Genomic DNA, 144,179 nt, shown 5'->3' with positions numbered 1-144,179 from the left:
TCAGAGCATGGAGCCCCGAGGTGGGCTCTGTGCTCAGTGTGGAGTCTGCTTGAGACTCTCTCTCCCTCTCCCCTTCCCACTCATGCTCGCTTGCATGAGGACTCTCTCACATACTCTCTCACATACTCTTTATATATAAAGAGTATGTGAGATATATACATATATATGTATATATATATGTATATATACCTAATATATCTCTTTTTAAAAGATTATTTATTTTATATATATATATACATATATAGTATATATGTATATAGTAAATATAGTATACATATATTTTTATATATATATATACATATATAGTATATATTAGGTATATATATACTATATATATACTATATATTTTATATATATATACATATATAGTATATATACCTAATATATACTATATATGTGTATATATATATATATAAAAAATAAATAATCTTTTAAAAAGAGAGAGAAAGAAAGATGCCCCCTCTCTTTTTTCACTGGCCCGAGAAGCTTTTCCTTCCTATCTCTTATCGGGACTTCTGATAAATGACAGTGAAGATTACTGATGCCGAGAAGCGTTTTGATCTGCAATTGTTTTCATTTTCCCTTTTAGAAACAATAGCAATTGAAGAAAACTAAAGTTAAATTATCTTCAAATAGGGGGAGAAATGTATAACCAAACCAAAAAAAAAAAAAAATCACAAAGTGCTCCTCTTTTTGTTGAGCAAAACAAACCTATTACTTCTTCTCTCTTGAGGTCCCAAAGTTCTCCTTCAGCATATGGTGCCAAGACATTTAATAAATATTGTTTAATGGGGTGATGATGAAGATGATGATTTTAACAAGAGCAAATACCGCCCCACCACACTGACATCTTAGCCTTCTCTTCTGTAACAGAAACCAATGTCCTTTCTTTCCTGCCTTCCCCCATAGATTGCCTTTTCTAGAGAATATCACAAAAGGGGACTCGTGTCCTGGCTCCACTACTTACTGGCTGTGTGTCGTCAGACACGTTCCTTAACCTCTCTGCATTTCAGGTTTCTCATCTTAAAATGAGGACAAAAATGGTAACCCTCTTTTCCAGTTGGGTTCTACCGAGTAGAGTGATCAAATGTCTGCAAGGAGCCAGGCACAAGGGAGGTGTTCTCAATACGCTACTTCAGGAAATGGCCAGGCGCAGGCAATCTTCTACCCTTAACACTGAGTAATTCTCTTTTGATATGTCCCTAAAATGCTTGCTTACCTTCTTGCGGCCAACCAAGAACTGTCAGCTAGCTATACCTGCAGACTCATTAGAAATTTTTCCCTGCCTCCAAAGTTCACACACTAATCAAAGGCTTGCCAGGCAGAAAATGTCACAGCACTTCCTCTGCTCTACTCTGCAAAACTGTCATTTCTAGCACTTTTGTACCCCCAACAATACAAAAGGTACTGCAGCAAGTTTATGAGTAAACAGCCTTTGCTAATTTTGTTTCTGAGTTAGTTTTGTCTTTGGCGTGCTCAAGAAATAGTAGCTACATTAATTCATAGTTCTTTGTCGCTTTCCACTTGCCAACTGTTTTCTGTTGAAGGCTCCACAGAACCCTGCACACAGAAGGCACAAAATCCACATTCATCAAATAGTCAACAGTATGTTAACTATTATTTTAAATCAATATTTATTGAGCCTTCTCCATCACTGGCCCCTGTGCTAGATATTTTCACCCACATTCTCTCTTCTTATCACATTATTCATCGACTAAACCTTGCAAGGATTCAAACCCTTTCATTATTTTCTAGAAGTTTTGTCAATAATAAAGAAGGGCTCTGGTATCTTCAAAAATTAAGATTCAGAGGGCCTGTGCCCAATGTATTTATTGTTTATAGTTTTTAAACTTATACCTTAAAATAGTATAGCTGGTCTCCTTTAGCATGCAGGAATCATGGTGAATTAAATAATGTTCTCTCTTCTGTTGTTTTGCCAATCCTTGTAATGTACTTTCCCTAACTACCTTCAGGGTCTTTTCTTTTGGCGTTTTACCCTGTGTGTGAATGTAAGGTACGGGCAGTGGACAAAGGGTCCCCTTAAAATTAGAAGATAAACCCAAATGACCATTTATGATGAACAGATAAAGGAAAAGTGGTATGACCATACAACGGACTATTATTCAGCCTTAAAAAAGAGTGAAATTCTGATACGCACTACAACATGGATGGACCTTGAGGACATTCTGCTAAGTGAAATAAGCCAGACAGGGTAAGACAAATACTGCATGATTCCACTCACATGAGGTATCCAACACGGTCAAATTCATAGAAACAGGAAGTAGAAACAGTGCTGAGGAGAGGGAGGAATGGGGACCCATTTAATGGGGACATTACAGTTTCAGTTGCAAGATGAAAAAATTCTAGAGATCTATTGCACAACAGTGTAATGTACTTAACACCACTAAACTGTACAGTGAAAAATTGTTAAGACAGTAAGTTTTATGTTATGTGGTTTCTCCCACAATAAAAAAAAAAAAAAGAAGAAGAAGAAGAAGAAGGTGCAGACTCGGTAGTGATGAGAGGGCCCCGGTGGAGCAGTGAGAATTCAACTGCCCCGGGCATTTCCCACAATGCCTTTCACTTCCAAGGAAGGCCCCACCTTTCAACACACATGTCTCTCTTCCACACACATGATTCCGGCAGCTTCTTATCTATGATCCTGCTACTGAGCTTTCCTTCAGGGCAGGAGACATAGGAAACAGAAGGGTAGGAGACAACCATTTTCCCACCAACTGCTTCCCAACTGATACTTATCAATGTTTATCTTCCTCCAAGGAACAGCACACGGGGTTTTGCAGTTGCTCATTTCACCCATCTCCCCTTATCACCAGGCACTCTGTCAAAATCACACCATGTGAGCTTTTGACTAAACTCGTGGATCAACTGAGTCACAGTATGCATATGAAACATGCTCATAATACATATTTAAAACCCCAGAGCCTACCTTTATATATCCTCATAACTGTGAAACTCATCAGCAAAAAAGAAGGACTCCAGGGCAAAGTGACCGAACAGCATGAAATTGATGAGCAGAAAATGGCTGGGAGAGAAAAGGAAACTCTGGTTAAAAATTCTCACCTTGTTGCTGGGGGGAGGGGGTTTGGGAGAAGGGGGTGGGATTATGGACATTGGGGAGGGTATGTGCTTTGGTGAGTGCTGTGAAGTGTGTAAACCTGGTGATTCACAGACCTGTACCCCTGGGGATAAATATATATGTTTATAAAAAATAAAAAATTAATTAAAAAAATAAAAAATAAAAAAAAGAAATTCTCACCTTGTTGATCCTCTGTGTGTGTGTGTGTGTGTGTGTGTGTGTGTGTGTCGTGGTGGTGGTAGTGGTTTCTGGCCAGTCTGAGATATTTTAATTTATCACAGTGTTTGTGTAAACAAGGCAGTTAATTGTCTAAATGTCGTAAATATTTCCAGCTTAATTGAAGAGAACATCAATAAGGGGTTTTGACCTCTCACCATTTGCACAATAAACTCTAAACAAATCTCTCATTACCAGCTTCCCTGGGAAACAAACATATCCTGCTAGAAATGGAAAGCTCAGAAACAGATGGAGTTGGGTGAGCCCAAATCACTTTCATTGTGCCCTCAAAATGCCCCCAGAGTCACCATCTTCCATTGCCTCTCCTTCCCCCATACCGTCTCTGCTCCCATATCCTCTGCCGAGAGTGGTGCCATCTTATCCGTGGATTCTTCCATAATAGCTTCCCAATCGTCTCTCCACACTGCATCTCTGCTTCTTCATAGCAATGACAGTAACAGCGATCGCCATGGTGGTAATAGTGTTAACAGTGTAATAGCAGCAGTAATGGTGATGGTGATAATAATAGCAACCACTGATTGAAACCCTAATATGCTCCAGGCACAGTACTAAATCTTTGATGTATGTGGCTTTTTTTTACATATGCATAAAAATTGTTGTGAGGGGCGCCTGGGTGACTTGGTGGCTTGGGTCTTTGCCTCCAGCTCGGGTCATGATCTCAGGGTCCTGGAATCAAGCCCCAAGCTGCACTTTCTGCTCAGCAGGGAGCTGCTTCCTCCTTTCTCTCTGTCTGTTTGTATGCTCTCTCTCTCTCTCTCTCTTTCTCTCTGTGTGTGTGTGTGTGTGTGTTAAATAAATAAAGTCTTATTTTAAAAAAGTGAAATAGATACTGTGCCACCCCATTTTACAGGTGAGGAAAGGTACTTCAAAACCTAACACAGTTCGTAAATAGAACTAGGTCTGTTTTGATTCCAAAGGCCATTATCTTTCTGCTCCCACGTGCCGCCACTTGGGGTGTTTTCAGACTTGGCAAAATGTTAAAAAAAAAAGAGCTCCAGGTGTTAAAATCTTAAAATTTTACATTCATACAATGTATGACAACAACATAAAATGCGGTTTCAATTATTCAACCGACCAGCAGAACTCTTGCATCCAAGTGAAAGAAGACACTCTTGAGTTGCACCCATGGAAGGACAAGCACTGAGCCCAAGGACAGAAACACTGCCCTAGTGTTGCAACATTGAGGTGGCTTTCTTTATCAGAACTGCCTCCAAAGCTCACTTTGGAGCCACATACGAAAATGTGTCTCCTTACTGGAGAGATACAGCTCATTTCTAAATCCAAAACATTCATTGCCAAGCATGATCACCCACCTTATTCACCAGTGTGGGCTCTAATGACTTTTAGCTATTTGTTCAAATATAGCCTGTTCTCAGAGGACAGACATTTGTCACCACTGAGGAGATTCGAAGCAATGTGCGACAGGCTCTGAATACAATTTGACAACTGGGTTGCTTCCTCCTCCCCAACATCTAGCATCTGGTTTGCCTTTTCAAAATCTCATGGCAAACAGGCAACAAGGAATCAAGGAGTTCTCTTCCGAATTCGGAAACAAACAGAATTTTCCCTCTAAATATAATGCTAAATTCCAGAAAATTTACCTCCTGCAACAGACATTCATAGATCCTGGGGGCGGGCGGGGGTGGGGGTATCAGTGGAAACCAGTTGCTTGGTTTGCCTTTGATTTGGAGTGACCAGAATCCAACTGACTCCCTGGGGGTTACTCACAGTGAGCCAGGAAACAAACTCCTTCTCATTGCAACCCTTCTCTGGTTGGAACTGTTTACTCCAGGAATAAATTAAAGGCTGGTGGTATATTCCTACTCTGTCTGATGTATGTGTGTGAGAGGAGAAAGCGAAGCCCTTTGCCAGGTGGCCGCTTAGAGATAAATGGGCAATGGCAAACCAGCCGCCAGTGGGTCGTCCTTGCTACCACCTTTAAATTCATATTTCAAGCTGTCTCTCCTGCTCCGACTGATAAAATATTCCAGCATATTTATTGCTCAGGAAGTAATCGTCTCAAACATAAGCTTGATGTACCAAACCACATTGCTAAGTAAGATGTATGTTTCATGGATCAATTACCTTCATGCAAATAGCACAGCACTTTAATTTAACACACTCATGAAGTGTCAAGCTTTTTGCATTTGAGTGCCGCAAAGGACACAAAGAGGAATTGTTATTTTGGTGCTGCGGATATTATACCAACCTAACATCAATGAGACTTTCTGGACGTGGGAGTTGCAAAGTAAGGGCTACTTCAGAATAGCCCGAGCGAGGAATGGCCAACCTGCGGCTAGTCCTTGGGCAAATGTGAAAGAAAATGCGAAGCCATTCTGAATGGGACTGATGCCAAAATCAAAGGTCATATTATATCCCTTGGATTGTATGTTGCCTCTAAATGCCTGGGAGCACTATAATCAACAAGCAATGGGAAAGAAGTGTTTCACGATCTTCTTTTCAAGTAAAGCAAACAGTGGATTGATCCATTTATCAGAGGTGCTAGTGAGGTCTAACACCACCAGCCCTTAACATCACCGGCTCCTCTCCTCACCTTCCATCCCCAGGCTCCCAGTCTCTCTCAGTCCTCTGACTGCCGTCTCCAGAACCTCTCACGGACCTCCAGCTGATGGTCTATGATGCTGCTGTGGGTTAACCTAGAGTCGCCGCGACTGCCTTAGATGGGTGTTTAACTTTATAAGGTAACAAGTTTCAGTGAAACCCAGCTGAGATACCCAACTGAGGATGTGGTGTGAAAAGCACATTCTACACGAAATGTGCCTATAATATTCTCATTAGTGAGTAGATTTCACATTCTTGCATGAACTGGAAATGCTCAATTTCTTCCCCAGGGGTTCGCCTCTCACTAGGCTGCCTTTATCACAGTTAAGGCACAGTCAAATATCCTTTATTTGTGCTGGTGAGTATGAGAGCCTCTAAGAGCTCTTTATCCATTCTCCTCCTCAGTCTGGCTTCTAACATTCCCCAAGGGAGAAAAATTTGTTTTACCTGTAACCTGAGCTCTCAACAATGTCCTAATCATTTTATATGCCAGTGAAATGTTATAATAAGCTCTGCTAGAAAGTTAGCAATGTCCGTAAACATGACCTGTACTTGCTGCTACACATTTGCCTCTTCAACAGGATCCAGCAGCTTCGAGAAATGCTGTAGCAGTACTCATGCAGCAGCATAACTCAAGCTGCATTCAGCTTTTTCCGCCCGTGAATAGAAACAGGAAACGGGAAGTCCCAGGTTAGAAGGCGGAACGGCTGGCAGCGAAAACATCCTTTTGCCTCTGCTGTATTCTTTTCCTGCCATAGAGACTCCTGCTTCTGGATGAATTTGCTTCTCGATGGGTCCCATGAAACCTCCAATTTATAATGAGGAATTTGCACTTTCCCCAGCTCTCAGGGGACCGCCAGCCCCAGACAGAACATTTCCAATGTGCCAACTTTTTCAGCAGGGGCATGTTGCCTACCATGAGCGAATCACAGAGCGTGGTGAACACAATCTCTCTCTAAGGCTGCCTTTGCTGCTGCTGCTGCTGCTGCTGCTGCTGCTGCTGCTGCTGCTGCTGCTGCTGCTGCTGCTGCTGCGAGTTTGCGGAAACACCAAGTTGGACAATAAGTAATTTCACATGAGCCCATGTTCTTTTTCTTCCCCCTTGCGCCTCTCTTCAAAATGTCACACCTGAGTTTCAAGGGCACCTTCGTGCTACAGCCGACACCTACTTCCCCTTCAGGTGAAATGCTTCGTCAAGTTCAATATCTTACACGGATATTGCTGCAGATTCCCTGCGTGCCCAGCTCAAGGGGGAGTCCAAGATTTCTACATACCAATTGGCAACCATGTAAAATATGCATTGATGAAAGACTGATTATAACCTTTGATTTAATGGAGTTTTTGTGATTACGAGACACACCAGAAATCCATTCCTAAGCCCGTAACTTATTTAGGACTATTGAGCAAGTCCGTGTATGTCTTCAGGGAAGTCGATAGGACTGTGTGTGGTCCTGCTCTTTTGTCATTGCTAAGAGACTTCTTGGTTAGCCTAGCCCAACTTCCACTGTTGATTCAGGAATGTACTCTGTAACCATTTCTCCCTTGAGTTGCACGGAAGGCATTCATTCCGTGATGAGACCTGCTAGCCAAAGGAAGCGCTCAAGTTGCCTTTTCCTCTCCCATTTCTGGGACAGTCCCAGATGCCTGAATGGACCATCATGGGCAGCTGGTCAGTTTTTCTTTAACGACAATGGTGTTCACTCTTAGAGGACAGGGGGCTTAGCAGGGAGGCAGAAGGAGAGAAGGAGATGAAGGAATGGAGTCACGAATATTAAATCCCTTATAATATGGTAATAGTGCTTATTTAACCCCTAATACTGGTCGAATGTCGTAACCAAGAAGAATCATTTTCCCTGTTCTTTTGGGTTTTTTTAAAGATTTTATTTATTTATTTGACAGAGAGAGATCACCAGTAGGCAGAGAAGCAGGCAGAGAGAGAGGAGGAAGCAGGCTCCCCGCTGAGCAGAGAGTCCAATGCGGGGCTTGATCCCAGGACCCTAGGATCATGACCTGAGCCGAAGGCAGAGGCTTTAACCCACTGAGCCACCCAGGCGCCCCTTCCCTGTTCTTTTAGGGAAAGGTGTGTTCTTTTAATGTACCAATATATCTTTCCCACAGCCTGTAATATAGCTGAAATTTACTTGTTCTGCACACTAGCCCCCAGGGCTCTTGTCACTACCATGTCACCTGGGTTCAAGTCCTGGCTCTTCTCTTCTCTAGCTGTGTGACTCTGAGGCAACTCGCTTCACCTCTCTGAACTGTCTCCTATCAGTAGAACGAAGAAAATCACAGTATCCGCTGCATGGAGCTGTTGCAAGACTCCAAATCAAGATGAGAGGACATGACGCTACCCAGTGCTCTGAGATGCAGGCAGACTATAAAGTAGTTTATAAATGTAAGGGGACATCGTCTCCAATACAGTGATAACCTAAGGTCATGTGGTTGCTGAGAGAAGCTGCAAGATCCCAAAATGCTTCTTGATCAACAAAGATATTTCAAATGGCATGGAGTACAATTTAGCAGTAAGGATATTTCTCTTATGTTCTCGTCCCTTGAAGCAGGCATCCTTCTGTGCATGTGGGACCCATCTACTGGGCGAAGCAGTTGGTTAACCAGCAACCCCACCTCCCAATGAGGCTGAGTAGTTTACCAACCCCTGTGACTCAGAGCTAGAGGTAGCCGCCCTACCATCGGCTCCCTCCAGTTCACATGCAGACTCCTGCATGTAGTTCCTGCTTCCCAGGAAGAAAGCACATTTTTGCCAACATGGAGTGGTAAACGAGAGCCGGAGTGGAATATGTATGCCTGCACTACATGCAAACCACCAACTGGCAGCTCCTTGGCTGGTGGCCATTCAAATCCAAGAGCCCATCTGGCAATCGGATTGCATTTGCCCCCCAGGGGCTCACAGATGTATACTGGAGGGCAATTAGCTTGAGCCATGGCTCAACCATTTCATTTCAGCTATTTTCCACAAAAATAGTTATGCCCTGTTCCAGCACAAATAGCCCACGAATAACCCAGTCATTTGTTGTTCATGTACACGCTGTAGAGGAGACCGGTGATTCACAGGGATGATATCAGCTTCCATTGAGCTTATATTCTCATGAAGTACTTGGCCACATGTTATTCGGCATTTCTGCTCATGATAACCTAAAAGGAAATAACCAAGAGAGGCGCTACCCTTTCCTTTTCTAAATGATGAGGCTAAAATGTAGAATGTTACTGCTCTCTCTCATTCTCTCTCTCAAATAAATTTTTTAAAATAATTTTTAAGGGGGGGTGCCTGGGTGGCTCAGTTTGAGTATATGTCCTTGGCTTGTGTTATGATCCCAGGGTCCTGGGATTGAGCCCCATGTTGGGCTCCCTGCTCAGCGGGTAGCCTGCATCTCCCTCTGCCTCTGCCCCTCCCCCACTCAGCTCTTGCACTCTCCTCTCTCTCACACACTCTCTCTCAAATAAATTAATAAAAACATAAAAAAAAAAGAATTGACTACTCCAAATAATTCAGATAGTGAGAGGCCCAGGCCTAGAATCCAGCTTCCTGATCCCCAGGCTCCCTCTAGATGCTGACACGCCAGCATTTATAGTCATCTGGCTAAATAAGAAAGGACATTGTGGTCGGAGTAGGTGATGGGGGGGACAGTGGGGAGCTGTCAGAAGAGCTGCACCAGGGCCGACATCTTCACTGGCACATTAACATGCAGACCTCCTAGGCAAGCTCTTTGACCTTCCCAGTGCATTTACTGGCTGCCTCACCACAAGAAATTCTCTCCATGTTAGCACTCCCTGCACGGTAGTACTCCATGTTCACGGGCACATTCCTCTGCATCCATCAAAAAAGACTGGGGTTAACCCAGCATCCCCGACTCTCCAGAAACAGCTTCTGCTGACTCCAATCTGAAACTCACCAGTCTGACATCTGGAATCACCATGTGCAACCCCTATCACATTACTGTGAATCACCCAATCCCTCAGTCCTGTGGCTTCTCTGCCAGAGCAAGGGAACATCTTGGGTCACCCATTAGTAGTCATTGAAAAAAAATAAAAATAAAACCTCAAACATAACCAGGGCTGCCCCTAAATGGGTCGCACCTTCCCCAGTTTCCCCAGGGCTGAATCTCTCATGAGCCCACCCATTTCTCAGAACGCTATTTTTGTTGTTTTTATGTGAGTGTGCCCATAGGACTATGAACTTTTGCACTGGCAAGAAGCTGCGGATAAAGCAGAGTCATGGTAGTAAGCCACAGACATTGAAGTCATTTCATACTCCCCAGCCCTACTAATTACTGAAAATAATTATGCAACAGTAAGAGCTTTCTCCCTCATTGTGTTTGCACTGATCATAATAGAAAGTCCTCAGGCAAATTAGAAGGCGAACAACTGCTTTGTTCAGAGTGGGAGAGAACAGTAAACCAGGAGGAGGAGAGCACAGGAGCAGAACCAAGGAGAACCGGAGTGATTTAAGTTCACTCGGGGAGTTTCTCATCTCAGAAAGAAAGTCATTTTCTGAATGGCTCTTCCCATGTTTTAAGAGCAAAGCAAGAATAATAGCTCTTGAGCGTCTCTGTTGAACCATGAACTCGGATCCATGAAGGTGATTTTCATGCCCGAGACAGACCACTTGCTCCTGCGCTAATTCCCAGTAAGGGATCCCAGACATCATCGGTTGCAGCCACTGAATCCAAGCTGCTGCCCAAAGGGAGAGGCTTACCTAGCCTTTATGGTACCCAACTCACTGCAATGGCTCATGGGAGGTCTCATCTCTGGCACCCACATCCCATCACCTGTTTGCGTACTTACAATTTTTACAAGTAAATGCATAAATTTTAAGTATACTATCCAGTGAGGGTTTTTTTTTAAGATTTTATATATTTATTTGACAGAGAGAGAGAAAGAGAGACCACAAGTAGGCAGAGAGGCAGGCAGAGAGAGAGGGGGAAGCAGGCTCCCTGCTGAACAGAGAGCCCGATGTGGGGCTCGATCCCAGGACCCTGGGATCATGACCTGAGCTGAAGGCAGAGGCTTAACCCACTGATCACCCAGGCGCCCTTCCAGTGAGTTTTGACAAATGCACACACCAGGATAATCCACAGCCCTCTGAAAGTATAGAACATTTCAATCACTCGGAAAGGTCCATTGTGCATGTGCCTGCGTGTGTACACATACGCGCACATGTGTGAGTGCGCGCACACACACACACACACACACACATAAACACACACATACACATACCCTCAGAGGCGACCACTGGCGTGACTGTTTTCACCATGGCCTCTTCTAGTCCTTCATGTAACTGTAAACATAAAGCATTATACTCTTTTGGATAAGACTTCTTTCACTTTCATAGAGACTCAACTATGCATTTGTCTGTTCTTTTTTATTGCTGAGTAGAACTCCCGTATGTGACTAGAGCACAGTTTATCCCTTCACCAGATATTAGACATTTGGTTTGTTTCCATTTGGAGGTGATTATGAACACAGCTAGCATGAGCATTCTTTTACAAGTGTTTTTGTGGAAATACGCTCCCATGTCGTTTCTCTTGGGAAAATGCCTAGAAGGGGGATTGCTGGGTCAGCGAGTAGGTGTACACCTGGTTAAATACGAACTCTGCCAGATCGTTTTTCCAAAGTAGTTGTCCCTTTTTAAATTCCCATTGGCAGTATATGAATATGCCAACTGCTCCACATCTTTGCCAACAAGTGGCCTTGTCAGTTGTTACAATTTTAGTTGTTCCAGTGACAATACAGTGCTGTTCCATGGTCTTGATATGCATTTCCTTAATGACTAATGGTGCTGAGAACCTTCTCATATGATAACCAGGCATTTGTATTACCCTCCCCTTGGGAGATATTTGTTTGAATCATTTGCCCACTTTTTTTTTTAACATTGAAAGAGTATTTTTTTATTATTTTTTACTATTAATTTATTTGTTTTCAGAAAAACAGTATTCATTATTTTTTTCACCACACCCAGTGCTCCATGCAATCTGTGCCCTCTATAATACCCACCACCTTGTACCCCAACCTCCCACACCCCCCACCACTTCAAACCCCTCAGATTGTTTTTCAGAGTCCATAGTCTCTCATGATTCACCTCCCCTTCCAATTTACCCCAACTCCCTTCTCCTCTCTAACACCCCTTGTCCTCCATGATATTTGTTATGCTCCACAAATTTTTTATTGAATTAAGTGTCTTATTATTGAGTCATAAGGGTTCTTTATTTATTCTGGATACCAGTCCCTTGTCTTATTGTTGTGAATATTTTTTCCCAGTCTTGACTTAACTGTTCATTTTCCAAATGGTGTGATTTGATGAGAGGAAATCACAAAGTTTGATGAAGTCTAGTCTACAATTTTTTCTTTCTTTTATGATTTTTGCTTCTGGTGTCATAAGAATGTAATCAATTTTTAAGTCATATTGACTCTGCCTCTTTAGTTGGTCCTGAATCTGGCCACTCTTCTCCTTTCTTTCTTTTTTTTAAGATTTTATTTATTTATTTGAGAGAGAGAGCAAGTAAGAGAGAGCACAAGTGGGAAGAGGAGGGGCAGCGGGAGACACAGACTCCCCGCTGAGCAGGGAGCCCAATGTGGGCCTCAATCCCATGACTCCAGGATCATGACCTGAAACGAAGGCAGACATTTAACCAACTGAGCCACGCAGGCGCCCTTTTCCTTTCTTTCTTTCCCTTTTGCGAATGACCAACTCCAAGCTGCCATCAGCTTTTGTCAAGACCACTGCAAGGGTTTCTTAGAGGCCCCAAATAGGATTCAAAATTCCCAACTCTTCACCGCCCATGCCCTCCCTTGGTCTTCCACATCTCTTAACAGTACTATCATACTGTTCGCTTGACTACTGTTTCGCTTGACTACCAGTCAAGCAAAAACCTAGAAGTCATCCAGGACTTGCTTCCTTTACATCCATCCCATCATACGCGTGCTTGATTTTACCTTCAAAATTTCTAAAATTTGAAAAAAAAATCTATTTCTCAAGTGCATACACTCTTCTCTATCTCTTCCTCCACAACCTTAGCTCAGGCTATGCAAACTACAGCAGCTGCTCCCAACTGCTCTCTCCAAGTCTACTCTTGCCCCCTCCATTCCCTTCTCCACAGAGAGCCAAAGTGACTCTTCCAATTCTCTATTGCTACATTCAAAAGCCTCCCCAAACAGAAAACTGGTGGGTAAAACAACTGCTTTGTTGGGTCTATAGACTCCTGGGCTCAGGATTTAGGGGAGGGGTCTTCTGCATCCTTCAATGTGTGGGGTCTCAGCTGAGAGGAGACTTGAACATTTGTGAACTGGAATCACCTGGAGGCTTCTGCACTCATACAACTGGCCCTGGTCTCGGTGACTTCAAAGCTGGGTTCATCAGGGACTCAACCAGCACTTCGATGTGGCCCCTCCATGTGCCTTGGGCTTCCTCACAGCTTAGTAGCCTCAGGGAAGCCAGATTTCTGACATGTTTATTTGCTTTCCAAAAATGAAGGTGCAAATGAACATAGCGGAAACAGAATGCCCTTCTGTCACAGTAGTCACATTGGAAGTCACATTGCCCGCCTTCCCTTGTAACTTACAAAGCTGTCACCACAACCAGTTTCATCAGGAGCGGATATAAACACCACCTCCCAAGGGGAGCTGTGTCCAAGGATTTTCCGCAACCACGGTGCCTATTCTGAACCACAAAGCAGATCAGGACATTCCTGATGATGGCTTCCATTTGCCTTGGCAGTGACTCTCAAGTGGGGATATGCCCTCTAGATGACGGCTCAGGATCACGTGAGGAGCAGTTCAGTCTTCTAGGAGTTTGTGTTCCCTAGAAGTCATGAGCTCGTCCAACCCACTTACCCTTATTCCCGAGCGCCCTTCCACCAAGCACACCTAGGGCCAAAACTTGCTCACATGGCATCTATGTGCCAATGTAAAAGGTGCTCCTGGTACCCCAACATAGATAGCATCCTGTTCCAGTATAGAGGAGCATGGGTAATGAAGCATGGCTTATACTGAGTCCCCGCCTCCTTGCTCTTAAGCCAGGGGTCTTTTTGTATGACAAGAGATATACAATGGTATATGATGCCTCTGGGAACACAGTTCTTTCTGGGTGAAAGGTTTCAACACCTGCAAAAGGGTTCTCCCCATCTTTGCCACACCCTTAACTGTCTTTGTGCTCCTACACCCTGTGTCCCTTCCATCAAGAAACCATATCACCGTTCTCTCCAGACATGTAGCACAGTCTAGCTGGCGCAGTTAAGAATGCTTTTCTAATCTTTTCTACTAGAGAGCAAGCTCCTTGAGGCAGAGACAACACCTCATTCACTTTCATACAGAGAAGGCAGTTGCTTCCATGCTGCAGTGTGACGTGCCAGAGACTACCTCTCTCCCATCACGATGCCCAAATGCCTCCAACACCAACATTAGAAACTCCTTCCTCGGGGCGCCTGGGTGGCTCAGTGGGTTGGGCCGCTGCCTTTGGCTCGGGTCGTGATCTCAGGGTCCTGGGATGGAGTCCCGCGTCGGGCTCTCTGCTGAGCAGGGAGCCTGCTTCCCTTCCTCTCTCTCTGCCTGCCTCTCTGCCTGCTTGTGATCTCTGTCTGTCAAATAAATAAATAAAAATCTTCAAAAAGAAAAAGAAAGAAACTTCTTCCTCTGGGCTCTTGAGTCCACTTTAAATGCCAGCATGTGTGATACATTCAATTCATTCCCATTGAGATATTCGTGGCTATTCACATCTGCTTCCTTCACGTAAATGCATTAGGTCCATGTGAGAGAACAAGAACACCAGCAAAAGAGAACAATGATGGAAAGAAAAGCCCACAGAACACCTTCACCTTGCCCTTGTCCTGTACTTGTACATTACCAACACCCCACGGTGGCAGAGCAGTCCTCAACTGGCTAAACTAAAAAAATGCCTCATACTCAGAGTGCCCTACACTCCTCCTCTTCTCTACAGATGCTACTCCCACCAGAAAACATAAAATAAAGCTTCTCAAGACCTTAAAAAAAGAATGTCCCTATAAAAGTTAAAAAAAAATAGTAGGGAAAAATCTAAACAAGATGATAGAAATTGGTAAAACCTTTCTGAGAAGCCACTTGGTTCTCTGTGTCATAAGACTTTGACTCCGAAATACCCCTTCTGGCAACTGATCTTGTGTTGGAGGGGACAAAACTAAGCAAAATAATTAGATATAATGATAACTGCCTATAATGATGAACAAAATGGACAGCCAAAATGTCCAACTATGGGAGGTTGTAACTTAAGTTACAATGTAAGTAACTAATAGAATACAATGCAATCAATGAAAGTGGTATTTTCAAGGAATGTTTAATGACATGGGGAAATGCTCCTGATATAATTTAGTGGATAAAGCAAAACACAAAACTACATAGGCAGTACGGGCATGTTTATGTGATTGTTTATTGCTATATACACAGTGCCTAGAACAGTGCCTGGCTCAATAAATAATCACTAAATTAATGTATACCATACACATAATATATAATGTAACATACATGATACAGTCATTGAATGACTAAAATAATGGAGTGTTCTCACAATGTGTCAAGATCGACACTAAAGCTTCATGTGGCATACATAACCCGTGAACCTTTACCACAATCCTCATCAGACAGTTAATGATACTATCCCAATTTCTACAGATGAGAAAGTTGAAAGCTTGAGAGGATAAGCAATTTTGCTCAAGGACACAGAGTTACTAAATGGCAGAGCGAGGATTTGAAACCAGGAAGTCTGATCTCAGAGGCTAAGCCCTTGAACAATACAGTAATAGCTCTTCTATGCCTTCGCACACAACTGAAAAAAAGACTGGGAGGAAAAGAAAAGTCAGCATGTCCCTGGCACCTCATCGCTGGGTGACAGGATAAGAAGGAATCAGTATTTTCTTCTTTTGTTTTCTTCTATGCTCCCAAGTCCCTACAATAATTATATATTGCATTTGCACTCAGATTTACTTTGAAACAATAATTTCATTTTTAACCAACCAAGAACTTTGGCGTTTTTAGTGATCAAGTCCAGCCCTTGGTCCTGACCCCACACTCCAGTCCTAACCTAGCCATAGGCTCCGATTCTCCTTGCCAAACCCACTTAGACTCCCCCCGTAAGTGTAAACAGCGCTTCCCGACTGAGTTTGGAACTAACTCTGCGTCTCCTTGCACCTGCCCTACCTAGTGTCTAGCTTTTGGGGTTCCATTGCTCTAACCCCTTTTTCTGCCTTTGCCACCCAGGCTCTCTGACTCCTGGCAAACCATCCCCACCCTATCGCTGCCCCCACCTTCCCCTCCCAGAGCATAGAAGCTCAGTATGACATCACTGCAGCACCCACTGCGGCAGCTGGGGGGAAAGTCTATGTGCAGAGTCCTTGCCGCACACGGGCGTCAGGGATGAGCCACAGCAGTTCTCTCTTTCCTCCGTAACTTCTGCCCTTTCCTCTTCAATTACAGACTCCAAGCTGATCACACCACCCGAATAAAGCCCTGATCAATGCTAAGGAGTTATACTTTATGGTTCCTGCAGGTGTATTCCTGTTAGTATTACACACCACAGCATCACGCTAGCTCAAAAAAAACAAACCAGCATCGATTTGCTGACTCACTCTATGGTCTCCAATGACGCCCAGATCTTTCCATTATGTTTGCATCTCCAGGCAAGGAGAGAATTGATTTCCTCTCCAGCCCTCTCTAAGAGGTTCCTGTTCACTCGTTGCTCCCAATCTCCACCCTCCCTCGGTATGGCAAGTGAGAAGTATAGAAAGGAGCAAAACCCTGAGGTCTATTTGTTAAACCCCTGAACAACCGCAAAACAATCACAAGAAGTAAACCAAAGGCTCTCGCCTGCCTTTCACCAGAAGTCTCTGATTTTTGTTTGGAAGAACTTGGATGGCTGAAAGTAGTTTATTTTATGGGCCGTAAAGCAATACAGTAGGGTCGTCAAGAGCTTGAGCTACGGCATCAGAGAAATCTGGGTTCGAAATGCAGTCCCAAGCCATGTGAGTTTGAACAAATCCCTTTGCCTCTTCAGACCTCAGTTTTACCACCTGCAAAATGGGAGGAATCATAGTCCAGTCAGTTCTGCTATATGTGGTATTTGTGTCCCTAAAAATCACATGCTGTGTCAAATTGTGCATTTAAAGTCACAGGACTTATGGGGAAAAAATAAGCTTAGAGGCACAACACTCGAACCCTTCATCACCAACATATTTCCAATGATGGGAACCGAATAAAAAGAGTATCACAGTTTCACGCATGTTCAATGGTCAAGGAACACATCAGTACTATGATAAAGGTGGCACTTTAAAAAGATCTGGAGTTTGCTGGTGCCAAACAAGTCGGCAGAGCTACAGCCTGTGAATTCTTGCCAGGCGGTGGAAGGAAGGTGGTCTGAAATGGGACGGACACTGTCACGGCGGCCATAGACGGGTGTGCCTCCCATCACACATGGGGAACTGAGAGGGCTGCCAGGCAGTCAGGGTTTGTCTGTGCACACACACACATGCACGCACATGCTTTGTGTACTCGTGTGTGGGTCACGTTGGCTTGTCCCCTAACACAGCAGTCGCATTAGAACATATTCACATTTTTCCACACAAGAGTTCTGGTGGAACGGCCTGTACTGACCTCCTCGGCTTGGGAAGATTGCATGAAAAAAGACTTTTAGCAAAAGGTCTGGCACGTGGTCTGCTCCCAGTAAAAGATAGCTACAGTTAGCAAAAGCAGCAGTAATAGCTCAAACCTACAGACGCTACAGTGCCTGCAGATGGAACCCAGAAGTGCCCTAATGTGGGTTTTCACGCGCACATCTGAGGGGAGGCAGTGGAAGCCCGGGAAAGCTCAGCTCTGTTCCCAGTCAACTCTCCCCACACCCTACCAAGAGCCTTTTTGCAATTAATTCTCTGGATGTCTCTTATGACCCTAGAGCGCCAGATTGTGGCTAAGCAGGACAGGATCTACAGGAGGAGCCAGAGGTCCAGCTCTTGGTCTGAAATTGCTTCCTCTCTCTCTGATCAGTGAGAGGGTACCGTATAAGGGGAAATGGGGGGCAGGCTGGTTGGAGGGTCAATGAGCAATGAGACACTGTTGGTTCAGAAGCAGGGAAATGACAGGATCAGAGTCATCGTTTAGCACAGATGTCAGCAACCTTTTTCTGTTAAAGAACAGATAGTAACTTTGGGGGCTTTGCAGGCCATAGGATCTCTGTTACAACAAATCGAATCTGCTACAGTAGCATGGAAGCAGCCATAAACAATACATACATGAATGGACTTGGCTGTCTTCTGGTAAAACTTTATTTATAAAACAGTCAGTGAGCAAGACTGAGGCCACCGTTTGCCAATCTCTGCTTTAGAAAAGTTTTATCTGGGGTGCCTGGGTGGCTCAGTGGGTTAAGCCACTGCCTTCGGCTCAGGTCATGATCTTAGGGTCCTGGGATCAAGCCCCACGTTGGGCTCTCTGCCCGGTGGGGAGTCTGCATCCCCCCCTCTCTCTGCCTGCTGCTCTGCCTACTTGTGATCTCTCTCTCTCTCTGATAAATAAATAAAATCTTTTTTTAAATAGTCTTATCTAATAGAATTTGTGCCACAAATGCAAATCACACAGGTAATTTCAAATTTTTCTAGCAGCCACATTTTTAAAAATCAAAAGAAAATGGTATTATTCATTTTAATGTATATTTTTATTCAGCCCCAAATGTATCTAACATATTATCATCTCAACATGGCATGAACAAAACAATTATTAACAAGATCTTTTACATTCTTTTTTTAATCATACCACATCTTCGAAACCTGTCATGGGTTGAGTTGTGGACTCCCAAAACGAGGTTGAAGTCCTAATCCCAAGTACCCATGAATGTAATCTTATTGGAAACAGAGTTTTTGCCAATGATCACGTTAAGATGAAATCATGAGGACGGACCCCAAGCCAATATGACAGTTGTCCTCATTAAAAGGGGAAATTTGGATGCAGAGACAGACACAAAGACAGAAGGCCATGTAAAGGAAGAAGGCAGAGACTGGGGCAATTCAGCAGAAGCCAAGGAATGCCAAAGACTGGCACCAAACCACCAGAAGCTAGAGCATAGGCCTGGAGAGGATTCGCCCTCACAGCCCTCAGAAGGAACCAACCCTGCCCATACCTGGATCTCAGACTTCTTAGCCTCCAGCACTGTGAGACAATATATTTCTATTGTTTAAGCCACCGTGTTTGTGTTATATCGTTAGGGCAGCCCTAAACAAGAAATACAAAATCTACATCTTTGTATTTTGTATTTTCAGCACAATTCGATTCATACTAACCACATGCGAGGTGCTTCATAGCCAGCCAGCCATGGCTAGTGGCCACCATATTGGATAGCACAGCCTGAGAGAGAGCAATTTGGCTGCCTCAAATTGATTAGCTTAGAGACAGTAAGGAGTCAGAGACACAGAGAACTTGAAGATTAAGTGTAAACAAAGGACTTTTTGAAAACTTCAATCTTCCTTGAAAATGTATTAAATGGGATGGTTCTAGGCATTTACTTTGTCTCAACAGTTTGGGGGCCCTCAGGAACTGATCACGGCGCAGCCAAGGAATGCCCCATTTTCTTTAGCTTTGGCCCCAATCATTTCACCCCAGAGCTCTGTTTTTGCTCCTCCGGTGTGTGACCATTTTTGTCTCCCAACTGACTTCTTATGAACTCAAGATGTGATACTTTCCCTTGGAGTAATCTGGCGATGTCATCGTTGCATTGACTGTCCATTCCCCATCGACTGTATTCACGCATGCACTCTATCATATGAAGTGACAGGGAGATTGTAACAAAAAGTCTCCCTCCATTTTTCATATTTGACTACCGACAGCTTTCAAGTTTCTTTTTTCTTTTCCCCTTTGGTTCCACGTCTATCGAGGCAGTAAGAAAGTCTGGGCACTCGGCCGCTGGATGCTGGTGAGAAAGTTCAAACCGAGAACACACAAACCCACGTGCCACGATCTTCACCCCAGCCGCATCCTCTACTCACAATTAAAACCCAAGCCACTCACCCCTTCTTCATTCAAGCCAAATGGATGTGCCTGAATGCCTGCCCTACTCTCCCCAGAAAGCCTCATGATGTGAATAATAAACTTTGCCATACCCTCTTGGTGCATGTGTTGACATCATCAGCCTTAAGATCTGAATCAACTTTGGGTGGGTGTAAGGGGCTTGATCCTTCCCTCTGGGGGAACCTCAAGACAATCGGTGTTGACTGCTGGGTGACCTCAGGAATGACCATGGGCTCCTGGAAGTCTTTCTTCTATTGCTTTCTGCTTGCTCACTGGTTCCACATCCTACTGGCAAGTAGGCACTGTGAGCTGCTCCCTGATGCCTGCTGGTGAGCTTGTATTAGAGTTGTCTCTGCATTTAATAAGTCCTAGCAAGCCTTGGTTGGCATGACCAACCCAATTCAGGAGTGTTGCATGTAGGGGCAAGAGTGTGGGGTTGTGGCCCTTCTTAATGTAGCCCTGGGTTAGACATATCTGTCTCAGATTGAATCATGTGTTCCAAGACCTGCACAAGCTATGACTGAAGCTAGACTTAGGGGAATGACTCTTATTCTGTGACCATTGGTTGTGTTTCAAGTAGACATTGGTCCTGTTGTATAAAGTGTTCAGGAAAAAGACTGATACCATGTACAGCATCATGGTCATGGATGGTCACTGGTGTGAGGAAATCCTGTCACCATGTGGAGTGCTGAGATCACACTCCTAAAAGCAAGTGGTTCATTACTCATTAGTAAATGTCTCTGGTGAAACAAAGATTCTGATCCTCAGAATTACATGAGGAGAAGCCCATAGTACCCCTATGGCAACCAGCTTCATGAGGAGCACCCTGAATACTTCATCTCCACCCCTCTACACGAGCCAGAGAGCACCATCACTCATTGGACCAATGAAGACTCTCAGTTCTATTTAGTACCATAGCTGGTCAACATGCCAAGAGGTTGATTCAAACTCAATTTAAGCCCAAAATCTGTAGACCAAATAAAACAATAATTTTCCCCCAAAAGTCCCTAAATTCGATGATATTGACTTGAGACTCTCCAGAGCAATAAACTTATAAACATAACCAGGGTAGAGAGGATTCCCCCAACGTGAGGTATATCCAACAACCCAAAACAAAAAATGAAATAAAAAAAACTTTTCATACACGGGGAGGAAAGAGAAACTGAAACAGAGGCCTGAAATTTGATTCAATTATAGGTCCAAATTTTACTAAAATAACTTAGGCAACAGAAAAATAATAAGGTTCTGAATGGCTTTTGTACTCCTAAAACATACATTCTGAATTAACCTCTGCAGAAATGCACCAATCAGCAAACTTTTGTGGCCTAATTGATAGCATGGGGCTCAAATTACAATTATACCTGGGGATCTCACTGAAGTTAAACAGGGTGTCCTCTAACATGCTTAGGGGAGTTATCAGACATAAAACAAAGGACAAACAGGTATGCCTCACCTTAATCATCGGACCTATTGCCTTGGCTAAATTTCCCATGGTCATCCATGCCCATAGTAGACACAGACTCTCTGGCCCAATAAGTAATAAGCTGAAATAAAATTAGATATTTGGCATGTACAATTGGCCTGATAAAAATGGAATCGCATGAACGTCTTCCCTGTTATTTAAAAATCATTGGTGCTAGCCAATACCCCAAGTGGGCTAATACTCAAGCCTAATTAAAATGAATAGTGCCTAGCAGTGGATTACTTCAACCTTAACTATATGGTACCACTGATTGAAACCCCTCCAAAGTCAAAAGGAGCACAGTCCGCAAGACTGCCCTCACTTTTGACACCAATTACAAGTTTAAGGGTCCTTGAGACCACACTCAGCTTCAGTAACTCACTAGAGGAACTCATAGAGCGGCGCTTCAATGGCTCAGTCGGTAGAACATGTGACTCTTGATCTTGGGGTCCTGAGTTCAGGCCCCACATTGTATGTAGAGATTATGTAAATAAATAAATAAATAAATAAATACACTAACTTTAAAAAAAGGGACTCCTAGAGATAACTGAAAGCTGTTATACTCACAGTTATAGTTTATTACAGTGAAAGAATACAGACTAAAATTAGCCAAGGGAAGAGATGCATGAGGCAAAGTCCAAGAAAGTTCCAAATGTGGAGCTTCCAGTTGTCTTCTCTCCACAGAGTCATGGAGAGTATTACTTTCCTGGCATCGATACTGTGACAATACACATGGGGTATTGCTAATCTAGGAAGCTCACTTGAGGCTTGTGTCCAAAGACCTTGTTGGAGCTTGATCACATAAGGTTGCTTGGCCATCCATGTGGCTGACCTGAATATCCAACCCTTCAAGAGGTCAACTGATATAGCCTATGATACAAAGCCCCCACCCTAAATCACATTGTTGGCATAGCCCAAGGCCCCAAGGCAAACAAAGATATTCCCATCAGGCATGTCATTTCAAGGGCTTAGATATTACTTCCAAGAAGGCAAGGGCAAAGGCTGGACCTGTCTTTGGACAAGGTTGGATTCTTTCCTATACATGTTCTACATATGTACCCAATATTATTAAAATTATTGACTACTTCCAATCAATAACTGGAAAATCTTTTGCTATTGTAGATTTGGTGAATATGTTCTATTTGGTGCCCTTTTCAATAGCCTTTAAGCTGAAGTTTGCCCTCAGCTTCAAAGAGACATAGTAAACCTTTACCCAGCTACACAGGCAGCATCTCAACAGCCATGACATTGTACACCATCTTTGCAGGCATCCAACTTCCCCTCAGAGCAGAGGTATGATATCACACTGATGACATCTTCTCCAAAGAAATTCATTTGCCACACTCATTCAGGACACTCAAATAATCACAAAGAAGCTCACAAAAGGAGATGAGCCATTGCCCCATACAGTGTACAAGAATCTGTCAGTCAAATTACTGGGAATCATTTGGTCAGCCAAGGGCCACTCTATCACTGACACTGTCAGGAAACAACCATTGACCTTCTCAGCTCCCGCATCATGAAAACAAGCCAAACATCTTTTGGACATGTTGGGATTCTGGAGGCAATACATTCCTTATTTAAAAAGTTCATTTAAGCCCACTTGATGCTGTTACTTACAAATCAGCTCATCTTGAATGGGGCTCCATCCAACAAAAGACTCTACAAAACAACAGGTACTCCCATTAGCGTCCTCCAGAGATCCCTTCACCATAGAGGTTTTAGCAACCTCCTCTCATACCTTCTGGAGTCTCTGGACCACCCACGATGTCCAAAAGTTGTTTGTGCAAAAAAATACCTGTTTTGGTGTTGAAAAAGATTATCCCTGTCTTATACTCCTTGGAATCAATTGAGCAATCAGACAAGGGAGTTCGTACCCTTTACATTCAACAATGCTGCTGGAGAGCTGCCATCCATCATCTAACCTAGATGTCCATAATCAAAGACAGGACTCCACTGTCAGAAAAATTAGCCAAACTTCAGACAATCGTCCTAGCAGTAGACAATACCTGGCCAACCATAGGTCCCATAAGCACATTTTTACAGATTCCTGGACTATTGCCAATGGTCTGGCCATCTGGTCTGACCAGTGACAATAATTCCTTATCCAAGGTTGCCCCCTTTGGGATAAGGAATGCTGGGAATTTATTGCCTCGCAGATACCCAAAATATAAATCAAGGTCACACATATCTCTTCATGTATTTAATACCACCATACAAGGTCTCAGCAAGGCATTCCTTATCTTCTTTAGAGTTCCAGACATCATTGATAGTGAGCGAGGCATTCATGTCACTTCTTAGACTATAGAATGCTGGGCTCTTGAACACGATATCCAATGGAACATTCACTTCCCTTACTGGTCACAGGCTGCAATCCTCATAGAGCACCATAATGGCTTACTTAAACAAGTTCAAATGCAAAGAAACAAAATAGGGCACAATTCAGTCATTTGTGAAACATCAGAGGTGAATTGTAATAGTCTGACTCCATTTTGTATGTTTGATTGCTGATACCTCTCAAGCTTTGCCTTTTGTCCCACAGTTGAGCAAGCCCGTAAGGAGCCTGGATGATGGCTCTCTTTGTGCTGACAGGGAAGATCAAACCATCAAAATCTCAGCCCATGCATGGGAACCCTCACCTCTACCTCATACCCTAACCATGATAAAGCCAAAGCCACTAGCCCTTTCCTTTGTTCAAGTTAAGTGGACCAGTTTGGGAGCCTGTCCTGCTCTCCCCAGAAAGCCTCGTATGTAAATAATAGCTTTTTCACACAACCTTGGTGCATGTGTGGTATCTCAGCCTCAACTTCAAAACCAATCTGTGACAACGAGTGGATCCCAGCTCCTTGGGGCAACCACAAAACAGAGATTCTATCAATTAATAACTAATATAAGACACACCATCACATTTCTAATGAAGACTAACCCCGCCTCTGGAAGAAATCAATCTTTAGTCACAAAAAGGGATTTTTCACAATTGTATCCATGAAGGAATAAGACATTTCAAAAGCTTATATAACATATCACATACCACCCCCACTCCCACTTAATTACAAATCAATTTCCCCTTAAATATATTTTCAAAAGCTTACTTTTCTAGTCTGGCAGAAAAGAATGCAACGTTCAAAGCCATCATACGTACAGAAATCTTGATAAAGAGTTTTAAAGAGCTGCAATGTCACGGCTACCCTGGTATTGTTAATCCTAGAGAAAGGGAGTTGGTGTTGCCCAGGAAAGCTCTGTTAATACCATAATCATCACACATCTGACCACCACCAACGAAAAAGTAGCAGCGATAGGATTGAAACTCTGAGTAGGTTTTATAGAAATTAAGGTTCTGTAAGAAACTTGGAGAGTGGAAATGGTATTGACAAATGCCATAGCAACCAAAACTGCTTGTCACCTTGTGAAGATTAAAATCTTCCTGATGATGGGGTGCCTGGGTGGCTCAGTGGGTTAAGCCTCTGCCTTCAGCTCAGGTCATGATCCCAGGGTCCTGGGATCGAGCCCTGCGTCGGGCTCTCTGCTGAGCAGGGAGCCTGCTTCCCTTCCTCTCTCTCTGCCTGCCTCTCTGCCTGCGTATGATCTCTGTCTGTCAAATAAATAAATAAATAAAATCTTTAAAATAAAATAAAATAAAATCTTCCTGATGATCAGACATTTGACATGTGTCTGTAAGTGAACATACAAATAAAAAGCTTCCCTCAGGGGTGCCTGGGTGGCTGTCGGTGAAGAGTCTGCCTCCGGTTTAGGTCATGATCCCAAGGTCCTAGGATCGAATCCTACCTCAGGCTCCCTGCTCAGCAGGAAGCCTGCTTCGCCCTCTCCCTCTGCCCCTCCCCCAGGTTGTGCACTCTCTCTCATGCTCTCTCTCTCTCTCTCTCAAATAAATGAATAAAATCTTTTTTTAAAAAAAGCTTCCCTCGGGGCACCTGGGTGGCTCAGTGGGTTAAGCCGCTGCCTTCGGCTCAGGTCATGATCTCGGGGTCCCGGGATCGAGTCCCGCATCGGGCTCTCTGCTCAGCAGGGAACCTGCTTCCTCCTCTCTCTCTCTCTGCCTGCCTCTCTGCCTACTTGTGATCTCTCTCTGTCAAATAAATAAATAAAATCTTTAAAAAAAAAAAAAAAAAAGCTTCCCTCGGAATAAAATCCATTCCATGGCTGCTAATGTTCAAGAAAGAGGGAACTTTGATTCTGGAAGTCTCTTTCCGTCGAATCCTACATGAAAGATAACAATTTCAGCTTTCAGTGACAACAGAAAGGAGGAATCTATATCTACGTGAGAACGTGAAGTGAAAATGCTCTTGCAGAGGCATCTGATGCATCACCTACCCATCGACAGGGTTGTGCTCCTAGACAGGGCTCTTCAGAAATACTGTATTTCCACAGAATAGTATTTCGTTTTCTTCCTTTGTCAAACGCCAATCACAGCCCTCACTCACAGAGTTATTCCTGGGTCTAACTTTTCTATTCTTCCTGCCCTAGTTTCAGTGCTTCTCCTTGTTTTGGAGATTGTCTTCCTTATGCCTTACTGGTAGACTTAATGATGGTTCAGCATCCTGTCGGCTTTGGGAAAAGTCCTCAGTAATCTAATCGCAAAGTTTCATTATTTTTTATGGCTGAGTCGTATTCCACTGTGCGCGTGCATGCGTGCACGTGTGTGTGTGTGTGTGTGTGTGTATGCATACTACACCTTCTTTATCCATTCATCCGTGGAGGGATACTTAGGTTGCTTCTGTGTAATGGCTCTTGTAAATAATGCTGCAATTATTTGGGGGTGCACTTATCTTTTCAAATTAGTGTCTTTGTTTTCTCTTGTTTTCTTCAGATAAATATCCAGAAGTGGGATTGCTGGATCATAGGGTAGTTCTCTTTTTAACTGTTTGAGGAAACACCATACTGTCTTCCACAGTGACAAATTTACTGTCCCACCAACAGTGCACAAGAGTTCCCTTTTCTTACATCCTAAACAACACGTGTTATTTCTTGTCTTTTTGATACTGGCCATTCTGACTGATGTGAGGCAATATCTCATTGTGCTTTTGATTTGTATTTCCCTGATGATGAGTGATGTTGAGCATCTTTTCATGGGTCTGTTGGCCATCTGGATGTCTTCTTTAGAAAAATGCCTAATTCAGGTTCTCCACCCGTTTATTCATTGGATTGTGTTTTGGTGTTGAGTTGTAGGAGTTCTTCATATATTAACCCCTTATAAGATATGCCATTTGCAAATATCTTCTCCCATTCAATATGTTGCCTTGTCATTCTGTTGATAATGTCCTTCGCTGTGCAAAACTTTTTTTAGTTTGATGGAAAACATCCAGTTTTCCCAGCACCATTTGTTGAAGAGACTGTCTTTTCTCTGTTGTAAATTCCTGTCTCCTTTGTTGTAGATTAATTTACCATACAGGTGTGGGTTTATCTCTGTACTCTCTATTCTGCTCTATTGATCAATGCATCTGTTTTGGTACCAATACCATACTGTTTTGATTGCTATAACTTTGCAGTGTAGTTTGTTATCTGGGATTGTGATGTCTCCAGCTTTGTTCTTTCTTAAGGTTGCTTTGGCCTTTCGGGTTTTTTTTGTGGTTTCATACAAGTTTGGGGATTCTTTGTTCTGATTCTGGGGAAAATGTTATTGGTATTTTGATAGGGATTGCATTGAATCTGTAGACTGCTTTGAGCAGTATGGACATTTTAACAATATTAGTTCTTCCAATCCATGAGCATGGTATGTCTTTACTCTAATGGAAGACTTCTTTTTCCCTCTTTCCCCTCCCCTCCTGCACACACGCACACACACACGCACACATGCACAACTTCTCAGGATTCACAGTCTCAACAAAGCAGAAAGAACAAAAATAACTTGAACTCTCCCTACGAGCTGCTAATCTGATGAAGCCCTCTGATCCCCACTCAGCTCTACAGGTTGTTGTACTCCTTTTCCGTGTGAGGAAACTTAAGCTCAAAATCAGAGAAAAAGTATGTGCAGTACCAGTACTTAACAGAACTGAGATTCCAAGCTTTAATTCCGAGGTGCCCAGAGTGTCCCAGTGGCCAGCTGGCTGGCCCAGCTCCCCACCATCAGGCCTGCAGATCAAGAACAGGAACACAAGGAAGCCAGGCCTCTCTCTTCATCCATTCCACCTTGAAAAGTCCTAATAACACCATGAAAAGACACAGCGGCCTTTTCCGGGAGTCATGCCTGAGGTTTACCAACCCACCCAATCTTCCAAATGACCAAGTGATCAGAACAAACAAAGCAGAGTTCTAGCCCAGGGCTCTCTTCCTACTTCTGTCAGGGGTCCTGCCCACTTCCCTCTAATCTGAAGGCATACAGACCTCTGCTGAGTCCTGAGCAGTGGGAATCTTCTTCACTATATATAGGCTGGTATTCCCCCCTAGCCCTTCCCCATTACAAGGAGGTTACACAGTTACAAAGGGAAGCAAATATTTGAACACCCGCAGAAGAAATTAAGTTTGAACTTTGAACTTTGCACATGTGCAACAATAAAATTAAAAATATAGGGGCCATGTAAGGAAAAAAGAAAAAGAAGAAACACGTTCAAGAAGATCCACACAATGCAAGTGCTTCTGTAAGCTTTGGGTCTTCTTAAATGTGATACGCAATTGTTTCTTGCAACTGTATTTCTCTTATCATTTATTTTCTCTCTCCAATGTCTTACAGATCTGCCTTTCACAGAAAACACATTTGGCGATGGGTACTGAACTGGAACGCTCTATTTGTGATAAACCTGTCCTGCTGAGTTCATATAAAAGGATGGCGAGGGTGGAAAAAAATGTAAGAGAAGATAATGCCATAATTGAGACAATAATAATTCTTCTTACTTTTGCTGTTAAAAACATTTTCACATTTGAAGGGATGAATACACATCCTCTCACTCTCTGCTATTCAGTAACGTAACTCCTTAGGAGGGAGCAAAGGGAGATCTCAGTGGCATTAAGAACAGGGAGCAAGGGGGGGAATGACGGCAGGGATACAAGCCCCGTGGCCAACTTCAGAAGTGAGTGATAATTAGATTGCCGATCACAACGCACTGGCGATGCAGGCACACGTTTTGAATCTCATCCACATTTGCAGAAGGAAGAAGTAACAACGCCTGGAATGTTGCCTTTCAAAAGTATTAATGATGCACTATAAATTTCGTCCACGTATTAACAATAATTCAGTCCTCATTAAGCGCCGGTGCCGATAGCAACGCGCATTTCGGCACAGCAGGTCCTTGCAAATTTATTTTTCCTTTGTTAAATCCAGTTTACTTTAATAGTTTGCCATGCAATCGGCAGAAGCTGCGTGGGGGTGGAAATCAATTTCTACTTCTGATCAAATACCGGGCTTTCTAACCAGCAGCGCCCACGCTCTACGGACACGCGGGCATCTTCCGGGCTTCCGAAGAGATGGGGCTGTGCCTGGGGCTGCAGATGACGTTTGAGTTCTGAACAGGCTGCGGAGAAATAAGCCCCCCTTTCTCCAAACGCATATGGCGGTGGGGGCGGCAGATGACAGCCGCTGGGGCGCCACCAGATGGGGGCTGGCAGGGACGCCGACCCGCGGCGCCGCTGGGGTCAGGGCGCCGCGGTCACCTCGGCCGTGCTGTGTTGCAGCCTCTGCCAGTGGCAGGAGACGGCGCCCTCGGGGGCGGCCGCGGCCGAGGCCCGCGCCCGGGGAGGGCCCCGTCAAACGCACAGTTTTGTTAAAGAAATCAAAGCTTTGAAGCGCCCACCTGGTCCGCGTTCTGGGCGCCCTGGGGGTCCCAGGATACCCCGGAGTGGAGGGGCCAGTGGAGGCGGCACCGGGCGGTGCCGAGGACTTGGCGATCACCACCCTCTGTGGGTCTGGCGGGCTCGGGGCGCGAGCACCGGCGCAGTAACAGCGCCGGGCACCAGAGGGCGCCGAGCGCACGGCGGGCCTGCGCCGCGAGCCGGGCAAGGTCGGGGAGTCGGCGGCCCGCGGGAGGATGGGGGCCGGAGCGCGACTTCCCGGGCCCTCCCAAACCGGCGCTCGTCGCCTGCGCCGCCCCGTGCAGTCCTGCGCTTCTCCGGAACCGCGGATGAGATACTCTCTGCTGACAACCCAGCAAAACGCAAATGAAGGAGGGGGAAGCATCCCTACCACCTACGGGAGCTCAACCAAATGTCATTTTAAACTGCTGAGCAGGAGTCCTTGCCGTCAGACCCCATCCCGCCGCACCGCACAACCCCTCGGGCCTGGCTTTGTCCTGAGGGACGCCCCGCCTCAGAGGTGCAACGGCACCCCCACGTCAAGAAGCCTTCCTGTGTGGGACGCCACAGAACGGCCGCACGGTCATCGAAATGACACCTGCCACTTGCCTTGGCTGCTGAGTACTCTCACATCAATCCTCTTACTCGATCCCCAAAAGAATCCCACAAGGCATTCTTAGCCCCACTTCACGGATGGGGAAACTGCGGCTCGCGGGGTCATAGGAACCTGTCCAAGTTCACACAGAAACCATGTTCTTTTCGCTGCAGTCGAGGCCTCCCTGATGGGGAACACAGCTGTCCAAATGGCTGCTTCCACACTTCTTCAAGCCAGCAGGAAATATCAGAGCTAAAAGTATGCATATGAATTCATAAAAAAATAACTCGGGCTCTAATCCCTTTTCACTTAGAAAAAAAAAATCTAGACCTTCCTCTGGTGCCCTTTCAATGCTGTATCTCAGACGGGTGGAAGGAAACTTCCAGACTTGAGTTAGGAAGTAATCACACCCAGCAGGGGCCACAGTGGTCCCCAGACAGCTCGAGGCTTTTCTTGCAGACTCTCAGGCCTGGGCTCTTGGCAGCATTTGCAAGATCTGCCTTCAGCGCCCCGCAGAAGGGGAAAGCATCCAGCTGGTATGAGCTGCTGATGCCCGGGTCTTACCTCCGTCCATAAGCCTGTGCCCGCTCCTTCGCCCCCGTTAGCTCCGCCTGCCTCTGACCTCCCCGAAGCACTTACGTAGGAGTCCTCCTGTAGCACCTTGCTTATTGTCCACCTCCTGGCCTCAGATTCTCCCAGATGTGCACGTCTTCCCACTGAGCTGGCGACAGGCATGAGAGCAGAGGCCATGTTCGCACGGGGCACATCGCAGCTCTCGGAGAGTTGTGAAACCGAATTACGACTGCATCTCTGCTCACAACATCTATCACTTCCCACCAATTAAACAAAGTGGCCCTGTTTGCTTTTTCTTCTGGTTTTTACATTTGTTTATTGGAAACAGTGAGGCCGCTGACAGTTATAGTTTATAAAAAGAAAACAGTAATTGTGAAAATGTGAATCATCTCCTTTGCACCATACTACATTCACGGTGCCCTCTCTTCTCGTTTGGGTCCCTGTTCTCTCTTCATCAAGTTTTTGTTTAAATTCCAGTTAGTTAGCATACAATGTAATCATTTCAGGTGTTCGGTGTAGTGATTCAACACATCAGCCGTGCTCATCACAAGGGCCCTCCTAAATCCCTGTCACCTGAGTCCCCCAGCCCCTCCCCCCACACCTGCCTTCGGGGAGCCATCACTTGGTTCTCCACAGTAAAGAGTCTGTTTCTTGGTTTGCCTCTCTCTCTCTCTCTCTCTCTTTTGAACCTGTAATTTGATAACAGGTAGGCATCTATTCTATAGAAAGCCAAATACAAATTAATATTAATAGGAAACACTGCTGTCCAGCAAATTTCCGTCTTCTCCACCATTGGCTAGAATGTGTTTAGAGTAGAGTGTCCTGTAGCAATCAGATGTGCTGGGCTGGATATCTCTCCCTTTTCCCCATAATGTGGAACCCAAACTGGCTGTTACTGGTAAGAAATGGAAAGATGAGCCGTGAGGGGGAGGAAGAAAGGATTGATGAAGGAACATGATGAAAAAGGCAGAACACTAGAGGGGATGTTGGAAATTAGAAAAGCATCAAGGCACTATGGATGTTACAAAGCATCAGGCACTATGGATGTTACAAAGCCCGATAACTGAAGAGAAGGAGTGCTGTGGTCGTAATGCTTGTGTCTCCCCAAAATCCATATGTTGCAATCCTAACCCCCAATGCGATGCTATTCGGAAGTAGGGCCTTTGGGAGGGCGTTAGGTCATGAGGGTGATGCCCTCTCGAATGAGGTAAATGCCCTTATAAAAGAGACTCCCGAGAGCTCCCTCGCCCTTCTTGTCCTGTGGGGACACAATGAGAAAACAGTGGTTTATGAACCACAAAATGGGTTCTCTCCAGCCACCAAATCTGCCTTGATCTTGGATTTCCCTGCCTTCAGAACGATGAGAAATACATGTCTACTGTTTAATGTCTCTTCTGTCCTAGCAGCCCAAACTGACTGAGACACAGAGGAAGGCCTAAAGAGTTGACACTTGCTAGACCACAGTATGCCACCCAAGTGGCTCCATCCAAAGGACACACACCTGTGAAACTCCAGAGTTTCCAGACCCACCCCCACTGCGCTGAGCTGCTGCCTCAGTCTGAACGTGAGCTCCTCAAGCTAACTAAGGTGCTTTGGCTGAAAAGGACAGAGTCCCTCTCAGGATCCATTCAGAAAATGGTCCACTTCATGAATAACTGAATTCAGTTAATGATCCCCAATGGCTGTTAACATCACAAAGAGAGAGACAAGCAGACCCCATGCATCTCCTGATGGAAGCACATAGCATCATGAAGTGTCAATCCGACTAGCAATTTACAAGAAAACACAAAGGACAGAGGAACAAATTAAAAGACATCACAGGGATGCAAAGGTAAGATCCAGACTCTGCGAAACTCTACAGGACAAATGATCTCATTTCTTTAACAGACCCACTGGAGAGAGAGGCTATGAGGAAACCTATAGATAAAAAAGGCTTAGGGATGCCTGGGTGGCTCAGTTGGTTGGACGACTGCCTTCGGCTCAGGTCATGATCCTGGAGACCCGGGATCGAGTCCCTCATCGGGCTCCCTGCTCCATGGGGAGTCTGCTTCTCCCTCTGATCTTCTCCTCACTCATGCTCTCTCTCAAATAAATAGATAAAATCTTTTTTTAAAAAAAAAAGGCTTAAATACACATCCATATCAAGCGATCACAGTTGAAGACCTTATTTCTCTCCTGATTCCAACAAACTGTGTAACTTGGAAAATCCTATGGCATCTAAGAGATAACTGGAAATTTTAGTACTCAGTGGATCGCCTGTGATATTAAAGAATTATTGTTGACTCTTTCACAAGTGGTAATGGCACTGTGTCTATGGTTGGTTTGTTGTTGTTTGGTTGGTTGGTTGGTTGTTTTTGAGAGGTTCCTGGGCTTAATTCAGAGACATATACTGAACTATTCACAGATGAAATGATATCAGAGGTTTGCTTCAAAATGTTCTGGGAGTGAAAATACATATAATAGTGTTATTGATAATAGCCAAAAAGTGGAAACAACCCAGATGTCCATCAGCTCGTAAAAGGATAAACAAAGTGTGGTCTATGCATATAGAATGGACTATTATCCCACACAAAGAAGTGTACAAGCTACTGATACATATGGCAGCCTCAAAAACATTATGCTAAGCGTAAGAAGCTAGATGCCAAATCTGCATATCGTATGACTCCATTGATATGAAATGTCCGGAAAAGGCAAATCCATACAGAAAGCAGATGAGCGGTTGCAGGGGGCTCAGGGTGGGAAAGAGAGTGCAGGGAAGCGAACACAAGGAACCTCTTTGGGATGATAAAAATGTTCTCCGGCTGCAGCTGCATGCGGTGATATCAGTACGACTCTGCAAATGTGCTAAAAGCCATTGAGTGTATTTTACGCTTAAAATGGGTAAATTTTATAGTTTGTAAATTGCGCCTCAATAAAGCTTTTTGCTTTCCGTGCTCCAGGGGATGGGAGAAGGGAGCGGGTGGGAATTAAATGAAACGATGGGTTAATTGCTTAAGCTGGGTGATGGGTCTATGGGGCTTATTAAGCTATTGTCTTTAATTTTGCATATGTTTGAGAATTCCCAGAATAAAAATAATTAAAAAGAGGAGAAACTTGGAAGTTGAAAGTCATCAGGAGCTTAAGCTTCTCTGGGGACCTGCTATCTCCACCACTTCACGCTCTCTCTCCTGGTGTCTCTTCTCTCCTGCCCATGCCCTTCTAACAACCAGCCGACCAAGCCTCTTGACATTCTCTAGTCCAAATCCCAGCGGGCGTTTTTTGCATGGCCTGGCTGACTGCCAAGGCAACTCTGAGCCCAAGCCCTTGGTGCCAGCCTAGGTGGGGACCACGCTTGGGTCAGGTGTCCCTTCCTGGTCCAAACAACCCATACCAAAACAAACAAACTAAACTAAAACAAAACACGCAATGATAGGAGCCTAGTTCCCAGAGAAGGGGGGCCATGGAATAGGCTGTTTGGGCTAGAAGCAGAAATTCAGCACAGCAGACACTAGCATGCTCCCTATGGCTCCCATTCCTACTGCCTGTAGAATACAACGCGAGCTGTTGCCTTTCTGGATGTGGCTCTGGCAGTCGAGTCTGAGACTCAGAGCATAGCCTGCAACAAGACTGAGCAAAAGCGATGGCAGGTACCCTGGTCTGGCACCGGAGAGCAAAGCTACAGGACAAGTCAAAGTCTTCTGAAGGGCCCATGGACCTAAATGCAGACCGAATACACTCGAAGAACTCCCAGCAACCTGGCCCGTTCTCCAGTTGTGCAGGCCTGGCACCCGTCCTCCGCTCCTTCACTCTGCTGACCAGCTCTCCAGCTTCTGTCCTGAAAGTCCTTGACCATAAAGATGATAAGAGAGGTCCAGGAAGAAAGAAAAAAAAAAACTTCTGGGCAGCCAAAACTCTCTCTGCCTACTTGCGGTGGGGCAAGGAAGGGATGGCGCGTGGTTCATTAGCAGCGGTTCGGCCCTGCCGCCTCTGAAGCGGTTATTATCCCATGAGCACACCTACAGAAACGGCATGTCGCCTTAGGCAGGGAAAGTGCTACATCGGAGAAAAAAAAAAATGCTATTGAGCCTCCAAGGCCCATTGCCTTGTCCCACTTGAATACACCACAGGAAAAGTAGGACTCTCGTCCTGCCACAGTTACACTCCAGCCGCCACTCCAGCTCTTTGGCTGGGCCCATGCCAGGGGTAAATTCCGGATGCCAAGCAGATACCCAAGGCTGACACAATTAATTCCAATTAGCTGGCCCCTTTTTCTTCGGCCTGTTGGTTCCAAAGGAGCTTTTCTCTGATGGTGCTAGTCTAGCTCGAGGTCTCTCTCAGGCTCCCTATCTCGGGTAGTTCTCCATCAACGTTCACCATGGAAGGTGCAGACGGCCTGGCCTCCAGCATGGACAGTGCGCTTTGCAATGGACCGGATGCTGGTACGTTAAGGCTGGATGTGTATGCACCTGACACCACGAGTGCCCTTTGCCCAGCACCTTCTCTGGATCCTGGCATCCCCCCGACCTTTCCCCACGGCACCATGGCACAGATGAGCATGCGCTCCCAAAAGAAACCATGCCATCTCCATCAAGAAATAAAATATCCGTGTGAGAGAGGTTCTGCCGAAAAGCTTTCCCTGTCCCCCTCCATTTCCTTGTCCTTAGGCTCACTTCTTTTTTAGGTCACTGGCTTTCCAAGTCTCCTCATTTCACCCATTAGTCCTTCACCCTCCGTGGAACGACCACGTGGCATCTGAACATACTTCCCTCTTCACCTTACTCTTCACTTGGCCATTTTCTTCACAGATTTTGACAGGTATAATAGAAAGCATGGATTCTTCTCCTCATTTGCCAACCACAGAAGCACTTCCCAGCCATTTCACACCTGCCAGCAAGCCTCCCACAAGAGAAGCCTCTTGACCTGAGGTGCTGTGAGAATGGGCCCACTTGGCCCTCATTCCCTCTCATTATTATTGGCAGAGCTTTGCACAACTTCTCAGCCTCAGAATTACTGTCCGAGGGGAAATGGCTCCTTCCAGATACAGGCAAGGCTCTGGATCGATTCTGGTGGTTTGCTGATCACCCACACTGGTCATAAAGTCTGAGCACAAGTAAGCTGCAAGGGAGGATCCCAAGTTCAGGAGCCATTTTCTAGAGCAGGGGTAAACCAAGGCTCCCTAGACTCCAGACCCAGTGGACTGCCTTCAAAGATTGTGAACCCTCTACAGCTGGGTTGAGACTGGTGTGTGTAATCTGTGGGTGGAGATTTGGGTACATGCATTTTTTTGTGGATAGGGCCCCGCTCTTATCAGCTCTTCAAAGGGGCCCCTGATCCAACCAAAAAAAAAAGTTAAGAATCACTGTTCTCAGAGAAATAGTAAGCTTGGTCAGCAGTGTTCCTCAGGCCATTGTGGAAAAGACTGGAAGGCCAGAGTCTAGGGCAGGGCCTGGTAGAACTGAGAATGGTGTTTTAGGACCCTTTTTGCTCCAGGGCCACATAGCCCAACCACAGCCAGCAATCCAGATGGAAATGCTGACACCAAGGTTCAGATACTGGAAGGATCCAAAACTCTTGCCCAAGGCTCAGTCTAACTCCTTACTCACAGACAAGGGTACACTTTAAAAAGGTGGTAATGCAAACCGTTATAGATCCCTGTCTTTCCTGTGGGATGTCTCCTCAGGAAAAGGAGGAAAGTGAGCCCAAGAGAAGGGAAATGATCTAACTATCATACAGGGAAACTGTGGCTGAGACAGGCCCGAAGCCAGATTCTCTGACACCACAGATTGGCATGGAGCACCCATTGGTTTCATCTGTCCTCCTCTTGCACCCTGGGCCGCTATGGAAGATGGAGGCCTATAATTAGTAACAGGTACTCATCAGGTCATTGCCAGTGAAACCTTTGGAAATGCTGATCCCGGAATAACCAAGGCCAGCATCCTGGTGGGACACGGAGAGCCGAAGAAATCCACACACTTCTTTACTTCATTCTAGCAAAGGGATCCCTGACCAAATGTGAGCATTAGTTAGGACAGGATTTGAAGAAGTTAAGTAAGTCAAGAACCTCAAAAGGCTGTAGATGAATTAGAAAACATCTAACTGAAACACCAGGGTAATATGTGGTAAAAACAAACCTCATTCAGTTAAGCGTCTGCCTTCAGCTCAGGTCATTATCCCAGGGTCCTGGGATGGAGTCTGTAATCGGGCTCCTCGCTCAGCCTGCTGCTCCCCCTGTTTGTGCATTCTCTCCCTCTCTCTCTCTCTCTCTCTCTCACACACACACACACACACAAATAAATAAAATCTTTTTAAAAAATAAATAAAATAAGATACCAGAAACTTGGAAAGAGTTATCTACTAGCAATAAGTAGCCATGTACTAGAGAGATGGGCAGTGTGAATAGAGCACCTTCTCTGAAGGTGGTTCAAGCAAAGGGAACAAAGACACTCTCCAAGAGTGGCAGGATAGAGGCAAACTAAAAATCAGGAGGGACCAAGGGAACTGGACAGAAACCCAGCAAAGTACCTGAAAACCAAAGCCAAGAGCCCTTCGAGGTAAGGGCTAGGAAGAAAGCCAGCAAGATCATCACTGAGGACAACTGACAGGTAAGATAAAAGCCATGCTTGAGAAGCCAAGAAGTAAACAGATAATACCATAAGGATATCACTGGGACGTCTGCTCCCTAGCTTTCACTGGAAGTGTCCAAGTTCCTAGACTAGATAGTCGCAAATGCTACAGAGTGGGCTAGAAGTGCAGCCTTCACTAGAAGTCAGTGGGAAAGGGTCCCCATGAAACTAGGCCAGAAGGGACAACTTGGCCTCCTTGAGGGCCCCCATGACAAAGGCTGGCACGTTGACAACATGAGTTCCATTGATAAGGTAGGGTCCTATAGAGGCCCCAGGGCACGGGCTGGGAAATACATAATTTTTATAACAACGAATGAGCTCAATGGCCAGGTGGACAACAGTTTACACAAGAGAAAGTCATGCCTGACCCGTTGATCAGAAATTTTCAAGAGTAAAAAGCATGACTATAAAAGAGCATATGAAAACAGAAGCTTTTAGATACAGTGCCAAATCTCCCAGGGACTGAGAACATGTTTGCATCATGGGTAAGCAATGGGCACAGGGACAGGAAACAGGGATAAACCCAACTTTCTCTAGGGAGAGCACTATGGCCTTCTCCCAAAGACTGGGGAAGATGTGACTTACTTGATTTACTCAAAAATCATGTGGAAGAAAGTCAGCCTAGTAAAAACTTCAGGTTTCCAGGCAACACCCAACCCTTCTGGGTAGTAACATGTTAAGCTCTTTAGATTAAACTGCAGGAAGATGCTGAGAGGCTGTGTGAGTGGGCTGGCAAGTAGCAGGTGAGCGTCAGTGTAGGCAAGTGCGACATAATGCACTGAGAAAAAGAATCCCATTAACCACTCAAAATAACACACGGAGCAATCAAGCCTCCTTTGTACAAATCCTGGGGACATCTGCATACGAAATGAAAGGTCCAATTTTGCTATTAGACCAATGGAGTGACATAGAGGTCATCTACTTAAACTCTTCCTTTGAGGAATGAGAATGTGGAGGCCCAGGACCACAGCCAGGACAAAAACCAGAAGCACATCCACTGGACAAGAGTATTTAGTCTTTAAGCATCAGCTATCAGATCCAGATCATGGAAACAATGTGGCGTAATGGAAGATCATGGGTTTCTGAGCCACATGGAATCAGATCCCAGCTCCATTTCTAGGTGGGCACAAATTAAACAAGTCCCTCAATCTTTTGGAGTCTCGGTTACCTCGGCTGGAAGATGGGAATCATGCAAGGTTATTATGAGGATCAGAGACATTTTAAAAGTGCTCTCCAAAAGGATCTGAATAGGCATTTCTCTAGGAAAGATATATCAATGGCAGCACGCACATGAAAAGAGCATTAGGGAAATGCAAATCAAAACCGTGATGAGATACCACTTCCCATCCACTAGGATGGCTTGAATCAAAAAATGGGAATTAACAGGCATTGGTGAGGACATGCAGAAATCACAACCAATACACTGCAGGTGGGCATGGAAAATGGTGCGGCTCTCGTGGAAAACAATGTGGCATTTCCAGGACTACACAGCATCACCGTATGACCCACTGATTCTACTCCACGGTATATACCCAAGAGAACAGGAGAGTGTTCAGACAAAAACTTATAGGTGAATGTTCACAGCAGCACTATTCACAAGAGCCCAAAGTTAGAAACAGCGCGAGTGTCCATCAACTAACGAACAGATGAGCAATGATGGTCTATCCACAACATGAAATATTATTTGGTCATTAAAAAAGGAATGATGGGCTGATACATATCACGACATGGATGAGTCTTGAAAACACTTTGTTGAGTGAAAGAAGCCAGTCACAAAAGACTACATACTATATAATCCCATTTACATGAAATGTCCAAAATAGATACATCTATAGAGACAAAAAGGAGATGAGTGTTTGCTTAAGGCTTAGAGGTATGAGTGGGGAGATCAGGGGCTATCAACTGAAGGGTGTGGGGTTTCTTTCTGAGGTCATAAAATTATTCAGAAATGGACTGTGGTGATGGCTGCACGTATCTGTGAACATACTAAAATCGGTTGAATTGTACACTTTAAATGGGTGTATGTCAAGGGGATTATAACTCAATAAAGCTATATTAAAAAATTGAATGTTTTCTACAGATAGTGATATGTTGGTCAAGGCTTAATGTTAAATCTGGATCTCAGACGGGCACCTGAGTGGCTCAGTGGGTTAAAGCCTTTGCCTTCAGCTCAGGTCATGGTCCCAGAGTTCTGGAATTGAGCCCCTCAAGGGCTCTCTGCTCAGCAGGGAGCCTGCTTCCCCCTCTCTCTCTGCCAGCTTCTCTGCCTACTTGTCATCTCTGTCAAATAAATAAATAAATAAAATCTTTTAAAAAAAATTCTGGATCTCAGAGAAAAACGTCCTAGTTTGCAGTGTTTGATGATTTCCATGGGGAAAATATTCCCTTGGCCCATTTTGAGTGACCAGTGTGGTATCCGCGGGTGCAGGGCTGGGACAAGATGTGTAGAAAGCACACCATGATAACAAATTGGTGCCGTACACATATAATGGACGTAAATAACCTTGAGATCGCAGGTCATAGGAAAAGGTGATAAAAATAATTAGGAGGTGATGTGTTTTAAGTATTTATTACGTGTGTTTGAATGTAGTTCATTTAATGGGAGGTTTATTTAATTTCGCTTTTCATGAGCACTTGCAAAATTCCTGAAAACTTAACAGTCAGCTCTTACACACTGGTACGGACTGTCTCCAGGTACTTCACTGTAACCACTGAAGACTCCTTATGAAGAATTTCACAGAAGCATCTTCTAGAAAAGTGCCGCCTTTTTCCTTCATATGGGCAAAAACTCAAAAACATATATGGCCATTACAATTTGGCTTGAAGAGGTTGATTTTTTTCCCCCTCCAAGGCTGATACCTGAGCATGGCAGCTATATTTTCCCAAATGCAGAAACATAATCCTAGTTTCTGTAGCCTCCATTTTGAGGCATCTTGGCCACATTGCTACAACCCACAGGCAACATGAACTGTTCAAGGAAGGCATCTGAAAACACGAGGATTGCCTTTCTCTGGTCAACCCACTGGCTCCCAAGCTCTCCAATGATTCTAACTGTCATTGAGCTCCGTGTTTGTACTGTTTGATGAAGCCAAACTTCCAAATGTCTTAATTCAGTGAGAAACAAGCTCTAAATCAACCTCTGAAAACTCTGCAAACCCTGACATTGAACGCAGAGTCAGGAGGCTTGAAGTGTTTGGTGCTCTGAATATTCACTACTAATTAGCAATGGGTCAGTTCTAACACCCAAGCCCCCCACTCAAGGAATACATGTTGTTGAATGGGGTAGGCCTGCCCAGGGCTCCTGGCCCTGGATACTGGACCAAGGTCACATTGTGAACCTTCCTGAGCCTTTGGGCAAGTTGACTTAGCGTGGTTCCAAAGACCAGAGGGTTTCCTGCTCTGGGAGGGACAGCGAGCGAAGCAGCCACTAGGGAGTGAGCTCTGACCTTTTCCACATGCTACTGGCATGACTTTCAGCAAATTATTTAGCTTCTCTGAACCTCAGTCTCCTCATCTATAAGATAAGGAATATTGGCAACACCCATCTCATAAGACTATTAGGAAATTAGATGAGATAAGGTGTATAAAGTTCCTTGCACATCAGTGATACGTTTTAAAAACTGCTTAGAATAAGGAAGCAAGGGGCGTCTGGGTGGCTCAGTTGGTTAGGCCACTGTCTTCGGCTCAGGTCATGATCCTGGAGTCCAGGGATCGAGTCCTGCATCAGGCTCCCTGCTCAGCAGAGAGTCTGCTTCTCCCACTGACCCTCCCCCATCTCATGCTCTCTCTCTCTCTCATTCTCTCTCTCAAATAAATAAATATTTTTTTAAAAAAGAATAAGGAAGCAAAATCTTGTAGCAGTCAAGCATCCACATTGTAAAGTCAGACTCTGTCCTAAATCAAATTTTAGCCTTGCCTGTTCCTGAGTGACCCTGAGGAAGTCATGGCTCCTTTCTAAGGCTTTGGTTCCCCCACATATTAAATGGAGCTGATGGCAGCACCTGTGTCCCAGAGTTCATTAGATGAGCTCGGAGAGGTGAAGTGCTAGGTACACTTTGGAAGCCCTCACTAATGCTGGAGGTGGGATCCTGGGGACACAAACCACCGGCCTTGGGGTTTTCTTTCCCAGGAGCTCTTTTGTATTTACAGTTTTATTCAGGTATAATAGAAGTAGATTAAACCACACATATCCAAAGAGTACCACCTGATGAGTTCTGACATAGGTATGTACCCATGAAACCATCAACCATCGCCACCATGAGGATAATGAGTATTTTCCTTCCTTCCATCCCAAAGCAATCCCTGACTGGCTTTATGTCACCTTTGATTAGTTTGCATTTCTGAAACATGATGCCAATGGAATCATGAGGGATGTACTTTTCTATGTGTGGTTTCTTTCACTCAGCATAATTATTTTGACATGCATCCATGTTCTCGTATCTATATCAACAATTTGTTCTCTTTTCATTGAATGGTATTCCAATGTGTGAAGATACCATTTGCCTGTTGGTAGACATTAGAACTGTTTCCAGTTTTTAATCTATTGCAAATAAAGGAGCTATAAACATTCATGTACATCATTGCATAGGCAAATGTTCTCATTTCTTTTAGGAGTGGAAACGCTGGGTCATATGGTAGGTGTATGTTTAGCATTTTTTTTTTAACCAAACCACTTTTACATTCCAAAAGCAATGCATGAAAGTTATAGTTTCTCCAAATCCTCACCAACTATATGGAGAAGCCAGCATCATAATTTGCTGTGATACGGTTTCCTTCATGTCCCTTCTGGGTGAATTTTGTTGAGGTTCTTGGATCTGAGGGTTTATCGTTTTATTACCTTTTGCAAAGTTTTGGCCATTATGTCTTCATATAATATTTCTGTCTCCCTAACTCCTTTGGGGACTTCAGTTATACCCCAAGTTGTCCCACAGCTCACTGCTGCTTTGCTCATTTCTCTCTTTTTTCTCTCAGTTTCATTTTGGACAGTTTCTATTTTCTCCTCTACCTTCTTGAACATATGAAATATATTTTTTGATCATTTTAATGTCTTTGTCTACCAATCCTATATTCTGTGTCTGTTTCTATTTAAGGAGTTTTCTTCTCATTAGGAGTCATGTTTTCCTGTTTTACGTACCTCATAATGTTTTATTGGATTTTAGACTTTGCAGATATCTTATTGGGTGTTAGATAATTTTTGTACTCCTTTAAATATTTTTGGACCTTGCTCTGTTGTGGTACAGATAGTTGGGAAGTGTTCAATCCTTTCAAAGCTTGATTTTAAGCTTTGCTGTGTGGATCAGAACTGACTTTGGACTAAGGTTAATTTGGCTGCACCACTAAGGCAATCTTCTGAGTACTCAGTCTGATGCCTTGTATGTTATGAAGTGTCCTCTCTCTTTTGGGAAACTGGACTATACTCAACCATGTGTGAGCTCTAGAAATCACTCTACTTATTCCTTTTGAGTCATTCTTTCCCCAGCCACAGGTAGTTTTCTCACAACATGTGCTGATCAGTATTTGGTCAAAAACGTGAGAGGTGCCTTTTATAGATCCCTGGAGTACATGCTCACTCACTCTCTCTCTCTCTCTCTTAGAAGGTCCTCTCTAGTGTATCACCTGGTAAAATCTAGCCACCCTCACTTCCCTGAATTCTAAACTATAGGCAGATTTTCAGGTTCAGCCTGGGTTCCCCATCTGGAAACCCCTTCTATGTAGCGAACTGGGCTTACCTCATTCATTTCTCTTTTCCTGAGGATTACCGTCTGTACCTTTTGTTTCCCGGTGTGTGACAATCATTGTTTCATAGATTTTGTCCACTTTTTCAGTTGTTTGAGTTGGAAGGGTAAATCTAGGCCTTGTTATTCCTTCATGGCCAGAAGCAGAAGTCCAGATTTCAGTTTTTAAATATTTAAGTTGGACTGGTTGGAGGGATTTTTTAATAACACCCTGATAGAAAGTAGCTGGAATCAAAAGTCAGAAACTGACAAGATCGTTAGAGATTATCTAACACTCCCCTCCCTTCATTGGGTGGATTAACAAAACTGAGAACAGAGAGGGGAGGGATCTTCTCATAGTCACACAGCAAGTTAGCCACAGAACTAGGACTAGAAATCAGGTCTCCTGCTCTTCATTTCTAACCCATCCAATTATTTTCTGCCAATATTCTCTTTCAAACCATTTGATTTGGATAGACATAGCTTTGAAATCCAGACCTTCTGTCCCGCCCAAGCCCACAGAGTGGACAATATTGGCTCACACCCAGATGGTACTTAATTTCCTTTGAATTTTGCAAACACAACCCTTAGGGTTGGCCTCAAGTGAATCCCAGAGCAGCTCCTAATACGGAAAAACTTAAAACACCCCCACGGGTAGGCACTCCAGAACAAAACCATATATTACTCTCCACTGACTTGTTATGAACTCGCAAAGCAAGAAGGAGTGTGTCTCAGAATTTAGATTAACTAGTTTAGTCATTTCACCACCTATGGGAGCCATGTATCCCACTAAGAGAAGCCATTATCACCGCACGTGCATTTGTCTTCCCACAATTCTGGCAATTCACCTGGATTCCAAATGTTTTTCTAAGCTGGATCCCTGAGAGTCATTCTGTTTTGCCTCTTGAGCCTTCCAAGAAGCAATCTAGGAAATGTCCCTATGTGGGAGTCAGGTAGAAAGGGTTGTTACCTCCAGCACCAACACGTACTTGCTGTGTGGCCTTGGGTAAGTTAGGCTGTAAGGATGGGGATGGTACTATCGTACATTGATTCTAAAGTACTTTTTTTATTATTATTATTATTTTTTTACATTTTAGCATCTTCGAAATCAAGAGGTATATTGCTACAAGGGACGTGACAATTACATTTGCAGCTTTTCTCTCCCTTAATGATCTATGATAACTTGGATTCTAAAAATACTGTATTAACCTAACTTGCAGAGTTTCCTCAAGGATTAAAGAGGATGAAGCAAACATGGGCTTGGTGCATGATAGGCCCTCAAGGACTCTTGCACCTCCCTGGTTAGCAGAACCAATACCTGGGTTGGGTCGTGGGCCTGTGATTTCCCTCACGCAGCAGCTGGTACATCCATCAGGGAAGTCCAATGAGGTGACCAGGTCTGGGAAGACCAGGCTGGCATGCTGCTGGCTGTTGCTGTGCGTCACTGTCACCAGGCCCTACAGCCCTTTCTTCTAGTAGCTTCTTGCTCCCTAGCATTGCCTCATTAATAGCATTATCCCAAGCTTACTTCTGCTGCCACAGAAACGTGAAGGCAGGGAAAAGGACTAGGTGACTTCTTGCGCCATCACCCCCAAACCCTCCCTGTCTCATCCCAAAGAACCTCTCCAGAATCTAGGAAGCTTGTTAGTTGAAGGGCTCTTCCAAGGCCATCAGAATCAGAGCCTGCAGGGCCTGAAGCCAAATCCACATTCTCCAAGGCCCCCCACATACCTCCAGTTGGGATGCTGATACTCGAATGCCTTTGAAATTCAAGGACACCAACTCTGTTCATGCCTGGAAGAAATAAGAGGAAACAGGCACCTGAGGATTTATAACCCTTCAATATCTCCCTGCACACACACACACAAAAGTGACTTTCATTTCTTTCCCAGAGCTTCCTTGGCTTTCTTGCTGTCCCCTACAGACAGACTGGCCTCCACTAGGGCTCCTCCTCGCCCCTCATCCTGCTTATCACCCATGGTGCAGCCCCAGGCCCCACGTCCCTGCCATTCCGAGGCACCCACCTTTAATATGTACCTTGAGGTCGGTGCCCTGTCCCTGATGAGTCCTGACAGTCCAGGGAACTCTTGGGACCACACTGGAAAGGAGGAAAGGGCATGATGAAATGAACTGGCCTTGGTCTCCAGCCACTTGTCACAGCCTGACTGCCTCCCAAGTAATTCTAAAAGACCAGAGTCTGGGAGAACTGTCACTTGACAGTGCATTCCACCCCGGATTCTGCACCATGGCCAGCATGAAGCTAGAAATTAATAACTGTGAGCGATTATCATGGAAACTGTCTCCAGGAAAAACGACCAGGTTTACACCATCCAACCTTGGGAAGATAAAATCAGGCCTAGCAGGGGAAAAAAAAAAAAGACAAATGATCTACAGCAAATGTAGGACTTAAAATCCAAAGAGCGTCCTGGAGATTGATCAGACACCTGCCTCATCTCCTTGTCCGAGAGGCATGGGATGCAAGAGTAGGGGGCATCTCTCTCTAGCCCATCAACGGACTCAGAATCTTGTGCTCATTCCAGACCCTCTCCAACAACTCCTGCCCTTATTTCTCAGCTCTGCCACTTTTGCCTTTCTATGGGTTTCTCTGTTCAGCCCCCTCTGTGTGACCTGTCAAGACCCAACTTGTCCCCTGCCACAGCCTCCTTTCTGCTCTTTGTCCATTCAATGCCTCATTCTCCCCCACCTCTGCCCTGTTTCTTAGAAGACCCTGGACAAACAGAAATCTCATCACATCGCCCTGCACATAAACCATCAATGAACAATAATGGCAAAATATTTATCATTGCTAAGGCTGAATGGTGGGAACATGGGGTTAATCTTATGACTCTTATGACACTTGTGTAAGTTTGAAGTTGTTCATAATAAAACAAATCCTCACCAGCCCTCCAGGGATCTCAGGGTACATTCCAAAGTCCCCAGGCTTGTATTCAAGGTCCCTCAGGACCTGCCCCTGCCCCTGCCCCATTTGTCTTGGCACCCGGCTCTCTCCCGCCGTCAGATCTCTGCCAGTGCCTCCTTCTTGCAGAACATGTTTTCCCTTCGTTCCTACCTAAAAACATTTCCTCAGCCCTTGGAAACCAGATGCAAATGACTCCTGAACTGGGATATGGGATACCTTCCCAAGCCTGGCCCTCCTTTTTTATTTGGGGGAAGGAGGGGACAGCCTGTGTCCTGGTGTCTGCCCAGGCAATGATACAGAGCAAACACTCTGTATGTTTGGGATACACCAGAAGTCTTGGTTAATAAAACTAATGCAGCATTTACTTGAACTTGGGCAAGTTGGGTACTCTCTTAGCTTTGGCTTCTGTCTCTATAAAATGAGACTTAACAGCTTAACCCAGTACCACAGTACCTGGTGGGGTGGGGTGGGGTGGGGGGCGGACTTATAGACAGACTTCCGTCAAATAATATAGTGGACGATTAAGCAGTTTCTCTTTGACCAAATGCTCCCAAAACCCACAGGAAAGGAACTACTGTTTAGTCCTTGCTGGGAGCTAGAGAAAACTGCAAAATTGGGGACCTCAAAGTCACGATTCCTCTCTGGGGCCCGGGGTGGTTCTTACTTTAGGGGAGTGGACGTGAGGGGGCGGGGGTCTTCAAACGTCGTGGCCCAACGCTCGGACCCAGGTTTCTGCTCCTCTTTGGAAGAACTGTGCAGGTCTGTGGCCGGGGCCTGGCCGAAATCCGGGGACCAGGAAGGCACAGGTTTGCAGGAAAATCTGTCCTGGTGACAATCCCCCATTCTGTGAGGTGCCGGCGAGTTCAGGCCGCCCCGGTCGGGGCCGCGGGCTGAGAAGACCGGAACGGGGTCCGCGGCAGCGCCCCCCCCGCACCCCGCACCCGCGGGCCCCGCTCCTCCCGGCGCCCGCGGCCTCGTGCGTCACCGGCGCGGGCGGGGGCCGAGGGGAGGGGGACGCCGCAAGGTGAGGGCCCCGCGCCGCCTTAAGACGCCGCGCGCCCCCGCCGCCGCTCAGAGCTTGCAGCGCTGCGCGCGGGCCGGACGTGCGGGCTCAGGCGCCCCGCTCCCACCGCGCCCCGCGCCCCGCGAGCTCCCCGCCGCCGGCGCCTCGGGAGGCAGCCCGGACGAGCGCGGCGAGTCCCCGAAAGAGCGGCACGCAGCTCCCGCGGCGCGACGCCTCCGCCAGCAACAGGTAAGCGGCCCGGCTCGGCTCCCGGCGCCGCGGCCCCGGCGCCCACCTGGCCCCGCGCTCGAGCGCCGCGGACGCCCGGTCCGCCGCGGCCCGACGGCAGCCGCTCCGGCCGGCGCCGAGCCCCCGTGCGCCCCGCTCGCCTGGCTGCAGCCCTCGCCGGTGGCCTCGCGCTTCTCCCGCGCGGTCCCCCGCTCTCCCCTCTGCTCCCCATCCTCTCTGTCTTAGTCTCTCTTCGACTCTCCTGTCTCCGTCTCTCCCCGCCTCTCGTTCCCTTGCTGTCTCTCATTCGTGGTCTCCACTCGTCTCCCTATCATTTTCTCTGCCCCTCCGGGCGGCTCTCATCCTGTCTCTGTCTCTCCTTCTCTTTCTGTCTCTCCGGGACTCTTTTCTTCCTCTCTCTGTCCCTCTCATTCTCTCTCTCTGTCTGCCTCCCGGTGTCTCCCGCTCTGCCTCTCTCAGACTCTCCCACCAGCCCGGCACCCCTGCCTCGTGTCCTGCTCGCCCCGAGCTCTCCCTCCCCAGCCGCGCCGCTGAGAGAGACAGAGAGATAGCGGGCGGGCTGGAGGCTACGGGTCGGGGTCGCAGGAGGCATCCTCCCTGCACCCAGCGGCGGCCGCGCCGCTGAGAAACTAGGGGACTGATCCGCCGGAGCCCGAGGGAGCCGGGGCGGCAGCCGGTTTGCCTGGCCAAACAGCCAGCCCAGAGACAGAGATCGGAGATCGAGATCCGGGCAGAGAAAAACCGAGGTGAGGGCTCGTCGGGGACAAACGGGGGGACACTGAGATGCACACGCACTAAAAACAGACGAAGGAAGTGTTCCGCGAGAGTCCCAGGGACAGAGGAAGAGACAGAGAACCCAGCTGTCAAAGTGCACGCGCCGGCGAGATAGCCTGAGCCACGAGAGACAGGGACAACCAGGAGAGACAGCCGTAGACCTTCCGAGGCAACGCCGAGAGACAGGCAGACCGCAGTCAAGAGGAAACTTAGCGCGCGGAGAGACAGAACGCGCGGGGAGACGCGCGGGGGACACGGGGAGACGCGGCAGCGACAGCCTCGGGGAGACACGGGGAACCGACAGGGACACGCAGGCGGCGTGGGATACTGGGGACCCCAGAGATTGTCAGGGAGCTAAGCTGAGAGAGACCGGGAGAGACGACGCCGCGTGGGGAGAAGACGGGGGAGCGCACGCACTAGCGAGCGACACAGACCGTGACAGGCAGAGACACGGAGAGAGACGCGAGCGCATCAGCAAGAGACGGAGGGAGAGACGGGGAGACGGGCGGAGAGAGACGCGCGCACACAGCTGCCGAGAAAGTGCGCAGGCGAAGAGTAACGGGGCGGGGGTCGTGCGAGGGGGTCCTGAGTCCGAGAAATTGGCTGAGACCTGGAGGGACAGACGGGAGTGACACAGAGACAGGCTGGAGAGAGAACGACAGAGTGACGGAGAACGACTGCGCGCACGTGCTAGCGAGACGCTGAGAAGGAGAGACAGAAGCCAGAGTGAGAGACGCGGAGAGTCGGAGCAAACCGGTGAGACACCGCCACAGACCCCCAAGAGACACAGGACAAGTGCGTTAGTGCGGGACACTGAGGAGAGCGCGCGCGACACGTAAACAGGTAGAGACCGCGCGCGCGCATGCGCCGGCGCCAGAGATCGCTGGAGAGACGCAGAGACCGTGTGGGAGAGACGCGGCGCGCGCAAGCCCGCGGGAGCGGCGGGTGGGGGGACCCAGAGACCCTGAAAGAGCGGGGCGGAGGGACCGGGAAAGGAAGAGGAGGTGCAGAGAAACTGCCCTTCCCGTGGCCAGAAGTGGCTGTGGAGGGCGCAGTGGGGACCGGTGCCCCGGGGAGGAGGTCCCCGCCCCCCTCTCCCCGAAGCGGCCCCCTCCCCCGCCACGGCGGGGGTGACTGACCCGGCCCGGGTGTTTCTTTCGTCCCCAGCACAGGCACTGACTGCGGTGCGGTGCGTGGTCCGAGGAGCGCCCCTGCGGCCGCCCACCCTCCGTCACCATGACGTCCACCTGCCCCAACAGCACACGCGAGAGCAACAGCAGCCACACGTGCGTGCCCCTTTCCAAAATGCCCATCAGCCTGGCTCACGGCATCATCCGCTCGAGCGTGCTGCTCATCTTCCTCACCGCCTCCTTCGTGGGCAACATCGTCCTGGCGCTGGTGCTGCAGCGCAAGCCGCAGCTGCTGCAGGTCACCAACCGCTTCATCTTTAACCTCCTCGTCACTGACCTGCTGCAGATTTCGCTCGTGGCCCCCTGGGTGGTGGCCACCTCCGTACCCCTCTTCTGGCCCCTCAACAGCCACTTCTGCACCGCTCTCGTGAGCCTCACTCACCTGTTCGCCTTTGCCAGTGTCAACACCATCGTGGTGGTGTCAGTGGATCGCTACCTGTCCATCATCCACCCTCTCTCCTACCCCTCCAAGATGACCCCGCGCCGGGGGTACATGCTCCTCTACGGCACCTGGATCGTGGCCATCCTGCAGAGCACACCCCCTCTCTACGGTTGGGGCCAGGCTGCCTTTGACCAGCGCAACGCCCTCTGCTCCATGATCTGGGGGGCCAGCCCCAGCTACACCGCTCTCAGCGTGGTGTCCTTCATCGTCATCCCACTGGCTGTCATGATCGCCTGCTACTCCGTGGTGTTCGGCGCGGCCCGGCGGCAGCACGCTCTGCTGTACAACGCCAAGAGCCGCAGCCTGGAGGTGCGAGCCAAGGACCGTGTGGAGAATGAGGATGAGGAGGGAGAGAGGAAGGATGCGTCCTCGGGCCAGCACGGAGGTGAGGTCAGTGTCCAGGAGGGCGGCGCGGAGGCGGAGGACGGGAGCGTGGAGAGCGGCGCAGGTGATGCGGAGGCCAAGGGCAGCAAAGAGGTCGGAGAAAGCAGCTGGGGGGCCGGGGAAGGCAGCGTGGAGGGCGAGGAAGATGGCTCACCGGCCGGCGGCGTGACGGCAGACAAGGGCCGCAGCGAAGAAGGCCAGTGCAACATTGACCTGGGTGAAGATGACATGGAGTTTGGCGAGGACATCAATTTCAGCGAGGATGACATCGAGGCCGTGAACATCCCAGAAAGTCTCCCACCCAGTCGTCGAAACAGCGCCAGCGACCCCCCTCTGCCCAGGTGCTACCAGTGCAAAGCAGCGAAAGTGATCTTCCTCATCATTTTCTCCTACGTGCTGTCTCTGGGGCCCTACTGCTTCCTAGCCGTCCTGGCCGTGTGGGTGGATGTCGAAACCAAGGTGCCCCAGTGGGTGATCACCATAATAATCTGGCTTTTCTTCCTGCAGTGCTGCATCCACCCCTACATCTATGGCTACATGCACAAGACCATCAAGAAGGAGATCCAGGATATGCTGAAGAAGGTCTTTCGCAAGGAAAAGCCCCCAAAGGAAGACAGCCACCCAGACCTGCCGGGAACAGAAGCCGGCACAGAGGGTGGGACCGAAGGCAAGACTGTCCCTTCTCATGATTCTGCCATTTTGCCTTGAAGCTAGCTCGAAGGTAAAGCCTGAACCCTGCGCCGTGCAGAAACAGGAGCAGCTTTGTTTTTCGTGGACTGCCCCCCCCATCCCAGTAATGCCAACCCACGCCATTTCAGGCAAAGGCCTTGCACACCTCCTTCTCACCGCAAGATAGATAAACAGAGGGAAGAGGTAGGAACTGGAGTTTTCCCTTAGAAATGTGCCCGCAACGCATGGACTTGAGGATTCTGACTGAAATTACACCCCCCCTCCAAATTATTAGGCTCGAAATTTATTAAAGCAACAAGGGCTATCCACTTTGGACCTGTGTCTGTCTCCCCAGAGCTACAGCGTTGTTGGCTTCTGCTCTGAGGAAAAAGGAAGATGATGCCTGTGAACTTAAGGACTTTTAGGCCCTCAGGTCAAGAGATTATGGGTAAGGGCTACAGCCCATGTTCAACCGAAAGAAAAGCAGCGGACCAAATCATTCACGGAGCCCAAGAAGAAGAACCCGACTGACTGACCAATGAGTCAAGTTCTAAACTGAAGAGACCACAGTCTGGTGTAAAGACTATTATGGGAAAAAAGAGACTATTATGGAAACTAAGGCAAAGGGCATCATGTAGTTAAAATACCAAGAGGGTTTCTAGATCCTCGAAAGGGATCCAGAAAAGCAGAAGAGGATATTAGGGCATGTTTGGAATGGGAAGGTAGTCCAAGGGAAAAGTTCGAGAAATAACACACATCCATGAGGCTGGGGCTGGGACCAGGTCATTCCATGCAAATGGAAAATTGTCAGTTGACACTAAAACTATTTTCTGTCTCCTATTCGAGTAATAGTGAGACAGAAAGCATGCCACCATTTTACAATTTTCCCTTTGTGATTGAATTGGGATGCTCGTAAGAATCCTCCAAATAGGCCTTTTTGGTCAAACAGTATTTCCAGAAAAAAAAAAAAGGTGAGCAGGAGTGGCCAAGTTTACAAAACTCACACTGCCAATCAAGAGTGATGTGCCCATTAGAAATCTCTTTTGTGTCCACAGGATCATAGACGAGACACATAACCTCCACGTGGGGAGAGAGTAAGGCAGGCTAAACATTTTCCTTTCTGTGGCTCTCCCTAAAGCCTTTAAGCTCCCTACAGATGTGGAAGAGAAATACAGGAGAGTCAGAAATAGAGACGGTGGTTTCACAATGCCGGGCAAGCATCTGACCTATTTCAAACAATCCTAAACGAAAGCGTTCAGGTCACACATATCCTAAGTATCGCTACCCAAATACATTGCTTTGGGAAAGACTTTACAAAGCCTAAATTATCCCCAGGGTTAACACAGAGGAAGGTTCTTTCACATCTCAAACCCTGAAATCATTTTGGGTGATGAGCTTCTCAAGTGGGAGAGGTAGACAGCAGTGTGTGCGGGCTATGAATAAGTCTGCGTGGAAACTTGGGATCGCCACGTTCAGAATTTAGGGAAGGAGATGTTATAGATGCAGACAGTACTGAGCTGGCCTGTTGACTCAGTGTGTCCGTGAAAATCGTGTCAATTCCACCCTCCCTACACTGTGTGGTAATTCAGACAAGACATGTGGGCTACAGTTTCTCCTTGCACTGTCATTTATTTTTCTACTAAAGTGTATAAAGCGAATTAATAGTCATAAATTTATTATACCAATTTATTGCCAAACTCTTATAGTGACCTGTCCTCAAAGGCTACCTGGGTGGAGAAATGGCCCGTGTGTCCAGGCCTCTTATGGAGGGAGGGGTATCACCTTGAAGGTCTGTCATGGTCATAACAGTTCCAAGTGGCAAGATCCTGTCCTTTGAGTAGAAATGCTTACCTGGGTAGGAAACAGGATTTCAAACACATGTGTCTCCAAATATTTTGTTGAAACTGAACTTCTTGTTTTATTTTTTAAAGCTCAACCCCTTCAGAGTGTATCAGAGAAAATTGTTTGCCAAAATCCCAAATCAAAATGGAACCAGAACCTGTCTGAGTGTGGTAAGTTCACCTAACAGCACACACAACATTCTCCGGTGTACCACGACTCACCAACTTCCTTTATAAAAATTTCCTCTTTTCCCCGTTTTAGTCATTGTCTGTTCTTAGAGCAAATTGGATTTTTCAAAGGTGAAACCCTTTTGAAAATAGGAGACTGGGAAAGAGGACCTTTGAATTAAGAGCAGTCTGCTTTGCTGACATTTTCTGCTTAATGAACAATAGGGCCTCTAGTTAGCTCAAGATAGCAAGTGCTTCAAATTTTGTGCTATTTTGAATAAAACACTATCAACTTAATGAGGTTTTACTGAACATACTGTTTTGTCATTTAAAAATCTGAAAGCACACAAAAAAGTCATCATTAGCCTCACGGAGCCTCATGCGCAATAGCTTTCCCTAAATGTTTTTAAAGGATGTGTTCTTTTGCCAAGGCCACTTCATATGTGCAGTAAAAATCCCATTAAAATCCAGGGGCCAGACAAACCAGACTTTGAAATGATGTGATTTCCAATTTAATGATTTCCTTATTTAAAAATAATAAAGCATCTAGTTTGCCAAGGAGTCGCAGGTGCTTTCACTGACACACAATTTCAAAAAGCTTGGAAGTCAGTAATAAGGAGCGAGCCTTGGGCTTCTATGGCTTCTGTGATTCGAGGGTCCATCTTCTCGAAGACACCACAAACAGCAGCTCCCTGCCTACCTCTTGCCATCAGGCCCCTGCCTCCACCTGTCTCACAACCCCTCCCCTTGTCCCACTGGTCTGTCCCCTGTCCCCTCCCCGCCCCCTCCCACACCCAGAGCTGACAGATCCAAAGGAGCCTGGGGGCCCATGGAAGCAGGGAAGGAGAGAAGTGAAAGGTAGGAGTGACAGAAGGGTATTTTTCTGTCTCCTCCCCAATTCCAATCCAATTTAGAGATGACGGGATATCAACCTCAAATTTCTTATCGAAAAAGCACCCAATACAACCCATCTTTGGGGACATATTCAATCCTATAGATACTGTCCACCGACTGCAGCAGAAAAAAAAAAACACTAAAAAAACTTTTACCTATAAAATTATAAGGTGCCTAACATTGCCTTATTTTATACATAATTAGCCAATTAAGCTAGATAGTTACTTCACAAGATTTTTTTCCTACTACCTTGAAGAATAATTTATAAAATTAAATTAGGCGTTCTTTCTCAGACTTTGCCAAAATGCTCTTAAAAATGTCTGAAATACACCATTTGGAAGGGAAGAATTATGCATCATCTGGTAATTGGAACTTTCCAAAATAAAACCCTCAGAGGTTGTTGGGATGAAACACAGAGAATAACAATTTAAACTACTGGACTGCTTCTTTCTCCCACAACTGCCCTCCCCCATGTTCTGAGGAAAAGAAAAAAAAAAAAGCATTTGCCCCTGATAATGTTTTTTTTTTTCTTTTTTTGCTGTGTTTCTCTTTAAGACAAACCCCATGCTGTCAGGAGAGGCTTCTCTAAGCAAAATGTCTTTTCCTTCTAGAGCAGACAAAAGATAAAACGAACAGTTGGCTGCCAGCCAGTTACCAAGATAAGGAGAGAAAATCTGGTCAGTCATGGCTTTTAACCCTCTAGCTCTTTAGTTCTGTCCTTCTTGTCTTCTATGGGCTGGACAGGTGCTCTTGACCCCCCTCGGAGCCCCTCCCAGCTCAGGCAGGAGGAGACGGAAGCAGTGAGCTGCAGACCACAGACCATAGCCTAAAACTCAAAAAGAAAAGTAGCCCTGGTCGTAAATTCTTTCCAGTTACTTACAAACGGTCTCTTCCTCTATGGCAAATGCCCAGCTTGCTCTCAGCAGTCTTCTGCTAAAAGCAACAAGATAGGCTGGAGGGAGAAGTAGGAAAGCTACAATCCACAGAACTTGACCACTGATTGCCACTTCACTGGCAAGTTCACTGCTCTTTGGTAAGTAGAAAGAGAATCCTCAAGGTAAATGAAGGTTGCCAGTAGGAGTCGAATTTTCCCATCATTGTTCTTCGATCTCAAAGTACACATAACAAGAGGAAACCACGTAATTTCTACACTCATGAGAGGCTTGCGATATTTGAGGACTCATTACCGGATCTCCCTTGTTCCAACCGGCAGATGAAAACAAGATTGGTTTTAGTTTGGTGCTTTAAGGTTGAGTGGATTCCCCCCCCCACCCCCACCCCCTGCTTCATCTGTTCCAACTTTAATGTTAAAAAAAATTTTGATATTTTGGTCTATTTCAGTGGTATATTCCTTTCTGTGGTAGTTCTAAATGTAAGCTGTACCTGTATATAAAACACCAGTGTTCTTGGAGATACGGTGCTAGATATTAGAGTGTATGTGTTTGTAGATAGGGTCATCCTCAACAATGGGTAATTCGTACATGTAAAGTTAATACAATGCATGCCGAATTTTACGTGTGACCCACACCTTGGTCAGCTTCTGAAGTAGAACATAGTACATTCGTTTTTCAAATTTCATTTTTAAAGTGTATACTACAGGCTGTAAAAGATGGCTCCAAGGTGGGGGCGGCAGGTACAGGTGCCTTTCATTCAGTAAATCCCTGGTGATCTCTGACAGGAAAGAACTTATTCTGGGACAACTGATCATTAGTGTGAATTAATCATCTTGGCTGAAGCCCTCACTGGCAGTTCTCCACCACATGCTTGGCACTGGTTTACCTGTTGTCCATTAGGCGAATGTACAAAGAGCACAGACCCCAGGAGAGGCTATTGGAGTCCTGTTGGCAGGATTAAAAAAAAAAAAAAACACCATGCTCTCAAGACCCAACCAGTAGGTGACAGGACATGCATTTAGCAGATCTATATTGTGCCCATCCCTCCCCTCTTAGAACACCACCCAAACCCAGAAAAAGGCTGTTCTGGATTTTTCCTTTGATCAGCTGCCTGAGAGATGAGCTAGAACTGGATGGGTAAATGGAGGAGTGGGTGTTGAGAATATTACAATCGCATATCAACGGCATTTGCATCAGACAAAAAAGAGAGAACTATGAGTTTATTATATTTTAAGAATAAAAATATGAAAACAAAAGACCATGTATATATGTATATCCTCATTGAGTAATTTCTAAACCTGCCTTTAAAACCAAATTTTATGTGCTGCTTGGAGACTGAAAACCACAGAAAGATGCATTCAGTTGAGAACAGTTCTATTCAATTCAATTTAAGATTTTCCTTTTCCTTTGAAAAAAAAAATTTGTGATTTAAAAGTGCCTTTTCAAAGGACTGCCACATTACCATACTGAGGCCAAGTTCCCATTGGCACAACTTACCTTCCGGTGCACAAGAGGGGTGGGTTTTATCCTCCTGCCCCAGCAAGAAGAGAAACCCCTTCACACCCCAATCAAATTCATAAACCAATACTGTTATAAGGGGCCAGTAGTCTCAGACATTCTGCCCAAGGACAAGGTTTCACATATTGGTTGGTTTTAATTGGATCCTTTCTAAAATGGTTACAACGCATTTTTTGCTGAAAAGGAATAATGGACTCCTGCTTGGGGAAGGCAGAGAGATTGATGTCTGTGGCTTAATTAAATATTATTAAGTAGTGTTTGTGTTTCTTAAATAGGTGCTGTTAATCTGTCCTTGGTATTCTTCTTAAATATGCTAAATAAAGTCTAATTTTAATGTGCGTATCTGGTTATTATGCGGAGATCGGTGGGAAAACAGCAAGAAGGACACACCATGAGGTCTCCATGCCTTCTCTCTTGCTGGAAGAGACGAGACAGGATAAGCTAGCTGTATTACATGTTAGGCTGGGACATATGGGCCCCAGATTTCACATTGTGCCGGCCCAATACAAGAAACACGCAACAGGTTGAGGGAGCCATCCTGATGGGCTTGCTGGAATAGGGGCTTGGGCCTCAGTCGTCTATGAATAAAAGGGATTTCAAAGCGACAGTAGGGTGGGCAGAGCAGAAAAAGGGCCAGGTGGTTTGTGGGGTTCCCAAATGCCAGCCTTCATTCCCAAGGCAGGGAGGTTTGACCAGAGGAGAGGGTAAGGAATAGCCTTCATTTTTAGGCAACAATACTGCCCAGCACCCAGGTCACCCCCCACTGGGCTCCTGCCCTTGCTGTCCCTCTACTGAGGACCAGGACACCTCCCTTGGCACAACCCCGTCTCAGCCACCTCACCTCAGCCCCAACTCACCAGGGTTTACAGAACAGTGGGGCGGATGCATGTTCGCTCGAGCCCCGGAGTGAGAAAGTTATACCTTGAACACCTACTGACATATGTACACACAGGACTCAGACAAGATAGTCCAATATGTCTAAAAAGCCCACCAGTTCCTCTGTGGCTGACATGCTTGACCTAGTCGTAGCTCTCCTGTCTTCTCATCACCAGCAGTTCAAGGAACTGCACACCTCGTGCTTCCCAAGTGGCATTCACGACCCACACTCAGAGGTTCGGGGAGCTGTTCATCTCTGTTTCAATCAAAGTCAAGGGCTCCTCCCCAGTTTTCACTCCAAAATCAAGCTAAATTCTGACTTACACATTATATTTCAAATGTTCAAAGATGGCTGCCATGAGATCTGTATGCAGCTAGAGAAATAAATTTGCCCTTCTATTTCTTTTTAATACTTACTATTGAAGTATAGATCACCTACAATGATATATGAGTTTCAGGTGGACGACACAGCGATTCAACAATTCTGTAGGTTTACTCACTGCTCACCGCGACAGGTACGGTCACCACCGGTCACCATACAACATTATTACAATACGACCGCATTCTCTATGCTGCACTTTCCTCTCCCTCACTTACTTATCACTGGCACTTTGTACTTCTTAATCCCCTTCACCTATTTCACCCATCCCCCCCACCCCTCTCCCAACTGGCCACCACCCATCTGTCTTCCTTACCTATGAATCCATTTGTTCCTTTTGTTTTTTTAAATTCTACATGAGTGAAATCACATGATACGTGTCTTTCTCTGTCTAGTTCACTTAGCATAAAACCCTCAAGGTCCAGTCATGTGTCACAAATGGCAAGAGTTCATTCTTTTTTTTTTAAGATTTTATATATCTGACAGAGAGAGAGCACAAGGAGGCAGAGAGGGAGGTGGGGGGGGGATGCAGACTCCCCACTGGGCAGAGAGCCCAGGACCCTGAGATCATGACCTGAGCCCAAGGCAGAGGCTTAACCCACTGAGCCACCCAGGTGCTCCAAGAGCTCATTCTTTTAACAAATTTGCCTTTCAAGAAATCTACTACCATCAATGCTAGTAGGAGGGCTTGTGAGCTTGGATAAAACTCCCCAGCAGCCAAACCGATGGGAAGAGTCCTGGAAGCTCACTATAACACTGCTTAGTTCAAAGCATTCAGGGGAGAATGGAACTGGTTCCAACGAATCTCAGAACTGCGGTTACTCCCCTCAGGCAGGGCCTAGGGGTCGGCCTAATTCTGACACTGAGTGGGAAAAGGTGGAGAGGATCTGAAAATTCTAGTCTAGAGACACCTTTGACCTTCTATAGCCACTCCCTCTCTCACCAATCAGCTCCAGGCCCCCCAGGCCTATTTGCCTGGGGTCTGAGCCTTCAACATTCAGTACAGACAAAGGCATCCTACTAGCTGGGGAATTACCTTCCTCCTTGAGGCAACTAGTCAACTTCCATCACCTCTCCCCTCCTTCAAAATGCAACTCTCTACACCCCATCCCTCCCCATCCCAATCTCCCCTTCATTAACAACATGGCTTCTTTGATCCACACACACACTGACAAGTGTTCCTCAGCTTAAGACTTTAAGCATGTTCATGAATTGAAGCTTGTGCATATCTAATTTTCAAACATTTTCCTCCACAAGGCCAATATTTATCAACACAACATATTGCAGAAAATACACGATTTTCATGATTGCTTTCCCAAAATTGAGAACTCGGAGAATATTTTGTCATATGAATTCCTGGCATTTGGGGAGTTAAGATACCTGACTATTGCCTAGTCAAAGCAAATAAATCCCAGAAAATTGGCTCCAAATATTTTTTATCTACACACAGTTAAGTCAAACTTGAACATTGTCAACCTCCAAATGACAGCAAACAGAAAAAGACAACCAATAACCAGCAATGTGCAGATTTAATTTACGAATAAGAGAGCAGTACCTGGTATTTCATAAACTCGATATACTAAACCAACGTTCAGGGAGCACCTGCGTGGCTCAGCTGGTTCAGCATCTGCTTTCAGCTCAGGTCTTGATCCCAGGGTCCTGGGATGGAGCACAGCCTCGGGCTCCCTGCTCAGAGGGGAGTCTGCTTCTCCCTCTGCCTCCCACCCCCATTCATGCTCTCTTGCTCTCTCAAATAAATAAAAGCTTAAAAAATAAAAAACAAAACAAAAAACAGATGTGCTTTGTTAAAATGGTCATCCAGGGGCACCTGACTGGCTCAGTCAGGAGAGCAAGTGACTCTTGATCTCAGAGTTGTGAGTTCAAACCCCATGGTGGACCTAGAGCTTCCTTTAAAAAGTAAACAAAATAGGGGCATGGAATCTTGGTTTCGGTTAAGCATGGACTCTTGGTTTCAGCTCAGGGTCCTGGGATCAAGCCCCACATCAGGCTCCATGCCCAGTGGGGAGTCTGCTTAAGATTCCCTCTCCCTTTCCCTCTTCCCTGCTCTCTCTCTCTCTCTCTCTCTCTCTAAAATAAATAAATAGGGGCGCCTGGGTGGCTCAATGGGTTAAGCCTCTGCCTTTGGCTCAGGTCATGATCTCGGGATCCTGGGATCGAGTCCCACGTCAGGCTCTCTGCTTGGTGGGGAGCCTGCTTCCTCCTCTCTCTCTCTCTGCCTGCCTCTCTGCTTGCTTGGTCTCTCTCTGTCAAATAAATAAATAAAATCTTAAAAAAATAAAATAAAATAAATAAGCCTCGCAAAAATAAATAAATACATAAATAAAATAAAACTGTTATCCAAATACAAGGGTTGAATAGTCTGTACAATCCACTTAAGTTAGAAAAATTCACATTTTACCTAAGATTTATTTGACAAAAGTTCTGATCTATAAACGAAATGAAGAAGAAAAGGAAAAAAAATTCATCTGAAAAGGCTGTGTGCTCAGCTTTCATTTTGTAAAGAAATGTGCCTCCCTTTGCTCTGATTGCTTTCAATTAAACCTTTTTATGGTATCTTTTCAGGACAACCTGACTTAGAATAAACCTATTTCCAAACCAACCTGTTTTTTCCACATAATCAGTATTTTGTGTCATATAAAATGAAGCCAGACAATGAGATTTTTAAGTGATATATATTTAAAATGTGTAGTAGGAAGCATAGACGTACATCTCTATAGATGTTCATACTGGTACAGATGGATATATTCAAAAGCGACGCTGATGAACCTGAAGGACGTTGAGGGACATTCTTTAATCCACTTTCACCACACTGTAGATTTTAGTAATAAACCAGAAACAAGAAAAAAATCCAATTGTCCCTGAAACAAAATGAAAAAGATCCTTGTTTACCAGACACTCTAGCAAATCAAAGCAGTTTTCTCAAAAATGCAAAGCATGTCAGTTTGGAGGTGAACTACTGATTCTCTAAATCTCAAGACTCATACATTATCAAATAAAAAATCACCAGACTCTCTTGCTGAGCCAAAAGTATGAGCAGCAGGGCCAGAGGCAGCCACCTGCAACAGGGTGTGAGAATCCATCTGATTGAACGCTGCAGGTCTCGAGTCAAAGCAAAAAAAAAAAAAAAAAAAAAAAGAGTAGCTTAAGTTCTCTATTTCAAAAAGGATACAAAGAGGTCCAAGGCTAGTTTCTAGTATAATAAGCTTTGTATAACTTGCATCAATTTAGAAAATGTAAATAATGGTTATCACTTGATGTAACAAAAATGGCAATAATCTATTTACTTTCCTGCATACTCAGTACATAAATAAGTTTTATAAATCAAAGTTTTGTCTTACTATACTTCAGAAATATCCCACTTCTGGAGATTTATCTTAAAGAAATGACCCCATGGAGATGAAGAGGAGAAGGGAGTTGGGGGGAATCGGATGGGGAGACGGACCATGAGAGACTGTGGGTGCTGAGAAACAATCTGACGGTTTTGGAGGGGCGGGGGGTGGGAGGTTGGGGGAACCAGGTGGTGGGTATCAAAGAGGGCACGGATTGCATGGAGCACTGGGTGTGGTACATAAACAATCAATTCTGGAACACTGAAAATAAATTTTAAAAAAAATAAAATTTAAAAATAAATAAATAAATAAATAAATAAAACCTCAAAAAAAGGAAGAAAGAAAAGAAATGACCCCATGGGGTGCATGGGTGGCTCAGTGGGTTAAGCATCTACCTTCGGCTCAGGTCATGGTCTCAAGTCCTGGGATCGAATCCTACATTGGGCTTCCTGCTCAGTGGGAAGCCTCCTTCTCCCTCTCCCGCTGTACCCTCTCCCCCAGCTTGTGCTCTCTCTTTCTCTCAAATAATAAATAAAATCTTAAAAAAAGAAATGACCCCATAGAAGAAAAAAATTACATGCAAAAATGATGTTCATAATACTCTGATTCATAATATTGAAAAATTACAAACAAACCAAATGCACCCCCGATAGGTGACTTAGCTAAATGATGGACTAAGTCCTCAATAAAACAAGATAGTCATCAAAAATGACAAATTTAGGGTGCCTGGGTGGCTCAGTGGGTTAAGCCGCTGCCTTTGGCTCAGGTCATGATCTCAGGGTCCTGGGATCGAGTCCCGCATCGGGCTCTCTGCTCAGCAGGGAGCCTGCTTCCTTCTCTCTCTCTCTCTCTGCCTGCCTCTCAGTGTACTTGTGATTTCTCTCTGTCAAATAAATAAATAAAATCTTTAAAAAAAAATAAAAAAAAATGACAAATTTAAAGACTATACAGGAGCATGGAGCAGTCTTTATATAATACAGTGTTAGGTAAGTCAGACCATAACTCACCAGCATGAACCCTGTGTACACTTAAACCCATGGACTAGACAGAGCAGTTCTGGGCAAATGTTTGTTTGACATAGGGTTTCATTGAGGTTCATGTTATAAAAACAATTCTCAGATGATATTAAGGTTCAATGACTCAAAGAAAACTCTAATAAAACTCTTTTCCAGATCCTACAATCTAATGGGGCCCCTGAAGACAATTCAATCATCTAGGAAAACATGTTAATCACAGAAAGCTGCAGGCAGGGTTTGCTTCCTTTTTCTTTGCCAGTTTCCAAGCTCAGAGTAACTTCCCATCCAATATACCATCATGCTCCCCCCACACACACCCTTCAAAGCTCCTTCTCAGAAGAGTGACATAAATCTACTCTGTTGGTAACTATCTGTTTAGAGGCCTTCCTTCTCCAGACTATAGCTGTGAGGTTTACTCGGAGCTGTACCCCCAGTGCTTAGCCCGGGGCTGGGCACACTGTAGGCACCTAACAGACATTATACAGAACTGTTTGGATGAACGGCGTAGCAACGTAAGCTCCCGAGCATGGAAATCTCTCTCCCTTTATACGAAGTTTTGTTCACTGCTAAAGCCCTGGCCTCCAGGGCTGGTGCCTGACACACAGTAGGTATTCGATACATGCTTGAATGAATGGTGAGAATTCAGAGAGGACAACACAGAGAAAGTCCTCCAAGTTGGACTCAGAGGCATCTGAGGATGAGAGACAGGTATCGCAGACAGAGCGAGAAGTACCCATAAAGGCTTGGAACAATTAAACCTCAACAGTAGTAAGGAACAGTGAGAACCCCAGCAGAAAGACTGGGACGTTAAGGGTGTTTGATCAAAGACCGAAGGGAACACTGGGATGTGTCTGGTTGGCTCTGTCCAAAGAGCACATGACTCTTGATCTCAGGGTTATTGGTTCAAGGCCCACGTTGGGTGTAGAGATGACTTAACAATAAATAAATAAACTAAGAATACTCTTGAAAATATTCAAAGGAGGAGCTCCTAGGTGGCTCAGTGGGTTAAAGCCTCTGCTTTCGGCTCAGGTTGTGGTCCCAGGGTCCTGGGATGGAGCCCTGTGTCGGGCTCCCTGCTCAGCAGGGAGCCTGCTCCCCCTCTCTCTCTGCCTGCCTCTCCACCTACTTGTGATCTCTGTCAAATAAATAAATAAAATCTTTTTAAAAAGTAAGATTGACAAAATTCAAATAGTCACAAAATACAGAAGTACAAAGCCTAAAGGGAACAGATACATGATAAACATTGAGAAATCAAGGGGCACCTGGGTGGCTCAGTGGGTTAAGCCTCTGCCTTTGGCTCAGGTCATGATCCCAGGGTCCTGGGATTGAGCCCCGCATCAGTCTCTCTGCTCAGCGGGGAGCCTGCTTCCCCCTCTCTCTGCCTGCATCTCTGCCTACTTGTGATCTCTGTCTGTCAAATAAATAAATAAAATCTTTAAAAAAAAGAAAATATTCAAAGGAAAAAACAGAATTAAGGGAAGAGTAAAGAAAGCATATAGTAGAAAAGACCGCAAAAGTGGTAAGAGCCAGAGAGTAAATCCTAAGTTAAGAAGCTGGGATTTGATTAGGCAGGGAACTGGGAGCCAGTGAAGATACATAAGCCAGAGAAGAAGATGACCAAATTTCCATTTCATGCCAATGACAACAACGATGGTAACAACGATGAGGTTGATACCCGTTGTTTACTAACTTCTTATATGCATGGCTCTGGCTTAAGCGCTTACACATGGGATCAGATTGAGTCGAAGTCTCTGAGGTAAGTACTAGGATTTTCCCCCATTCTATAAGGAAACACAGGCTCAGAGAGTCTGTGGACTTGCCTTACAAAACACAGCCAATGAGCAGTACAGCCGGGACTCAAAGCCAAGTCTGCCCGATTGCTCTAAGATAGGGAGATCAATAACGGGCAGAGGTGAACACGAACTGCTTTGTGCAGAAAGACCTCAGAGAATGAGCATCCGTTGGACAGGAAAAGCTTGGGGTGTAGGCAGTAGAAATCAACTCAGGTATGAGACACCAGAGAATGTAAGCTACACCACACAAGAACGCCAGAGAACGCAGACTTTGCTTACCCCTGGGGAAAGGAACATTACCTTTCTCAATATTTCAGCACGATACTCAGGACTAGCACGATACTCAGGGCTCCCAGAGGGCCCAGAGTTAGAGTAGGTGTGTAACTACCTCCACTGGGAAAAACAGCAGGAGCTCCAGGTTTTCCGTATCCTCAAAAACAGAGAGGACACCGTCCCGCTCATTCCTACAGCACCTGGTGTGTGGATCCATAAATGTAAATCGAGACCAAAATGAGCCGGGCTTGAAGTATGAAGTTATTCCCCAGGAAAAACTGGAAGACTGTGCCTCTATTTTTTGAAAGAAAGGTCAAAAGGGTATGAGAAAGACTTGAGCTAATTCTGTTTCCATCATCATATTCTCCAGGGCAATACTGTGTCATCTTAGATGCACCGATCTTAGCTCCCCCAATTAGAGAAGTCCCCTTGATCAAACAGAGGACCACAGAGAAGATTCCACAGGCCTTCTCTGGCTGTTGGCTTGGCCTCAGCTCAAGGAAAGCGCCTCTCTGTTGAGGAGGACATGGAGAGTTGTAGTTAAGAGAATGAGCTTTGGAGTCAGACCAGCCTGGGTTGGACTGAGTCAGAGAGCCAACACTTAACTAACAGAGTGACTTCAAGCAAGTCACTTAATCTCCCTGGCCTCAGTTTCCTCATCCGTACAATGGGAGTAATATGACCTAACAGCTCATGATAGCTACACAATTAGGTGAAAATCAAGTGAGATAAATACATGCAAATAGTTGGCACATAGTCAACTCAACAGAAAACAAGTGGTATTAGATCTAGGATTCCGTATTCCCCATTAACACATTGCCAAGCCCATGGAAGCTTAATAACTATTTGTTGGATGGTTAAGTTAGCATTAATACATTTTATCTCTTTTTGATCTTTTGGCCTTTAGAACTGAAATTTTTTTTAGATTTTTTAAAATTTATTTATTTGACAGAGAGAGCACATGCACAAGCAGGGGGAGCAGCGGGCAGAGGGGGAGAGAGAAGCAGGCTCCCCGCTGAGCAGGGAGCCCAAGGCAGGGCTTGATCCCAGCACCCTGGGATCATGACCTGAGCCGAGGCAGATGCTTAACTGATCGAGCCACCCAGGTGCCCCAGAACTGAAATTTTTAATAAGGCAGGGACAAGTCGGTATAGTAAAACACGAAAGGCCCACTATAGCTAGTATTTGTGTGTTGAGGTAACTGGACTTTTCCTTCAGTGTATCCCTACACTGTGTGAGAACATGGATTCTTCACTTTAATTTAGTGATAAAATATTCACTTCACTTTAATTTAGTGATAAAATACTACATAGTAGACATTCTCAAAACATAGTGAGCTTCATTTGGTTCTTTTAATGAATAAAAATATATTCAAAGCACAGACCCTGAGTGAGAGAGCCACCAGAAAAGCACTCTGCCCTTGCCTAATACTTCTTCTGGGTCTTAAAAACTCCTGGGACCAAACTGGCTTCAGTCCTTGCACAGTGACTGGTGATTTAGAGTCTCCGATTCTAAACAATATCTTGATTCTTGAGACAATCAAAACTGTATTTTGAAAATAGCACTAACTCTGAAGTAAAAGTGAGGTTCGAAAATAGCTCAGTCTAGACCAGGGTTTCTTAACAGTGGCACCACTGACGTTTGGGGCCCGATAATTCTTTGTTGTAGAAGGCTGTCCTGCGTGTAGTAGGATGGTCAGCAGAACTCCTAGCCTCTACCCACTAGATGTCTCCAGCACTCTTCCAGTCATGACAATTAAGAATGGTTCCACGTACTGTTAAATGTTCCCTAGGGAGCAAATTCACCCCTGGGTTGAGAAACACTGCTCTAGAATAATAGATTGTGGCTGAATAATGGACCTTGGCTACATACAGACATTTTTCATGGCTTGCCTAAAATATACATCATCATGTAAAAGATGTCATTCATTACCCAACAGCAATGCCAAGGTTTATATTAGGTTAGAAATGTCAGTATTATAATAGAAGATAGTACTTTAGACTTTTAGAGAAGGAATCTTAAGTGTTAGATTTTAATTGGTTATTGTGAGTTTATGTCCTTCCTTTCAAAATAAAACTACACTATTTCTTTTTTTTTAAACTACACTATTTCAATTCATTTTCTTTTTTTTTAAGATTTTTATTTATTTGATAGAGAGAGATCACAAGTAGGCAGAGAGGCAGGCAGAGAGAGAGGGGGAAGCAGGCTCCCTGCCGAGCAGAGAGCCCGGATGTGGGGCTCCATCCCAAGACCCTGAGATCATGACCTGAGCTGAAGACAGAGGCTTAAACCACTGAGCCACCCAGGTGCCCCTTCAATTCATTTTCTTTTTTTTTTTAAAGATTTTTATTTATTTATTTGACAGAGAGAGATCACAAGTAGACAGAGAGGCAGGCAGAGAGAGAGAGGGAAGCAGGCTCCCCGCCGAGCAGAGAGCCCGATGCGGGACTCGATCCCAGGACCCTGAGATCATGACCTGAGCTGAAGGCAGCAGCTTAACCCACTGAGCCACCCAGGCACCCCTCAATTCATTTTCTTAAGACTTTAACTCACTTAGGGAACCCGGCTGCTTCAGTCAGCATGTGACTCTTGATCTTGGGGTTGTAAGTTCAAGTAGAGATTACTTAAAAATAAAAAATTTTTTAAAGACTTTAACTCGGGCGCCTGGGTGGCTCAGCGGGTTAAGCCTCTGCCTTGGGCTCAGGTCATGATCTGGGGGTCCTGGATCGAGCCCTGCATCAGGCTCTCTGCTCAGTGGGGAGCCTGCTTCCCCCTCTCTCTGCCTGCCTCTATGCCTACCTGTGATTTCTCTCTGTGTGTGTCAAATAAATTAAAATCTTTTTTTAAAAAAGACTTTAACCCATTTGATATCTAAAACAAAACTTGATGCAAATAAAAAATCACTAACTATCCTCCAATCAAAACTAAGTATCCGTAAGTGAGCATCCATTAGAAATCAGAGGCAAACAATCGAATTAGAAGAGAGCAAAGTCTACACATCTGTAAGCAAAGACTTAGCTTCCTTTTTAACTAGCTTAACCAGGTGATAAGCTAGTCTTTAAAAACCAGTTAGGCTGGGCTGCGTGGGTGGCTCAGTGGGTCAAAGCCTCTGCCTTTGGCTCAGGTCATGATCCCAGCATCCTGGGATCGAGCCCCGCATCAGGCTCTCTGCTCAGCAGGGAGCCTGCTTCCCCTTCTCTCTGCCTGCTCTCTGCCCACTTGTGATCTCTCTCTGTCAAATAAATAAATAAAATCTTAAAAAAAAAACAGGATTTGGGGCAAGTCACCAACACATAACTGAAATTTATTATCTTAGTCTACACAATACAAGGTTTCCATCCTGGTACCCTTGGATGATATTGTTGATATATTGTGGCTTATCTTCCCTCTCACTGTCACTTGAAGCCTACTTCGACATGCTGTTTATACAACTGTAAGTGTGCCACCAACTGAAAACTGGGTAGAGGAACACCAGCCACAATGCACATCACTTCCTTTTCCTCAAAAAATGAGTGGAAGAGGGGCGCCTGGGCGGCTCAGAGGGTTAAGCCTCTGCCTTCGGCTCAGGTCATGATCTCAGGGTCCTAGGATAGAGACCCACATTGGGCTCTCTGCTCAGCGGGGAGCCTGCTTCCCCCTCTCTCTGTCTGCCTCTCTGCCTACTTGTGATCTCTCTCTCTCTGTCAAATAAAATCTTAAAAAATAATGAGTGGAAGAAAACAATGGGATGCCATTTTAGACATATCATGTTAACAAAAAGGAAAACCACTGCTTAAGTTTTGTTTTGTTTTTTTCAAAAAGTATACTCAATGCCAGCCAAGGTTGTGGAGGAACCAATACACTATGTTAATGACAGAAAAGTGTAAAGAACCATAAACATATTCATGCTTTTTGACACTGCTATCCTATTTCACAGACTACCTTAAGGAAATAAGTCAAAACAGAAAAAAACAAGTTCAATGGACAAGAAACAGGTAATCTGCTCACTAGCTTAAGCAGTCTCACAAACGATAAATATAAAGGATTCATATTTGAATATGGATTAATATTCATATTCATATTCATATTCCATAGTTGGGGCACCGGCCTGGCTCAGTCAGAAGGGCACGGGACTCTTGATCTTGGGGTTGCAAGTTCAAGCCCCATGTTGGGTGTAGAGATTCCTTAAATAAATTTTTTTAAGTAAATAAAAATAAAAGATTTGTAGCAACATGGAAATATAATTAGTATGTGAATAATCTTCTCTACAGTCACAATACTCAATATTGAAAGATGACAGCTGTGAAGTCTTATCTCTCTGCTGCAATGACACAGAAGAATCCGAATAGCAAAGACAATGTGGTGACCACAAGGAAGAGCTTTGGATGAATGCATAATTATTCTAAATGAGTGTGAAACTCCTTGGCATTTTAAGCATGAGTGGATATTGCTAATTTTCCAGTTGCCATTTAAAAAAAAACCCTCTCGGAAGCATTTGTCTACAGCAAGAAAGAGTAATCAGCAATTATTAACTGTACTTTTGTGTACATCCATATTCTCAAGACTAATGATTTAATTAAGGATGTCTTCCTCAAAAGTGAAACAACATGAACATAGGCCATAAGCCTTACTTCCCGCGGTGAACCTCAAAATATAATGATGATGACAAAATAAAAGGAACTCAACAGAAAAAATATATATAATGATGAACTGTAAAGAGATGCCATTTAAGGGTCTATAAGCAGACAAGGCTTCTTAAAGAAGAGTTCTAGAGAATAGATGCCAAAAACACACATCATGGGATGCCTGGGTAGCTCAGTCAGCTGAGTGTCCAACTCTTGATTTTGGCTCAGGTCATGATCTCAGGGTTGTGGGTTCGAGCCCCCCCACCCCATACCACTGGGCTCTGCACACAGCGGGGAGTTCAGTTCTCCATTCCACCCACCCACCCCCTCCCCACCACGCTCGGTCTCTCTAAAATAAATAAATCCATCAAAGATGGAAAGAAATTAAAATGAGTCAGTCTTGGGGAAAGGAAGCACTACACTCACTGGAGTTGGCATGTTGAGTTGGTAGTGCCAGTGTGACATGCAAATGCTCAGAATCTAACTGCCTAGAAGTTACAGCTTGAGATACAGACTTAGGAGCTGTCAGCACTGGGGACATAGACGAAGCCATGGGACTGAATGAGCTCTGAAAGGGAGAGGGTACAAAGAGAGGACTGGAATGCTGAAGACTGAACCCTGCATAGAGGCTAGAGGTAGGTGACAGGAAGAGGAAGGCAAAAGAAGGTCCAGAGCAGTACAAGGAGAATGATACAAATCACACTGAGAGAGTTTCACAGAATAGGTGCTGATTAGTTAGCTGCAGAAACTAAGGAGGGTGAAAGCTAGGGAAAGGCCATTAGATCTGGCAAGGGATCATTGGGAACCTTCAAGAGACAGTATTCAGGCACACCTGGGCAGTTCAGTCGGTTGAGTGTCTGCCTTTGGCTCAGGTCATGATCATGTGGTCCTAGGATTAAGCCCCACATTGGGATCCTTGCTCAGGGGGGCCTGCTTCTCCCTCTCCCTCTGATGCACCCCTGCTGCTTGTGCCCTCTCACTCCCTCTCAAATAAATAAATAAAATCTTTTTTTAAAATCTTAGTATTAAAAAAAAGAATCAGTATTCAGTGGAGTGTGACCAAAGTGACGACAAGTGATGGAGCCAACCAAGGGGAGAAGATTTCTGTCAGCAGTGTGACCATTCAGCGTTCCATCTACCTTCTGAAGGAAGCTGTTGTCATACAAGACTCCCAGGAAAAAAGCAACCTGAGTCAAAGTGCTAGGTATTGAAGAAAACAGAAGCCTGAAATTACTGTGTGAGACAAATCCAACTGCACAGCACCCAAATATAAAAGCCAGTCAGTCACTGAGGGGGAAATCCAAAACAAAAGACACAAGGGGTAGAGACAACGTCTACACACAGCATCATGGGGGAACTTCACCAATACTGAGGAAAAGAGAGCAGACATAAAAGAGTACATCCTGTAGGATTCCACTTATGCACAATTCACAAACCGGCCAAATTAACCCATGATGCTAGGAGTTAGGGGAGCAGCTCCCTTTGGGGAAGGCGAGTAGAGAGAAGTGGCTCCCGGGGCACTGATTGTGTACCATTCACTGACACCAGTGCCAGTTACAAAAGTGCGTTTACTTGGCGATAACTCACTGAGCTGTGCGTGCATGTTGTGTGCACTTCTCTGTATGCGTATTTCAAATGAGAAGTTAGAAAAACCGCAAAACACATGAGGATCCTGGTTAGACCAGGATGGTGAGATGTCATCAGGCCCTCAGTTTTATCTAGAACATCTGGTGGCTGAGATATGAGAGGAATCCTGCACAGTCTTCTTTGACCTGAGGAGATGAGGCTGGTAGGTCATAGGTAATACAGTATTAAACAGGGAGCCACCACCAACATGCCTTGGTTTCTCAGATAACAGACTTGTCTTAAGGCTTTGATTTCTGACACATTTCCACAGTTTACGTATTTGTTGAACCTGACAGAGACAATACTTGAAATTTGTCCAAGTGACCTACATAAGTCATACAACTTCAGAGAAGAACCAGAACTTAAAAGTGAGGCAGGTAGAAGGGCGCCTGACTGGCTCAGTTGGAGGAGCTTGCGATTCTTCTTGATCTCAGGGTCGTGAGTTCAAGCTCCATGTCAGGTATGAAGATGACTCAAAAGTAAAATCTTAAAAAAAAAAAAAAAGTGAGGCAGATGGAATGGAACACTGCCTCGCTCGTCCTGAAAGGGTCTCCAAGCTCTCAACTTCATTATATCTCTAAATGGATCATTTTATAAACCACTCCATGTTGCCACCTACATCAAGCATTAATCTAAACAAGAGTTGCCATCACGTCTTGGACTCAAATAACAACCCCAAATGAGGAATCCTGAGAAGTATACATCTTGTCCCTCGTATCTAATTGCTCAAATGACTACACATTCATTTAATCTATTTTTGCTAATTTAAAAGTTATTCAAGCCAGTTAACGTTTATGCTCGGAGGCCATTCAAAGGTGATTACACATAACCCTTTCTGTACTTTGGAACACATCCCTACTGCTTAAAAACATTCACCAGGGACAACCTTGAAGCTAAGTACATAAGGTCCCTCCAGTTCCCCAGGCTTTGCAATCTTTTATCCCCAAAGCATAAAAACAAACGTGATGACTTTGTTCCCTATTCCTTCCATTAATTGTTAATTGATGCTTATTACATTATGGCTACCTCCAGGTCTCTTCAGAGAGTCTGAAAGGCATGAAGTAGTTCTGTGGTTACCTGTAAAAAGGAAGAAGATCAGGACGATGACCATTGTGTACCCAAAGTATAAAATGCTGCTTGCAAAGCCCGTGATCTGAAGTTTGGAGAAGAAGTAATGAACTGCATAAATGAAAAGGTAAACAGCTGTGAAACTGCTGGTAAAAAAGGCTCTCCACCACCAACGATAATCCTGCAAAAAGAAATAGAAAAAAATAACTTTTTAGGTGAAATCTAACTATAAATGAGTTAGCAATTATTGTCATAAAATAGGCTCCATTAGATTACGGAGTAAGAGAAATAAAAGGGAAACTTCCATAAGAAGTTCAACGTGAAGGGTGCTGGGTGGCTCAGTTAGTTAAGAGACTGCCTTCAGCTGAGGTCATGATCCTGGGGTCCTGGGATGGAGAACTGGTTCTCTGCTCAGCGGGGAGCCTGCTTTTCCCCTCTCCCTCTGCCTGCTCCTCCCGCTGCTTGTGCTCTCTGTCTCAAATAAATTAATTTTTTAAATTCTTTTTTTAAAAAAAAGAAATTCAATGTGGTATACACTATCTGACTAATGTAGCTCTGCTTGGGGTGCCTTAACTTGTATAAACTCCTTGTTTCCAGGGAGACCACGTGTGCCTTCAGGGTCTGCACTTGTAATGCACACGTCTTTTCTATCAGGATGCTGCCTCAGCCTTGGAAGGCTTTTCCGGTCAGCTTCAATTTACTGGCCAGAGCTGCCTCGGGCTAGGTGGGAAACTGTTAGTATAGAACTTCAGATTGAGTTATACAGCGAATTCGATTTGTTTTACCCTACTGAAGCTGGGATCCACGGAGGCATGACGGAGGTCAATACGCAGGTTCTGCGTATTCTGCGGGCTCCTGCTGATGCTAATTTTACTCTAAGGGGTGGGTAGAGCCTGCAGACTCTTATCTCAAGGTTGAATTCAAGCCCCACATTGGGTGTAGAGTCTACTTTAAAAAGAAAAAAAGGAAAGAATTTTACTGGAAAGTCACTATGGTCGGGGCTAAGGGGATCTACAGTGCAGAAAAGAGTTAACATAGCAGGTTTGAAGTTACTATCTTTAGAAGGGCCCACTTGCAAATTTGGCCTTAGCTTACATCTGGGAATTTGGCATTTAATCATTTCCTGATGATAAGACTGGTTTGCTATACCTAGACTATACAAACAATGTGATTGATGATGAGCACTTACTTTCCTTTTGGGAGTCTGGAATTTTTGTAGTTGCTAGGCAGAGAGAGGTTGCCTGTGTGATTAGCTCCTAATGAAGACTTTGGATGCGGAGTCTCCAATGGGCTTCCCTGAGCACAAACACTGCATATCTATTACTATATTTTTTGCTGCCCGAGAAAGAAGCACAATTGATGTATTCTCTTATGGAAAAGAGAAAGCATGGGAAGACTGAATGTGGATTTCTCCAGGCTCTACCTGTGTCTTTTCCCCTTGCCGATCCTGTTGTGTATCCTTCGGCTACAGTGGGCCGTAGCCATGTGTACATCTATATGCTGAGCCCCGTGAGTCCTTCCACTGAACTGTCCAATATGTGGGTGGTCTTGGGAGCCTCCAAAACATTTTTTTTTCTTAAGTAGGCTCCAAACTCAGCGTGGAGCCCAATGCGGGGTTTGAACTCACGACCCTGGAGCTGAGATCAAGAACTGGATGTTTAACTGACTGAGCCACCTGGCACCCCATCTAAGAAATAGAAGTAGATACATGATATGTCTATGAAAATGCTCTCAGACATCAGGTACACGATTGTCATTCCCTAAACTCTCTATTGTCACCTTTAGAGAGTCACACCAAAACAAGAAGGATGTAGGGCATTTATGAAAATAATGTTCACTACCACCTTAATTATCCAGAATAACATCAGAAAAAAAATGGGGGTGGAGTGGGGTTAGCAGAACTATTTATGTCCATGGTAACCGAAAGGCAATGAAATGAAAATAAGAGAAAGGGCCTTTAGCAGCAACCTCAAACCCATAAAACACAATGCTGGCCTAAGTGGCGAAATTTTAATTGTTATTAAAATTGTTATTTAAAAAAACACTATTGAAGCAGATCTTTTATAGGTCTAAATATCAAATCAGTTCCCTATATTTTTCTATGTTAGCTGAATATTACATAGCAATTACAGTAACTAGCCAGAGAGAAATTGCATTCTGTTTAAATTTTCCATCAAAGTTGCATTAACTTGATCAAAATCAAAATGTGTCATCAGGAAAACAATATAAAACTGATGCCACATTCCTGAAACCATGCGGTTAACAGTTGTTTCAATTCCTTCCTCGACACAAGCTCCTCATTCCATTAACACGAGTTTGGGAAGCAGAAAATACATTCATTTCTTAGGTCTTTACCTCAGCACACAAATGGAAATAACACAGCAAAACTGTAGCTTCTGAACAGGTAATCAGGAGAATTATAAAGACCAAGAAAAGGAAGCCAAACATGAAGTACATCTGATGAGACCTGAAAATAAAAATGACAGCTTTAAAATTAACTTCGAGTACACAGAAAGCCCAATCCAAATCCAATACGAGAGATGGCCACACTTCTCGAACCTTAGCCATTCATTCCAAACCTTGATCTATCCATCCAGTATCCAAAAGAGACTTCCTGACCTGTGCGGCTTCTGAGTTCCCCCCGATCCTGTCCCGACGGGGTCACCCATAATTCCCTGCTCACGTAATTGAGACCCATCAGTATCTCTGTCATCTTCTTTATGCACACATTAAACCACGCTTTCTTTTTAGCAACGGAAGGTTGTAAGTGCCATAAATATCAGCGACGACGTTATATAACAGAAAACCACAGAATCAAATACGCTTTGCCTTTGAAGCTCTATTGATAGGCAGCCTCTCCCGATGGGACTTGCTAGCACAGCGCACATAATTCTATTAAATATATTTTCAGACATGCATCCTCTTAAAGCTCTGTGTGTGGACTCCATTTCTGCCAGACTTTGCAGGAACAAAGTCATTTCTTTCATTATGACAGAGCTGAGCTGACTAAATTGGGATGAGCAATTTTTAAGAGCCTCCTGAAGAAAAGAAACTGAGGAACCAATCAATACCCCATTTTACACTCTCCTGCAGAATGCATTCCCCGGGCACAAGGGCGAGGGACAGGGCTTGGGGAGAATCTTTTTTTTTTTTTTAAGATTTTATTTATTTATTTGACAGAGACCAGAAGTAGGCAGAGAGGCAGGCAGAGAGAGAGGAAGAAGCAGGCTCCCTGCTGAGCAGAGAGCCCAATGTGGGGCTTGAACCCAGGACCCTGGGATCATGACCTGAGCCGAAGGCAGAGGCTTTAATCCACTGAGCCACCAAGGCGTCCTGGGAGAATCATTTCGATAATGAACATATACACAGTTGTATACGGCAAGCACCCTCTGTTTCACTGAAATAAAACTTGTCTGAAGACTCTTCTAGTTTTCACTTGAAAATTATTTTCCCATCAAAAACATCTGGAAAATGCGGTTACTATAATCGATTTTACAGCAGGTTAAATATTTAGTTGCTGACAAGGTAACAGACTTTATTGCTTATCTTTTAAACAAATTTGGCACAATGCTGTTTAAAAGGTAAGCAATTAATGTGCATGATTAAGCCTAACTTTTGAGGACTTGAAAGCTGTGCCTGGAAGGTGGCTTTGGGACAAAAGCATTCTAAACACACACAGCTGGCTACTGCATTTGATTTGATCATGTGTTTGTCCCATCTCCAAAACTCCCTCCAGAGCGCCACCCCACTGACCAGCTCCTGAAACCAGAATGCAGTCAAAAATCAGGAATTAAGGAAAATAAAGGGACTTGGGAGAAGCTGAAGCTGTCGCACTTGCATCAGAGAGCTCAGATTCTTACTTAACATATCAAGATTCTTAAATCACGACAGATTCAAAGTAGCCAAGAGAAAGGGGAACACTGTAAGGAACAAGCATCCCAACATCAGAGATAACAGCTGACAGACAGGAAAGCAGAAAAATATTACTCACATACAGCTCAGTATAGATGAAGACCCAGAGTCAGTGGTCTTCAAGGTATTTTTAGCGGAGGAACTCTGAAATCTTGCATGGAAGGTCAGTACGGAAAAAAGAGATACATGGGAGCCACCTCTTCCCATGTTCAGACACCTCCTTCCAAGGGACACCCCCACCCCACCTCCTGCAAAGGCTCAAAGAAGTATTGTGGGAGCCAACTTCCTAAGTCATCGGGAAAGGCTTAAAAAGAGGTTATTACTTTTGTAAAAAAGGAAACTCGCATAGAAATTTCCATCAAAAAGTGTCTTTAAAAACTTGTGAATTAAGTCTTAATTCCCTAGGAAACTCCCCTGGGGTCAGATCGCCATTTCCTGGATACAAAAATGTGGGAGGGGGACAAATGAAGTTTTATCATACCAGAATTAAACCTCCTTGAAATACAGGAAAATTAACTGATCAACAATTAAGATTTTTTGAGATTATGAAGATATAATACTCACCACATACTGTTTAGAATGAAAAAGAGTTGAATAAAAATACAGCCAAAAGGTAAAATGCCACCGATTATGATGCCAAAAATAGGTTTAGTAAAGAAATTCTGCCGAGGAATGTGACGGGGAATCTGGTTTGTGTGAACTGGACACCTAAACTGCTCGAAAAGAAATTCAAGTGAAAATCAGAATAACATGAAACTGAAGTGAATTTATATACTTATAATCACATACTGAATCCTAAATTGGAACAGGTCAAGGAACACTGCAGAGGCTAGACCAACTCTGTGCAAGAGAAACATAATGCAAGCCATATATGCAATCTTAAAGCGTTTAGAAGCTGCATTTTAAAAAGTGGAAAGAAATAGGCAACATCATGGCGCCTGGGTGGCTCAGTCGGTTAAGCGTCTGCCTTTGGCTCAGGTCATGATCTCAGGGTCCTGGGATCGAGCCCTGCATTGGGCTCCCTGCTCAGTGGGGAGCCTGCTTCTCCCTCTTCCTCTGCCCTTCCTGTCCCTTGTACTCTCTCTCACTCTCTCAGAAAAATAAATTTAAAAAATTTTAAAAAGAAACAGGCAGAATCAATTTATGAATACATTTCATTTGACCTAACATAGCCAAATATTATCAGTTAAACTTGTCATCCATACAAAAATTACTAACTTGATGTTTTTTATTTTGTTGCTGTTGTTCTGTTTGAAATTCACTGTGTATTTTTTTTTAAGATTTTACTTATTTATTTGAAAGAGAGACAGTGAGAGAGAGCATGAGGGGGAGAAGATCAGAGGGAGAAGCAGACTCCCCGTGGAGCTGGGAGCCAGATGTGGGACTCATTCCCAGGACTCCAGGATTATGACCTGAGCTAAAGGCAGTTGCTTAACCAACTGAGCCACCAAGGCGCCCTCACTTTGTATTTTATACTTCCTTACAACACTTACCAGTTTGGAACTTGCCATATTTCAAGCACTCAAAAGTCATATGGGGTGGGGGGCGCCTAAGTGGCTCAGTGGGTTAAGCCTCTGCCTTTGGCTCAGGTCATGATCTTAGGGTCCTGGGATCGAGCCCCGCATCAGGCTCTCTTCTCCTTCCCTCTCTCTTTCTCTGCCTGCCTCTCTGCCTACTTGTAATCTCTGTCTGTCAAATAAATAAATAAAATCTTTAAAAAAGAAAAAAGTCATGTGGGGCTGGTGACCACCATACTAGAGAGCATGCAACTACATAATAAGAGACTTTTATCCTTTCTTATCACTTTCAAGGAAGAGATTAGACAAGATTTAGTTGTGATTATTCCAATATGAAGTATTTGATAACAAAAAGTCCTCTCAGAATGTATAGAAAAACCTGAAAGACTCCATCAAAAAATTGCTAGAACTACTACATGAATTCAGCAAAGTTGCAGGATATAAAATCAATGTACGGAAATCAGTTGCATTTCTATAGACCCATAATGAAGCAGCAGAAAAAGAAATCAAGGAATCAGTCCCATTTACAATTGCACCAAAAACAATGAGATACCTAGGAATAAACTTAACCAAAGAGGTAAAAGATCTCTACTCTGAAAACTATAGAATACTTATGAAGGAAACTGAAGAGGACACAAAGAAATGGAAAAACGTTCCATGCTCATGGAGTGGAAGAACACTGTTAATTGTCAATACTACCCAAAGCAGTCTATATTATCAAATGCAATCCCAAATCAAAAATGCAATCCCTATCAAAATACCAATGGCAGGGGTGCCCGGGTGGCTCAGTGGGTTAAGCCTCTGCCTTCAGCTCAGGTCATGATCTCAGGGTCCTAGGATCGAGCCCCGCATCAGGCTCTCTGCTCAGCAGGGAGCCTGCTTCCCCCCTCTCTCTGCCTGCCTCTCTGCCTACTTGTGTTCTGTCTCTCTCTATGTCAAATAAATAAATAAAATCTTTTTTAAATATACCAACAGCATTTCTCACAGACCTGGAAAAAACAATCCTAAAATTTGTATGGAACCACAAAAGACCCACATAACCAAAGCAATCCTGAAAAAAGAAAAGCAAAGCTGGAGGCATCATGATTCCGGACTTCCAAGTTACATTACAAAGCTGTAGTCATTGAGACAGTATGGTGCTGGCATACAGACACACAGATCAATGGAACAAAATAGAGAACCCAGAAATGGACTGTCCACTCCATGGTCAACTAATCCTCGACAAAGCAGGAAAGAATGTCCAATGGAGAAAAAGACAGTCTCTTCAACAAATGGTGTTGGGAAGACTGGGCAGCAACCTGCAGAAGAATGAACCTGGACTGCTTTCTGACACCATACACAAAAATAGATTCCAAATGGATGAAAGATCTACATGTGAGACAGGCAACCATCAGACCCTAGAAGAGAACACAGGCAGCAAACTCTTTGCTCAGCCATAGCAACTTCTTACTAGGCATGTTGCTGGAGGCAAGGGAAACAAAAGCAAAAATGAACTATCAAGACTCATCCAGATGAAAAGCTTCTGTGCAGCAAAGGAAACAAAACTAAAAGGCAGCCTGCAGAATGGCAGAAGATATTTGCAAATGGCATAGCTAATAAAGGGCTGGTATCCAAAATCTATAGAGGTCATCAAACTTAACATCCGAAAAACAAAAATCCAATTAAGAAATGGGCAGAAGACATGAACAGACATTTTTCCAAAGACATCCAGATGGCCAACAGACACATGAAAAAGTGCTCCACATCACTCATCATTGGAGAAATACAAATCAAAACCATAGTGAGATACCACCTCACACCATTCAGAACGACTAAAATGAAAAGACAGGAAACAACAGATGCTGGTGAAGATGCGGAGGAAGGGGAATCCTCTTGCACTGTTGGTGGGAATGCAAGCTGATGCAGCCACTCTGAAAAACTGTATGGAGGTTTCCGAAAAAAGTTAAAAATGGAACTACCCTACAACCCAGCAATTATACTACTAGGTATTTACCCAAAGGATCCAAAAATACAGATTCAAAGGGGCACATGCACCCTGATGTTTATAGCAGCAAAGTCCACAATAGCCAAACTATGGAAAGAGCCCAGATGTCCATTGACAGATGAATGGATAAAGAAGAGGTCATAGGTACATATACATATACATATACATATATATAACTATAGTAGATAGATAGATGTGGTATGTATATATACACACATATAGAGAGATGTAGTACACACACACACACACACAAAGTACACACACACACACACACACACACACACAGCATGGACTATTGCACAGCCATCAAAAAGAATGAAATCTTGCTACATGCAACCATGCGGTTAGAGCTAAAGGGTATTACACTAAGCAAAACAAGTCACTCAGAGAAAGACAAATACCATATGATCTCCCTCATATGTGGAATTTAAGAAACAAAGAGATGAGCATAGGTGAAGGGAAGAAAAAGAGAGAGGGAAGCGAACGGTGAGGCTCTTAATCGAGAGCAAACTGAGGGTTGTTAGAAGGAGGCGGGTGACGCACGGACCAGATGGGGATCAAGGGGGGCACTTGCTGTGGTGAGCACTGGGTGGTCTTCGTAAGGGATGAATCGATAAATCCTACTTCTGAAACCAATATTAAACTATATGGTAACTAACCAGAATTTAAATGAAATTTTGGACAAAAAAAAAAGAGAGAGAATTTCTCTTGAAATGTGTCAGTGCTTTTCAGGCGTCTTTCTTTTTTTCTGCTCTGTGTGGAACCAGCTCGTGTTTTGTCTTATCTGATTTCTCTCCTGCAAATGCACACCATATCTTTGTACAATCCTTTTGCAGGCTGGCCTCATTTAGTTTTTTGATATCCTGCTCCTTTACCCTATGCATGGAATAGGCTAACTTCAGATCTATAAACTGAATAGCTCCATTTTTCAGACTGTATCTTTGCTTTCTTCCCTCACTCCATAATCTTATTACTTTTCTGACTTTGTTAAAGTCAGCCTTCTAACAATATGTCCCTTTAATTTCATCTAACAGAGATAGACAGAAATATAAACAACCTATAAAATGGGAAGTACATTAAATAGTGTCTTTTGAAGTGTTACTGTGTTTCATTTTTTAAATTTTTTTAAATTTTTTATTCTAACATGATTATTCTTTGTAGTTTTTGCCAATGGTACATTTCACTTTCCATGAATAGTAATATACACTTTGAGGTATTATTGCAGACATTAGTCAATGGCCAAAAGCAGGATTTTACAAATTTACCTTTATCTTGCTTCCGAAGTATGCACCCAAAAATGTTAATGGTACAGAAATTCCAAACCACAGCGCAAGGATACCTATCAGGGTACCAAAGGAGATGGCAGCTGATGACCTTTCCACCCAAAGAATCAGGTTCATAAAGAACAGGTCGATGAAGACGACACTAGGGAGAAAAAAAAAAAAAATCAGGAAACAAGACACTTTCAGGAAAATGTTATAATTATACTTGATGTGAATGTCGGGAAATTCTTTTGGTGGGAAGGATAGAATAAATGACAAGGCAAAACCCTAGAAGAATATTATGCCTCACTGTGGAAACCCAGCCACTGAGCTGGGGCTTAACCTTAACACCATGTAACGAGCCAGCAGTTGAGTCCAACAAGCGTTGACTTAACACAAAAGCTTTCAATCAGTCACTCAAAATCAAGGGGTCAGCTGTGAATCTACTGGGTAAATCACCAGGCGAGCTACTGTCCCCCTGTGGGCTCCAGCCAAGCTTGGCCAAAGCTACAGGTGAGTCTGGGTATGGATGTGGGTGTTTCTGACACCCACATTATTTTAAGTTTTCTTAAAAGATGAGAATGCTACTATGCTTTTGAAAGGCTCATATGTGCTCCTGCCAGAGATGCATGTGATTTGAAGCCCTCCCAAATGACAACAAACCTTAGGTCTCATCACTTTCTGGCATCTTAATAAGGGATCCTGGTTTCCTACGATTTAACCATACTTCTTCAAATGTTTCTTAATACCTTTCTGCTCTAATGAATTTGTTCAGCCACAATACTCCTCTGCCAAATTTCCCAGCCTCTGAGAGATTCATTTCAGCTGCTATCATTCCATGGCCAGAAAAATTACTTCTCACTTGACAAATCATAACCTCCCTTCTTATACATAAACTCAATTAACCCGTCTCAACAATTTCCCTTTTGAAAGTACACTCTAGAATGTTAATATGTGTTTAACAATTCTGTAACTGCCCTTCAGTTTCAAGTTTTTATATTCTAAATAGCTCTTCCTTTGTTGATCTCTAATTATTTCTAGACCTTTTCATGGAATCTTAAACAGCAAAACTAAAAGGAAACTAAAGATGTCATCTGGGGTCATCTCCTACCTGAAACATTTATTCACATGTTCATCAAACATTTATTGAGTACCTGTGTGTTAGCCCCTGGAGTTCAGAGGTAAATAAAAACCCTTGCTCTGAAAAGCTTAGTCTGGTGGGAGAGAGAGATAAATAAATTACAATACAACATGGGATATACTATAGCAGATGACAAAGACAGAGCAGTAGGAACACAGAAGAAAAGAGTGACCAAAAATACTTTATAGCTCACAAAACAATTTCACAATCCATTAGTTCATTTACTTCTCTAAACGACTGTGACACAGGCATTACCAGGCAAGGAAACAGACAATCAGGAAGGTTGTAGGACTTCTCCCAAAGTCACTTACCTAATACCGAGGGCCTGATCGTAAGTGCTAGAATTCAGGCTTGCTTCTTTCTAATTGTAAAGTTTGGGTACATGCCCATCGAAGTAGGCTACCTTTTCCTTTTCCTACCTGCCACTTTTGGGGTTACATGAAAGAAAAGTATATGGTTGAAGAAGCTTACTTTCTTCAATTTCTTTTTTTTTTAAAGATTTTATTTATTTATTTGACAGAGATCAGAAGTAGGCGGAGAGGCAGGCAGAGAGAGATGGGGAAGCAGGCTCCCCACTGAGCAGAGAGCCCGATGCGGGGCTTGATCCCAGAACCTGAGATCATGATCTGAGCTGAAGGCAGAGGCTTTAACCCACTGAGCCACCCAGGCACCCTGTTTCTTCAATTTCTTTTAGGGAATGTCTATGTTCATTAGCCTGAATGCTTCTCCTTTTAAGTTAAAGCCGTTTTTATGGTGCCCATTTAAGGCACCATATGAGCTATTCGCACACTGATCCATTACGAGGCACTGAACTTCTCTCTCAGCCTACTACAGTCTAAGAAATGAGAACACCAGTACCTTACGATTCTCTCTCATATACCTAAGAGAGCCCTTGAACCACTTGAGGGAAATATGTCCTTTGTATCACACCTGGTTTATTACTTTAAAATTGCATTCAGTTCTACCAACAGAACAAGGAAACCGAATCTGTTTTGCATTTTTAAATTATTCATTTTATTCGATCATACAGTAGATATTTACTGAACACTTACTACATATAAGGCACTTGGTTACATGCTGTGAAAGATACAGAAATGATTAAGACATAGTAATCACCCTGGTGAGTTTTAGAATGCACAATGAGATAAGGCATATCACAAATAAGTCCAATCTAAGGAACACTGTGACAAGTGTTATAATAATGATAGTAGACGCGATATAATTCCAGAACATGGAAGTGGTAGCATTTCAGCGGGGACATAAAAAAAGAACAGGAGGGGCACCTGGGTGACTCAGTGGGTTAAGCCTCTGCCTTCGGCTCCGATCATGATCCCAGAGTCCTGGGATCGAGCCCCACATGAGGCTCTCTGCTCTGTGGGGAGCCTGCTTCCTCCCCTCTTTCTCTGCCTACCTCTCTGCCTACTTGTGATCTCTCTCTGTCAAATAAATAAGTAAAATCTTAAAAAAAAAAAAAAGAACAGGAATCTGGCATTGGAGGATTGGAAAGAAGTGATTAGAAAAAGAGGGAACAGCATGAGCAAAGGCATGATGGCAAAAGTCAAGAGTAACTAACAACCACAGCTACCATTTGTTGAGCACTCAGTATCTGCTAGGCACTCTTTCAAATCTGTCACACATCATCCCATTTAATCCTCACAGCAACCCTGAGGTAGATAACACCACGATCTGCATACTCCAGATGAGGAAAGCCAGGATTAGAGAGGTAAAACCACTTGCCCAACAGCCCATGATTAGCAAATATTAGTTGAAGCTCTTTTTCATCCAATTTAAAAGACAATAGCATAATGCGATCATTATAAATCCGTGTTGACGAGCATGCACAGTATTAAGATGTCATCTGTCTGGCAATAACAGCACATGGAAGGAAGGAGGGAAAGGTGCTACATAGGAGCAAATATTCCGTATAATATTGAAATTAAATTAATCCAAACCAGACTGGTGTAAATTGAGGCATTAACTGTAATCTGTAAGGTAACCACTAAGAAAATCATTCAAAAAAATAGTAAGAAATGACAAGGGAATAAAAATAGTACAGTAGAAAAATATCTATTTAACGCAACAGAAGGCCAAGATTTCAAAGAGAGGCCCAAACCCCTATGTTCATTCAGCAATATTCACAACGTGCGCAGGGCCTGGTAACTTGAAGGAGGCAGAACTGGGAAATGAACTGCTGTGTGTGTGTTGAGTGTAGGGTTGGTGTACAAGGGAGAGTGCCTGCGGGTGTGCGTGCACGTGCTCGGGTATGTGCGTGTACGTGCGTCTGTGTCTGTGTGTCTGACTCTAAAGTCTGTGCTTGTAGCTTCTATCAGTACCTCTCCCCTTTAATATACAGTTATGAGTTGTTGTTATTGTTGTTTATAATGAAATTATTTAAAAATTATCTAAAAATTAAAATAAAAAATTACTTTAAAATAATGAAATGAGGGGCGCCTGGGTGGCTCAGTGGGTTAAAGCCTCTGCCTTCGGCTCAGGTCATGATCCCAGGGTCCTGGGATCGAGCCCCGCATCGGGCTCTCTGCTCAGCAGGGAGCTTGCTTCCTCCTCTCTCTGCCTGCCTCTCTGCCTACTTGTGATCTCTGTCTGTCAAATGGATAGATAAAATCTTTAAGAAAAAAAAAATGAGGGCGCCTGGGTGGCTCAGTGGGTTAAGCCGCTGCCTTCGGCTCAGGTCATGATCTCAGGGTCCTGGGATTGAGTCCCACATCGGGCTCTCTGCTCAGCAGGGAGCCTGCTTCCCTCTCTCTCTCTCTGCCTGCCTCTCCATCTACTTGTGATTTCTCTCTGTCAAATAAATAAATAAAATATTTAAAAAAAAAAAGAAATGATTTTTTTTAATTATAATGAAATTATTTTAAAATTTTTCTAAAAGGTGGGGCACCTGGGTGTGTCAGTCAGTTAAGCATCTCTCTTTTTTTTATTTTAAGATTTTATTTATTTGACAGAGAGAGACAGCGAGAGAGGGAACACAAGCAGGGGGAGCGGGAGAGGGAGAAGCAGGCTCCCCACTGAGCTGGGAGCCCGATGTGGGGCTCGATCCCAAGACTCTGGGATCATGACCTGAGCCAAAGGCAGACACTTAACAACTGAGCCACCCAGACGCCCCAAACATCTGAGTCTTGATATCAACTCAGGTCTTGATCTTAGGGCATGGAGCCTACTCAAAATAATAATAATAAAAGTAACAAAATAAAAATAGAAATAGGTAACAAATGCATACGGTATACGATGCAAAACTTTTTTTAAAAAAAGTGAAAAGTTGGGGCGCCTGGGTGGCTCAGTGGGTTAAAGCCTCTGCCTTCAGCTCAGGTCATGATCCCAGGGTCCTGGGATCGAGCCCCACATCTGGCTCTCTGCTCAGCAGGAAGCCTGCTTCCTCCTCTCTCTCTGCCTGCCTCTCTGCCTCCTTGTGATCTCTCTCTGTCAAATAAATAAATAAAATCTTTAAAAAAAAAAAGAGTGAAAAGTAAATCTGATATAGTCTCCTTCACACTCCTGCCCCCAGCCATCCAAAAACCCACCCAGGACACAACCACCATTATTTAAATTTGTTTTTCAATTTTCAATTTTTTTTTATTTTTACAGAACTATGGCTTCACACTGCATCGTGTCATAATCCACGTAAACCTGAGCCCCATGATTATGGATTTCTGGGCAAATTTTTGAATTTTTCTGTGTAAGAAATCCATCTCTTCAAAATGTTTTGAATCCCAATTTGCTCCCATAGAAAACATGGTGAAAACAGCTCATAGTGTGTTGCAAATGCTAATGCCTTTCAGACATTAATTGTTTAATTTGGCTAATCAAGCTTAGTGATACAGTATATTCTAATTCTTTTACATCTATTTCAATGATGTAACTTCTTTTTGCAGTAAGATGGGACATCTGTGTGATGAAAAATGGGCCATTATTATTCATCATGAGCCACGAAGCCAGAGATTTAGGGGCAATTTGTATTTATTTCCTCTATAGTACCTAGCATAATGCCTTAAATATAATAAAAACAAAAACAAAACAAAACCAAAAAGACCACAGTAAGTATGTTGAATGAGTAACTAAATAATGCAGAGAACAGTGAATGGCTTATTGACTGGCTCTCGCGTGTAATATCCCTTGTATTACAATCCAGTATAATGACTTCTGCACAATGGCACTTCGTCGCCAAATTTATTCAGTTTTGGATTCATTTGAGGCTCAAACTGGAAGCAACAGATATCTGAAGTATTGTCAAGGACATTGCTTTCTTACAGAAATGTAATAAAGCATTCACCTCAGAAAAGACCACCCATTCTTGTTCCCTTGAAAAGAGTTATAGGAAAAGCAGATGGCTCTATTCAAGGTGGGGGAGGGGAGCGGGAGGGCATTGTCTGTATTTTAAACCAGTTAAAAATTCTGAGGTTCCCGTATTTGATGTGCAAACTTGTAACATTCAAGCCTTTCAATGATCTAATCTTTTTCCCTGGAGTTTGAGAGAAACCAGCCACATGGAGAAGAATGATTATGGAGCTACAGAACCCATCACTGTATTGCATGACTTATTGTGTGACACTCAGTCACAGACCATTATTGAAGCATTTGCTCTCACTTTGTCACTATTCAGAATATAACGTAACTGAATTCACTATGTGTAACTTTCACTATTGGACCTCTTCTGCTATTGCGACATCCTCTTAGCATCACGGATGTGGAAACTTCGTAACAAGTAGAAATTAACGTACCATGTGACAATTAAGATATAATCCACTACTTTCTCCTTAAAAAAAAAAAAAAAAAGCTATCCTTCCTAACAGATCAAGGAAAGAATATTAGAAATGAAACGTGCTGTGGACTGCATTGTGTTCCCCCTCCATTCATTTGTTGACACCCTAATCCATAATGTAATGGTATTTGGAGGTGAGGCCTTTGGGAGGTGATGAAGCTTAGATGAGGTCACGACAGGAGGGCCCTCACGATGAGATAGGTGCCTTTAGGAGAAGAGACACCAGAGTTCGCCGTCTCTGCCTGCCATGTGAGGAAACACTGAGAAGGTGGTCGTCTACAAGCCAGAAGACAGCCCTCACCAGGACCCGACCCTGTTGGTGCCCTGATCTCTGACATGCCTGCCTCCAGAACTGTGAGAAATCAAATTTCTATTGTCTAAGCACCCCCCAACCCCCGTCTATGGTATTTTGTTATGGTAGCCCAGACTAAGTAAGGAAATGAAATGCAGGAAATAAAAGGAAAGGAATGAAAGGAAATAAAAGTGCCGGGCACCCGGGGGTCTGGCTTAGCCGGTGAAGTGTCTGCCTTCAGCTCAGGCCATAATCCCAGGGTCCTGAGATTGAGTCCCGGGTGGGGGGTTCTCTGCTCATCGGGGAGTCTGCTTCTCCCCCCTCCTCCCACTCATTCTCTCTCTCTCTCAAATAAATAAATAAAATATTTTTTAAAAAAGAATTCAACAGGGTGCCTGGGTGGCTCAGTGGGTTAAGCCGCTGCCTTCAGCTCAGGTCATGATCTCAGGGTCCTGGAATCGAGTCCCGCATCGGGCTCTCTGCTCAGCAGGGAGCCTGCTTCCCCCTCTCTCTCTGCCTGTCTCTCTACTTGTGATCTCTGTCTGTAAAATAAATAAATAAAATCTTTTTTAAAAAAAACAATTCAACAAAATGTGAAAGAAAGAAAGAGAGGGAGGGAGGAAGGAAGGGAGAAAGAAAGAAAGAAAGAGAGAGAGAGAGAAAGAAAGAAAGAAAGAAAGAAAGAAAGAAAGAAAGAAAGAGAAAAAGGAAGGAAGAAACCCAAAGTGGGTCAGCACTTCATCAGCGAGGTTCTGGGGGAAGAGCCCTGGACAGGATGCCGGGAGGACTTTCAGCCTGGGCTCTGTCACTAACTTCGCATGTGACCTCGAACACCTGCTCCCGAGCTTGGCCGCCAGTCTCCCGTCTCTATAATCAGGGGACGGAGGGAGCTACTAGCACCCACCCCGAGCAGCCACGCCTACTCCCCCTGGGACAAGGACCCTACCTGGGAGCGGCAGTCACTACTGATACCGCAAGAACCAGGTGAGACAGGAAGAAAGGATCAGGGAAGCCCGTGACAGGTGGTATGGAACGCGAGCTATATAACGAGATGCGCGTTTAGGAACTCCGCTTCCAGACCAAATCTCAAACTCGAACACAGCGGCACCAAAGCCGTCCCTCTGTCCTAGAGGGTACGATGTACAAAAAGATGAAAGGAATGCAGATACCACAGAGAGAATGCCAGCGTTACAGAGAGCACAGGGGTCTCTCATCTCCTGTCTCCTCATTATCGCGTACAGTGAATTTTTTCCAAGATGGAATCCAAGAAAGGGTATAATTGTGTAGAGAAAAAAGAACAAGCAATACTAACCCAGGACATAAGAGTGCCGTCAGCAGAAAATTTGTCTTCCAGTTAACACCTTTAAGTGCTGAGGAAGGAAAAGACAGAAATAGTTACTGTAGCAACTTATTTAGCCCAATTACAGCTACTTTATACCCAGGGCCCAATTACATTTTGGTAGGCCGGTTAAAATGCCCCATGCAATGTTTAAATGTTTTCTTTACGGCCTTTTAATTTCTACATTTAACACACCAACTAACCAGAATGATAACAGTTGCGATGCTTACTTTTATACATTCTGGCGGACACGTATCCGGCAGGGGTTCCCAGGAGGACCCATAACACGACGGCACAGGTCATTAAGGCCCCTCGATTGGCGGGGGACAGAAAACCAAAGCAGGCTAGAACTAAAGGTACAAAAAAGAAATATCAAAGCAGTGATGGTAACAGTCTCAGAGCCACACAATATTTTGTAATAAATTTAAGATCTGCTCATTAAGACCCATTATGTGTAACAGCACACAAGGAAATTCTGTGGTGTGAGTACTTAAATGACAGTGGGAACGACTGTTATTTACTTTGCTGATGACAATTTTTTTCTGAACGAAAAGGTGTGGTTTCTCAATACCGGGCAAATGAAGTCCGTTTCCAAGTGGGGTCTAGTCTTTAATCTCACTGTTGAAATCAAAATTAAACAAACTAACCCCCCGTTCCCTACTCCGGGATCACAACCTAAATGACAAATCATTTTTCCACACAAAAATTTCCTTCTACTTCCTTTTATTCAAGGTGAGGGATAAAAAAAACAAAAATCAAAGTGAGACTTAGTCTCAAGAAAATACAGCCTTAGGAGCTGAATTTTGAAATTATCACTGACATGTGAAACACCTAATAAGCTTTTTTTTTCCTTTTTAACAGCAGTTTTGTTTATAAAAATCACCACTCTGGCTATCAAAAACTGACAAGCTCCATATTCACTTTATAAATGAAGGCAGCCAGGGTTTGTCGGCTGTTGTAAGACTACTCAAGAAGCCGTTGCGTTTATACATTTAAAGACCAGTGCCTAGGCTTCCCGTAGCATTTCAAAATGCTAGTCGTTAGGGGCACCTGGGTGGCTCAGTGGGTTAAGCCTCTGCCTTCAGCTCGGGTCCTGGTCTCAGGGTCCTGGGATGGAGCCCCGCATCAGGCTCTGCTCAGCAGGGAGCCTGTTCCCCCCCCCCCCTGCCTGCCTCTCTGCCCACTTGTGATCTCTGTCAAATAAACAAATAAAATCTTTAAAAAAAATGCTAGTCGTTAATTATGAATTCTCTTAGTCCATGTTAAATATGCTTCTGCCCACATATTGATTTTCTTTCTTTCGTTCTTTCTTTCTTTCTTTCTTTCTTTCTTTTTAATTTGAGAGAGAGAATGAAGGGGAAAGAGAACATGACAAGTGGGGAGGGTCAGAGGGAGAAGCAGACTCTCCTCTGAGCAGAGAGCCCGACGCAGGACTCAACCCCAGGATTCCAGGATCATGACCTGAGCCAAAGGCAGTCACCCAACTAACTGAACCACCGAGGCCTCCAATACATGCTGATTTTCAAGAAAGCATTTATTTCTCAAAGCAAGTAATATGGGTATTAGATAGTACAATAAATTATTCAGAACTGAAGAAAGCCACGAAAGGTCCTTGACATAGGAACGTATTCAGAGTCCTATTCTTAATTTGCAAAGATGGAAATGTAAGTACTATAAAACACACGTTTTCTTAAAACATCAGGGTATCTTCAAAATCCTTTTGTGCACGTGGATCAAAATTTAACATACGTCAGCAGTTGACTAAGAATGTTTAAGGTGACACCAACTGATCTGAGTCTACTCACATAAGGTAATAAACGTCATAATCAAAACTTGTGTTCCTTGCCCCAGGAAAGCTGACAGCAGCATTCTGTTCCTTGGAGGTCTGAATACATCCCCATGAACGAGCTTCCAACCGAAGTCCTCCTGGATGCCTTCCTGCATGTGAGAAAGTCTTTGGTAAATGCACACTATAACCGAAAGTTACCAAAAATCTGAAGTTTACATGAAAATGAATTTTCCTCTAAAGACAGATTAATGTTGGGGCACCTGGGTGGCTCAGTGGGTTCAAGCCTCTGCCTTCGGCTTGGGTCATGATCCCAGGGTCCTGGGATCGAGCCCTGCATCGGGCTCTCTGCTCAGTAGGGAGCCTACTTCCCTTCCTCTCTCTCTGTCTGCCTCTCTGCCTACTTGTGATCTCTGTCAAATAAATAAATAAAATCTTTTAAAAAAAGACAGATTAATGGAAACCAGTAGCTCATTTTGGATACAGTGAGGTCTCTGGAAGGTTAGTGATCCTGCCATACAAGTAAATTGCTCCCTTACTTTAAGGTTTGCACTGGGCGGGGCGGGGGGGGGGTGTTCACTTATAAGGGCACACACCTGGCTTCATTTCATGAAGAAAGCAAAATCATTTAACACACAAAAGGAATTGAACCAATTTTATAGACATTGAAAATTCACCATACGCAAATGATGATAAGAGTCAAAACAGCATAAATGAGATGAAAACTAAATTTAACCTAAATGATAGCATTTTGCAATGTTTGGTACATTTATTTCTTGCTCCAAATTTATGAAAACCTTAAATAATAATATTCTGCAAGTTCAGAAACATACCAAAAGGAATGGAACCAGAGTTGATAACAAATATTTCTCTAATTAGCTTACTTGTGCTTTTTAAAAATCTATACAGCTCCATAATTTCTGATTTGGTCTAATAGGCAAAATGACTAGACATCAAAAATGTGCTGTATTCAAGGTATTATATACTCTAAGTACAGTATAACATTGACTACTGGGCAGTGTGGGCATTTAGATATGTGCTGAATCAAATATGTGCATTTTTACTTACAGAATTTGTCTGATTATATCTGATAATATCTCTATGGAGGGTTCTTAATAGAATCATAGCCACCATCCCAGACAAGAAGAGAGCAATAACGAAGGAATTCATAATACTAGAAAATTTAAGGAAGAACAAGAGAGAAGTTAGATCTCAAGGTCCTTAAACAGTGAAGAGAAAATGTGTGTACATATAAAAGAAAGACATGCAAATTATCGTTACAGTGATCAGCTTTCCAAGGTTAAACTTAGATCAAATGCTTAATGCATCAATATATAAACAAACTTAAAGCTCTACCATAAAAAGGCATTACAAATAAAGCAATAGAAGCAACACTATTCTTCAGGTGATTTTAGAATTTTTTTAAGAGTACATTCCCAGGGGCGCCTGGGTAGCTCAGTGGGTTAAGCCTCTGCCTTCAGCTCAGGTCATGATCCCCGGGTCCTGGGATCAAGCCCCACATCGGGCTCTCTGCTCCGCGGGGAGCCTGCTTCCACCTCCCCCTCTGCCTGCCTCTTTGCCTACTTGTGATCTCTGTCTGTCAAATAAATAAGTAAAATCTTTAAAAAAAAAAAAAAAAGAGTACATTCCCAAAAAGAAGCAAGGAGAAGTAAATAAGATCAATAACAGAAACTCAGTTCCAGAGCATAGAACTGAGAACGAAAGTTCAGGAATCAAGGTTGAACTAATGGCGGACCGACTTCTTCGCTGATAAACCAAGGTTGCAGTCTTTTTGTCATTCTGTGAGCTTCAGGTAATGACCCCATGGACGACTGACCTGCCAGCTCTTACTGTTACTAAAACTACAACTTGAAAATTATCCCCAAATCACAACCAGTACGTCTGCCATCCCACCACCCAGCCAAACCAGACACATCAACAGATTCCACCAGAATCTATGAAAAGACCATCACTGTTTTAGAAAGATGCCAATAAGGTGATGGATGTCTACGACTGCCTGAGAGGGGTGGGCAACACAGGTGAAGGGGGGCGGGAGGGCAGGCTTCCAGTCATGGAATGAGTAAGTCACAGGGATGGAAGGCGCAGCCTAGGGAATGTCCCGAATGGTATCGAAACGGCCCTGTATGGGGACAGATTGTATAGGGAGCATGGCAGAACATGTAGACTTGTCCAATCACAATGTCTTACACCTGAAACTCATATAACATTGCGTGTCAACTAGAATTTTGGATATAAATAAATAAATAAATAAATAAATAAATAAGCAAGCCAGCCAGCCAGCCCTGGGGATGAAAGGTACATCATAAGGAATATAGTCAATAATATTGTAATAACTGTATGTGGTGACAGATGGTAAGGACACCTATCACGGTAAGCATTTCGCAATGTACACGATTGTCAAATCGCCATGTTGTACACCTGAAACTAATAATATCGTCCGGCAGCTATACTTCAATTAAAAAGTTTTAAAATGATGACTGACTTCTAAAATGTCTGTTAAATGTTGTAAGTAAATTAGCTCATGACAGAAACTGAAGTACATTCCCTCATTATGCTATAAAGATCACTACTATTAGAGATTAGCCCCCACAGTGTATCCGGAGGCCCTTTGCTTTTACAATCATTTTGGAGAAACCATTCACCTAAATTTTATCTGAAGAGACTTCTGGGGGTGTAAGAAAATGGAACCTGGACATTTGCCCAAAGAAAATACTCAGTGGAAAAGCTATGATATGATCATAATAATGAAGATGAAAAGGAGGAGTGCGAGTGGGAAGAGAAGGAGGAACAAATCTAGAAAAATAGGAGTGGGGGATGCTGTTCTCACTTTTTTTAAGATTTATTTATTTAGAGAGAGAGAGAGAGAATGCATGCAGGGGGTAGGGGCAGAGGGAGAAGGAGAGAGAGAATCTCCAGCAGACCCCCACTGAGTATGGAGCCCAATGTGGGGCTCGATCTCACCACCCTGAGATCATGACCTGAGCTGAAACCAAGAGTCACTTACCAGCCGCACCACCCAGGTGCCCCGCTATTGTCACTTCAAAGGCAATGTCAATATTAGGAAAATCAGCACCTCAAAAGACCATACTCGGAATCACACCTTTCCTCACTTTCATTTTCACTTTGATAGTCTCCTTCCACCGCAAACTGAGCTAACACCCTACCCCTCCCTCAGGACTTTGCCACAGTCGTGCCCGATCATCGCGTTCTCAGCTGGTGTATCCCTCTGTCTCAGGCTGAAATTCTAACTCTGTGGCTTGGCCCTGTGGAAGATTCCTAAGGAATCAAGCACTTTCCCCGGAATCCCCTAGAACGTGGTAAGCTTCATGGGAGCGGAAGTCTGCGTGCCTCACTCACACTGTCTCAGAGCCCAGCAGAGTGCCCGGCCGCCTAAGAGAGACGAGGAAGAACTCCAGTGGAATGAGGGAGCTCACTTTTCCTCACACAGTCCTCTCCACTATCTGCCCTGCCGATAATTAAATCATAAATAATAAAGCTGCTCCTTCCCTTCGGCAGAAACATTCGTGTATTTAAGACACATCTTCCTTTCTTACTTTTTCTCTGTGTATGCGCAGAGGTGGGAGATAGGAAGGAGTGGAGAAACTAGCCAAACGTCACTCAAGATCATCTCTGGTAACAAAATAATTTTAAAAAAATAGGGCTGCCTGAGTGGCTCAGTTGGTTAAGCAACTGACTCTTATTTCAACTTAGGTCATGATCTCAGGGTTGTGGGATCGAGCCCAGCATCGGGCTCTGCGCTGGGCATGGAGCTTCTTTGGGACGCTCTTTCCCTCTGCTCCCTCACCCTTAAAAAAATAATGTATCAAAAAATATATATATAGGGGCACCTGGGTGGCTCAGCGGGTTAAAGCCTCTGCCTTCAGCTCAGGTCATGATCCCGGGGTCCTGGGATCAAGCCCCGCATCGGGCTCTCTGCTCAGCGGGGAGCCTGCTTCCTCCTCTCTCTCTGCCTGCCTCTCTGCCTCCTTGTGAGCTCTGTCTGTCAAATAAATAAATAAATATTTAAAAAAAAAATATATATATATATATGGATGTATAGGGGCGCTGGGTGACTCAGTCAGTTAAGCCTCTGACTCTCGATCTGGTCTCAGGCCATGATCTTGGGGTCCTGGGACTGAGCCCTGCATCAGGCCCCATGCTCAGTGGGGAGTCTGCCTGACATTCTCTCTCTCCCTCTCGCTTTGCCCCTCCCCTTGCTCTTGCTCTCTAAAATAAAATCTTATATATATATATATATATATATATATATATATATATGATACAAATAAATACTTACATCTCCCTCCCTTAAACTATGTATTCTTTGTGTCATAAACTACTTACATAGGGGCACCTGGCTGGCTCAGTTGGAGCAGCGTGAGATTTGATCTCAGGGTCATGAGTTCAAGCCCCACATTGGGGGTAGAGATGACCAAAAATAAATTAATTAATTAAAAAATAAAAATAAAGTACTTACCTAAACCACTGAATGTTGGTATGAGGCATGGACTCCAAAATATAATCCCATCTAGATGCCCACCTTATACTTCTGTTTTCCTAAAAAACAAAAATATATACTTACATGACCGAACTGTCACTGACCTTTTTCCTGGTTATAATCCTAAAACAGGCAGAAAGTTATTCTGCATGTACTTTCTCTATTTCTTTATTACTAAATTCGTGGAATAATGAGACGTAACCTGGCATTTTTATCTTACTTTTATTAACTGATACTCCTCTTCATTTCAGGAAGAGACTAGGAAGAAAGTAATCTTAGCTTGCCGCTATTCCCCAGAAGCCGCAACCTTTTTTAAAAAAACAAACTATCTAAGGTCTCCTGGATGGCTCAGTCGATTATGCGTCTGCCTTCACCTCAGGTCATGATCTCAGGGTTCTGGGATCGAGCCCTGAGTTGTGCTTCCCACTCAGCAGGGAGTCTGCTTGTCCCTCTGCCCCTCCCCCTACTTGAGCACGTTCTCTCTCTCTCAAATAAATAAAAATTAAACAAAAATAAAACAGACTATTCATTAACTTAAATTCATCTGTACATTCAATGTGGGGCTCGAACTCACAACCCCGAGATCAAGAGTCCCACCCACGCTCTTCCGACTGAGCCAGCCAGGCATCCCTACATTTTTTTTTTCATCCCTACATTTTTATACCTTGAGTATTTTGAGATGTAATGGCAACAAGTTTATAAAAAGATGTTTTGTTTTCAAATATTGTAATTTTCAACACTGAATAAACCACAAGAAAATACAATTACCAATCAAGCTGTTTCGGCTGATGTGTGATCAAACTCAAACTGTCAGTAGCTTTCTTACAAAATATCCCCAGTAGATGAAGATCTTAACTAGTAACCCCAATAAATGCTTACACCATTAATACAGAGTAATCACCCCTCAAATCAATAACATGCTCTCAGCAAAAGGAAAATGCTGGTACAAATTGATCAAGTAATGTCTGAAATGACTTATTTAAAATTGGGTGGTTGTAAGACAAAATCAGAGAGGGACAGAAGCCATAAAAGACTCAACTCTAGGAAACAAACTGAGGGTTCATGGAGGGGAGAGGGGTGCAGGAATGGGGTAACCAGGTGACAGGCATTAAGGAGGACATGGGATATAATGAGCCCTGGGGGTTCTAGAAGACTGATGAATCACTGACCTCTACCTCTGAAACTAGTAGTACATTATATGTTATTTACTTGAATTTAAGTTAAAAAAACTAAAATAAAATATGGGTGCCTGGGTGGCTCAGTTGTTAAGCGGCTGCCTTCAGCTCAGGTCATGATTCCAGGGTCCGGGGATCAAGTCCCCCATCCGGCTCCTTGCTGGATGGGAAGCCTGCTTCTTCCTCTCCCACTCCCCTTGCTTGTGTTCCCACTCTCTATCTCTGTCAAATAAATATAAATAAATAAATAAATAAATAAATAAATAAAATAAAACCTTTAAAATAAATAAAATAAAAGTGGGTTTTTGTTAGGTGTTTTTTTCTGAAGTTTAGAGTTGGGAGTATGGAGAAACTCAATGTGCATTGCTTTTTTTTTTTTTCACAAGTAGGCTCCAAGCCCAACATGGGGCTTGAACTCAACCTTGAGATCAAGAACTGATACTCGGAGCGCCTGGGTGGCTCAGTGGGTTAAAGCCTCTGCCTTTGGCTTGGGTCGTGATCCCAGAGTCCTGGGATGGAGCCCCGAATCGGGCTCTCTGCTCGGCGGGGAGCCTGCATCCCCCTCTCTCTCTCTCTCTCTGCCTGCCTCTCTGCCTACTTGTGATCTCTCTCTCTCTCTCTCTGTCAAATAAATAAATAAATAAAAATATTAAAAAAAAAAAAAAAACAATGGGCACCTAGCTTGTTTAGTTGGTAGAACATGCATGTGACTCCTGATCTCAGGGTTGTGAGTTCAAGCCCCAAACTGGGTGTGGAGCCTACTTAAAAAAATAAAAATTTTTAAAAATCCAAATGATAGATTTTAATTGGGGTTTGATTCAGCAGTGGATTTTAGTTAAAAGCTGATGACCAAACAGCTACTGACCCCCAAACTGTGTCGACAAATGTTTCAAGTAGTCATCATACATACATCACAAAGCCATCGTACATCTAAAAATGTTTTCCATCCAACATGGTTTTAATTGATTCCCATTGCTTACAGGGATAAGCCTTAGACATTTAAGTTTTGCACTCAGGGGTATGGAACTTTTTCCACACGTCAATGACTAAAAGAAATGTTACTGTATATTTACAAAAAGGGCAGCATCAGCTCAATCAGTTTAAAAAATAAAAATTTACTATGAAAACTGTTAAGAACCTTCCCTTTTAGGTCCATTTCCAAAGGACATTCAAATACTGCATTTCTGCAATGACTCTGCAGAAGCATTTCTTGGAAAATTGCTTACAAAGGATATATTTTAGAAAAAAGAAACGGCCATGGAAGTTTAAGCCTTATTCACAATGCATAACAGCTGTATTAAATTCTCTGAGTAGGTGCGCCTGGGTGGCTCAGTGGGTTAAAGCCTCTGCCTTCAGCTCAGGTCATGATCCCAGGATCCTGGGATCGAGCCCCGAATCGGGTTCTCTGCTCAGCAGGGAGCCTGCTTCCTCCTTCTCTCTCTCTGCCTGCCTCTCAGCCTACTTGTAATCTCTGCCTGTCAAATAAATAAATAAAATCTTAAAAAAAAAATTTCTGAGTAAAGAAAGAAACGTTCCAAAAAAAAAAAAAAAGCTGATGACCAGAAGATCGTGATTAACCAGTGACAAGGCAGGTTTACATCACATGCGACCTAATGTGCGACATCACTTCTGCCATGTAATCTCTGCCTAGAATGTGGCCTGAGCCTGTTCATAAAGAACCATCAGACATTAATGATCATCCTGCAGGTTGCCAAGTCCTGACTCTATAAAAATTTCAAGGATGTGGAAGACAGAGAAAGAACCAATCTGGATTGGAGATCACAAACTAAACAACACACACTCCTGGATAGGATCTCAAACCACAAAGAGAAAAAGTGACATTTTTGGCCAACTGGTGACATTTGAATGGACGGATGTGGACCAGATGGGAATGAGATACCGATGCAGATTCCTGATTTGGAATCACTATGCTAGTGGTACCCTATGCTAGTAGGAAAGTGATCTTGTTTGGGAGAAAGACTCTGTAGTGTTTGGGGGTGTTGGAACACCTAGATCTCCAAAGATTCAGAGAAAGACTAAGGCTAATGGACACACGAGGGTGAAGAATGCAACAAAATGAGTACAATGGCAACGATTGGGACATCTGATTAAAGGGACTACGGGAGTTCTTTGCATTGTTCTGACAATCTTTCTGTAGTCTGAAACTGTTTCAAGATAATCATTATTTAAAACCAATAAGGAGGGGTGCCTGGATGGCTTAGTCAGTTAAACATCTACCTTTGGCTCAGGTCATGATCCTGGGGTCCTGGCATCAAGTCCCGAATCAGGCTCCCTGCTCAGCAGGAAGCCTGCTTCCCCTTCTCCCTCTGCCTGCTGCTCCCCCTGCTTGTGCGTGCTCTGTCAAATAAATAAATGAATAAAATATTTTTAATAAATAAATAAAACTTATAAGGAGGGGTGCCTGGGTGGCTCAGTCGGTTAAGCGTCCGCCTTTGGCTTGGGTCATGATTTTAGGGTCCTAGGATTGAGCCTAGGCATCAGGCTCCCTGCTCGGCAGGGGGCCTGCTTCTCCCTCTTCCTCTGCCTACTGCTCCTCTTGGGCTTTCTCTCTTTCAAATGAATAAATAAAATCTTTTAAGAAAATAAATATTAAAATTAAAAAACCTATAAGGAAATCAGAATTCATAGACAAATCAAGGGAAGGGTTAAATATTCATTGCATGAAAGCATGTATCTAAGCCATTCTATTAAAATATTGTTTCTACAGTAAAATGTGACTTAATTTGTAAAAATTTGAATTACAGGCATCTTCTTCACCAGTCTATCCATTGCCTTAAGCATGTTAACTCATATCAAGTCTTTCAAAACAGACAAATATTTTAAAATATGAGCCAGGAAGTTTGGATTTTAAATACAAAGAGAGCTTGGAAAAATCTGCATTTGTTAAACCTGATAGTTTTGCACCCAACACTGCCATCTGCTGGAAATAACAGACCATAACACATATTACTCCTCCCTAAGAGTAAGAAACCATTTAAAAATCCTACAGCACATTTGAGAACAAAATGACAAAAGCAGACAGATAACTAAGTGGTGAAACCTATTTCCTTAATCCACAGAAAACTAATGAGTTATTCTGCTTCTTTCCATGCCAGAGTTTCAAAGAAAACATTCATGTTTTCTTAGACATAGCAAATTCCCCTAAAACAAGTCCTTAATGTTGTCTATACTGGAGACATAATAAGCCAAGTTGGAAACACACACACAGGACTTCTAGAGTCCTGACACAGTGTCCCATGATGGATCTCACTCAATAAATAATCAGGCAGGGGCTCCAAGAATCAAATGAGCAGACAACTAGGGCTTCTTCTAGTCCAGATGTTTTTCAACATGGGGAGCAGTACCCCCTAGGAGGTTAAATGAAAATGTGTATGGATATTTCCAGCGTTCTGCAGCAGAGAACGCCAGACTTCCTACAGGGCACTGGGAGACCAACACAGCAACAAATTGAGAAAAACTTCCAAAGTGCCACCCAATATGGTTTGAGGGAAAGACTGCTTATGATTATGATCTGTGGAAAGCTGAGGTGGTTCAGTCGGTTAAGTGTCTGCCTTTGGGGGTGGCTGGGTGGCTCAGTGGGTTAAAGCCTCTGCCTTCGGCTCAGGTCATGATCCCAGGGTCCTGGGATTGAGCCCTGCATCAGGCTCTCTCCTCAGCAGGGAGCCTGCTTCCTCCTCTCTCTCTGCCTTCCTCTCTGCCTACTTGTGATCTCTCTCTCTGTCAAATAAATAATTAAAATATTAAAAAAAAAAAAGTGTCTGCCTTCGGCTCAGGTCATGATCTCAGGGTCCTGGGGTCAAGTTCCCCATCAGGGTCTCTGCTCAGCGGGGAGCCTGCTTCTCCTTCTGCCTTCATCCCTCCTCCCGATCGTGCTCTATCTCAAATAAATAAAATCTTTAAAATTTTTTATTATTTTTTTAAAGGATTATGATCTGTGCCTAGAATCAAGTTCCATTTTACAGCTAAAGTACCTTTATGCATTTTTAATATACACTAACTTTTGGGGGGAGTGCAACTACCATGTAGTTGAGGGAAAACAGTATTATGTTTGGTTTTAAATTTTTTTTTAATTTTTTTTAAGATTTTATTTATTTATCAGAGAGAGGGCGAGAGAGCAAGCACAGCCAGACAGAATGACAGGCAGAGGCAGAGGGAGAAGCAGGCTCCCTGCCGAGCAAGGAGCCCGATATAGGACTCAATCCCAGGACGCTGGGATCATGACCTGAGCCGAAGGCAGCTGCTTAACCAACTGAGCCACCCAGGCGTCCCCGGTTTGAAACTTTTTATTTGACAGAGAGAGAGCACAAGCAGGTGGAGCAGCAGACAGAGGGATAAGCAGGCTCCCCGCTGAGCAGGGAGCAGGATGCGGGGCTTGATCCCAAGACCCTGGGATCATGACCTGAGCCAAAAGCAGCCGCGAAACTGACAAAGCCACCCAGATGTCCGTTAAAACTTTTTTTTTTTTAACATTTTTTTTTTTCTAGGTAATCTCTCAGCCCAATGTGGGGCTCAAACTCACAAGCCCAAGACTGAGAATAGTATATGCTACTGACTGAGCCGGCCAGGCGTCCCTGGTTTGCAACTTCACCGAAATTGATCAGCATTTCAGAGACTCCTGTCCTCATGTGGAAATATGAGCTATCAATGCACAGTATTCTCATCTTCATCTGCCTCCACGGCAATCACATTTATAGTGATTATACTCATTGGCACATGCATCTGACAAGCTGATATATGTACTGAATTACATGTTATTTTATTAGAAGTTATTTTCTTTTTGTTTATTTTATATTATAGCTAGGCTGTTATACTGATGTTTAATTGAAACTACGTGTATAGACAGGTTCCATCATTTAGTATCTATAAATATGAATTCACAGTAGTAAAGGGAGACCACAAAAACATTTGATATTAAAACAGGACATCAGGGGCACCTAAGTGGCTCAGTAGGTTGAGCATGTCCGACTCTTGGTGTCAGGTTGGGTCATGATCTCAGAGGTGGGGGACTGAGCCCCCACATGGATCTCCAAGCTCAGCACAGGGTCTGTTTGCCCCTCTCCCACCCCATCACTCACACCAGTGCTGTCTCTCTCAAATAAATAAAATCTTTTAAATAAATAAAAGAGGACATCAATGTGATAGGGTTGAGAACTACTGATCCGTTGTCAAGCCTCGCTTTTATTATGGGGAAACTAGAGTCCAGACAGGCAAATAAACTTCCTCAAAGTCCCAGGATGAGTTTGAGGCAAGAGAATGCCAAAATACCAAAATATTCCATTTCTCAATTCAGTTAGTGGCCCATGCTGCCTACAAATCAAGAATATATTTTGGAGGGGGTGCCTGGGTGGCAGTGTCGGTTAGGAATATATTTTGGAGGAAAAAAAGCAAAGCTAATAAGTAAATTAATGAATTAATTAAACCAAAAAAAAGGAAAGAAAAAGAAAAAAATGCTATAAATGTGGCCAGGGTCCCAGGTTAGCCCACAAATAAAGCTTATATAATTCACATAAATAGCTAAAAGTACTGGGATTAGAATGAAACAAAAAAAATTTGATTGGTGGTATAAAAACAGTAAGTTTCTGAAATAAAAGTACTGGGAATAAAAACACCTTAGCCTGGCACTCAAAGCCATTCAAAATCTGACCCATGTCTATCTTTCTGACCTTTCTACCAATACTATATAAACACTTAAAAGTCTAGAGTGTTAGACTGAATCTTTTTGGCCATTACAAACCAGCACCTAAATGCACTTAATGTCCTTTGATGATCGGATAAGCAACACTTTGTTTCAACTGGATGTTTGTTTGCTGTTCTCCGCATACACCATGCACAATCTTATCCAAAAAGCCTTACCCCACCTCCTCTCCAAATTTGTAAAATCTGGGTCTCTTAATTCAGTCCATTGGCCTTCCCACAATTCCTTGCACACCTCTGTCCCTTTCATCCAAATCACATGCAGCGTCCTTTGAAGCCCAGCTCAAGGCCCCTATCTTATAGTGTCCTCTTGGACAATTCACCCACAATAATTCTTTTTTTTTTTAAGATTTTATTTATTTACTTGACAGACAGAGATCACAAGTAGGCAGAGAGGCAGAGAGAGAGGAGGAAGCAGGCTCCCTGCTGAGCAGAGAGCCCAATGTGGGGCTCAATCCCAGGACCCTGGGATTATGACCTGAGCTGAAAGCAGAGGCTTTAACCCACTGATCCACCAGGCGCCCCGCCCACAATAATTCTTTACCATTTTAAGGTCACACCGTGTAGTTGAGAGGCTGTGTTAACAGCGTGGACTCTCTACTCTAGTCAAACTAATTTTGATTTATTAGCCTTTACAGCCATGACCTTGGGCAAGTGACTTTCCCTCTGTGAGTCTCAGTTTTATTTTCTATAAAATGGAGATTTAAAATAGTACCTGCTTTCAGAGGACTATTGTGAGAAATGAAGTTAGACTAAGTACTTCAAAAAATCCCCATGCCAGGCATACAATAGGCACTTGATAAATATTTGTCATCTAAATGGATGAATGAAAGGTCTTCGCTCTGATGTTAACTTTATGACCCATCCTTCAATGACTTCTGAACAAATTTGTCATATAAACTCCCAACCTTATACCCCTTTGGGAACATGAGTCATTTTCCGAAAACATAAAGTACACAAGATGTTTAATTTAATAACCAAAACCTCAGAATTTTTTTAACTAAAAATTGTATTGTCGGGGCACCTGGGTGGCTCGGTGAGTTAAAGCCTCGGCCTTCAGCTCAGGTCATGATCCCAGGGTCCTGGGATCGAGCCCCGCATCGGGCTCTCTGCTCAGCAGGGAGCCGGCTTCCCCCTCTCTCTCTCTGCCTGCCTCTCTGTCTACTTGTGATTTCTGTTTGTCAAATAAATAAATAAAATCTTTAAAAATAAATAAATAAAATAAAAATTGTATTGTCTCTGGACCTTTCTGTAGCCAGTAGCTGCCTAAGCAGGGGCTTAGGCCCACAGTCTCAGCCGATGACCATGGGCTCTGCTTGCAAACAACAGCTTGCAGGTGGCTCTACAGGAGATACAAGGAGGTCTAAGGCGATAGAGGGAGGCCAGGAGGAGGGAGGCCACAAGCCAGGTGGCCGAGGAGCCCCAGCTGCTGCATGGCTTGACATATGCATGAAGTTTGGCTTCCTGTCCATGTCCCCCAGCCCCACCTCTGTGTCCGGATTGTGCGTGCCCCTCCCCCGCTGACCCTGAGAAGGACTCTGTGTGCCAGAGGTACATGAAAGGCTTCCACCGTATGTACGAGGGTGAGACGGTGTGGTTTGCCCAACCAAGGGCCTGGAATCAATCCATGTCACAGGACCTGGTGGGATCTTCTGTACTGGGAGTGAGAAGCAGCAAAAAGAGGGAAAACAGGGGTGCCTGGGTGGCTCAGTGGGTTAAAGCCTCAGCCTTCAGCTCAGGTCATGGTCCCAGGGTCCTGGGATCCAGCCCCACATCGGGCTCTCTGCTCAGCGTGAGCCTGCTTCCCCCTCTCTCTCTGCCTGCCTCTCTGCCTACTTGTGATTTCTATCTGTCAAATAAATAAATAAATCTTTTAAAAATATATGTTAAAAAAAAAAGAGGGAAAACATGCAGAAGCATGGACCAAAGGGGAACTCCCAGGAAATGTGGAGGGTTAGATCTTTGCCAAGATGACAGCAACTTGTCAACTGTGGCTACTGAGCACCGGAAATGTGGCTGGTCCGAAGGGAGATGAGCTTTAAGTGTAACATATATGCTGGATTTCAAAGACTTGGTACAAGATAAAAGAACACAAGGTATTGCTTTACCAAAACAAGTGCTAAACAAATATGGCATTCTAGTTAATAACTGTGTCTCTCACAGGGGTATACGTTACAGACACTACATGTATGCTAGGGTTGAACAAATAAGTCAACACACGGTAGACGATAGGCCAGGGTCAGAGAATGACCAATGAGCGAGGGGAAAGGGCTAGCCGGAACCCCACAGTACTAGGTTAAGTCTGAGTTACTGGTATGAGCTCATATTCACTTATTTCCTTATCCACTCACTTATTTTTCTATTTTCCCATTTGCAATTAGCAAGTCGTCTGTGGTCATTATACTTTGCTACTGTGAGAGTGACCAGTTCCCCAGTACTCATTCACCTCCAATTTTAACACCCACTGATAACATTGACCTGAATCGATTATTGGACTGGAGGGTGAAAAATAGTGGTTTCTGAATTCAAATTCAATTTCCACTTCAAATAGTCATGACCACCGAAGCATTTCAAAAAATGATGATGTCAGCCCAGCGAGTTGACAAGATCCTGCACAAGCCATAGTGCACTTTTATATTACAGTTACCAGCGTGGGAAGCTTTGCTTATTTGTCCACTGAAAGTTCAAGCTGTGTTAGGAGTTCAATAAGATTTTGTGAGCTACTCCAAGATGCAACAACCACGTACACTTGGGAAAACCGAAGTGACATTCACTATGCAACATAAATTGTGTTCCAGAAGAGGGCGCCTGGGGGGCTCAGGTCATGATCGCAGGCTCCTGGGATGGAGCCCCACGTCTGGCTCCCTGCTTGGCAGAGAGCCTGCTTCTCCCTCTCCCACTCCCCCTGTTTGTGTTTCCTCTCTCGGTGTGTCTCTCTCTGTCAAATAAATAAATAAAATCTTTTTTAAAAAATCATACTCCAGAAGAGGACTCCAGAGCCAAGTGTAGATATAAAATGCTGGGTTAGACTCAGTCAAAAGGTCACTTTACTAGGAGACTTTTTTTTTAAATAAAGATTTTATTTATTTAAGAGAAGGGGCGCCTGGGTGGCTCAATGGATTGAGCTTCTGCCTTCGGCTCACGTCATGATCTCAGGGTGCTGGATCGAGACCCGCATCAGGCTCTCTGCTCAGCAGGGAGCCTGCTTCCCCCTCTCTCTCTGCCTGCCTCTCTGCCTACTTGTGATCTCTGTCTGTCAAATAAATAAATAAATAAATAAATGAATAAATAAATAAATAAAATCTTTTAAAAAAGACAGAGAGAGTGCGAGGGGTGAGGGGTGCGGGGCAGAGTGACCAGGAAGACACAGGCTCCCCACTGAGCAGGGAGCCCGATGCGGGACTCGATCCTAGGACCCTGGGATCATGACCTGAGTCAAAGGCAGACGCTTAGCTGACAGAGCCACCCAGGCACCCTAGGAGACTTTTAAGTATTTTACTGATGGGCTTTGTGAAGCTAGAGAGCAGCGTTTTCCAAACTTGTTTGACTAGTGTTCTAGGGAATGCACTTTGGAAAATGCTGATATATATCACTGTCACTGGGTTTTCAAAAAAATCATTTTTCAACTAAAGACAATAAAATGAACGGCAGAAGAGCTATACAACACCACTCCTCTTGACACCATCCCCCACCTACAACAGCAACATTCTGGTGTTCAGACCAAGAATATGGTGGCTCCGCGTGCTCTCTGCACGCATGAGCCGTTGTCATGTGAGACACTTAGGAATCACGGGCTCCTGTATCCTCAAGAAGGAAGAAGAAACATTGCGTGTCTACTACGGCTAGGCCCTGTGCTAAACGTTTTATGTGAGCTCACATATCTTGGATAGTAATCACTGGAGATGATGATTTTATGCCCATTTTACAGATTAGGAAAAATAGGCACAAAGTACCCCGCCCAAGTTCACACAGCTAGTAAATGTCAGAGCCAGAATTCAAATCAGACATGTCTGGTTCTTTCCATTGTGCCACTTCTTGAAGCCAAGGGCCTTCTAAGCACCCTAAATGAGCTTCAACAGGAGAGGGAGAGAATTCCCTAGAAGCCCTGGGCTTCCAGGATAGAGGCCTGTTAAGAAACAAGGGATTGAGAATGTTTATAGCAGCAATGTCCACAATAGCCAAACTAGGGAAAGAACTTAGATGTCCATCACAGATGAATGGATAAAGAAGATGTGATACACACACACACACACACACACACACACACAATGGAATACTATGCAGCCATCAAAAGAAATGAAATCTTGCCGTTTGCGACGACGTGGATTCAACTAGAGGGTATCATGCTTAGCGAAGTAAGTCAATCGGAGAAAGACAACTATCATATGATCTCCCTGATATGAGGAAGTAGAGATGCAACATGGGGGGGTTTCGGGGGTAGGAAAAGAATAAATGAAACAAGATGGGATTGGGAGGGAGACAAACCATAAGAGACTCTTAATCTCACAAGACAAACTGAGGGTGGCTTGGGGGGACGCAGGGGGAGGGAGAGGGTGGTGGGGTTATGGACATTGGGGAGGGTATGTGCTATGGTGAGTGCTGTGAAGTGTGTAAACCTGGCGATTCACAGACCTGTACCCCTGGGGCTAATAATACATTATATGTTTATTTTAAAAATTTAAAAATTAAAAAAAATTAAAAATTAGGGGTGCCTGGGTGGCTCAGTGGGTTAAAGCCTCTGACTCTGGCTCAGGTCATGATCCCAGGGTCCTGGGATCGAGCCCCACATCGGGCTCTCTGCTCCACAGGGAGCCTGTTTCCTCCTCTCTCTCTCCTGCCTGCCTCTCTGCCTACTTGTGACCTCTGTCTGTCAAATAAATAAATAAATAGATAAATGTTTTAAAAAAAAAAGAAAAATGAAAAAAAAAGAAACAAGGGGTTGAACCCTAACCCCAAATAAGGCGATTTCCCCATACTCCCCCCATTTGATATAGCTGCATCTGAACTTGTACTTCAGCTTTTGGATAGCCACGGTTGCTTCCTGACGGCCAGATGTCATGTAGGCTCCTGATATAAATCTGGACTTCAATTTAGAAGCGTTCTCCCTTGGCTTTTACTGTAAACATAAGGCTTCCTACATTTATTTTTTTTAAGTAGGCTCTGTGCCCAGCATGGTGCTTAAACTCATGTCCCTGAGATTAAGAGTCACCTGCTCTACTGAGTGAGCCAACCAGGCGCCTCCCTTCTACATTTAAATTTTTAACAGTTGATGAATAAGAGATAAATATGTAGAAGGGCTTCCGTTCTTTGATCAATTTCTGACAGTAGCTTAGACACTTAGTAATATTCTTGATCACCGGGGAAAGTTTATTTTAACTTCTTGAGTGTATTTCACCCCTTCCCCCAGATTACACTTCTGCATTTCATCCCAAGATCAGGCAGCTGACTGGACTATACTTATCGGACTAGTAAATTGCCTGTTTTTTTTTTAACCAATTGTATTTTGGGTGAACTGCAGGATGTGGGATCAAGTAATCTTGACCTCTAGCTGGATGATCTAAAGTACACACACACACGCAGGTGCGCACGCGCGCGCGCACACACCCACACACATTTCTAATGCAAAAGCTTCTCATTTTCTTCGCAGTAACTCTGTGGACAGAAACATAACTGACCTTTAATGTTGAAGGTCAGAATAATAGAGTAGAAAAGTTGTGACTCTGGAGGCCAGGCAGATCTGAGTTTGAATATCACTTCCACCTCCTGCCAGCTATGATCCTGAGAAAATTACTTCACCTCGATGGGCATCAGTATCCTCATTTTAAAAATGGATATAACCACGTAGGTGATCTAGAGGGACAAAAGCAAGCCATCCCCAACCTGGAATTGCTTTCAGAATGGGATTAAGAAAAATCATGTTCTGATGGCTGTCAGGCATCTTTGGAAATGATACAAACTGAGCACAATTTGTAAATATTTGAAAAAATTTGAGACTTAATCCCAAGTAATATGATTAGGGTTTGGTCTCAAGAAAGCACATCAAAAGCTTTAAGAAATAAGCCTTTTATACAAAATCAAGTATAATCAAAGCAGAATCAAAAATATGAGATATAGGGTGCCTGGGTGGCTCAGTGGGTTAAGCCGCTGCCTTCGGCTTGGGTCATGATCTCAGGGTCCTGGGCTCGAGTCCCACATCGGGCTCTCTGCTCAGCAGGGAGCCTGCTTCCTTCTCTCTCTCTGCCTGCCTCTCTGTCTATTTGTGATCTCTCTCTGTCAAATAAATAAATAAAATCTTTAAAAAAAATATGAGATATAGGGCGCCTGGGTGGCTCAGAGGGTTAAAGCCCCTGCCTTCAGCTCAGGTCATGATCTCAGGGTCCTGGGATCGAGCCCCACATTGGGCTCTCTGCTCAGCAGCGGGCCTGCTTCCCCCTCTCTCTGCCTGCCTCTCTGCCTGCTCGAGATCTCTCTCTCTGTGAAATAAATAAATAAATAATTTTTTAAAAATATGAGATATACATATGATCTCCCTGATATGAGGAAGTTGAGAGGCAACATGGAGGTTTGGGGGTAGGAAAGGAATAAATGAAACAAGACAGGCTCGAGAGGCAGACAAACCATAAGAGACTCTCAATCTCACAAAACAAACTGAGGGTTATGGGGGTGGGGGGTAGGGAGAGGGGGGTGGGGTTATAGACATTGGGGAGGGTATGTGCTATGGTGAGTGCTGTGAAGTGTGTAAACCTGGCGATTCACAGACCTGTACCCCTGGGGCTAATAATACATTATATGTTAATAAAAAATATAATAAAAAACATATATGAGATATAGTATTTAAAACAAAACTAAAAACAGAAATACATGGATCTGTATAGTCATAAAAGGTTTTCCCTATAAAAGGAGAGCCCCAAAGTTAATCTTTTGGTGAAGCACCTCTAATACTGCCCAGGGCTGAGTCCCTAACTCATGAATATGAACATTTGGTCCATGGGCAAGCAGAGCACTAGAGTGCCATGAATATCATCTTTCAATACCTTATTTCCCTTTGCTCTGGGGTCCTATGCTCACCATGAAACTTTCTATTCATTCTATTCTGTTTCTATTCGCTTTTTCACATATCATTATAACAGGCAGATGTGCTAACCAGCTCACATGAATGGTGTGGTCTGCTGGGCACTTTTATTTCTCCTTGTAAATTAATAAGTTGGTATTCTGATTTATACATTGGACCCTTAGGAGTTTGGTTAGTATGAATCAATCTTCCTTTGACATACTCACAGAATTAAAATTCTGAAGAAAGATTTTTTTAAATTGACAAAAACCTAATGCTGCTGCATATGTGAGGAAACAGCAGATCCTCAGGCCCAGCAACTTGTCTGGACAAAAATTTGGCAATGTGTTATCAAAATATGTACATCCTTTTATCTATCTAAATAAGCCTACTGCTAAGAATTTAACTTTAGGAGGTAATCATACAAGAAAACAAATAAGAATGTATTGTTTATAGTAATTAAAAATTAGACATTTGAGTCATTTTTATCAATAGTACACTAAGGAAATCAACGATGTCCTACACATTGTGTGTATGTAGTAGGGGGTGTCTTGGCAGCCCAGTCGGTTAAGCGTTCAACTCTTGATTTCGGCTCAGGTCACGATTTCAGGGACATGGGACCAAGCCCCACATGGGGCTCTGCGCTCAGCATGGAGTCTGCTTGACTCTTTCTCCTTCTCTTTCTGCCCCTCCCCACCCTCCCCTCTCTAAAATAAAAATAAGTCTAAAAAACTTTTAAAAATGGAGTGCCCAGGGGCGCCTGGGTGGCTCAGTGGGTTAAAGCCTCTCCCTTCAGCTCAGGTCATGATCTCAGGGTCCTGGGATCAAGCCCCGCATCGGGCTCTCTGCTTAGCGGGGAGCCTGCTTCCTCTTCTCTCTTCTCTCTCTGCCTGCCTCTCTGCCTGCTTGTAATCTCTGTCTATCAAATAAATAAATAAAATCTTTTTTTAAAAAAATGGAGCACCTGGGTGGCTCAGTTGGTTAAGCGTCTACCTTTGGCTAAGGCTGTGATCTCAGTGTCCTGGGATCAAGCCCTGAGTCAGGCTCCCTGCTTAGCAGGGGGTCTGTTCCTCCCTCTGCCTCTGCCCCTTCTCATGCTTCCTCACTCACCCTCTCTCAAATAAATAAATAAAATCTTTTTAAAATTTTAAAAATAGGGATGCCTGGGTGGCTCGGTCTGTTGAGCAGCTGCCTTTGGCTCAGGTCATGATCCTAGGGTTCTGGGATCAAGCCCCGCATCAGGCTCTCTGCTCAGTGGGGAGCCTGCTTCTCTCTCAGCCTCTGCCTACTTTTGCTCTCTCTCTGACAAATAAGTAAATGAAATCTTAAAAAAATTTTAAATAAATGTGCCAGGCAGTAAATAAAAAGAAGGCTGTGACTCTATATTTATTGATATGGAAAGATGTCCATGATAAACACGGAGTGAAAATAGCATGTGTTGTATCTCATTTCTACAAAGTCACATTTTTTTTGGTACCACATGCAGTGTTTCCCTTGAATATGTTACAGAACATTATAATCCATGAGTTCTGCCATTGTCTATGAAATGCCACGTATCATAATCATCTTCTGAAAAATCACAGTGCTTTCAAACATAATGACTACTCTCGATGCCATTGTTTTAACATCATTTAACTCAACTTTATCTGAAGTAACCTCGTCATAGAATCCCTTTTTCACATAACGCTTTTGAAAATACAAAGCAAAAATAAATAAAATAGGGGCACCTGGGTGGCTCAGTGGGTTAAAGCCTCTGCCTTCAGCTCAGGTCATGGTCTCAGGGTCCTGGGATCGAGCCCCACATGGGGCTCTCTGCTCATTGGGGAGCCTGCTTCCTCCTCTCTCTCTCTCTCTGCCTGCCTCTCTGCCTACTTGTGATCTCTGTCTGTCAAATAAATAAATAAAATATTTAAAAATAAATAAATTAGGGGCATCTGGGTGGCTCAGTGGGTTAAGGCCTCTGCCTTCGGCTCAGGTCATGATCCCGGGGTCCTGAGATCGAGCCCTACGTTGGGCTCTCTGCTCAGCGGGGAGCCTGCTTCCCTTCCTCTCTCTCTGCCTGCCTCTCTGCCTGCTTGTGATCTCTGTCTGTCAAATAAATAAATAAATAAATCTTAAGGAAAAAATTTTAAAAAATAAATAAAAATAAAAAGATATTAATTAATTAATTAATTGAAAAAATATGAAGCAACGAATTTCCAGAAAAATCTTTGGGAAACATGGGCATCACAGTGCTGATAAATTATTCACTAGAATGTTAATAGTCAGTCTGTATGTCTATCCACCCGCCCCAAATACAGACCACTTCATAAAAACAGCCACTTACAAAAGACAAATGACAGATGTAGAAACAATAATGAGTGCCATATGTTGGGGACTTACTGTGTCATGCTAAGGTCTTTATATATTCTGAAAATGAGGATGAAATAACATGTGAAAAAACATTGAGCCTGAGGTCAAATGACTTACCTAAGCTCACACCACTAGCAACCGGCCAAGCCTCAACTTGAACCCCAGGTCAGTCTGAGCCCAATAAGGATGTGCTTTTCAGGGTGTCTGGGTGGCTCAGTCGGTTAAGCATCTGACTCTTGATTTTGGCTCTGGTCATGATCTCAGGGTTGTGGGACTGAGCCCTGCATCAGGCTCTGGGCTTTGCATGGGAGTCTGCTTGGCATTCTCTCTCCCTTTGCCCCTGGACCCTCTTTCTTTCTCTCAAATATATTTTTTAAAAAAATTTAAAGGACTATCTTTTCACTACATGATACTCTGTCCTTTAAGGTTCCACTGGAGCAGCCCGACAGCCTGCCGACCCCAAGTGAGACTCCTCTGATTTTCCAAGTACTTCTTTCAAACCTCCACTTAAAATAAGAGAAAGTAAGTTATCTGACACAGTACCTGAAAGGGAGATTTAATACAGAATTCCTTTCACCATTGTCCTCTGACTAGTTTTAATATAAAGAACTTACCTGCTTTCCTGGGCTCTTAGCTGTGTTATAAAAAAAAAACTTGATGGAAATTAAGGCTTTACTATTAATGAAGTATATAGTATTTATATATTTGATTTGGAACAAAAGTAAGATGATGGCATGGAACGCTTACTTCAAATCTCACAGAGTAAGTATAGGTTACATTCATCTTATCTGTATCTTCTCCAGGAATTTCCATAGGGGGTCCACTGCAAGTCAGGTGGTTTTCATCTGAATGCTTATAGCTAAGAAAAGGGGGAGGGGAAGAAGGGAAAACCGCTGCTGTAAATTTCCGAGTCATGGTAATTCAGGCATGTAAGAAAAGCAGACAGAAGAAATATGCCTTCCATTATATTTCATAGTTAACACTCTTTATGGCTTAAAATACTTCTGTTTCTAAATGTCCCTAACACCCAAATGAGAGTCAATATCCTGCCCAAAATGCAATACAGGTACTCCCGCTTTTCCGTAGCTCAGTTTATTCCACTTCGCTTTAACGAAAGCCCTACATTAGCACCTGTTTTCATGAACTAACGGGAAGAAATGCGAAGAAGATTTTCACTTTTACAAAAAATCGAAAAGAGGATTCAGCATCACTTTTGCAGGAAGCCATCCTAAACGCAGCTCGCAGTCCCGAAGCGAGAATGGCGCCACCCAGCGACTTTCCTGGGAACTACACAGCATGTTGACCTGAAGCCTTCAATGCTCTGAACTGTGTCTGTGAGCATCTGCACTTGACCTTGCTTTACTTTGTGCATCCATTAGCAAGCTGTGTCTTAAGGCATTAGAAAAGCCTATGTGAGGTGATCTGGGGGTCTGGGAAGGCTCACAAATTTTTCCATATAAATTAATGACAATTCCGTCTTCACTTCGGCATTTCAGCTTCCAAATACTTTCAGAGGAATGCTCTACTTCAGACAGCAGGGGAAAACATATCCCTAAGACTTCTCACGGTTCTTCTCACGAGCCTGGCTGGCTCAGTCAGTAGAGCGTGCAACTCTTGATCTCAGAGCTGTAAGCTCAAGCCCCATGTTAGATGTAGAGATTACTTAAAAATAAAATCTCAAAAAAAAAAAAAAAGGAATCTTCTCTTTGGCTTTACATAGATTTTTTTTAAGTCCTTCTATTAGCAAATGGCTTTATTTCTCATCTCTCACCTTATCCCTCCCAATATGTTAAACAACCTAGCTTGTAATCTTAGCTGTAGGCTTAGAAAACCAAACAGAGGGCGCCTGGGTGGCTCAGTGGGTTAAAGCCTCTGCCTTCGGCTCAGGTCATGATCTCAGGGTCCTGGGATAGAGTCCCGCATTGGGCTCTCTGCTCAGCAGGGAGCCTGCTTCCTCCTCTCTCTGCCTGCCTCTCTGCCTACTTGTGATCTGTCTCTGTCAAAGAAATAAATGAAATTTTAAAAATAAAAAAAAAGAAAAGAAAAGAAAACCAAACAGAAATCACATTTATAAGCAGCCAGGGATCTGAGGGCCTACTGTGTGTAAAATGCTACGATTAGTGATGAAAGGTAGGGAGGACATAATCGATGCAAACAGGACTGATGCACTGAACAGGACTGATGAAGATGAGCAGCGCCTAGTCAGGAACAAAGAGACTGTAATATTACTTGAAAAGTAAAAGTGGAATAAAGGGGAGAAAGAAAAATTGAAAGGGGAAACAGTGGTGCTTCCCTTTTGAATTATTTACTCAACATACAACTTATCCCTTGGCTTCTGTGTAAAGGAGAATATGCAACCCTTATGGGATGGTTATTTCTACATGTATATGCACAATAAAAACATTCACTCACAATTGCAGGAGTGACTGACGTGGCCCTCTTGCTATTCATTTTTGTAACCCTAATGTCTGGCATATGATGTGCCCTTACTAAGTGTCTGTAGGCTGAATTCTATTTAAAGCCAAAATGTAGGGGCACCTGCGTGGCTTAGTCAATTAAGAAGCTGCCTTGGGCTAGGGTCATGATCACAGGGTTCTGGGATTGAGCCCCACATCAGGTTTGCCACTCAGTGGGAAGCCTGCTTCTCCCTCTCCCACTCTGCGTGCTTAAGTTCCTTCTCTCGCTGGGCCTCTCTCTGTCAAATAAATAAATAATCTTAAAAAAAATAAAGCCAAAATGTATTTTTAAAAAGCTATGAATTAGGGCGCCTAGGTGGCTCAGTCGGTTAAGTGTCTGACTCTTGATTGCGGCTCAGATCTTGATCTCAGAGTGGTGAGTTCAAGCCCCACACTGGGCTCCACACTCGGCCCAGAGCCTACTTTTAAAAAATTTAAAAATTAAAAGTAAAATAAAACAGCTATGAATTAAAGAAATGATCACTGTTAAGGCTACCGATAAAAACTTCACATCTACGGAAAAACATTCCATCACCGAATGACAACACATATCAAGGTTTACTGTTTAAGTGTGGGCCTTGAACCCAGCATAGGAAATACCTGAATTTCATGTGAGAGAGATCATGCACCAAAAAGTGTATTAAGATCTCCAACCAATGTAAAAGGCCTATTTTAAACCACTGGCCTTACATACGGGTTGCATAAGGCCTTCTAGGTCTTTTGAAAACTTGGGCCTTTAAGTGAGATCAGAAGCCACTGGAAGATTCTGAGCGGAGGACTGACAGGAGCTGAATGCTCTGTACAGAATGCTGCCCGCTGTATGGGGAACAGACTGCTGGGCGACAAGGATGGCACCAGGGAGACTGGCGAGAGTGTTGCCACCAGTCAGGTGAGAGGTAACGATGTCTTGGACCAGATGATAGAGGTGGAGGTGATGAAAAAGATGTCCTGAATATATCTTAAAAACACAGTCCCATGGTCTGCCAAAGGATTGGAATAGATACAGGGTAGGAGTGAAAAATTGTAAAGAGGAGTCAAGGAGGCTGCCAGTAGTGTGGGGGCCTGAGCAACGGCTGATGTATATCACTCCTTCCACCACTCGTGCACTCTCTCTCTCTCTCTCTCTCTCTCTCTCAAATAAATCTTCTTACAAAATTTCGTATGCTTACTAGACATCCATGTGGTCATGTCAAGTAGACAACTAGATATACAAGTTTACAGGTCTAAGGGTCATTGTTGGATTTAATACCAAGAGGTAGGATAAGATTACCAATGTGCAAGTATATATAAGGAAGAAAAAAGTTCAAAGACTCAGTCCTGGGGCCCTCCAATATGAAGATGTTGGAGAAATGAGGAAGACTGATACACAACCAGTGAGACAGGAGACAATCAGTGAAGTATGGTAATTCAAAAGCCAAATGAAGTCAATAATTTTAATAAAAAGAAATGATCAACTATGGTAACCATCAGGGAAATTAGCTGGGTACAATCCCTAATAAAAAACACAAGACTGTAGGTCTAGAATACCGTGAGGCCTAACTCACTTCGTATGACCTTGAGCAGACTGCCTAATTGTAAAAAAAATGATTTGCAGCACAGTCCTTGTTCTCAAGGGGCCCACATAAATGACCTTTACAATGATTAGATAAAAGTTTCATTGCATGCATACATAAACTGTTACTATGTGCAATGTTGAATAAATATGTCTAAAAAATATTTTCTTGGCTTTTTTACTCTGAGTCTGACAATAGGAGATATAACTGTAAAGCATTAAGCTTGATTTTCATACAGCTGATGGGACTAGCTTCCTGGGTGAGCCCTACCTATGTCTGTGTTTACTACCTAATGACTGTATGTTAACTACCTAATGACTACGTTTACTACCTAATGACTTTGAATATGAGCAGCCATCCTGAGTTAGACCTCACAGTCCAGCCTCCTAACATTCTGTTGAAGTGACATACACCAAAAAAAGCATCGGTGATTGCCCTTGACAAGGATTAGTATTTCCTGTTAATTTAAAAAGAATTTCAAAAGAATATCCTTTTGGGAACCTGGGTGACTCCATTGGTTGAGCAACTGCCTTCAGCTCAGGTCATCATCCCGGAGTCCCAGGACTGAGGCCCACATCAGGCTCCAGTTCCACATCTGGCTACCAGCTCCATGGGGAGTCTGCTTCTTGCTCTGACCTTCTCCCCTCTCAAGCTCTCTCTCTCTCTCTCTCAAATAAATAAATAAAGTCTTTAAAAAAAACTCTAAACAACAAATTAAAAAAAAAAAAAAGGATATCCTTTTACTAAGATAAACCAGAGTTGGAAAGTACCAGTGTTCCTCACCACTTGGGGTCCATTTAATGAAATCTACAGGCCCTTTTTATCCAGAAAAATACACATCAATAAAAATTTCCAGAGTTTGGGGGCGCCTGGGTGGCTCAGTGGGTTAAAGCCTCTGCCCTAAGCTCAGGTCATGATCCCAGGTTCCTGGGATCGAGCCCCACATCGGGCTCTCTGCTCAGCAGGGAGCCTGCTTCCTCCTCTCTCTCTCTGCCTGCCTCTCTGCCTACTCATCTGTTGAATAAATAAATAAAATCTTTAAAACATAATTCCAGAGTTTGATATATCAGGGACCATATTAAAAACTCCTAATTCAAAAAAAAAACAAAAAAACAAAACTAATTCAGTCCTTTCCTTTCACAGATGAGGATATTAAGCCTATGGCAGATCAAGTTAACCGACCCAATGGTCAAAAGTTTGGCACAATACAGTTTCTAGCTCTTCTTTCCCTTTGGGAATCAATCATCTGTGCCAGACAGAACAACCTTGGCTGACGTCAAATAGGGCAGTAACCTTAAAAACAATAAAGTCTGATCCATTTCTATAAACTAGGGTTGACTTACAAAATGGAACCAGGAGAGATGAGACTAAAATCCAAATTTCCTAATTCCTCATTTTGTCTTGGAAAACTCTATCACAAGGGCCTCCTTTGATATACTCACATTCTTTCCCCCATCTTAGTATTTCAGGTTTTATAATAGTTTGCCCATAATGGACCATGACTTTACACATTGTGTGCTATATTCCCCTCTCTGTCTTAATTAAAGAGCTCTCATTTATCCTATAGTTTTGAAGGATCCTAGTTGCAACATTCAAGGTCACCTGTCTAGTCTCTTACATAGTGCTGATTGTCCTTTACAATCTGTTGAGCATTTACTGGGGACCAGACACTACACTGGATGCCTAGTTATGAACTCTCTAACAGCTGTGCCATCCATTGTTAGTAGATTCTTCCTTATTTTCAGCTTATATCTGCCCGACAGACTCCAGTAATAGACCTGTCCTCAGAAGAAATCCAGATCTAAATCCCAGCTCTTTGTCCTACGGCAGCCAGCAAAGAAGAGCATTAGGAGCCCTCAATAAGTCTATTCCCTTCCAGATCTGTCCATTTTTCCTCACATTACATGATAGGCAAACGCTAGGGAATAAATGGCCTGTTTGATTTTTCGAACCCTATGTCTAAGGTTACATTACACATGTATCCTAAAAATGAAAATTCTAGTTGAGAACTCCCACATTCTGAATTAATTTTTAAATTAAAGGGGCTAATTAAAAAGATAGTCTATAATTACCTTTGGGGGTCAAGTCTAGCAGCAACCAATCTTGCAGTACTCCAATTTCTTTCACTTTCTTTGTGATATGTGATAATAATATCAACGTGGTTGAAGAGGTAGAAAGTATTACTTTTGTTGAATTCAGGCTGCAAAAAAGACATGGAAATTTTAAAGAAGCTTGAGCTTTTCCCAGAATCTAAAAAATATATAATCTGACCATTGATTAAAAATGAGATCCATTATAATATTACTGGCTAGGGGGTACCTGGGTGGCTCAGTGGGTTAAAGCCTCTGCCTTCAGCTCAGGTCATGATCCCAGGGTCCTGGAATCAAGTCCCGCATCAGGCTCTCTGCTCAGCAGGGAGCCTGTTTCCCTTCCTCTCTCTCTGCCTGCCTCTCTGCCTACTTGTGATCTTTGTCTGTCAAATAAATAAATAAAATCTTTTTTAAAATTATTACTGGCTATATTCCCTATGCTTTTTATCTTCATAACTTATTTATTTTATAACTGGCAGTTTGTACTTCTTAATCCCCTTCACCTATTTTGCCCATCCCCCATCCCCTCCCCTCTGGCAACCTCAGAACCTTCAGAAGGAAACAACGCTGCCTACACCTTGATCTTGGACTTCTAGACTCCAGCACTAGGAGTCAATAAATGTTTGTTGGTTTTTTTTAAAGATGTATTTATTTATTAGAGAGAAAGAGAGAGAGCATGCGCATGGCGCGGGGGCACAGAGAGAGAGAGAATCTCAAGCAGACTCTTACTGAGCAGGGAGCCTGATGCGCAGGGCTCCATCCCAGGACCCTGAGATCATGACCTGAGCCAAAGTCAGATGCTTCACCAACTAAGCCACTCAAGCACCCCAAACTTTTATTGTTTTAAGCTACCCATTTTGGTTTTTTTTTTAAGATTTTATTTATTTATTTGACAGAGATCACAAGAGGCAGAGAGGCAGGCCAAGAGGAAGGGAAGCAGGCTCCCTGCTGAGGAGAGAGCCCAATGCGGGGCTCGATCCCAGGACCCTGAGATCATGACCTGAGCTGAAGGCAGAGGCTTTAACCCACTGAGCCACCCACGTGCCCCTAAGCTACCCATTTTACAGTGTATTTTTAGTGAAGCCCTAGCAAATAAATACGAGCTTTGAAATCAGACAGCACCTATAAGCTATATGAACACAGACAAGTCACTTAACCTCTTTGAGCCTCAGTTTCCTCTTTTTAAAAATGGGAGCAATAAGGGAGCCTGGCTGGCGCAGTTGGTACAACATGTGATTCATGATCTCAGGGTCATGAGTTTGAGCTCCACCTTGGATGTAGAGATTACTTATAAAAATAAATTTAACTGGGACGCCTGGGTGGCTCAGTCGGTTAAGCATCTGCCTTCAGCTCCGGTTGCGATCCCAGGGTCCTGGGATCAAATCCCGTGCTAGGCTTCTTCCTCGGCAGGGAGCCTGCCTCTCTGTCTGCCTCTCTCTCTCTCTCTCTCTCTCTCTCTCACTCTGACAAATAAAAATAAAAATCTGTTAAAAATAGATTTAACTAGGGACACCTGGGTGGCTCAGTGGGTTAAAGCCTCTGCCTCCGGCTCAGGTCATGATCTCAGGGTCCCGGGATCGAACCCCGCATCAGGCTCTCTGCTTGGTAGGGAGCCTGCTTCCTCCTCTCTCTCTGCCTGCCTCTCTGCCTACTTGTGATCTCTGTTTGTCAAATAAATAAATAAAAATCTAAATAAAAATCTTTAAAAAATAGATTTAACTAAAAAAAATGGGGACTATAATAGGATTGCTCATAGAATGGTTGAGGATTAAATAGAATAATATATGTATTCAGTACAGTGCTTGGCATAGGAAGCCTTCAACAAATATTAGCTATTACATTACCCAAGCCCTTCAATCTTCAGAAAATTAATCCAAATGAACCTTGTCAATTACCATATTCAGTAATCTACAACATGCAGGACACCTAGATTGAGAATTATGGCTCTGGAAATCCCAGAATTGAGGGTGATGGCCTGAAGGAATGTTAGAGATCCTTTAGTACAATGATGATAGAGAAGAGGGTAAGAGTGATCCTGTGGAGGAGTCCCACAGTCAGCTTAGGGTGGAGAGTAAGTACTGCTCCCTGCAGGGCTGTCCGTAAATGCAAAGGACTAAAAACCACCAAGAAACCAGTCTATCCACTCAGTTAAATGAAACAGGGTGTGATCATATAGAGAAATAAACTGCAGCTAGCAGATTTGCATGTCCTAGTATGGAGAATACCACGTATTGGTATCCGATGTCCATGATATATACAAATAGAAGCAGCCAGCGTTGTGGTTAAGGTTGTGGTCTCCGCATTCAAACTGCCTAGGTTGAAAGCTCAGGTATGGGATATACTAACCTGTGTGATCACAAGGCTAGGAACATTGCTTCATTCATTCATTCATTCATTCATTCATTCAGCAAATATTTTTGAACATCTGTTATATGCCAGGCACATCTTAACTATGCCCTAAGGGCTAACATCCTACAAGCATTCAAATAATATAAGAGGGAGTTCCCTATGTTGCAGAGAGAACAGAATTTGGACCAGAAAACACTGGGATGCAATTCAGATTTTGCCACATACACTCTAGGGAGTTTTCTTTTTCTTTTTTTTTTATAAATTTATTTATTTCACAGACAGAGATAGGCAGAGAGGCAGGCGGAGAGAGGGGGAAACAGGCTCCCTGATGAGCAGAGAGCCCGATGCAGGGCTTGATCCCAGGATCCTGGGATCCTGACCCGAGCCAAAGGCAGAGGCTTTAACCCACTGAGCCACCCAGGAGCCCCTGGCCGTAGTTTTCTTAAAATGGGGACACCATCACTCACTTCATAAAATCATTAAGTGGATTAAATGAGAAATTATAGGGAAAGAACTAGCCCAGCACCTGGCACAGAACAAGGAGATCATTAAATGTTAGTTTCCTTCCTACTGATGTTAAAATTGTGCTTTGAATCTTCAGCTAGATTTCCAATTCCAATCCACTTTGGGCTAAATCTCCTGCTGAAAACTACAAATGATAAATATAACATAACAAATATCTTCATAAAAGCAACATGAACATAGAATGTACAACAGCAAAAGTCAGCCGTAATGTAAAGTACGGACATTGGGTGTCAATTGTTCATCAGTTGTGTAAAATGTACCACTCTGGGGTGGGCAGCTGGCTCAGTTGGTAGAACATGTGACCTTCAATCTCCAGGTTGTAAGTTCAAGCCCCACGTTGGTGTAGAGATGACTTAAAAATAAAATCTTTTTAGGGGTGCCTGGGTGAGTCAGCCAGTTAAGTGTCAGACTCAGTTTCAGCTCAGATCATGAGCCCAGGATCATGAGATCAGGACCCAGACCCAAGTCTGCTTGTCCCTCTTCCTCTGCTCCTACCCGAGCTCTTGATTTCTCTCTCTCAAATAAATAAGTAAAATCTTAATTTTTTTTAATTTTTATATATATATTTTTTAAAGATTTTATTTATTTATCAGAGAGAGAGCGAGAGCAAGCGAGCACAGGCAGACAGAATGGCAGGCAGAGGCAGAGGGAGAAGCAGGCTCCCCACCGAGCAAGGAGCCTGATGCGGGACTCGATCCCAGGACGCTGGGATCATGACCTGAGCCGAAGGCAGCTGCTTAACCAACTGAGCCACCCAGGCGTCCCTTTTTTTTTAATTTTTAAAAACAAAATGAAATATACTACTCTGGTGGGGGAGGTTCATAGTGGGGGAGGCTATGTATCTATCGGGGTAGGGAGTCTATGAGAACTCTCTGTACATTTCCTCTTAATTTTGCTGTGAACCTAATCCTGCTCTAAAAAATAAAGTCTTTTAAATTTGAAACAAAAACAAAACATGAGCTGAGGAGAAAGTGAGGAATTGCCATGCCAATTTCTAAGGGAAATCTGGAAGCCAGAGAGTTAAGCTGGGTGAGGGAGCACTGACATGGCTATTGCCCTGAGGACACCTGCTGTTCTGGGTAAACTTGAACTTAAGTTTGGGTAGCCTCATGGGATAGGGAGGAGAGCACTCAGGGAGGGCCCTCCCAGCTGAGAAGGCTAAAATGAGACCCTATGCCCATTAATCTGAGACCACTGACCCCTCGCAAAACCAATACCCTCAAAGGTAAAGATGAGCCAGGAGTAAGCCTTCTCCACAACCCCCAATGGACTATAAGGAAGATGGCCTTGATGCTAAACACAAAAAGGGAGTGGGGGAACTGTCCTCAGTTTTGGCCACAGCCCAGTCCTAACATAGATTTGCAATGTGGATTCCCATCACCTAAGTGGCCCCAGGAAATTCAAGTTGTGAATTTGCTTTAAGGCAGTCCCAGGCTGGTATTTCCCAAAGACGCTTTGCAGAAGTGAATGAAAATCTTCTCTGGAGGAAACTAGTTTGACCCTGGGACTCAAAGAAACTCCACAAACAACTTTCTTTTAGAGATTGAGAGAGTGAGCAAGAAGCACTGGGGGCCAGAGGGAGAGGGAGAATCTCAAGCAGGCTCCACGCCCAGTGTAGAGCCAGACACTTGAACTCACGACGCTGAGACCATGACCTGAGCTGAAATCAAGAATCAGACTGACAGAAATCTAGTCATTTGCGATAACGTGGATGGAACTAGAGCGTATCATGCTTAGCGAAATAAGTCAATCGGAGAAAGATAACTATCATATGATCTCCCTGATATGAGGAAGTGGAGATGCAACATGGGGGGTTAAGGGGTTAGGAGAAGAATAAATGAAACAAGATGGGATTGGGAGGGAGACAAACCATAAGTGACTCTTAATCTCACAAAACAAACTGAGGGTTTCTGGGGGGAGGGGGGTTGGGAGAAGGGGGGAGGGGTTATGGACATTGGGGAGGGTATGTGCTTTGGTGAGTGCTGTGAAGTGTGTAAACCTGGCGATTCACAGACCTGTACCCCAGGGGATAAAAATACATTACATGTTTATAAAAAATTGAAAATTAAAAATTAAAAAAAAAAAGAATCTTGCTGAGCAACCCACGTGCCCCATCAGAAGCAGAATTAAAATTAACATTTACTATACTTCAAAGAAGTAAAATACAAGCATGATAGCATGTGCATGAAATAGAAAAGTACAAAATAATGATGTAGCAAATTTGCAAAAGAACAAAACAAAACTTGCAGAAATGAGAAAGCTAATTGTTGAAATTAAAAATTCATTGCCTATGAGGGTTTTTTTTAGGATTTTTGAGGTTTGTTTATGTATGAATTAACTTATAAATTATCAGATGCCAAGGCAAAGGGCTTAAAAATGTGAGAACAGGGCGCCTGGGTGGCTCAGTGGGTTAAAGCCTCTGCTTTCGGCTCGGGTCATGATCTCAGGGTCCTGGGATCGAGTCCCGCATCGGGTTCTCTGCTCAGCGGGGCGCCTGCTTCCTCCTCTCTCTCTGCCTGCCTCTCTGCCTACTTGTGATCTGTCTGTCAAATAAATAAATAAATAAAGATCTTTTAAAAAATGAAAAAAAATGTGAGAACAAAAATCTCAAAATGTTTGATATCAATGTTATTGTAATAAAACATTTCTTTTTTTCTAAGTTCTTATTTAAATTCTAGTAAGTTAACACACAGTGCAATATTGATTTCAGGAGTAGAATCTAGTGATTCATCATTTACATACAACACCCGGGGCTCATCACAACATGTGCCCTCAATGCCAATGTTCATAAGAGAAGAAACAAATGAGAAGAAAATTTAAACTAGAAGATAAGCCAGAACACAGCACAGAAAAAAATGGAAAATACACAAGGGAGATTAAGAGGCATGTAGGAGAAAATAAAAACATTTCACACAGCTTTAACTGGAGTCTGAAAAGGAAAGAAGAAAGTATCTGACAATGCTGAGAATTCCAGAACTGATAAGACACACCAATTCAGGAAACTCAAAAAAGTTACAAAAAAGATTAAAAACAAAGCAAAACAAAAATCTATAACTAGACACCTAATCATGAAACTGCATGAGACCCTTTAAAGAAAGAGGTGACTAATAATTCCATTTCATGGAATCTAAAACGCCACCAACTATAAAACATTATTTTAGGGGGACCTGGGTGGCACAGTCAGTTAAGCATCTGACTCTTGGTTTCGGCTCAGGTCGTGGTCTCAGGGTTGTAGGATCGAGCCCTGTGTTGGGCTCCATGATCAGAGTAGGGTCTGCTTGGAGATCTCACTCCCTCTGTCCCTCCCTTCCCCCACCTCCACTTTCTCTCTTAAATAAATAAATCTTTTGGAAAGACATTATTTTATGTGCTGCTAAGAAAAAACATTGCTAATTAAACTTTGCCAAGCCATCAACTGAAAGGGACACATTCTGATTTCATAAATGTTAAAATATAGGAAAGTTTTAGAATCAATAAAATGCAGAATATAAAAATTATGAACAAAGGGTGCCTGGGTGGCTCAGTAGGTTAAAGCCTCTGCCTTCGGCTCGGGTCATGATCCCAGGGTCATGGGATGGAGCCCTGCATTGGGCTCTCTGCTCAGCAGGGAGCCTGCTTCCTCCTCTCTCTCTGCCTGCCCCTCTGCCTACTTGTAATGTCTGTCTGTCAAATAAATAAATAGAATATTTAAAAATAAATAAATAGGGGTGCCTGGGTGGCTCAGTGGGTTAAAGCCTCTGCCTTCGGCTCAGGTCATGATCCCAGGTCCTGGGATGGAGCCCCACATCGGGCTCCCTGCTCAGCCAGGAGCCTGCTTCCTCCTCTCTTTCTGCCTGACTCTCTGCCTATTTGTGATCTCTGTCTGTCAAATAAACAAATAAAATCTTTTTTAAAAGAAAGAAAGAAAGAAAGAGAGAAAGAAAGAACAAAACCATAAACTAGTATAACAGAAGTGAGACCAAACATCATATCAGTATATGTAAATGGCTTAACTCACCCAGTAAGAGGAAAAGGACTTTCCGAAGATACCACAAAGCAAAACTCAACATGTTGTGTACAAGAGACACATCTAAAACAAAGAGGTTCTGAAAAGCTAAAAAGGGATGGGCAAAGTTACACCGAAGGAATGCACGCAAGAAGAAAGCAAGGGACTTGGACTCCCTTCTTCCGACATGATGGAATAATGCAAGACCAGATTTATCCCTTCACTTTAAACAACTAAAAAAAATGGGTAAAATATATAAAGACAACATTTTTTAGACCTCAGACAACAAAGAGCATTAAGAAACTGATCACTGGGGCACCTGGGTGGCTCAGTTGGTTGAGCAACTGACTCTTGGTTTCAGCTCAGGTCATGGTCTTGGGGGTCCTGGGATCAAGCCCGCATTGGGCTCCACAGTCAGTGGGGAGTCTGCTTGGGATTCTCTCTCTCCCTTTGCCCCCCCCAAATGAATAAATAAATCTTTAAAAAAGAGAGAGAGAGACTGATCATTAAGAGAAAGGCAACTAAGGTGAGCCCACCTATTGCTTCAGGCTTACTTCCCACGGAGAATTTTCAGGATCTGGGGCAAGGAAAGGGTACCTAATCAGAACCCTGCAGTCTCCCAGAATTGAGGAGACAAGGTTCACAGTCCAGGGATGCCCAGGGGCTACATGGTATGGGGTAGAAACCAGAGAGAAGAGAGCTACACAGAGATTTCATTGGTAAATGCATATAAAGTGTGCCAGTGGGGCGCCTGGGTGACTCAGTGGGTTGAAGCCTCTGCCTTTGGCTCAGGTCCGGATCCCAGGGTCTTGGGATTGAGCCCCCCATCAGACTCTCTGCTCCACAGGGAGCCTGCTTCTCCCCTCTCTCTCTCTGCCTGCTTCTCTGCCTACTTGTGATCTCTGTCTGTCAAATAAATAAATAAAATCTTTTTAAAAATAAATAAATAGGGGCGCCTGGGTGGCTCAGTGCGTTAAAGCCTCTGCCTTCGGCTCAGGTCATGATCCCAGGGTCCTGGGATCAAGCCCCCCATCAGACTCTCTGCTCCACAGGGAGCCTGCTTCTCCCCTCTCTCTCTGCCTGCCTCTCTGCCTACTTGTGATCTCTCTCTCTCTGTCAAATAAATAAAATCTTTTTTAAAAATAAATAAATAAATAAATAAATAATAAAGTGTGCCATAAAGTGTGCCAGTCATTGACTTCTTGCCTCACATCTCCAAATTCATTCCTTTTGGCCTCTATGAAAATTATGCAGGCCCTTTAATTTTTTTTCTTTGGCAGGTGACTGGGTGGCTCAGTTGGCTTAGGTCGTGATCCCAGGGTCCTCAGATCAAGGACCACATCGGGCTCCCTGCTCAGCAGAGAGCTTGCTTCTCCCTCTCCCTCTGCCTGCTGCTCCCCCTGCTTGTGCATTCATCCGCTCCCTCTCTCAAATAAATAAAATCTTTGTTTTAAATATTTTATTTATTTATTTGATAGACAGAGATCACAAGTAGGCAGAGAGGCAGGCAGAGAGAGAGAGGAGGAAACAGGCTCCCTGCTGAGCAGAGAGCCCGATGCGGGGCTCGATCCCAGGACCCTGGGATCATGACCTGAGCCTAAGGCAGAGGCTTTAACCCACTGAGTCACCCAGGCGCCCCTAAATAAAATCTTTTTTAAAAAATTGTTTTCCGGGGCACCTGGGTGGCTTAGTGGGTTAAAGCCTCTGCCTTAGGCTCAGGTCATGATCCCAGGGTCCTGGAATCAAGTCCCACATCGGGCTCTCTGCTCAGCAGGGATCCTGCTTCCCCCTCTCTCTCTGTCTGCCTCTTTGCCTACTTGTGATCTCCGTCTGTCAAATAAATAAATAAAATCTTTAAATTTTTTTTAAAAAATAAAAAATCGTTTTCCTTTGCAAGAAGGTGTTGAATGAAGTGTTGCCAGTAGATGGCGCTGGACAAACATTACCAGGGAGAAGAGTTTGGATTTCTGGTTGAGGGGAGCTCTGGCTCTAGGCTCAAGCTCCAGTTTCTCCAGTTTCTCCAGTGAACACAACCTCTAAAGAATTAATGGATCCATGTGTCTCAACAAAAAGAAAGATAAAAAGACATCAGGGTTGGGGTGAGAGGGAGGGATGAGTAGGCAGAAGGAAGAACACAGATTTATAGGGCTGTGAGACTACTCAGTAGGATACCCTTACAGTAGGTATGTGTCATTATACATTTGTCCAAACCCATAAAATGTACAACACCAAGAGTGAACCCTACTGAAAACTGTGCTCTCTGGGCGATAATGCTGTGTCAATGTAGGTTTATCAGTTGTAACAAATGTGCCACACTCTGGTGAGTGATACTGATCATGAGCAAGGCTATCTATGCACATGGGGGAGGGCAAGGAGTCTGAGGGAAAATCTCTGCACCTGCCTCTCAATTTTTCTCTGAACCTAAAACATCTAAATAATAAATCTGTTTTTTTGGAGGGGGGATCCTGGGTGGCACAGTTGGTTAACTGTCTGACTCTCGGTTTCAACTCATGGTCATGGTCTCAGGGTCATGGGATCTAGCCCCAAGTCAGACTCCACACACAGCACAGAATCAGCTTGTCCCCCTTTTTCTCTTTTTCAAGTAAATAAAATCTTTAAAATAATAATAATAAATTCATTTGTTAAAAAGGCGACATCATTTGCCTCTTGAAAGAACGCACCACTATCTTATCTCACCAAGAGATCAAACTTGAATCTGATCAAGCCAGCGGATCCATCTGCCAATTTGCAAGAACTAAAAGACAGAGAACATGCAGCCTTGTTTGGATGAATGATACAGGCATAGACAAAAGTATAGACATGGGATAAATCAAATATTTTAAAATGCTAATTTGGGGCACGTTTCTGGCTCAGTTGGAAGAGCATGCAACTCTTGATCTTGGACTCATGAATTCAAGCCCCTGTTGGGTGTAGAGATTACTTAAATAGAACTGTAAAAAAAATTAAAACGCGGGGTGCCTGGGTGGCTCAGTGGGTTAAAGCCTCTGCCTTTGGCTCAGGTCGTGATCCCAGGGTCCTGGGATCGAGCCCTGCATTGGGCTCTCTGCTCGGTGGGGAGCCTGCTTCCCCCTCTCTCTGCCTACTTGTAATCTCTGTCTGTCAAATAAATAAATAAATAAATTTTTTTTTAAAAATAAAAAAAAATTAAAACATTTATGATAGAATCTAGGTACTGGGGTGCCTGTATGGCTCAGTGGGTTAAGCCTCTGCCTTCAGATCAGGTCATGATCTCAGGGTCCTGGGATCAAGCCCCACATTGGGCTCTCTGCTCAGCGGGGAGCCTACTTCTCCCACTCTCTCTGCCTGCCTCTGCCTACTTGTGATCTCCGTCTCCATCAAATAAATAAAATCTTAAAAAAAAAGAATCTAGGTACTGCGTATATGAGTGTCCACTACATAATGAATTAAGCTTTTCTATGTGTTTGAAATTGCTCATAATAAAAGATTTTTAAAAGATATATGAGGGGCGCCTGGGTGGCTCAGTTGGTTAAGCATCTGTCTTCAGCTCAGGTCAAGATCTCAGGGTCCTTGGATCGAGCCCCACATCAGGCTCTCTGCTCAGCGGGGAGCCTGCTTCCTCCTCTCTCTCTCTGCCTGTCTCTCTGCCTGCTTGTGATCTCTGTCTGTCAAATAAGTGAATAAAATCTTAAAAAAAAAAAGGTGTTGGCAATGAGCCATCTTACACAGAACATCAATGCAATATTTTAAAAATAAATAAATAAATAAAGCAACATAACATCGCTCCTGGCCCGAAAGAGGCATTCAATACGATTCTCCTCACCATTGCACACAGGACCTCCCTCCATTGACCTGGCTTCTGCCTACCCCCCATTTTAGCTTCATCTCTAGCTGTACTTTCCAAACCCCAAAACTTATGCTGAGAGACATGCTCGACTCCTCACAGTCCCCCAATCACATCATCCTGCTTCAGACTTCCAAGCTTTTTTTTTTTTTTAATTTATTTATTTGACACAGAGAGAGAGATCACAAGTAGGCAGAGAGGCAGGCAGAGAGAGAGGAGGAAGCAGGCTCCCCGCTGAGCAGAGAGCGGGGAGCCTGCTTCCCGATGTGGGGCTTCCCTGCTTCTCGATGTGGGGCTCTATCCCAGGACCCTGGGTCATGACCTGAGCTGAAGGCAGAGGCTTAACCCACCAAGCCACCCAGGCGCCACGGCTTCCAAGCTCTAGATCACATTGATCTCCCTCCTAGAAATGCTCACCCACCCATTTATTTCACAAATACTTTTTCATTCCCTCCATTATATCCTCCTTGTCCCTTTTCTACAGGGCCACCTCCTTACTCAGGACTGGGAACTTTGTGAGGACAGAGACCATACCTACTTGAGTTTGTATTCCCAACACCTAGCCCCAAACCTAGAAGATGGTAGGTGTCCCGTTAATGTTTGCTAAGTGACTATAACAGAAAGCAAATTATAAGCAACTTATATTCTATAGTAAGTTCTCAACACTTACGCGAATAGCGCAAACATCTTTTGCTGTGCCATCTTTGGTAATAAAACATCCTATCGGAAATCCTGTTGTGCAGTACTTTCCATCCTCAATAACGTGACACCATATTACTGGCATATTATCAATAATCCTAAACATAAATATTTAAAAAATAAAAGATTTAACAAGCATGCATGTCACACCAAGCAATACCAACATCATCTTGCATATATTTAATTCGAATTTGTATTCAAAGTCACAAAATATAGTCTATAATTTCAAGTATTAATTAAAACTACTTTTTTTAAAAAAAACTATTGAAAGGACTTAAAATTTTTAATCAAAGTCACAAAAATAGTGTACAATTTCAAGTACTAAAACTACTTTTTTTTATAAAAAACTACTTCTGAAAGGACTTAAAAAATTAAGTCATGTTATCTCAGTGTTATCGCAAACCTACCAGTGATGTTGATAGTTTAGTTTTATCCCTTTCTTCAAAAAAGCCAGTTTTTTCTTGTGGTGGTCATTTCCTTTATCGTAGGATTTTACACAGACTTTTCTACATGTTTCTGTCTTGTTAAAAGAAAACTGTTAAAAAACATTTAAAATAATGAAAGATTTGACTACATTTTAGAAAACAAGTGTCACAAAATAAGCACTTTACCTTACAGATAAAACTTGTTCTCAGAGATTTCAGTATGCCATTAGCCGCAATACTCTCTCCTTTGAGTTTCAATTCATACCTGAAATGATTACACTACACACACACACACACATAATACACACATGCACGCACACGCACACACACACACATGCGCACATACATTGACAATATGCTTTCACCACTAAGCAGAAGAATCTTCCTTCTTCAGTAACACATAAGGTGGGATATAATATCTACTGTAACTTCCTAAGACCACCTTGATATGGAACCCTTCACTTAAAAGTGGTAACAAAATTGATTTTAGTGATGGTCACACAATGCTCTGAATATACTAAAAAAAATTAAGTCAAAGGGGCGCCTGGGTGGCTTAGTCAGTTAAATGTCTGCCTTTGGCTCAGTCCATGATCTCAGGGTCCTGGGATCGAGCCCTGCATCAAGCTCCTTGCTCAGCGGGGAGTCTGCTTCTCCCTCTCCCACTCCCCACCCCTGGCTTATACCCTCTCTCAAATAAATAAAATCTTTAACAAACAGAAAATAAAAAATAAACAAACGTTAAATCAGATACTTCAAGGGGTGCCTGGCTGACTCAGTCAATGCAGCATGCAACTCTTGATCTCCAGGCTGTGAGTTCAAGCCCCACCTTGGGTGTGTAGAGCTTACTTTAGAAAAAAAATGGCCACTTCAAATAGGTGAATTCTTTGGTATGTGAATATTTCTCAATAGAGCTGTTAATAAAAAAGTATTAATAAAATATTTCATACTTTTAATATGAAACCTCTTATTTACAAAGTCTAGCTATCAAGGATTATCAGGACGAAGTACCAGTGTTACTAATCAGGAAATAATGGGCAAGAATAAACTACGAAAAAGAGTTATAGTAAGGACCTCATACCCTGAAATCATACAAATATTAACCAAAAAGTTCCCTATTGGCAGCTGAGAAGAACACTGTCATCTTTCTTTCTTCCTATCTTTCTTTCTCTCTTTCTAGTACTATCATGTTCTTCATTTCAAGGGACAGCACTCCTTGAAAAAGTTCCCTTTTTTGTTAGGACAATGGTACTCCACGCAGGTATTTTGTGCAACTTTAATTATCAAAAAGCTAATGCCTGGGGTGCCTGGGTGTCTCTGTGGGTTAAAGCCTCTGCCTTCAGCTCAGGTCATAATCCCAGGGTCCTGGGATGGAGTCCCGCATTGGGCTCTCTGCTCAGCGGGGAGCCTGCTTCCTCCTCTCTCTCTGCCTGCCTCTCTGCCTACTTGTGATCTCTGTCTGTCAAATAAATAAATAAAATCTTAAAAAAATTTTTTTTTTTTAAAAGCTAATGCCTGGGACGCCTGGGTGGCTCAGTTGGTTGAGCAGCTGCCTTCAGCTCAGGTCATGATCCCAGCGTCGTGGGATCGAGTCCCACATCGGGCTCCTTGCCCCGCAGGGAGCCTGCTTCTCCCTCTGACTCTGCCTGCCACTCTGTCTGCCTGTGCTCGCTCTCGCTTGCTCTCTCTCTGACAGATAAATAAATAAATAAAATCTTAAAAAAAAGCTAATGCCTGACACACAGACCAAAGAAACAGATCAACAGAGAACCCAGAAATAGAACTCTACAACTATACCTGTGTGATTTTTTTGACAAACATGCAAAAGCAATTCAGAGAAGGAATGACAGTCTTTTGAACAGATAGTGTTGAAGCAACTTGACTTCTACTCGCCAAAAAAAAGAAACCCAAAAAGCAAAACCAAAAAAATTCTGTAATTTCAATCCAAACCTCTACCTGATACAAAATAACTCAAAAAAGATCACAGACTTAAATATATAAATTATAAAAGTTTCAGAAGGAAACATAAAAGAAAATCTTCAAGACCTAAAGGCTTATGTCATGTGTTCTTAGACTAGACACCAAAACCACACTCCATAAAAAGGAAATTTGATTATTGGACCTCATAAAAATTAATGTTTGCTCTGTGGAATACTCTGTTAAGAAGATGAAAACACGGGGCACCTGGGTGGCTCAGAGGTTAAGTAAGTGTCTGCCTTTGGCTTGTATGGCGGTCCCAGGATCCTGGGATCAAGACCCAGAAAAACTGCTTCTCCCTCTCCCACTCCCCCTGCTTGTGTTCCCTCTCTTGCTGTGTCTCTGTCAAATAAATAAATAAAATCTACAAAAAATAAAATAGATGAAGACACAGGGGTGTCTGGCTGGCCCAGTTTGTTAGAGCACACTATTCCTGATGTCAGAGTCATGAGTTTGAGCCTCAAGTTGAGCAGAGAGATTATTTAAAAATAAAATCTTGGGGCGCCTGGGTGGCTCAGTGGGTTAAAGCCTCTGCCTTCAGCTCAGGTCATGATCTCAGGGTTCTGGGATCGAGCCCCTCATCGGGCTCTCTGCTCAGCAGGGAGCCTGCTTCCCCCTCTCTCTCTGCCTGCCTCTCTGCCTACCTGTGATCTCTGTCAAATAAATAAATTAAATATTTTTTAAAAATAAATAAATAAAAAATAAAATCTTAAAAAAAAAAAAAAGATGATGGAAACAAAAGCTACAGACTGGGAAAAAACTATTTGTAAACTACTGCCCTAACAAAGGAATCACACCTAGAATATATAAGGAATTCTGAAAATTCAATAGTAAAGGTACAAACAATCCAAATATAAAAGGGGTAAAAGAGGAGACAGAGGGCCTGGGTGGCTTAGTCGGTTAAGCATCTCCTTCAGCTCAGGTCATGATCCTGGGGTCCTGGGATCAAGCCCCCCACATCAGGCTCCCTGCTTAGAGGGGAGTCTGCTTGTCTCTCTCCTTCTGCCTCTTCCCCTGCTTGTGTTCCCTCTCTCTCTCTCCCCCCCCCAAATGAATAAATAAAATCTTTTAAAAAATAAATTAAATTGGGGCGCCTGGGTGGCTCAGTGGGTTAAGCCGCTGCCTTCGGCTCAGGTCATGATCTCAGAGTCCTGGGATCGAGTCCCGCATCGGGCTCTCTGCTCAGCAGAGAGCCTGCTTCCCTCTCTCTCTCTCTCTGGCTGCCTCTCCGTCTACTTGTGATTTCTCTCTGTCAAATTAATAAATAAAATCTTTTAAAAAAATAATAAATAAAAAAATAATAATAAAATAAAAAATAAATTAAATAAATGAGTGAATAAAAATCCTAAAAAAAAGTTTAAAAGAAGCTAATTCCCAATGGTTTCACAAGAGTATACATAAATTAATATTGAGCAAACTACATACTTTTAAAAAGAGTTTTATTTAAGTAATCTCCATACCCCATGCAGGGCTCAAACTCACAGCCCTGAGACCAAGAGTTGCATACATCTCTGACTGAGCTAGCCAGTTGCCCCCAAACAAAACACTTTCAATATGTGCAGTGTATTGTACTTCAAGTAGACTTCAATGAACTTAGAAAAAAAAGAAGAAAAAAGTTAATGCCTTCATAATCATAACTGCTTATGAAAACATCCCTACTCTATCCCCGAATCTATTAAGGTATTGAAGGCAAAATCAATACACAATGACAGTCCAATGACATCTGCTTATACCACCTTACCCAAAACATGTAGGGACAATAAAGGAAACTGTTTTTTCTTTACAAAGCAAAAATAAAATTTGAAAGGCAAAATGGTTATGTGGAACCACTCCCTACTGCAGATAGTTCGAAGAGCACATATTCAGGCATTCTTCTGACAATACCACATCCTATCTCCTTTCCTTTTTCTCTGCCTCCTTCTAAAACAGACTCTTTGTGGGGCGCCAGGGTGGCTCAGTCGGTTAGGCTCAGGTCATGATCCCAGGGTCCTGGGATCAAGTCCTGCATCAGGCTCTCTGCTTGGTAGGAAACCTGCTTCCTTCTCCCCCACTCCCCCTGCTTGTGTTCCCTCTCTTGTTGTGTCTCTCTCTGTCAACTAAATAAAATCTTTAAAAAGAGGGACGCCTGGGTGGCTCAGTTGGTTAAGCAGCTGCCTTCGGCTCAGGTCATGATCCCAGCGTCCTGGGATCGAGTCCCACATCGGGCTCCTTGCTCCGCAGGGAGCCTGCTTCTCCCTCTGCCTCTGCCTTCCACTCTGTCTGCCTGTGCTCGCTCTCACTCTCTCTCTCTCTGACAAATAAATAAATAAAATCTTTAAAAAAAAAATCTTTAAAAAGAAAATAAAAATATAACAGACTCTCTGCTACAATTTTAAGAAGCCAGTTCTGAAAAGATTCCATTTAAAACAATATTATATAAGATCCACTGAATAACCTTATAGGGAGATGATGTTATTCGTTCTCCGAATAGTACTTGTCCAAGATTTTCAGAAGGGTTTTTCTTCCCAGAGGCTTGACAGAAGTCAAAGCTAGAGGGAAAGTTCAAGGAAGGAAAAAAAAATCAGCAAAGAAATTAATCTTTGTAATTTGTCAAGCCTCTCCACTGTTAATGGTAGATACTTCTAAAAACATGACCCAGAAGGTCTCTAATAATGATTTATAGACCTCATTATTTTAAACTGTTTAACCTCTTATAACTATGAATTCATTATTTAAAATGCTTATGGTACTGCTCTTGACTTTTATAATGTAGATAATCACAATCTTAGTAAAACTCACAGTATCTTCAGGGTTAAACTTCAAATTACATTTTTAAAAAAGCAAAGAATAGTGTAAAATCTGTACTAATTCTAACCTGAGACATTTAGAAACTGCTGTTATCAGTTCTGATCAAAGGGGAACTTAAACAACAAAATCCCTTTTCAATTACAGGCCCATAGACTCACTCACAAATCAAATGGTTACCACATGGAAAGAATTACAACTGCCTTTAAGCAAATGGGAATACATAAAATTAAATATAAAATGGTAAAAAGAGAAAATCAATGGTAGGTACGTGTAATATTTTAAATGCTCATGCTAACACCCTATGTCTAAATGTGGCATTTTAATGAAAATTAGACCTGATTTTATTTCTGTTTAATTAGTAGAAATAAATACCAGAGGGAGCTACAATCATTTTTCTTTTTTTTTTAAGATTTTATTTATTTATTTGACAGAGAGAGATCACAAGTAGGCAGAGAGAGAGGAGGAAGCAGGCTCCCCGCTGAGCAGAGAGCCCGAAGCGGGACTCGATCCCAGGACCCTGAGATCATGACCTGAGCCGAAGGCAGTGGCTTAACCCACTGAGCCACCCAGGCGCCCTACAATCATTTTTCTAAGAAGGGTAGCATTTGTTGCTATTCTCAAATGACTGATCTTGATCTTGATTATATGATACTGGCCCAATACTAAGCTAAGCACTTGCATCCATTAAAAGCCTTAGTAGCGGGGGCATCTGGGTAGCTCAGTGGGTTAAAGCCTCTGACTTTGGCTGGGGTCATGATCCCAGAGTCCTGGGATCAAGCCCTGTATTGGGCTCTCTGCTTAACAGGGAGCCTGCTTTCTCCTCTCTCTCTGCCTGCCTCTCTGCCTCCTTGTGATTTCTGTCTGTCAAATAAATAAACAAAATCTTTAATAAATAAATAAATAAAAGCCTTAGTAGAAACTTCCCTATCCCATGTTTTAAATAAACTACACTTCTGCAATTATTTTTTTGAAGTTCAAAATATAGTAGATTTATAATTTGTTTTCCTTACAAAAATCAAGTATGGCAATTTCCTAAATTCTTGAGCATTTGCCTCACACTGAAAGCACTCTGTTTTAATTTTGTTACTGTTACTTTTATTACAAAATTGCCTCCATATTTCTTAATATATCTAGGGGTTTCATTCACTGTCTTTAAAATTTTAAAACACCTTTAACACAATAATATTATAATTACGATGTAACTGCAGTAATATCAGTTCTATCAGGTACAATGACAATACCTATAACTTACGTATTATATTCATAAGGCAGGACGGATTCTGTTGAGTCCAATCTATTTACAAAAAGTGCTATTGATGACTACAAAAAGAAAGAAAACACTAATTAATAATACAAAATAAAAAAGGTAGCACTTGCAAAATACATAACAAAGTGAAAAGTAATTGGATCTATGGCTCCCATCAATGTATGACTGTGCAAATACAAATTTATAACTTAGCACAGTGTTATACATGTATAACAATATGGTTATAAATTTTTAACACAGTACAGCTATAAATTCATAACATTTCATTTAGGTGGCATCATTGGAGTCTCTGAAAACATCAATTTTTCAGACATCTCAGCCATTCTTAACCTTTTTTAATTATAGAACCCTTTGAGAATGTCTCTGTTCAGGTTTCAGAGGCTTCATAGGGCCTCTGGAGTCCACAGAATTCAGGTTAAGAACTTGAGATAATTAAAGCTACCTGCGTAAGAGCTCTCCTTGTATTATTTTAACCATTTTTATAAGAATCATTCTAAAATACACTTCATCATTTCCTATCTTAAACAGAACATGGTGATCACAATTTAACCTTCCTTGATGGCTCAGGATCATTTTGGAACATCAATCCTTGCACCAGCTTTGCCTCTGCGACATCCTCAGGATCAAACTAAGTGAACGCTATTTGCCCCAAAACTCCACTGCGATAGATGGTACCCACACCCCTACTACCCACACCCCTCACCCAACCAAAGAGCTTCAACTTTTTTGGTATAGATTTTACGTCTTTCTTTTCAGCGGTAAGTTGTTGTGACGCCTCTTCGCCCTTCTCCCTTCTCCCACCCTCGATCTGCTAGAGAGCCCTCAACTTGTAGAATAAATCACAGATTTGTTAAAACGAAATCAAAAAGACTCAGAGCATGAGGGTTAGTGCATAAGCATTAGGATATCTATTCCCGCTTTTCACAGGATACTTGCATTTACTTCCCTGGTTCTCAGCTGGGTTCTTGATAATCTACAAGATAGGGTTTTTGTTTTGTTTGTTTGTTTGTTTGTTTGTTTTATGTAGGCTCCATGCCCAGCATGGAGCACTATGTGGGGCTTGAACTCATGACCCTGAGATCAAGACCTGAGCTGAGATCAAGGGTCAGACACCTGACTGGGCCCCCCAGGTACCCCCAAGATAGGATTTTTATTTTTTTTTAAAGATTTTATTTATTTGACAGAGAAAGAGAGATCATAAGTAGACAGAGAGGCAGGCAGAGAGAGAGAGGGGAGGAAGCAGGCTCCCTGCGGAGCAGAGAGCCCGATGCGGGGCTCGATCTCAGGACCCTGGGATCATGACCTGAGCCGAAGGCAGAGGTTTTGACCCACTGAGCCACCCAGGCGCCCCAAGATAGGATTTTTAAAAAGACTAAAACAGCAGAACTTTAGTGAACACTATTCTTGTTCAAAATTCCATAAACTGCTTTTTTTTAATTGAACATCTGCTATCATCTTTACCATAAGGTTAGTTTTTTTTTTAAGAGGAAGAAAATAATCAAGTTTGGGACAAATATAAACAGTGTTACTGTAACTCTGTAAGAGTATTGTATCTAGGGGCGCCTGGGTGGCTCAGTGGGTTAAGCCGCTGCCTTCGGCTCAGGTCATGATCTCAGGGTCCTGGGATCAAGTCCCGCATCAGGCTCTCTGCTCAGCGGGGAGCCTGCTTCCTCCTCTCTCTCTCTGCCTGCCTCTCTGCCTACTGTGATCTCTCTATGTCAAATAAATAAATAAAATCTTTAAAAAAAAAAAAGAGTATTGTATCTGTACTTAATGAAACCTTGTCAGAAATTCAGCAACAGCAACATATATCAGTTAGAGTTTTATAAAGGCGAATAGAGAAAAGCAAAGGACAGCAGATAATTAAGGATAATAGTTCTCATCTAGACTCCCAATACACAACATACATAAGATTCATATTTTAAAATGCATATCTGGAGATTACTATATTTAAAAGAACCTTAATGGTTTCACAAGTCAAGTGAAGAAAAGAGAAATTATTCAATAATGGTAGATAACTGGTCAGTGATCTGGGGGAAAATAAGTTAAGCTGGATACTTACCTAATACATATACCAGGAAATATCAATCTTATTTATTAAAATTTAAACCATAAAAGTAATAGAAGAAGCCATGGGAGAATAATTTTATAATTGTGGCTGGCTTGGTTAAGAACTTTCAAAACAGGGCACAAAAGTCAGAAAACAAAACAAAAAAAGATATATTAGAATAAAAGCCAGTTTTTCTAAATTCTAAAAAACAAAAACAAAATATAATAAACAAAACCAAAAGACAACTGACAAACTTGGGAAAAGAATGTCACAGGTAAAGGACTAGTTTCCTGATTTAAGAATGACCACAGAACCAAAAAAAAGTGTCCACAAATCAATTTTTTAAATGTCCAACCTTATAGAAAAATGAGCAAAGAATATATAGATAGTTCACCAAAAAGAAAATACAAGTTGTTTTTATTTATATGAAATGATTCTCAATTTTAAAAAAGACTCCTGATAAAAGCATTATAAACTAAAACCATAAGACACAATTTTTCACCCATAAAACTGTCAAAGATCTAAAAGTTTGACAACACGTTGTCAAGCTGTGGAGAAGCAGGCACTCTCACACACTGTCTACGGAAGTGTAAATTAATGCAACCTCCATGGAAAGCAATTTGAGGATATCAAAATTTCTAAGTGCATCTATTCTTTGACCCAGCAATTGCGTTCCTAGGAATTTATTCTATGGATATTCTCATATGCAACAATGTTTGATAAGATCAAGAGTATAGAAACAAGCTAAATACATACATAAGGGACTATGTAAATTCAATATATAACAACCTTATAATAGAATGATATACCATTAAAAAACAACAAGGGTGTTCTTTATATAATGATATAAAGTGGTCTCTAAGCTATATCATTAAATGATAAAGGCACCTGAAGGTGAGAACAGTATGCTCCCATTTGTGTAAAAAAAAAAAAAAAAGGAGGAAAAAATAATATAAACACATATTTGTTCATTTAATCAAGAAATCCCTAGCAGGATATGAGAAACTGACGATATTGGTGCTCTCCAGGGAGGGATACTATGTGGCTAAAAGACCCAGGTAGATGAGACCTTCACAGGGAAAAACCTCTTATCTGCCTGTATCTTTTTATATTATTCTAAGTGAGATCATTACAATCAAGGGGATGAACAGTTTCAAAGACTTTGATGTATATTTCAAATTGCTTTCCAAAGGGTTCAAGTTTAACTATTAAACCAATCTGAATGCCATCATAAGGCAGCAAAGAGACAAGGCCAGGTGGATGGGGCATTGTACAGGAGAAACAGACTAATCCCTTTTATAAATTAATGTTATGAAAAGAAAAAGCAGGGACTGTGCTTAATTAAAAGAACCATAGACTATAATAAAGAGATGCAATTTGTGGTCCTAGATTGGATTCTGATTTGGTTATTTCAGGGATAGCTAGGGAAATCTATGAACTTGGTAATACATGAGATAAAAATGCATTCATGTGGAAAAAAAATCTGTTGATGTGGAAAGATAGAGTTGTTAATAGAAAAGTGCAGGTTATGGGATGGTTAAGCGTCTGCCTTCGACTCAGACTCAGATCATGATTCCAGGGTCCTGGGATCCAGTCCCACACAGGTTTCCTTGCTCAGCAGGGAGCCCGCTTCTCCCTCTGCCTGCCACTCCTCCTGCTTTTGCTCACTCTCTCTGACAAATAAATTTCAAAAATCTTTAAAAAAAAAAAAGAAGAGAAACAAGGCATTGGTTAAAAAAAAAGAAAGAAAAGTGCAGGTTACAAAAAAACGTGGATACCATTATTTTATGTAGGTAAAAAATGCATTTGGACTTCCATTCATTGCTAGTGGGAATACAAAATGGTACAGCCAATTTAGAAGAGAGCTTGGCAATTTCTTAAAAAAAAAAAAAAAAAACTAAATATAGGGGTGCCTGGGTGGCTTAGTGGATTAAGCCTCTGCCTTTGGCTCAGGTCATGATCTCAAGGTCCTGGGATCAAGCCCCACATCAGATCTCTGCTCAGCGGGGAGCCTGTTTCCCCCCCCCCCCCGCCGCCCCCTCTCTGCCTACTTGTGATTTCTCTCTGTTTCAAATAATTAAATAAAATCTTTTTTTAGAAAAAAGGAAAAAAAGAAGAAAAAAATAAATATACTCTTAATAAACAATCTAGCAGTGATACACCCTGGTATTTGCCCAGAGGAGTTGAAAACATAAGTCTACCCAAAAACCGGCACAATGTCTATAGCAGCTTTGTTCATCAATGTGAAAACTTAGAAGCAACCAAGATGTCTTTAGTAGATAAATATATGAATGAATTGTGGTACAGCCGGATAACGGAATATTCAAAACTGAAAAGCAATGAACCATTAAGCCATGAAAAGACACAGAGGAACCCTAAATGCATATTACTAAGTAAAAGAAGCAAGTCTGAAAAGTCTACGTACTGTATGATTCCAACTATAAGACATTCTGGAAAAGGCTAAACTATGAAGACAGTAGATAGATCAGCGGTTGCCAGGGATTAAGAGAGGGGCGGATAATAGCAGAGAGCATAGAGAAAGTATAAGGCAGTGAAATTACTCTATATGATATTATAATGATAGATACATGTCATTACACATTCCTCCAAACTTCACCAAGGGTGAACTGTAATGGAAACTATGGGCTTTGGGTAGTAATGATGTGTCAGTCCAGGTTCATCAACTATAACGAATGTAACACTCTGGTAGGGGCTGTTGATGAAGAAGGCTAGGCATGCGTGGGGGCGCGGCTATATGGGAACTCCACTTTCTGCTCGATTTTACTGTAAACCTAAAACTGCTCTAAAAAATTTAAAAACTCTATTAAAAATACACATGTGAGGTGCCTGGGTAGCTCAGTGGGTTAAGCAACTGCCTTCAGCTCAGGTCATGATCCTGGAGTCCCAGGATCAAGACCCACATTAGATTCCTCGCTCACTGGGGAATCCACTTCTCCCTCTGACCCTCTCCCCTCTCATACCCTCTCTCTATCTCTCATTTTCTCTCTCAAATAAATAAAATCTTTTTAAAAATACACATGTGGGTATGGGTATGTGTAGAAAAAAATCTAGAACATATGGTAAGATAGTAATAGCAGTAATTCTCTAGTTATTAGAAATGTTTTTCTTATTTTTGCCTATCTGCATTTTCTTTTTTTTTTTTTTAAAGATTTTATTTATTTATTTGACAGAGAGAAATCACAAGTAGATGGAGAGGCAGGCAGAGAGAGAGAGAGGGAAGCAGGCTCCCTGCCGAGCAGAGAGCCCGATGCGGGACCCGATCCCCGGACCCTGAGATCATGACCTGAGCCGAAGGCAGCGGCTTAAACCACTGAGCCACCCAGGCGCCCCCTATCTGCATTTTCTAATCATCTATCATGCATGCTACTGCTTTTGTAATAGCAAAAGTTTCAAAACTAAAAAAAGGGGAGGGGGGCTGGATGCTACCAAATGAAGTAAGTTTAGAGTGTTAAACCTAAAAATGAGAGACTCACCAAAAGACAGAAGGCAAAAACTCAGAATAAAAAGTAGAACACTTGTAAGGATGCAAGTAACAGCCCAAAAAGAAAAGAGTTTATGGAAAAATTCCAGATATTTGTTATGGTTAAAGATCATGTTTCTTTGCTAGGAAGCCTGATGAAATAAAGAATAGAGATTCAGGATGAGGAATTACCAGAGAAAAGGCAGACATAAAAATATTTTGTAAATGCCATTTCCTACATTACACGTGTTTGGCAAGATGTTGGCTCAAAATGTTACCATCAAAACTTCACACAGGAGGGGCACCTGGGTGGCTCAGTGGGTTAAGCCACTGCCTTCAGCTCGGGTCATGATCCTAGGATCCTGGGATCGAGTCCCGCATCGGGCTCTCTGCTCAGCAGAGAGCCTGCTTCCCCCTCTCTCTCTCTGCCTGTCTCTCTGCCTGCTTGTGATCTCTCTATCAAATAAATAAATAAAATCTTTAAAAAAAAAAAAACTTTACACAGGAAAAGGCAAGTTCCAAGTTTTAAGGGCAAACTTGTGGCCCCAAAACTGACCTTTAAAAAACACTGGAAAATGGGACACGTGGGTGGCCCCGTCGGTTAAGTAGCTGCCTTCGGCTCAGGTCATGATCCCAGTGTCATGGGATCTTGTCCCACATCTGCCTCCTTGCTCATCAGGGAGCCTGATTCTCCCCCAGCCTGCAGCTCCCCCTGCTTGTGCCCTCTCTGATAAATAAAATTTTAAAAACAAAACAAAACACCCTGGAACTTTCAACTTGGTTAAGTCTATAGTTAAACCACACCCAGCACTGTTCTCAACTTCCCAGTGCCTTTGTGGTGCCCTATGACAGAACACTACCCCAATTCACTAAATTAGGCAACTAGGAGTCAGAAAAACAAGTCCTATTCATTAGTATCTTTTGAAGTGATTACTTGCCCCCTCCAAAAAAAATACAACACACAACCTTTTTTGGACTCAGCTTAGTTACAGAAACCAGGCTGCTGAAGAAAGGAGTCAGGAAGTTATTGGAGAACTTCAAGAGGACAGACTCGTTGGCCTCAGTGGGAGGAGCATGCAACTCTTGATTTTGAGGTCTTGAGTTCAAGCCCCAGTTGGGTGTAGAGATGACGTAAATAAACTTTAAATTAAAAAAAAAAGAAATCTCTGCCTAAAGAAAACGAATAATGATAATAGTTACCATTTGTGGAAAGCTTACTAAGCTTACTAAGCGCCAGGTATAGTTGTCAGTGCTTTTCATACATTGTCTCATTTTATCCTCTCAAGTCTGAGAGGTAAATAATACCTTGATGTTTACAGGCAAAGGGCCTAGGGGAGACAAAAGCGCATTAACAAGAATTAGAGAGGTAACAAGCAGGCTGCCGGAGGAGTGAAGAATGACAGAAAGGAAACACGGTGGGGTTGCGTCTAAGACCACAGTGAGGCGGATGGGGGGATGGGTGAAATAGCTGATGGGAACTAAGCAGCGCACTTGTGACGAGCTCCTGGTCTTTGTATGGAAGTGCTGAATCACTAAATTCTACACCTGAAGCTAATATAAGAATGCATGTGAACCCACTGGCATTTAAGTCAATTTTTTTAAAACGACCATGGTGACTGTCTGGGAGAGAGTACAAGAGAGACAACAGGAAACGGAAGAAGAGAGCCCTAGGAAAAAGCCCAGGCGGCGGAAGGAAAGGAGCTGCGACAGAAGAGGAGGAGCTAAGTGGAGGAGCAGCCAATAGGGAGGCAGGAGCTCCGAGGAAGGAGGAACAGAAGGAGCTAAGAAGGGCGGTGGAGAAGCACTGCGGAAAGGAGGAAGCAAGGGCTGCGTGTGTGGCTTAGTCCTTAGGCATTTGCCTGCGGCTGGGGTCATGATCCCCGCTTCCTGGAATCGAGCCCCGCATGGGCCTCCCTGCTCGGTGGGAAACCTGCTTCTCTCCCATTCCCACTGCTCGTGTTCCGTCTCTGTCTGTCTCTCTTTCTCTCATTCTCTCTCTGTGTCAGATTAAAAAAAAATCTTAGGGACGCCTGGGTGGCTCAGTTGGTTGGACGACTGCCTTCGGCTCAGGTCATGATCCCGGAGTCCGGGGATCGAATCCCGCATCTGGCTCCCAGCTGCATGGGGAGTCTGCTTCTCCCTCTGACCTTCTTCTCGCTCATGCTCTCTCTCACTGTCTCTCTCTCTCAAATAAATAAATAAAATCTTTTTTAAAAAATAAAATAAAATTTAAAAACTCTTTAAAAAAGGGGGGGGAGGAAGCAAGGGGGCGGGCCCAGAGGGAAAAGAAAGAAGGAGGGGTGGAGCCAGGCAAAAAGGGCGGGACCCAGAGGGGAGATTGGAGGGAAGGGGTGGGGCTAAGTGGAAGGGAGGGCGGGGCCATGCATCGGGGGCGGGGCCTGGAGGGAGGGAAGGGACTTGAGGGAAGTGGGGAAGGGAGGGGCGGGCCTAGAGGGAGGGGAGGGGCTACGAGGGAAGTGGGAAAGGGAGGGGCACAGGCACTGGGGCGGGGCCTAGAGGAGGGGAGGGGAGGAACTGCGAGGTCAGAGGAGAAGGGCGGGGCAGGGCGGGGAGGGAGGAGAAGGGAGGGGCGGGGCGGGGAGGGAGGAGCAGAGGAAACGCTGAGATGTAAGGGAGGGAGCCAAGAGAAATGGGGGGAAAGGAGGAGCTCTGAGGATGGAGGAAGAGCTGAGCGGGAGTTGGGCGAACGGAGAGTAAGGGGAGGGGCCGAAAGGGAGGGAAAGAGAATCTGGGAAAAGAGTGGTCCGGATGTTCCACGTGCAAGGCTCAGAGATAGAGCCGCTGAGACACACCCACAGGGCTGTGGCGTTCTGGGTCAGAGGCGAAAGAGCTCGCGACCGTGGTCTCCCCCCCGGCGTGCCCCCTACCCCTGCCGGAAGCCTTCCCCTCACATCTCACTGCCTCCCACGGGTCCTCACCTTGCAGGTTGCAGTCTCTCGGGTCGCCTCGCAGAAGTTAACTGGAGCCAACCCGGGGAGGTAGAAGGCCGCGCTGGGGGTGGCCTGAAGCCCCAGGAACAGCCACAGCCCCAGCAGCCACCTCAGCCCGGGGAGGGCGAGCCTGAGGCGACAAGGGTTGGTTCCCACGCGGAAACCACGAGTACTCATTTGAGGAGCCGGCTCAGGGCTCGGGGGCGCACTACAGGCGAGATCTAACCAGTGAACGGGAGAAACGGATATGGTAACTCGGCTGGTGGGACTAGAACTCCAGGGAAAGCCACTTATTCCGACGCAACAGTGGCTTGGAACCCGTTGCTAGGGCTCCAGGCTACTCATTTGAGCACGCGTAGTACGCATGCGTGCGGGTCCCCGCTAAGTCTTCCACACATCCCCCGCCTTCCCCACTCCCCCACCCCCCACCCACAGCCCGGCACTTTCCCGCGGTTAGAGGTGCCTCGGGGAGCGGGGAAGGGGGACAAGGGAGGCTGGCTGAGAGGTCTCAGCATGCAACATCACAACTAAACAGGGTGTCGTGTCCTCCCTGAGTTTGCCTCAGTCCCAAAGTAGCAGTGTTTACCCCCCCCCCATTTTCACTTTTTCCGGCGGGGTGGTGGGACAAGAATGGGGAAGAGGGGAAATTACGGGGCCAAGCTGTCCAGTATGGTGGGTGTTAGGCGCTTGAAATGCAGCCAGTGCAAAATTGATGTTCCATAGGGCCAAGTGCACACCTAGTATCAGGGACTGCTTGGAAAAAGGAATGCAAACCTCTGCGTTTTTATATTGATTGCATGTCAAAACAATAATATTTTGGGTCAGTTGCATTGAATAAAATATTATTAAAATTAATTTCACCTGTGTTTTGTTTTGTTTTTCACAGACAAAGATCACAAGTAGGTAGAGAGGCAGACGGGGGGGGGGATCCCAAAGTGGGGCTCAATCCCATGACCCTGAGATCATGACCTGAGCAGAAGGTAAAGGCTTAACCCACTGAGCCACCCAGGCATCCCTCACCTATTTCTTTCTTTCTTTTTTTTTTTTTAAAGATTTTATTTATTTATTTGACAGAGAGAGAAATCACAAGTAGGCGGAGAGTCAGGCAGAGAGAGAGAGAAGCAGGCTCCCGCTAAGCAAAGAGCCCGATGCGGGGCTCGATGCGGGGCTCGATCCCAGGACACTGAGATCATGACCTGAGCCGAAGGCAGCGGCTTAATCCACTGAGCCACCCAGGCGCCCCTCACCTATTTCTTTCTAAAGTATGATTGCTAGGGGCTCAGTCCATAGAGAATGGGCCTCTTGATCTCAGAGTTCATGAGTTCAAATCCCATGTTGGGCAAGGAGCCTACTTTAAAATAAATTAAAAAAAAATAAATTGTGGCTGCTAAAACATTTAAAATGACATGTGGCTCATGTCATATTTCTTTTTTTATTCATTAAAGCACTTTTAATATAAATAAATTCTGCGGAAATAATACAGCAAAACAAAGCCATGCACTGATACAAATTAACCAGTTCAGCTACTGGTTATGATATTTTTCAGATTTTTCAGATATTTTTATGTTGTCTGTGATGATACATGGATTGCTCAATGTGTAATAAATTCTGGCATCATTCCTACCTGGGAGAGACAACTTTTATTTTACATTGATGACTTAAGTAGAATACGTTTATTATATTGTGATTCAATGGTAATCTGAAAAACCTTTAAAATCACCTTAAAAAAAAAAGCACAAAAAGAAAGAAAAGAAAACCATAATAATCACATCCTAGAGACTGTCAGGTGAACTTATCCTAAATATGTTCTTTGGCGTATTGTCGACACCCAATATCACATCAATTTCAGGTGTACAACATAGTGATTCCACAAGTTCACTGGCATTCCATTTCTGTTGGACAGCTCCTGTCTGGGGGAGGAGGGTGGAAGGGGCAAAGATGAAAGAAGAGGGAGGGAGAGGGAAGTGTTGCTCTCAGTCTTTGAAAGAAAGTTCTCCCTCTCTTAGCTCCAGGGATCTTATTTTTCGACCTCTGTAGGAATCCTTGTAGCCCTCACCTTCTGCTCCTTGTGCTGTCCTATAATGCAAAGTGCTTGTATTTGGACCTAGACAGCAGTGTAGGCATCATACAACAAAGACAGCAGAAGAGCTGGTCATTTTTCCTTCTTGTCTGTCAAGAGCTTTGGAGAACAAGAGGTCACTTGTGTACGCTGAGACCAGTGCACCTCGCCATTCTGTCCAAGTTCACTCGCTCTGAGAGGTCTGCGTCCTCTGTTGATTGGCAGCCTGCGATTCCAGGCGGAACAAAGGCAGCGAACCGGCGGTTAGCAGAGGCCTGTACAATTTAGTGACTTAACTCCTGGATCAGAGAGGCAGGAAAAGTGGCAGGAGAAAATG

The 144,179-nt window shown here is 43.6% G+C and overlaps 2 protein-coding genes across 5 annotated transcripts; one reads left to right on the top strand and one right to left on the bottom strand.

Annotated features, from left to right (window-relative positions):
* Positions 1–48,759: 48,759 nt before the first annotated feature.
* Positions 48,760–50,609, top strand: GPR101 (G protein-coupled receptor 101). The gene has a single exon (XM_032331681.1). It carries the CDS (start codon positions 48,799–48,801, stop codon positions 50,284–50,286), a length of 1,488 nt encoding a protein of 495 aa, XP_032187572.1. The 5' UTR covers positions 48,760–48,798; the 3' UTR covers positions 50,287–50,609.
* An 8,884-nt stretch (positions 50,610–59,493) lies between these two features.
* On the bottom strand, positions 59,494–142,120 carry LOC116583391 (transmembrane 9 superfamily member 2-like). Of its 4 annotated transcripts, XM_032331494.1 has the most exons (17): positions 141,772–142,120; positions 133,287–133,354; positions 131,682–131,775; positions 127,256–127,383; positions 126,820–126,946; positions 115,450–115,577; positions 110,116–110,227; positions 93,055–93,134; positions 89,625–89,730; positions 88,576–88,708; positions 87,001–87,120; positions 86,744–86,801; positions 79,225–79,384; positions 75,023–75,171; positions 72,902–73,013; positions 70,556–70,727; positions 59,494–59,695 (listed from the first exon to the last, which is right to left on the bottom strand). In XM_032331494.1, the coding sequence occupies exons 1-17, from the start codon at positions 141,958–141,960 to the stop codon at positions 59,628–59,630; spliced, it is 2,004 nt and encodes a 667-aa protein (XP_032187385.1). In that variant the 5' UTR covers positions 141,961–142,120; the 3' UTR covers positions 59,494–59,627. The 4 variants fall into 4 exon arrangements, with proteins under 4 accessions (XP_032187385.1, XP_032187387.1, XP_032187386.1 ...); XM_032331495.1 differs by lacking the exon at positions 72,902–73,013 and having other exon boundaries at positions 59,617–59,695; XM_032331496.1 differs by lacking the exons at positions 75,023–75,171; positions 79,225–79,384.
* Positions 142,121–144,179: the final 2,059 nt, after the last annotated feature.

The sequence above is a fragment of the Mustela erminea genome, chromosome X, assembly GCF_009829155.1.
Source record: "Mustela erminea isolate mMusErm1 chromosome X, mMusErm1.Pri, whole genome shotgun sequence".
Classification (NCBI taxonomy): domain Eukaryota; kingdom Metazoa; phylum Chordata; class Mammalia; order Carnivora; family Mustelidae; genus Mustela; species Mustela erminea.
The sequence above is the reverse complement of the archived record's forward strand: the minus strand, read 5'-3'. Positions and strand labels throughout refer to the sequence as shown.

Excerpts from the sequence above, each read along its gene's own strand:
- LOC116583391 (XM_032331494.1), bottom strand. The coding sequence starts at position 141,960 with ATGAGTACTCGTGGTTTCCGCGTGGGAACCAACCCTTGTCGCCTCAGG. Across the intron at positions 79,385-86,743 it reads ACGGCACTCTTATGTCCTGG|TGTCGTCTTCATCGACCTGT; the intron begins GTTAGTATTGCT and ends TTTTCTCCCTAG. Across the intron at positions 59,696-70,555 it reads GATCTTCTTCCTTTTTACAG|GGACAATTGGATTTTTTTCT; the intron begins GTAACCACAGAA and ends ATTTTGTTTCAG.
- GPR101 (XM_032331681.1), top strand. The coding sequence starts at position 48,799 with ATGACGTCCACCTGCCCCAACAGCACACGCGAGAGCAACAGCAGCCAC.